Source organism: Chiloscyllium plagiosum, unplaced genomic scaffold (genome assembly GCF_037043375.1).
Source record: "Chiloscyllium plagiosum isolate Xiang-an unplaced genomic scaffold, Cpla_swu_hap1 HiC_scaffold_18, whole genome shotgun sequence".
In the NCBI taxonomy this organism is placed as follows: Eukaryota; Metazoa; Chordata; class Chondrichthyes; order Orectolobiformes; family Hemiscylliidae; genus Chiloscyllium; species Chiloscyllium plagiosum.
The window spans coordinates 43,807,973-43,922,980 of record NW_028270156.1 but is presented as its reverse complement, the minus strand read 5'-3'; the positions used below and the strand labels follow the sequence as shown (position 1 = coordinate 43,922,980).

Below are 115,008 nucleotides of genomic sequence, written 5' to 3'. Positions count from 1 at the left end.
ATTCATTACCAAGACACCCAGATCCCTTTGTACAACCAAAGTTTTGCAATCTCCCTTTATTTAAATAATATACTGCTTTTCTACTTTTCCTATCAAACTGAACATATTTACATATTCCCATATTATATTCCATTGATCAAATTTCTGCTCATTTCTCTATATCCCTTTGCAGACTCTATACCTCCTCTTGACAACTTACTTTCCTGATATCATCAGCAAATTTAGCTAGCATGCATTCAGTCCCTTCTTTCAAGTCAACAATATAGATTGTAAATAGTTGAGGAGAACAAACTACTGATCCCTGTGGCACTCTATTAATTATAGCTTGCCAACCAGTAATTATCCCATTTATCCATACTCACTGCTTCTGGTTAGTGAACCAATCCTTTATCCATGCCAATATGTTAACCATATACTCTGTGCCAATATGTTACCCATATACACTGTGCTCTTATTTTGTGTAGTAAACTTTGATGTGGCACCTTATAAAATGCCTTTGAAAATCAAAGTACACACCATCTACAGGCCTCCTTTTATCGACCCTGCTAACTACTTCCACACAGTAAATTAGTTAAAATAGTCATGCAGTAGTACAGAACTTGGAAAAAAAATGATTTTAACTTTTCATCTTGCACTCATTGGGACAATTCACAACAATACCAATTTAAGGGAAAAGCTTGCATTTACAAGAGTGATATAGATAGGATCTTGGACAGGTACATGGATGGGTATGTATGTTAGTTTGTGCTATACTGTTCTATATGCTATATAGAAACCTTATAACATTCCAAGAGGACTAAATAGAATACAGACGGAAAGGATGTTCCTGATGACGAGGGGGTCCAGAACCATGGTCACTGGTTAGGGATACAAGGTCAGCCAGTTTGTCCTGAGATGAGATGAAATTTCTTCACCCAGAGAGTGGTGAACCTTTAGAATTTTCTGCCACAGAAAGCAGTTGAGACCAAATTATTAACTGTTTTCAAGAAGAGTTTAATGATCAGCCACAATCTTACTGAATGGTAGAGCGGCTCAAAAGGCAAAATGGCCTACTCCTTCTCCTATTTTCTATATTTCTTTCCTGCCATAATCTGGTGATTATTACCTCATTGCTTCCCTTTGATTAATCTCACTTCCACTCACATGATCTCTTCCCCTCCACTGTTTAGTTCAAAGCCCTGTCTACCACCCAAGTTATACAAGCTGCCAGAAGCATATTTCTTTGTCTTCATCCTCGATTATTTATGTAATTTCCCATACCTCTCTCTTTAGATTCAATTTTACCATAGCATTTTATTTTACTATTATTTTACTTAAAGCCACTTTAATACACCTCCTCACACTCTGCTTCCATCATGAACCTCATTCTGGCCTCCCAGTTTCTCCCTCTTAATTTCTGATAATGTTACCTTCCAAAACAGCACTTTTGATAAAAGTTCTATTTTCATCAACCAAGGTCACACCCCACCCCCAAGAGAGACAGGACCCTCAACCATCTGACCCATTTCCCACATTTCTGCTCTCACCTATTTTCTCTTATCTAGAATCATGATACGGTTCCTCTTGTTCTCACATTTCATCCCATCAGCCTCCACAAAGGATAATTCCTTGATCTTTCTGTTACCTTCAGCATGACGTCACCACTGAACACATCCTTTCCTCCCTCTCCTGTCACTATTTTGAAGGGAACATTCCATCCATGATACTCTCGTCCCTTCCATGATCACTTCCATCATCTACAATGGGGAGACCAAACAGAGAATGGGTGACTACTTTGCAGCTCACCTATGCTGTGTCCACAGATGTGATCCTGACTTTCTGGTTGCTTGCTATTTCAATTCTTCTCCTTGTTCGCATGCTCACATTTCTCTTCTTGGAATAGTGCAACATTTCCAGCTGGACCAACAGTGCTTTATCTTCTGATTTGGCACTTGACAGTTTTCTGGTCTTAACACTGAATTCAATAACTTCAGACAATAAATTCTGTTCTCAGCTTTGCTTTTTGCTTTAAACCAATGGCCAGTTTAAACCTTGTTTTCATATTGTTTAAACATTGTTTTCATATTTTTGCTTTCAGACAGAGCTATTCATTGTTCTTCAATTAACATTTCTGCAGGACCAATACTTTATTGCTTTACTGCAACCCTTACCATTCCCCAAATACTTTGCTTTTTGTTCCATAACACTTGTTGTTTAATCTCGTCTTTAACATATTCTTGATGATTCCTTCGTTTCAACTCCTCTCTTAACAACATAAAAACAATGATTTCTACATTCCTTCTGTTGCAAAGAAGGTATATTTGTCTCATACTTTTTCTCTCTCCACAGATGCAGACAGACTTGTTGAGTATTGTTTTCAGATTTCCAGATTCCACATTATTTTGCCTTTATAATATTCTATTTTATTTTTGACTGGTTTTTGTTTTATTTGCTGGTAGAACATACTGCTCTTCAACTTTTCTCTGAAGAATTTACAATAATTAAAAAATGTTGAGTCAAAGATGCTCATGGTGGGCATCTTGTTGCCAAAGCTTTGACATTATCAAAAGAAAAACTATTCACCTTAATTTGGACTACTTACAGTAATCACAGTAGGTTTGCAATTACTTCGACAGTACAAGGAAGATGAACGGGTGTCCATTGCCTATGTCAGTCAATAGTTTTCTCCAGTTTACTTTTCTAATCTCATTCCCTCAGTAATTATTTTTGCCAAATCTATAATCCCAGTCTTTGTGCAATTATTGTAGTATTCAAAAAGACAACGTCTAGGGCACTCTACCTGAACACACACAGCATTCATAACAAGGTAGATGATCTAAAGGCACAAATAGAGATGCATTGTTATGACCCAAGTGTCAGTACAGAAACAGAGCTACATGGTGAACAGGTCTGGGAACTGAATATTCAAGGACATTTAACAAGAGGAGGAGGAAAAAAGAAGTGTTTCCGTGCTGTACACCTCTATGACTATGACTCTAAGTGAAGTTGAGCTGGTAACGAGGACTGGAATCAGTACACTAGTAAGGGAGGATTTCAGATTAGAAGAACAATGTAGGGAATCCAGGTGGAACTAAGAAACAGCAAAGGACAGCGAACATTGACTGGAGTGGTTTATAGGCCACTAAACAGTACTGGTAGTGTGAGGCATGCGATTAATCAAGAGATGAGAGAAGCATGTAACATTGGCAATGTAGTTATCATGGTGACTTCGATGTATATATAGACTGGGTAATTTAGCACTGGAGCTATGGAGGATGAATTTCTGGAGTATGTTAGGGATAATTTTCTAAAGCAGTATGTTGAGGAGCTGACAAGAGGACGTGCTTTTTTAGATCTAGTATCACGTAATGAAAAACGGACTAATTAAAAAATCTTGTAAACTACAATGAGTATCCACAATGTGATACAAATGTTATATTATTTTTGAAAGTGAGGTTGCTCATTCTGAAACAAGGGTGTTAGATTTAAAAAGGGGGAAATTATGAAGGCGAGGTACAAATTGGATGAGGTGGATTAGGAACGTACCTGAAAAAGCATAACTTAACGTCTTTCAAGAACTATTGTATGACTTACAGCAACTATAGTTTTTTTTCAAGGTACAAAAATTCCAATAAGGTCAATCGTCACCAATGAAGGAAGTTCAGGATTACACAAGATTAAAAATTGTTCATGAAGTTGCCAGAAATAACAGCAAAGATATAAAAGTAAGCTTGTAAAAACTTCTACGGGTACATAGACAGGAAACATTTTACTAAAACTAACTCGGGTCTAGTCAGGCAGAGTCTGGGGAATCCATAATGGGGAGAGAAGGTAAATGTTTACTTTGGGTCTATTTTCACTGAGGGAGATAGAAGAAATCTCTCTGAACTAAAGATCTAAGTGGTTAAGGAGAATAAGGAGCTGAAGGAAATTAATATTAGTGAAAAGATTGTAGTGGAGAAATTAATGGACTTTAGGTTGATAAAGGCGAAAGTGAGGACTGCAGATGCTAGAGATTAAAGTCGAATGTGTGGTGCTGGAAAAACACAGCAGCTCAGTCAACATCAGAGGAGCAGGAAAATCGATGTTTCGGGCAAAAGCCCTTTATCAGGACCTTAAAACGTTGATTTTCCTGCTCCTCGGATGCAGCCTGACGTGCTGCACTTTTCTAGCATCATACTCTCAACCTTAGGGTGATAAATTCCAGGAGTTGGTGGTCTTGTTGAAGAAAGTGCCTATAGATAGTCGATGTGTTGATGATTATCTTCCAAAATTCTAGTTTCTGGAATGACTCCTGTGGAGTGGAACGTAGCAAATGTCACCCCACTATTAAAGAGCAAGACTTCACTACTCCTGTATGCAAATCCTCTTACAATAACCTTCTCATTGGCCTCGCTAATTGTTTGCCGAACCTGTAACTTAGTCTTCAGAGATCAGAAACATGTCAAAATATTCAAAACTACTCAGCATTGTACTGACTGCTGCACAGGCAAAATCCATTAACTATTTGGAAGATGGCATATACAGAAAAATGAGACATTAATGCAATTTTGGTTCTGTTTGGTGAAACATTTTGACCAAGAAGAGCAAGACTTCTTCCTTCGTCTCTATAAATACAGCCATGAAATTCTTATCTTCCAACAGAACCAAACAATTTGGATGGACCCAATTTACAGCATTTAATTCTTCAAATGGCTCTTCAACAATGCAGAACTCCCTTAATATTGTGCTGGAGTACCCATATAAAATGTGTGTTCAGGTTCTGCTTCCTGAGTGCTACTAAGCAAGCCAAGCTTAGTTAGAATGAATAACTGATGTTTTTAAACATTAGAAACTCAAATAAAAAGCCTCACAAGAGAATTAATTTCAAAATATTTTCTTTTAATATACTTAAAAAAAATTCCCTGGCAAAACCTGCTGACAAGAAGTTACACTACTTCTAAATAAAAAAGTAAACATTTAAATTTTTTTCCTAATTTATTTTTTTAAAAATATAGTATAGTAGCAATAACTTGTATGAAGTCTCCTTAACAAAGTGGCTTTTATGCTTTAATAAATCAACCTTTCTACTGATAGATGTTATTGCCAAAATCTAAAGCATATCTGTTTAAAACCCTACCCACACGATGCACCTTTATTATCAATTCATCAAATCATTCATGCAACCAATTGTATTTTTTTCCCTTTGTTTTCATCATTTAAAATGCCTTCAGAATAATGCCTGACACAAAAAAAGTGTTTTTTGAATAAAGCAACATAAATTTGGATTGTATATGTTTAATATTGCACAACCAAAGCTCCTCCTTTTGTACTTTTACATGATCATACGTAAAAAGTAAAATGTAGGTTACATCTGTGGCATTAGTATGTATTTACAGGTAATTGGTCACAAGCAAAGATCAAACACCTTTTAGTAGTATGAAATTAGTTTCCATAAAAGTGTAAAACTGTAGTCCCAAATATGTTCATCTCTTTAATGTTTGCACTAGAATATAATATTCTATCACTTAGATTTCCCAGGTGTTAAAATACATGCAGAAATAACTTTTTAATGCATGCTCCACATTTTCGGGTCTACAGTTTAAAGTACCTTAATATCAAGAACCTGATTTGTTTAGTCCAAACTGTACACAATTAACAGACAGTGATAATTTACACTCTAAAGCTGCAATATATCATCAGACGTTTATGCAAACTTTAGCAAAACCATTTAACAGGAAATGTATGTGTCCAGTAAAGTTGATGAACTAATTAGGAATAAAGAATCCATATCTTTAAACTGGAAATCAGTAGTACAGTAATTATTATTCTGACTCATACCTCCAACTCGAATACAGTTTTGCAAAGATACTATTTTCTTTCAAATAAGTGCGCTGCATCTAATAGACCTGAGCAGTGACAAAATAAATTAGAACAGTATACAAGCAAAGATTGGAGATAAATTAATACTCAACTTCTTAGACTAGTTTGCAGTGCAAAAACTTTGCTTCATTAGCTTATTTTCAACTAGTACTCTGAATGTTTGAAAAATTCATGACGTTTACAACAATATATTGCAGCTTTAAAAATGTTTAAAAGCTACACAGGGCCTGTAAGTGATACAGTCTGTGTATTATATACAGTACAATTATTGTTAGAAATAGGCAGAACTGCAGCCCTTACATTATTTTCAATTATTTCTTTATTGATGTTCATCAAGCCCTGGTGATTCACCACGTTGTATTCTAGATGCTAATCTGATTGCTTCCTCCAATGATTGCTGCTCGCCAAGCTATAAGAAAACATAATTATAATAATTTTTATAATGTAATATTTCCTTTTTGATTAAACTCCATTTGTAAATTCAAAACAATGTGCCACTGATCATTAGACATTGTCAGTCAAAACACCGAGAAAAGCTCAAATTATATTGTGACAATGCTGCTCCTTCAGCAAGGTTATGTTGTCCTTGAGTTTTTTTTCAAGAGGGGATGTAAAAGGCAAAGGTTCCAATTTGTCTGGGAGTAGGGACTTTGCTCATGGCTAAGATATATTGACTAAGGCAACAATCAAGGAAAAGGCTTTTAGGTTTTTTTAAAAAAAACACTTATACAATGAAAGGGGAGTGGCCAGTTCAGGCTTGTTTCTGGCTTCATTTGGTTTTAGCAAACAGTCTGTTCAAAGATCCTGGTCAAAGAAAGCTGCTGGGAAAAAATGATTCCCTGATTCAACATATGTCCCAGGTTGATTCCCTCTGCCATCTCTCTAATATCTCTCCCGTAACCACCGGTGTTTGAATTTACCTTTTTGCCAAGGAGTATGTTTATGAGGATGTTGCAGGAAATTGGAACAGTACTTTGTTAAGTTGTGGGGGAATATCGTGTCAGTCGAGCTTTCAAATCATTGTTATTCTAAATTCTGTGTTCTTTTGTTTGTTTTTCATTTGGTGGTGGGTAAATGAATTCTGTTTTACTTGAAGCCAAGTGGTTTGACCAGCTGCATCACTCCTGCGATATCCACCTTACATCTGCCTAAAACAACTAGAAAAGTTAGGGTCTGGGCTACCATCTTCAAGTGTTTTGAGGGGGTCTGGACTGGTCCATAACAGTATGAATAGTCAAGTTAGCTACATGGAAACAGGAAATAGAGACAAGAGCAGGCCATTCGTCCCTATGAGCCTGCTCTGCCAATCAATATGATCATGGCTGATCATCCAATTCAGTGCCCTATTCCCACTTTCTCCCCATACCCTTTGGTCCTTTTTGTCTTAAGAAGTATATCGAACTCCTTCTTGAAAATATTCAATGTTTTGGCCTCAGCTGCTTTCTGTGGCAGAGAATTCCAAAAGCTCACCATTCTCTCGGTGAAAAAAGATTTCCTCAGCTCAGCCTTAAAATGTGACATTTGATTTTGGACTCCCTGGTCTTCAGGAGAATTTAACCTATATCGACCTGTTAGAATTTTATAGGATTTGATAAATTTCTCCTCATTCTTCTCAACTCTAGTGAATTTAGTCCTAACCGATCCAGTCTGCCTTCATATATCAGTCCCACCATCCTAGGAATCAACCTGGTAAATCTTTGTTGCACTTCCATAGTCAGAACCCTTCCTCGGGTAAGGAGACCAAAGCTGCACACAGTACTCCTGCTGTGGTCTCACCAAGGCTCTGTACAACTGCAGCAAGACATTACTGCTCCTGTACTCAAATCCTCTCACTATGAAGGCTAACGTATCATTTGTTTTCTTCACCCCCTGCTGCATGCTAACTTTCAGTGACTTCAGCAAAGGCACCCAAGTCTCATCGCACCTTCCACTTTATCAATCTATTGCCATTCAGATAATAATCTGCTTTCCTGATTTTGCTAATGAAGTGGATAATCCCACATTTATCCACATTAGACTTTGTCTGCCATGCATTTGTCCACTCACTCAACTTCTCCAGATCACCCTGTAGCAACTCTGTATCATCCTCTCAGTTGATCCTCCAGCCAGCTTTCTATCATCTGCAAACCTGGTGACATTATATTTAAATCCCTCATTTGAACCATTAATATATATATTGTGAATAGCTGGGGTTCAAGCACTGATCCATGTGGTACCACTCAGAAAAAGACAGAAAATTTGTTTTGTTTCCTATCTGTCAAACAACTCTCTACCCAGGTCAGTACACAAATCCAAATCCCATGCTTTAGTTTTACATGCTAATCTCTGACATAGGACCTTCTCGAAAGCCTTCTGCAAGTTCAGGCAGGAACAACAGCGTAGTGTTTTAAATATTAGAAAATGTCTATGTATTTTAGAAGCTTCATAAAAAGTCAAGTCAGGTGCAAAGGTACAGGTGTTGAATTTAAGGGTTGAAATAATCCATTGCAACTTCAAACATCTCCACAAATCCTGCACATCGTTTTACAAAGGGTTTTCCATGTAGAAGATCACGAGTTACTGTCTTTCTAATTTCAATAACTATTTAGCTAATTGGACATTTTACTCAGGAGATGTAATAGAGATTGTTGATCTAACGCATCCTACAACACGGTTGGATCATTACCTGCTTACAGTCATCTCTCTACAGACAGATCAGTTCAAGAAGATTCCAAATTAATTTTATGGTACGATCCATACCTGCAAAGTCTCTCACCTTTGCTCTTTTGTTACATACCTTCCTTCAGCCAGAACAAGTACAATGTAAACAAAAAGAAGCCAATACAGTAGCCGTCAAAGGAACCACCACAACTTCATACCTATATAAAGCACATATAACCCACTGCAAAATATAAAAGAAAGCTGGACCAACCACCATTCTCAGAGATAACAAACAATGTTATTTTATCACAGCAAACTGAAACACTTTAGAAAACAAAACCAGCTGATTTGATATTCTGTACTGTTTGGAGACAAAGCAATGAGATCTAAAGTTTTACACTGATGATCGAACAAATTGTCTGGTGGCAGAGCACAAATTTCAGCTTAAACTTGGCAGTTGCCTGTTGGTAATTGTGTAGTCTAAAGGACAGCTAATACACAGAAACTAATTATCTATTGTCACAAAAGCTGCTCCAAGGACCAAACAAAAGGTAGCTACCCAACTAAACAGAGTTTGAACATATCTCCTTTCTATTACTTAGCTGCAATCAGTTTTTACTGATTGTCCTTGTAAGAATACTGAAGGTGAATTCCAATTTTATCCTTATTCTGCATTTTTATTGCATCATCAGTGGTGAAAACAACAGCCACAAGTGCGAGTTTATTAATTTTTTACTCTAGAAACATACCTAAATTGACAGGTTTCCATCCCATTTTATGTTGATTGTTTGTAACAAAATATTTAAGTACAATTTTGAAAACATTTTGCTATGTTAATTTTTTAACAAACAATAGACAAAATGAAGATCAACAGTAATTTATCTTTGCAAGACCTTGCACAACTTATGACATTAATACCTCCTTAGGAGGAATTAGAGATCTGAATAAATGCTATCATGCCAGTCATATCCACATCCTCATTATGGATTATAAAAGTGTGCAGTGAGATTAAACCATAAAAGCAAAAATTTGAAAAATACAGATGAAATAAAAGTTCTGAATTTCAAGTATTTCATACTAAGCAGCCACTGATAATTTAGTATCTTGTTGATGATAAAGGAAGGGAACTCATGGGATTGAACGCAAGTTGAGTTGTACATGAATCACAACATGTGATTAATAGAATGAACGGTGTTGCTCTCTCTTTCTCCTTTGATGGGTCCAACACTGTGGAATAACATGTCAACATGATTCAAGCTTTTTAAAAAGATATGAGAAAAAAGTGAGAGAGGAAAATTTACTATTTTAAATAGGTGGAGCAATAACCAAGTTAGGGAATTTTGATGGAACCACTGCCACTCTGGCAGAAGAACTTTGGTGGAAACCCACTTTACTATATCAGTGAAGTTATTGCCAAACTAGCAGCTGAGAGTGGAGAAAGCACTTGGAAACTTCACTCTCTACTCTGATTTAGTTTGAACACTTCACTTCCCTAAATACATCTTGGGATTTCTATTATAATAAAGAACTGTACATCACTAAAGCAGATAGAATCATCGAGTCATAAAGATGTACAGCATGGAAACAAACCCTTCGGTCCAATTTATCCATGCCGACCAGATATCACAGCACTTGGCCCGTTATCCCTCTCAAACTTTCCTATTCATATACCCATCCAGATGCCTTTTAAATGTTGTAATTGTACTAGACTTCACCACTTCCTCTGGCAGCTCTTTCCATACGTGCACCACCCTTTGCTTGAAAAAGTTGCCCCTTAGGCCCCTTTTAAATCTTTCCCCTCTCATCCTAAATCTATGCCCTCTAATTCTGGACTCCCCCACCACAAGGAAAAGACCTAGTCTCTTTTCCCTATCCATACCCCTCATGATTTTCTAAACCTCTATAAGGTCACCCCTCAGCCTCTGATGTTCCAGGGAAAACAGCCCCAGCCTATTCAGCCCCTCCCTGTAGCTCAAACCCTCCAACCCCAGCAACATCTTTGTAAATCTTTTCTGAACCCTTTCAAGTCTCACAACATCCTTCCAATAGGAGGGACACCAGAACTGCACACAATATTCCAAAAGTGGCCTAATCAATGTCTTGTACAACCTCAACATGATTTGATTTGTGAATTTGCTGATTTTGTATGTAAAAGGTATCAAACTAATCATGAATAAATGATCACTAATTTCTTCAGAGAACTGAATTTTGATTTTTGTTTCTCAATTCCAGCACATAATTACATATCTTGAATCGCTGTAATGCTGTAGGAAAAAACCTCGGCAGCATTATCAGATTACAGTAGTTCTTTGATTTGAAAGGAACATAAACAATAAACGTAAAGCATATCAAACTTTATTAGTGCATAATATGCAATAAATGCAGTAATTTTACCCTTCCACCAGGGTCACAATGCTGGCAAGATTCCAATGTGAAAGAAGCAACAAGGTTTTAAAGATACAAGAACAAAGTTAAAGGTGGATGAGAAGAGACAAAATTATAAGAAACTCTGACAAACACTGGATTTTGAAATCAGTCATTAAGAATGCTTAGCACACAAAGATCTCTAGTATAATACAAAACTGTCAGGTCGTTTTGTTTTTTAGACAAGATTTTTCAATTTCATTCTGAAAAAAAAATCATCAAAGCATTTACTTTTTATATTAAGTTAGAATGATGAAAACCCACCTGCACTGCAATTTGAGTGCCATTTGCCGTAGCCAGTAATGTTACAGGTCGTGCTCCTCCAGTTACTAAATGATGCTCATGATTCTGTTGGGTAACAATTTTTTCCACTTCAACAGATGCAGCTTGTAATGCAGCTATAGTAGCCTCACCTCTCATCTCACAATCTGGTGTCACTATAGCCACCTTTAGAAAAACAAGTGTTTTTAATCTTTTTTTTAAATGCTTTCAATTCACAAAGCACATAATCTCTTCATTCCATTTCATAAATTTGGTTTAATTATTAATTTTAGAAGATTATTTTGAATAATGCCGTCAACTGGTCATGGTATTTCAACAGAAATTTAATTCATGTATAACTGGCCTGCCAAATACAGCTGTCAGTCATTGATGCCTTGTTATCCAGACATCTGATCTAGTGATTGGAAAACATTTTGCTTTTGTTAGCTATTATTGCTACAATGAAAAATAAACAGATGTTATTGACTTAAGTGTCGTTTATGTCAGTGACAGAGTTAATAAATCTGTTTCACAACAGCGAACAAGGACAGTCTGTGTTTAAAGTTTTTTTGAAAAAAAAACAAAAGTAGGTAAGCTCCTAGTATATGATTTTGAAATTCCAAAATTCCTCAGTTTTGCACTGCTTTCATTCACTCAAGTTTTCAATTAAGTCCTCATGACCACAAAACAAACAAAGGCTTAATAATTTGTAAAATGAAGAGGCCCTGTTACGGTTTCATAGTCTTGCTAGGGAACTAGTCTGACAGCCTTTTTAAACGTAAAGAATATGTGAAACAAGAACAACTTGGGAAGGCTTGAGAAAGAAAAGAAATGAAGAGTTCTTAGGTAAGCAGGAATGTGGAGTTAAGGACATGATCAGATCAATCATGATCTTTCTGAATATATAGCAGGTTCAAGGGGCCAAATATGTCTGCTTCTACTTTAGGAAAGTCTAATGGCAGAGCTAGGTTCGACTGAAAAGGAGGATTAAATTTGAGACTGGACCAAATTGGCAAGAGCAGTATAAAGTTCCGAAGTGGGAAATGCCAGCACACCTAAACCAAAGGCTGAACCAAGAATGACACTGGCATGCAACCTAAAGACTAAATAAGAATAAAGAACAAAACAAAAATTTTTGAATTTATATTGTACCTTTCACAATCTCAGAACATCTCAAAACATTTTAAAATCAATAAAAGAGATTCATCAGCATGAAATGAATGTAACCTGAAATTGTCAATTCAGAGAATGATGGGGTGTCATGATGCCACTGAACTTGCCACTGCTCAAGTCTATATTCCATATTTTTAAGTCTATTCAACATATAATCTCAAATAAATTTCTTTTTAACTTTATTTTGTTGACAATAAATAATGCAACAAGTAGATGGGGAAAATCGATTAAATATTTTGCATACTGCTCAAGCTGAATTGTGAGCACATTCAAAACATGCACATACTTGCTATATGCAATTATAGTAGGTTTATTTTGTTCTGAGAAAGTGAAAAATAATTCAGAAGTTTAGAAAAAAATAGAAATTCTGCATAAATGCATAGAATTAGAAAAGTCCAGCTAGTCTGAGCACAAGTCTGGCCCTTGACTGATCAACAGCTAGAAGAAAATATTATTCTAATCTCAAAATACAACAGAACTCCATTACCTGTTGACCATCTGAACCATCTGTTGTTACCATTGTAACCGAGTGCGTATCTTGTGTTGAAATAACTGCATCATGCGTTGGGACTGTGATGGTAGTCCCATCCTGTGTAACCATTGTTATAGTATTGCCAATTCCTTGCAGATCTGTCTGAGATATGTTGACCTGAAACAAACAAATAAAGCAGTTTTCAAATTTTAACATGCAGACCCAGATTTGTTTTTTTCCACTTGCTGATCTCTTGGATTACTGCAGACACAGAGTGAAGATTGTCTAATCTTCAGTGGGTAGAAGGCAAAGAATAATTTAACTGGGTGTGAACATGTAATTTAGTCAATTTCAATCTCATATTTTGTCCATACTTATATGTAATAGTAATTTTGTGGTTATTCTGTAATATTTGAATTGCACATCACTTACAGTTAAGTAATAATACAAAAATTTAGAGAACAAAGAAATAACATTGCAAACTGATAAAAGAACCTAACTTTTATTTCTCAAAGTGTATTTACTCCTTAAAATACCCTGGAAGGGCAAGGCATCTCAAAAATTAGAACAGATGAAGCTAGTTGTTTTACATTGCTACTATACAATAGCAACAAACATTGCTACTAACGAAATGCTGCTCTCAAGCCAAAAAGACATTCTGCCTATCACACAAATAAGTCATATGGCATATGAATTTCAGTGTTAGCATGATACCATATGCATAGGCCAAACATCCCAAATACTTTCAAATTGTATCAAACAGCAAACCCCTTTGACTGTTCACTGCAGGTATTGACTGTACCAGTCAGTCTCTGCTTGTAAAACTGAAGACACAGTATCCAACATTAGACATGTTTCTACACTTGGACAACATTTGTTAGACAGTCTTGACTGTGTAAAGAATTACAGTGACAAGTCAGGATTGTCAGTCTCACAGTGTGGTAGACTGTGCATACGATAAGCTACATATATAAATACACCGGGCCCTGTGCTTTACAGCAAGAACATGTACACAGACTGCAACATTGATGAGGGCCATTTCCAGACCAATGCTTCAACCAGTCACAATCCCTGCTGGTTTTTTATCAAAATTTGGCAGTTAACGATCAGTCAATAGCAACACCTTTGTCAATCAGAGTCCACTTGCTAAGTGATCAGTCTCTCCTTGTACAGTAAAAATATTATTTTCCATTTACATTGCTTTTTTGTGTGAATTGTACTAATGAATAAAAAATGAAAAGCTAGAGAAAATAACATCAGTTTGAAGATGTAGAGTCCAAAAACCGGGCTTACCAGTGTGGAATGAATCAGCTGAATCTGGTCATGAATGCTTTGCTAAATATAATAACTAAAGTGTGCAAATGTAGTAATCCACAACAAAACATAAACAAAAAAAATCAAACCAAATGAGCCTCAGCTAAGATGATGAATAGTAGAAAAAAAAATTAATGATGTTATTTCCTACAAGTCCAGGAATGATCAAATTTCCATTTCTAATGGCAACAAACACAGCAATTGGTGATAACAATGATGCTATAATTTGTGGCTATCTCTTAACTTCCAGGAATTTGTATATACCCAGTGATTTGTACACTGATTCAATCTTACTCCTTGCTGTGCAAAATTGAGTTATGATGCATTCTCTACTCTCTCAACCCCATAACACGTTTAGCAGGGGCAGGGCGGCAAGTGTGTGGAAGAGCGAGAGAGGGTAAAAAGCAGATGTTCCCAATTTGTTTTCTGAACATAATTTAAAATTGAGAGTAACATTCACATTATAGAAATATTTGAAATACATAAGTACGTGAAAATTATGGGTTACACACACCGTAGTTTCAAAATGAACCAGTGACTCAAATGTTAATCCCTTCTGCTCCCATGTTGACAAAAATAAACAAAATACAACGGTTAACATAATTTCTGGATAATGCATTTGGACCAACTACAAAGAACATGAGAAATAGGTCTTAATTAGTAGTAAATTAATACTGGTTTTTATGTGCTTCAGTTGCACCACAGTTTTGGAACCAAAAGGTCACCTTTTCAGACTGAGTGAAACTACAAACTAGCTTGGAAAACATTCTGCAGCAATTGACAGATTTGTCTAAAATTCTCAAATGTTTTTATCCAGACAGGGTAAACAGACTCTGGCATGAATTCTGCTCTGGCTAAAAGGAACAGAGCTAAAATGCTCAAAGTGTAAAGTGAAGTTGTAAAATGTTTCCAAATTTCAACCTTCCATGTGTAATGTTTGAATTTTGGAGTTTTTAAACTTTTTTAATGAAACAAACTCATTCCAAAAAAAATTATCCCATATATACTCAAGTAATAATTGAATCTTTTTAACTACTTTTTAAGGTTAAAATTTTGGGGTAGACTATTACATGGATACAACATTTGAGGGGCTGAAATTCATGCCGTATCATTAGCAGAAGCCCAAATGATCTCCAAACGAATAAAACAACACAAGTTGCAGTAGTTCTGAAAACCCGGAACGCAGCATGACGGCCAGCAGACTGGAAGACCTGGGGTGGAGTATAATGACCGGCACACCGATTCATAGATGTTTATCTGTTATCTGTGAAGAACGACGGTCGATTTTTATAGGTGGTATATGGAAATTTCCAGATATTTTGGCCAAACAGGAGATCAACTATTACTTGAGCATATATGGTATGTATGGTTATATTACATAGATGGTATTAATTCTAGATCTAGACAATGAATCAGCTCAGCTAGGAGGCTGATAGAGTGGAATCAAAGTGGAGTTGGCAAACACATTTGAAGATTCTTCAAGATGCTTGAGGTCAAGTAATCAGTTCATAGAAAAATGATGCAAAACAATTTAGGTAAGCACAAGTAACTGACAAAGAAGTGTCCCCTTCATTACCAGTATATTGATTTAAATGCTTATATAACAGCCTTGAAACATTTACAAGCAGGTACAGGAGTTGGATGCAAACATTTAATAATATAAATTATATGAATACCATTGTATTTAAATTGAGCAGTAACTATAAAATGTAGGGAACGAATTATCTCCTACAAATAGGTACTATGGAATAAAACTGAGGTTTAAGAAACAAAAGTGATAGAAATGACGACCAAAGATGGACCAAATAAAGACATAGAATAAAGAACAAAGTGAGGGGGAGATCAAACAATTCAGCATATTCATTTATAAATGATCCTGGGTTGTAGAAAAAGAAAATGCTGAAAAAGGAAAGGGAGCCACAGAAAATATATATTGGTGAACTTGTTCAAATCTTAAAAGTATTATTGAAAACTAAGTAGTAGTTATCATGACATAATGCAATGACACGTATAATGTTAAATCTTGCAGTTTTCAGTACAACAGCATCCACTACATAAAATCATAGAGTTATAGAGATGTACAGGACAGATACAGACCCTTCAGTCCAACTCGTTCATGCTGACCAGATATCTTAAATTAATCTAATCCCATTTGTCAGCATTTAGCCCATATCCCTCTAAACTCTTCCGATTGATATAGCCTTCCAGATGCCTTTTAAATGTTGTCATTGTACCAGCGTCCACCACTTCCTTTGGCAGCTCATTCCATACATACACCATCCTCTGTGTGAAAAAGTTGGCTCTTCGGTCCCTTTTAAAATTTTTCACCTCTCACCCTAAATCTATGCCCTCCAGTTCTGGACTCACCCATAGGGAAAAGACCTTGTCTATTTACCCTATCCATGACTCTCATGATTTTATTAACCTCCCAGCTTTCAACACTCCAGGAAAAACAGCCCCAGTGGATTCAGCCTCTCCCTATACCTCAAACCCTCCAACCCTCATCCTTGCAAATCTTCTCTGAACCCTTTCAAGTTTCACAAGTAGCTCCTGAACCTATGCAGATATAAACTAGAGGTTCCACATTCACTTTTTAATTTTAATATATTTTTATTGAAAAAACAGATTTCTAAAATAGTACAAATATCAGATACCCAACCTAGTAAGATATTCTTCCTTGCGCAGAAGGTGAGGATGTTGAAAAGTTTTTTCTTATGCGCATCTGCAGGGAACACACTGGACAGGCCGAGGAGAGAGATCGGGTCCTTCTCTACTCTTACACCTAAAATCCTCTCCAGTGCATCCACCACAGCGCTCCAGTGTACCACAATGTTTAAAGTGTACTACAAGTCCAGAGACAATGGGTAAGAACGCCTGTAACCAACCTTACGCTTGGGACATGCTGAAGATATTCCTGGCTTAAATTTTGACAAACGGTCCAGAGCCAAGTGGACCCTGTGGAGAATCTTCAACTGTAAAGCATGAATCCTATTGCAAATTGATATCTTTCTTGCGTTTTGCCAAGTATCTTCCCATGCCTCTGAAGAGACCTCAACGCCTAGCTCTCTCTCCCACATCCTGCAGAATTGATAGAACTCATCTGAGGGGGCATCCCCCAATTGATGATATAAAGTGCTGACAGAAAGTGTACTCTTAGCACTGAGCACTCCTTTCTGTGTCGGATTCGTAGGGATCAGACAAAAGTCTTTTTTTGAATAAAATCCCAAACTTGATAACAAAAACGAAAGAGGTCCCTGTTAGATAGCACATGTTTCCGTGCTAACTGATCAATGCACATCATTGTGTCTCCCTCAAAAAAAATCGCCATGCAAGACACACCCTGAGCTGCCCAATGCTTGAATCCTGCATCTATCACCCCCGGTTGAAAACCCGGCAAACCCACTATAGGTGTAAGAGAAGATGTTTTGCCAACATTGCCTTCTCTCTGCCGAATTGCCCTCCATGCTTCAACAGTATTGACAACCATTGGGTTATGGACTTTTGCCCGAAACGTCGATTTCGAAGCTCCTCAGATGCTGCCTGAATTGCTGTGCTCTTTCAGCACCACTGATCCAGAATCTGGTTTCCAGCATCTGCAGTCATTGTTTTTACCTCGTTGATTTTAACCCTACTGCGAATCCTCTTGCAAGGATGCCTGCCTTGAAGAAGTTTTCCTCCTCTCTCTACAAGAATCTCAGGGAGTCTCTCTCCCACTGCAACTCCCAGGTCATTTCCTCTGCCCTGAAGCTCTTATCCCTCCACGCTTCAGGCTCTCTGCCTTTATTCCTGATGAAGGGCTTTTGCCCAAAACGTCGATTTCGAAGCTCCTCGGATGCTGCCTGAATTGCTGTGCTCTTCCAGCACCACTGATCCAGAATCTGGTTTCCAGCATCTGCAGTCATTGTTTTTACCTTTTTAACCATTGGGTTATGGCAATATTCCCTAACTGTCCTCATTTTGTCCAAAAACAGCAAGGTAGTAAGGGGGCACCTTGCCTGGGAGGTTTCAATATCTAACCATATTGAAAAGGGTCCCCACAAGCCCAATCACTCATGTAGGATAAAAGCAAGCCTAGTTGGTAGCTTTTAATGTCCGGGAGATCCACTCCCCGCAATCTGTGAGACAACTGCAGTTTAGCTAATTTAATGATGGGCCCCTGACGATGCCAAATACCAGCTGTTCAGTCTCCTGAATGTTTGTTTATTGAAAATCAGGGAGAATTATCCATATAGGGTATAACAAAGTGGGGGGAGGAGGAATATTCATCTTAATAAGCGCTATCTGACCCAACCACGAGACCGGAAGTGCCTCCCATCTTTGAAGGTCTTGTCTGATTTTGTTAAATAATTGAACAACATTAGCTTTGAACAGTCAATCCAGAACTCAAGTAAGGAATATGCCCAAGTACACAAAACTCCTGTGACCACTTAAATGAGAATTGATATTCGCCCTCAAGACCTAGCACCTTCGTAAGACCACCCACAGGCACAGCCTCTGATTTTGCAAGATTAATCTTGTACCCCGAAAAGGCGCCAAACGCAGTGATGCATTGTATCAGGTAAGGGTTTGACAAAAAAAAAATGAGGACATCGTCCGCGTACAACAAAATCTTATGTAATTTTGACCCCACTTCTGGAGCCGATATATTAGGATCCCAACAAATGGCCTCCGCCAATGGTTCAATCACCAACGTAAAAAGCAGTGGCGAAAGGGGACAGTCCTGCTGGCTGCCCCTAACAATGTTAAAATTGCTGGATTGCACCCCATTGGTGATGACCAAAGTGAGAGGGTCACTGTAGAGAACCTTTACCCATCTTATAAAGACTTCACCAAAACCAAACCGCTCCAGAGTATAGAAAAGGTACGGCCACTCAACTCTGTCAAATGCCTTCTCTGCATTTAGAGAAATCATCAATCCCTGTATTGACTATTGTTGGCATGCTTGAATTACATTAAGCAGTCTGCTAACATTATTGGAGGATCTGCGGCCCTTTATGAAGCTCATCTGGTCTTCTTTAACAATAGAAGTTAACACAGTCTCCAGCCTTAATACAAGAGTCTGAGAGAGGATTTTGAAGTTCACATTGAAGAATGAAGTGGTCCTCCAGGACCTTCTCTTTTTTCAGAATAAGCGAAATATTGACGTCTCTCAGAGATGTCGGGAGACAATCATGGCTGTATGAGTCATTAAACATTTTGAACATTGGGCCTGACAATATGTTTATAAATTCCTTACAGAATTCACTGGGAAGTCCATCAGGACCGGGCACCTTTCCACTCTGAAGCTGCCTCAGAGCTTCCTGCATCTCTTGCTCTGATAAGAGGGCATTGAGAAAGGACTCCTATTAGGGGGTCACACCCGGGAGCCCCAGATCCTTTCAATTTGGCCCTCCCCTCCTCACAACACTCAGATTGGTATGACTTAGAGTAAAATCTCTGGAATGCCATATTAATATTTTTGGAGTCACATGTTAGGTTCCCAGACTGTTCCCTAATTGCCGTAATGGCTTGAGGGGCACTTCTTTTCCTGTCAAGATATGCTAGATACTTGCCTGGCCTGTCACCATGCTCATATGACCTTTGCTTTGTAAAAGTAAGCTCCTTCTTTGCTGAGCATGGAATTCAATAGAGACCACAGCGCCATAACCCTCTGTAGCTTGACCAATGAGGGCCTGTCAAAGTATGCCTTCTCGGCTGCCTTCAACGGTGCTTCGAGGAGACATTGCTGCTCACCCTTCTGCTGCTTCCTACTGGCAGAATACGAAATAACTAACCCCCGGCATAGGCTTTGGCAATTTCCCAAAGGGCAGATGGGCTACTAACCAAGCCTGAGTTGATGCCTAGGAACTTCCAGAGAGTAGTCCACAAACTTATTATCCTTGAGGATAATGGCATCCATTCGCCAGTGCCTTGAACCCATGTAACGTCCTTAATCTTAACCAACAGATTCACTGGAGCGTGATCGGAGATGGTAATATTACCAATCGTACCAGGTACCACCAAGTCCAGGGATGCCAAGGGGGTCAGGAAAAAAAAACAATCCTGGTGTGACATCTGTGTGGATTGAAAAAAAACATAAAATCCCTGCCTATAGGGTGCAGACACTTCCAAACGTCCACCAACCTAACTCCACATACAGACCCACTAATTGTTCAATTTGTACAGAGGGTATTGGAGGGCTTCTGGGATCCATCTGGGACTTGAGACTGATCAGTTTAGAGAACACATCTACCAGCCGGAGGGCAATAAACATTTAAAACACCATATTCTTCCCAGTTTATCAGGGCTTTGAGAATTAGAAATCACCCGTGTGTGTGTCTTTAACACACTCTTGTAACTAAAATGGGAGATTCCTCCTAACCAGTATAGCCACTCCCCTACTTTTGGTATTAAAAGATGAAAAGTAAATCCGATCAAAGCCATTCTGCTGTAGTTTCAAATGCTCCCTGTCGTCCAAGTGTGTCTCCTGTAACAAACCAATATCCACCTTCTCCTTTCTAAGACTCAAAAGTACCTCCTTCCTTTTAATTGGTGAGTGACTCCTCTTGACATTCCAGGTACACCATTTGATCAAGTTATAAGTCATAACCTTTTGCAGTAACATTTAGATTCCAGACAGGAGGAATTCGAACCACAAACTGCCGAGCCTTAATGTTGGAAGATCCATCGATCACATAAATTACATAAACCAAAACTATTATAGTTAACAAACCTACAAAGCTATCAAAGATTATATACAATGAAAACCAAAAAACAAACCGATATTTCAAGCGCCAACGGCCGAATAGGGGAACTCACCCCCTGCCCAAAGTAGCAACTACCCATCCCAAAAGCCAATTTCCCATCCCACTGCCAAGACTATAGCCCAGACATATATATATATATATACCTGAACCAGGCATAAACTGCCCATAAGTAGGCATCTAGCCATCCCAACCATTTTCCCTCCTCCTAGCTCGAGCCGCACCGCAAACACAAACAGCAAAGAAAGAAAGTACACCATGAAACAGCAATGTGAATAAAGACATTTTTTTAAAGAAAAAAGGGGTAAATACCCTACCCAGCCTTTCCTCTAACTTAACTTAGAAATTGAGAGTATATATCTCAACCACCACCAAACATAGCTTAAAACATATTTTTACCAATTAAAAAAAAGGAAAAGAAAGCCCCAACCGGACTTCCTCTCTTTTTTTAATAGAGACATACCCAACTAACACTATTTGTACATACTAAATTGTTCAGATTAGGTTAATTTGTCCACAAAGCCTCTTGCCTTCTTCGACACATCAAAGAGATGTACGGATCCAACTAAGGTGAACCGAAGCACTACCAGATACCTCAGAGAGTACAGGATCCCAAGCTCCCTCAGTTTTCTCTTAACACAGTCATAGGTTTTTTTTTCTGGATCACCACTGCTGAGAAGTCCTGGAAGAACATGATCTTAGAGCCCTCATACATTAGGGCCTTCGGACCCTGCCCCTAGAATCCAGAAGCTGCCACGATTCTTTCCTTATCTCTATAATGATGAAACTGCACCAGGAGAGGACAAGGATGTTGACCCAGACCGATCTCTGCACCGTGACCCGGTGAGCTCTCTCGACTTTTAAGCCTCTCTTTCCAGGCTCAAAAGTTAAGGAATTTCGGCAACCAGACCTCAATAAATTCCACTGGCCACTCACCTTCCTTACCTTCTGGCAGACCAATGATCAGAATATTTTTTCTCCTGCCCCTATTCTCAAGATCATCCATTTGGTCACGCAGATTATGGACCTGCGTCTCAAGGGCTTGGATCTTATCCCTGGAGGAACTGGTACCAGCTTCCACCACTGTGACTCTGTGTTCAACTTCATCTGTCCCTTTTCCCAGGTGTCCCAGCTGCTGTTCATGCTTCTCCAGCATGATAGAGATTGGGGGCCAGCTTTTCCTCTATCTGCTTTCCCAATATCTCACGAGATTTCACAAGCTCCTTCACCAGGACCTGGTAGGTAATTGAGTGTGAGGATCTTGCAGGCTGGGCCGTGGGCCCGGCCTCAGATTCTCCTCCTCCTCCTTCGGCATTTCTGGGCGGCGAAAACACAGGTAAGTTGATTTTTCGCAGTTTCCTGGGACTCCACGACCTTTCCAGAGTCCCAGGATATCGCAATGGTCCAGGTTGGGTGGGGTTAGAGGTCTGTCCCACTTGTGCTGCAGTGCAGAGCTCTGCAACACGATCCTCCTAGATCGCCGCCATCTTGGATCCCCCACATTCACTTTTAAAGAATTTATTATATCAGTGATTTCGAGTTTTCATGGCTTCCAATTACTTGGATGTTGCTTTCGAAAAGATTCAGAGAGCAGCCTCCATCTTCTCCTCCTTCTTACACAGTCTCCTTGCTCTTTTTCATTCCTTGCGGTCTCTTTCTCTTTGCCCCTCACATCTGCCTGCTTCATCCCCCCAGCTCGCAGCTGTTATAACCAGTCAACTGAAATCCGCATGGTGAAAGAAACATCATGCTTGACAAAAGTCTTTAAGGATGTAACATGCAGGGTGGATCATGGACTACCAATATATGTTGTGTTTTTAGATTTCCAAAAAAACATTGAGTATGGTGCCAAATTAAAGGATACTGCAGATAATAAGAGGCCATAGCGATGAGATGATAATATTATCATCATCATTAATGGATAAAAGTTCCGCTAACAAAAAATGGAGCTCTGAGATAAATGGGCAATTTTCAGGTTGGCAAACTCTCACAAATGCAATGATGCAGGACTGATTGCTGGACCTCAACTATTTACAATGTTAATAACATTTGTCAAAAAGGTTTGGCAACAATTCAAAGATAGGTAAGTTGTAAAGATGGTACAAAGAGACTGTAAAGAGACACAGATAGGGTTAAGTGACAGGGGAAGATCATTGCAGACGGAGTATAATATTGGAAATGTGTAGTTGGTACTTTGGCAGGAAGAGAAGACAAACTATCATTTAAATAAAAGGACAATGCAAGATGCTGCCATGAAGAGAAATCTGAGTATGCAGACATAGTAATTAAGGAGGCAAATGGAATGTTGGTCTTTATCGCAAAAGTAATGCAGTATAAAAGCACTGAAATGTTATTCCAAGTGTACAGGCATCGGTGAGACCAACAGTACTGTGTAGCTTTACCCTCTTCATTTAGAAGAGATGGGGAGAAGGTGGTTTAACGATAATGTCACTGCACTAGTAATCCAGAATTCCAAGGCTAATATTCTGGGAATGTAGTGTTCTGACTATGTGTTATCTAACTTATTAATTTATAAAATTATTAGCTGGATATATATATATATATATATATATATATATTACAGAACTTATTGAAAAGAAACTTTTCAAAGCAAAGAACACTTGTTATAGCAGCAAAGATTCTGGATTAGTGGGGCTGGAAAAGCACAGCAGTTCAGGCAGCATTCGAGGAGCAGTAAAATCAATGTTTCGGGCAAAAGCCCTTCATCAGGAATACAGGCAGAGTGCCTGAAGAGTGGAGAGATAAATGAGAGGAGGGTGGGGGTGGGAGAAAGTAGCATTGAGTACAATAGGTGAGTGGGGGAGGGGATGAAGGTGATAGGTCAGGGAGGAGGTTGGAGTGGATAGGTGGAAAAGAAGATAGGCAGGTAGGACAAGTCATGGGGACAGTGCTGAGCTGGAAGTTTGGAACTGGGGTGAGGTGGGGGAAGGGGAAATGAAGAAACTGGCGAAGTTCACATTGATGCCCTGGGGTTGAAGTGTTCCGAGGCGGAAGATGAGGCGTTCTTCCTCCAGGCGTCGGGTGGTGAGGGAGACCATAGCAGCAAAGATGCTGCATTTACAAAATACCTAAAATGCTTGGAGTCATGGGTCTGCAACACTTTCAGGAAAAGGTCACATGACTCATTTTGAGGTCGTAAAGCACCTTGTATCTGAGCACAGACAGTGAGAAATAATTTACCACAGAGGCAACAACCTCTGTCCGTGAAATTTCTCTCAAAGTTTGAGATTTGAAAATGCCCCAGAAGGCCTAATCACCACATGGGCATGGTTCTTAAAAGTCTCAATCTATACCACTATTACCAAAACAAAAAGAATCAAATAGTCATTAATAATCCAAAAATAAACCACAGTGCCAACTGCATTTGTGGAAAGTGACTTGGGTTGCAGAACAGTATTTTGTGTAATCTGCAAATGTTGCTTTTTTTTCTGAATATAACTATTACTTGGCCAAAGTACTTTAGGATAACATTCCACAGTTTAATACTTTCTCCAGGCTTGCAGATATGCGCCTGTGTGGAAACATACGTTTTTGCATGCATGGAGATGTGTGTAGAACTGTACAGATGTGTCTGTGCACAAGCTGTAAAACCTCAGCAGATCTGGCAGTATCTGAGGAAAGAGAGTTAACGTTCCAGGTCTAGTGACCCTTCTTCAGTATGCTCTTCTGTGGCTGGAGGAGTGCCAGTGTGTGCGTAGAGGTCTGTGTGGATGGATGTGTGTGCACACGCATGCTGAGGAGAGAAGCATGTGTCAGAGAGGGCTGTACGTGGGGGAAACAACATTTGCAGGGAGAGGTGCATTAGGGATGAGGTGTGTGTGGTGGGGGGTCAGCATGCAACAAGGCAGTTGTGTGTGGAGCAGAGGTGCATGTTGGGGGGGGGGGTTCGAATGTGGAGAGACACAGGTGTGGCAAGGGTTTTGTTACATTTAAAATGGAAGTTGGATGTATTTGCAAATTTAAATCCTTTTTTGTCAATAATCTGTCCTTGACCAAGTGTTTTAAGGAACCTGGCTAACTTGATATGGAGCTGCATGCAGTCTAATATAAATGATATAGGTATGAAATTGGCAATATCACCTTACTTTTCAAATTCAAGATTTCTTGTGTACAATGGAGGTGTGGGGCAAGGAAAGGGGTCCAGCAGCAGTTTATAGGAATGATCCCAGGAATGAAGGCTTTTGAGGATTCAGTCTAAACTCAATCGAGTTTAGGAGGTTGGGGATGGTATCTCATTAGAACTTACAGAATACTGAAAGGCCTGGACAGAGTAGACATAGAGAAGATCCTTCCTCTAGCAGGAGAGACTAGGACCCAAGGACATAGCCTAAGTGAAGGGGATCAAGGATTATGGGGAAAAAAGGAAGATGGGGTTAAAAAACCATCAGCCATGAGAATGGCAAAGCAGACTCAAAAGGGCAAATAGCCTAATTTTGCTCCTATATCGTATGATCTTTCAGCCTACACGTGACTCCAGACACACACATGATTTATGCTTAACTGCCCTCTGAAATAGCCGAGCAAGCGCTTCAGTTGTTCTAAACTGGAGCACCATGGATGCATCTGTACCACATGGAGTGCAACTGTAGTTTATTATCACAAGCTTGCCATGGGCAACTAGGATATGCAACAAATGCTAGCTTGCCAGCAATGCCCAAATGCCATGAAAAAAGTAAATGAACAAAATCACAACAACACAATTTTAAAATGAGGAATATCTCATTTAAAATGAAGAAATTTTTCTCTTAAAAGATCTCCATCTTTGGAATTCTCTTCCACTGACATCATGGAGGCTAAATCATTAAGTATGGTCTATATTGAGTTTGACAGACTTTTCATTGTCAAGGAAGTCAAAGGTTATAGGGAGCAGACATGAAAATGAAATTAAGGCTAAAATCCAGCAGCCATGATCTCATTGATTGCTAGAGTAAGCTGCAAGAGCCAATTGGTTTGCTCCAGCTCCTAGTTTTTAAACAATCTGCAAATAAAGTAGCAAAAGTTGTTTGTCAATCTAAAAATATATTTTCTCCATTCTTGCTGGTCCACTGAACTTGGGCCAAATGAAAAAAAACTGTTCAATTCTACATAATTATTTGCCAATGCTCTGTATGTAAACTTGACTGAAAGATACTGCTGACACTCAGGTATTCTTGTCATTCCGAGCAACTAATATTGATATTTGGCCTATTTTAATATAATTTTTTTTTAAATTTACTTTGTGATGAATAGCATATAATTTATACATTTTTTTGGAATCTGATTTCAAAATATATTCTGCTGCATTTTAGTTACTTCTGTGAGTTAAATCCAACATTTTGTCAGAGCGCAGTTGAGTCTGGATCCTGTGGCATTAATGGAAAGATATGAATATTAGTGAGTTTTGAGAAGAGTTGTAGCTCAGGTTAAGGTTCTCGATGGAAGTTTGCTCACTGATCTGGAAGACGTCATTTTCAGACGTTTCGTCACCATACTAGGTAACATCACCAGTGGGCTTCTGGTGAAGTACTGGTGTTATGACTTGCTTTCTATTTATGTTTTTAGGTTTCCTTGGGTTGGTGATGTCATTTCCTGTTCTTTTTCACATAGGTTGGTAAATAGGGTCCAAGTCAAAGTGTTTGTTGATACAGTTCTGGTCGGAATGCCACGTTTCTTGGAATTCTCATGTGTCTCTGTTTGGCTTGTCCTAAGATGGATATGTTGTCCCAGTCGAAGTGGTGTCCTTCCTCATCTGTATGTAAGGACATTAGTCAGAGTTGGTCATGTCTTTTTGTGGCTAGTTGATGTTCATGTATCCTCGTGACTAGTTTTCTGCCTGTTTGTCACAGTTCTTGCAAGGTATTTTGTAAATGAGATTTGTTTTGCTGGTGGGTTTGTGAGCTACCATGATGCCAAGAGATCTGAGTAGTCTGACAGTCATTTCTGAGATGTCTTTGACATAGGGGAGAGTAGCTAGGGTTTCTGGATGTGTTTAGTCTGCTTGTTTGGATTTGTTGCTGAGAAATCGGCAGACTGTGTCCATTGGGTAACACAGAGACTCGAACAAACAGCTCTGCCAGCCATCCAACCCAAACTTTGGATCCGCTACATGGATGACACCTTTGTCATCATTAACCAAAACAAATTAGAGGAAACCTTCAAGACCATCAGTAATATCCTTACTGGCATAGAATTCACAAAAGAGGAGGAAAGCAACAATAAACTGCAATTCCTAGATGTCACAGTAAAGCAAACAGTCAATGGGGAACTTCAAACCAACATCGAGGAAAACAACACATACGGACCAAACACTGAACCACAGAAGCAATCATTCCAACGCCCATAAACGAAGCTGCATTAAAACATTATTTCAATGAGCCACCACACATTGCAGCACAGAGGAGGTACGAAGGAGCAGAGGAAAATCACGTACACAGTGTATTCAAAAAGAACAGGTACCCAATAAACATAGTCTGCTGATTTCTCAGCAACAAACCCAAACAAGCAGACAAAGTGCATCCAGAAACCCTAGCCACTCTCCCCTATATCAAAGGCATCTCAGAAATGACTGCCAAACTACTCAGATCTCTATTATGCATCATAGTAGCCCACCAACCCACTAAAACAGCAACTAATGAACTTGAAAGATCCTATACAGACAACAAACAAAACTAATGTCATTTACAAAATACCACCAGGATACATGAACATCAAATAGCTACAAAAAGACCCACTCTGACTAGTATCCTTACATACAGATGAGGAAAGACACCACTTTGACTGGGACTACACATCCATCCTAGGACAAGCAAAACAGAGACACACACACACGAGAATTCCTTGAAGCATGACATTCTAACCGGAACTCTACCAACAAACACATTGACTTGGATCCCATTTACCACCCTCTGAGAAAAAGAACAGGAAATACATCACCAACCCAAGGAAACCTAAAAACATAAATAGAAAGAGGGTCATAATACCAGTACTTCACTGGAAGCTCACTTATGTTGTTACCTAGTATGGTGACATAACATTTGAAAACAAATCTTCCAGCTCAGCGAGCAAACATACATCTAGATATTCATATGGTTGGCTTATGGGCAAGCAGCATAAACACATAGGCTTTGTTTTCAGCTCAGACGTATCTAGGATGGCCGAGATTTTTCTAAATTCATTTCAGAAGACGTCAGTTTGAGTTTAGAAGCGAGTTTTGTTTTTCTCTTAGAAGAAGTTTGTTTAGAAATCTGCAGGTTATTAGAAGTGAGAAAGTTAAAGTTTTCAGATTTGTGAGAAAAAGATGTCAGCAAATTCATCAGACTGTCTCCTCAATCCAGATGAAAAAAATACTGAAAGGAATTAGTTACATAGAATTGTAAAGGGATGAATGGGGATGGCACCTCTCGAGACAGGCGTCTCCGTAGAGCTAATGTTGAGGAACAGATTGAATCTTTGCTTTGCTTAGTTTTAGATTCCACATATTTAGATAAACTTTTAAAATACCTTATTGTGTACCATAAATACCTGCTGTTGCAGAAAACTTCCATCCTCTTGTGAATTCATCTCAATGTTAATCATATTAATTAACTAAAGAAGAAATATATTGAGTCAGTCTTCATTCAGGGATCTGATTTGTTCAATAATGCCTAGCTGGACTTATAAAAAATTATTTGGTATCATGGCAAAAATACAGCAGCTGCAATAAACAAATTGGATAAAGAAACAGACAGAAAGGAGAAGAGTAAAGTCACCATAGTTCCAGAAGATGATGGCGCTGCTCCCTTATTAGACAGAAACAATTGGTGATATTTTAACCCGAGGGTCATCATGCTTCAGGTAAAGGGAAGGGTCGAAAAGGAACAGCCTTCATGATAACCTCAGCTAGTGTGGGAAATGAATCCATGCTGCTGGTGTCACTCTGCATCACAAACCAGCTGGCCAGCCAACTGAGCTGACTGACTCCCCAAGAGAAGAATAAGCAAACAAAAACAAATTAAAACTGGACTCTACAAGGCTAGCCAAGACAGGAATTTGAGTTTAGTTTTTTTTCTTACCTGTTGCTGTGTACCATCTTGGGCAATAAGGGCCATATGTTGACCTACGTCTGCTTGAGCAACTGTAGTAACTTGTCCAGATAATCCATTGTCTTCTTCAACTCCGGTTACATAGGTAATTGGTTGTCCTTTAAGGATTTCATCTCCAGAGGTAACTTATAAAGCAAAATAGGACACAGCAATACATTTCAAATTAGGGACTATCTCATTGAACATACAAAAAACATACAGTTAAGTCTAAAACTAGTAATTTCACATTTATGAGAAAGATTGCAGGGAAATAATGGGGCAAGTGGGAATGAAGGACTGCTGTTTCAAATAGCCGACATAAACTGAATAGACTGAATGGCCTTCTGTGCTACACCAAGCTGTTATTTTATCATGCCACAAAAATGCATAATATTGTTATTTCAGTCTCCAGTGCAATATCATTAAACAAGTTTGCATGTTATTTAATTGAGAGTTCACAAAATAATCTAACAAATCAATATGAAAGTCTTTTGTTTTAGAAAGAGCAAGTAGGCATTAACAATTGCAGCAGATTTATACAATTCCATATTTGTATTATCTTCAAAAATTTCTCATTCTCACTTTTTTGCCAACATAGAAGGTCAGCAAAATTTCTTGCCTTCTGCTGCAGCACTGACATTAGTGAGGTATTACCATATAAAACAAAGCTGTTGTTTGTGGCTGTTTGTTTGACCCTCATGTTCAAAGAGAAGAAAAAGGAAATGCAAATTCACATTTTCTCATACTGAGTGGATATGCTGAGCAGTCTAAACTCCAAGTGCCAAAACACAACAGAAACACATTTACTTTGGATGATTCATTAGTCTCAGACATAAATCATTCCTTGACTATATGCATGAGAATCGTTGTAAATCAGTATTAAATTTATTCAAGGTCAATATCAACATGTAGCTAAATAGTTTAAGTAGAAAGGAGATTTGGTCCAGGTTTACAAGGTGTATTTGCTAGTTGGAAATTTATGACCTCACCAACATCTGAGGTTTTTATATGGTGGGGTGGGTTGGATATGGGGGTGGTTGAAGAAAGAGGAGCAGAAATCACCTTCATGAGTAGGTGGAAATATTGAGAGAAGCGAAAATATTATCAGTCCATCACATTTGTACAGTACAATATATATTCGTAATTTCTCAGATCTACAAAATACAGCTACAGAATTGATTTTTATTAGATTAAAAAATCATTATGATCATAGACCAGAATGCCATATTGATATAGTGAACTGGCTTGGGACCAGTACCATTTTTTTTAAAAACAAATAAAGTGAAAGATCCAGGGGACTTAGTGAATAGAGGCACAGGTTTTCATGGTTTTGAATAAACAACAACAAACGCCACTGTATAACTTTAGAACAATAATACAATTTACATACAACTTAATCTTAATATTCAAGAATTAGCACTTGGTAAATATGCATAACAGACTGAATTAACACCCTACACACAGATTTAATCAACAAACACATCGACCTGGACCCAATATACCGACCACTGCAGCGGACAGCTGGAACTGACAACCGGAAGCGGCAGAGACAAACCACTATAAATGCCGGAGGAAACAATACAGAAGCGCTTCACAGGAGGTTCCCAAGCACTGAGGATGTCACCTAGACAGGGAACGAAACGTCTGCAACACAAATTCCCAGCTCGGCAAACAGAACCATAACAAGGGGTCATAAAGGCAGAGGTGCTGATATGTCTCAGAAAGAGCTTACTTTAACAATGGCAGGGGAGTGGCCAGTTCTCCCAGTTCAGGCTAAACAGGCAGACAAAAAACTGCTGGTAGCAGAGAAGCAGTTACAGTGAAAAAGAGATTACATGCTTTCACAGATACTTCTTGCCTGAACTTTCTAGCTGAAACCGATCTTGCCTGTAAGGACCTGTGTTTGAATTTACAATTTGCCAAGAGGTGTGTTAATGGGAAGTTGCGGGAATTGGAATAAGTTCATTAAGTTGAGATTTTGAGTTGGTTGGCTTTTCAAATAGTTGTTATTCTAAATTCTGTTTTTTTTCATGTTTGAAGGGCAGTGTTTAAATAAATTCTGTTTTGCTTGAAGCCGAGTGGTTTGACTACCTGCATCACCCCTGGAATATCCACATTAAATCTGCCTTTAAAAAAAATACAAGTTAGGATCTGGGCTACCTTCTTAAAATATTTTGAGAGAGTCTGGCCTGGTCCATAACATGATTTAAATACTTTTTAAATGTTGTGATAGTTTCTGTCCCAATCACCCTTGCAGGCATACCTATCACCCAAATGCTTATTTAAATCCCCTCTAAACCTCCTTCTCTGGGATATTCAGCAATGTCCTCCAAATGGTGATGACACAGTGAATCAGAAAATCCCATTAAACTTCTCAAGGATTTGCCTTGAAATTCTCTCTCAAGAGTTCTGTGCCGCTTTACTAACTGCTCCCATTCTGTATCTATCCCTGGACTCCAAAACTGCACTCATTCAGAAATATAACTCCACCAACAGCTAGCTCTACCAAATTAAAATTGTTCCCGGTTTTCCCCAAGTTCCAGTTTTTCTCAGCTACATCAAGCAAACATTGCTTCCGTGCTTTCAATCCCCACTACCTCAGTTGCACTGAAGTATCATTTCAGCTAATAAGAGAGACTAAGTAGGGTGAGGTTGCTTTCCTCACAGCAGAGAAAGCTGGGGGTGGGGGGGGGGAGATGGTGAGAAGACCTGACTGAGCTGTACAAAATTAAATAGGACACAGATTGGGTGGAGAGAAAGAAATGTTTCCCCTCAATAGAGGGATCAAATCTTAGGTTAATCAGATTTAAGGTAAGGGGCAGGACACTTCGAGGGAATTTAAGGAAACTTTTGGGTGATGGGTATGCCTGAAAGGGTGGTAGGGGCAGAAACCATCACAACATTTAAAAAGTATTTAAATGAACACTTAAGCACCATAACATACAAAGTTATGAGCTAAATGCTGTAAAATAGGATTAGAGTGCTTGATAGCTGGTATAGACACAATGGGCTGAATGGCCACTTTCCATAGTATAAAACTCTATAACTCTATTACGGCTTACAGGTCCCTTCCGATACAGAATCTACGATCTGTCTCAGCTCCCCAGGACCACTTGCGTCCTGACTGACTCCAGATGCCCACTAATTTTGAGAATTTCTTGTTTTCTGACATACCAAAAACATCCAATTGCTCTTGACTCCTTCCTGAGCTCTCTACATAGTGTGTAGTTTGACTATCTTCTTATCAGTACAGTAGCTTCAGTAATCCTACCACAGAGTCGACATTTCCCTCTTTCTCTTTCTCCTCTAACCTTTGAATTCCTCTTCAGTATTCCTGAAAAGTGACCTATTGAAAACCTTGCAGTAAGTCCCTCACCAATTGCTAGGCATTATGCAAAGTTGCCACACAACAACCTTCAGACCATCTGCTCCATTAATGCTAATCGGTCATAGATTGCTGGCTTGCTTGGTACAACAAGCAAATGCTATAGAGGATTTCATCATAATACTGACTTCATAATTACCTTTCATTTACATCTAACAGAGTCATAGAGACATGCAGCACCTAAACAGTCAGGCCCTTCGATCCAACTTGTCCATGCCGACCAGATATCCTAATCCAATCTAGTCCCACCTGCCAGCATCTGGCCCATATCCCTCCAAACCCTTCCTATTCATATACCCATCCAGATGCCTTTTAAATGTTGCAATTGCACTAGCCTCCACCACTTCCTCTGGCAGCTCATTCCATAAATGTACCACCCTCTGTGAGAAAAAGTTGCCCCTTCAGTCTCCTTTATATCTTTTCCCCTCTCACCCTAAACCTATGGCCTCTAGTTCTGGACTCCACCACCCCAGGGAAAAGACTTTGTCTATTTATCCTATCCATGCCCCTCATAATTTTGTAAACCTCTATAAGCTCACCCCTCAGCCTCTGACGCTCCAGGAAAAACAGCCGCAGCCTATCTAATCTCTCCCTATAGCTCAAATCCTCCAACCCTGGCAACATCATTGTAAATCTTTTCTGAACCTTTCAAGTGTCACAACATTTCCAATAGGGAGGAGACCGGAATTGCATGCAATATTCCAACAGTGGCCTAACCAATGTCCTGTGCATCCCAAAACTAAATATCCATTTGCTATCCAAAAACCTACAGTTGCATGTTTGAGATTCAAAAGCAGCCAAATACCCAGCTACATAAGTGGAAAGAAAAGAGGGTGTTGTACAGCTGAGTATGCTTAGTCTTACAATGGGAAAGATTAGATTTGCAGAAAAATCACTTGTGTTTCAATGGAGTTAGAAAATTACAAGAAGCTGATGAATAAACAATATGTTACAAATAACAACGTTTAAACAGACACATGAACAGGCAGGGAATAGAGAGATATGGATCATGTGTTGGCAGATGGGATTAGTTTAGAATGGCATCATGGTCAGCATATACATGGTGGGCATATTTCTGTGCTGGACTGTTCTATATTTATCAGATATTCAGACTGACTTTACAAATCCCATTTACATTGATTTTTTTTAAACCATGATGTTTATGAATTTCACAGCACACAAACATTTTCAGACTTTTGCCAAAAAATTTTTTTTATGATTCTTCAGGATTATTGAATATTACTAGCTAGTCTAAGACTCATGGACAAAAACATGAAAACAAATAAAGTTGTACTCACCATCTTGTGATTCAAAGAAAGTTTCTTCTTCTTCAGTTGGTTCACTGTCACCATGTGCAGTTCGTTTATGCATTGCCAGGGTAGAGGTCTGTTTATATGTTTTGCCACAGTGGTTACAGTTGTAAGGTTTAGAATGGGTATGAACTACATGGTGCTTATATAAACTGGAGTACTCAGTGAAACGCTTATCACAACCAGGTACAGTACATACATAAGGCTTTTCCCCTGAAAATTATAAATAACATCATAATTACATAACAAAGATAAATTCAACAATAAAAGTGCAAAATATTATAAAATGTTTCAGCAATGTGCAAAAAAGGTAATCTTTTAAAATTCTTTTGTCATTTAATAGTTTGAAAGAAGTTACAGCTCAAATTCAGCAGAATTAGCATTTCATGCTAAGTCCTCTTATGTTTCTTTGAAAAACAATTCACTGAAGCATTACACGAACTGTACAGAGTTGTTAATTTTTCTGCCCTAAATCCAACATGCAGTCTAGACATCAAATCCAGGCTATAAATTCCTTTTAGCCAACTGTGAATCTTTTGCTGAGTGTTTCAAAATTTTTGCTTAATTAAACAGGATTCTCTCACCCATTATAAACATGCAGGAACTGCACAGGGTAATTATTCACTTAAACAGAACACCTTTTCTGTGTCTGTTACAGTGATCATCACCTTTCCAGGATTTAGTCTTGTTACTCAACAATGAAAAATTCTGACCTTCAGGCTTTGAACAAGAAATTGAGACTCAGACCTTATTCTGAAGGATTTTAAACTCTGGCAAATTCTTGTATGCACACTGCATAATGTATATTATGACTACAAATTGAAAATATACCTGTGCATTGCACATTCCAATCAAAAAATCTCTTCTAAACATTATAAAGGTAAAGGATCTGAGTGGAAGTGAGGATTGAAACTTATCCCAGATTTTGCTCCTCATAGTAAATGACTGATTGACTTAAAATTGGCTGAAGCCTGAGAATGAGCCATTCCCCTTCTCACCTATAACGTGTCATTCAGGAACAACAAAAGTGAATCAAAAAGATGGCACAACACTCTTATACTTTTATTGCAAGAAAGCATTCATTACATTTTTTACCAAAATGGATAGTTAAATAGATATCTGCTCTGTTAGGTAACAAAACAATTGCAGGCTTTAGGAAATATTGAGTCGTATTTTATTCTGCTTGATACCTGTGTGTATCCTCATATGGTTCTTGTAATTGGTGGCACTAGCAAAGGCTCTTCCACAGCCAGCCTCTGGACAGAAATATGGCCTTTCACCTGTATGAGTCCGAATATGCACTTTACGAATATTTGATGTGGTGAACGATCTGCCACAGCCTTCAAATGGGCATTTAAATGGTCTTTCACCTGTTTATCAGATACAATGCAATTTGACTTTAACAAAAACAGGGCATAACACATGTAGTAAATCAGCTCCAATATTTAGTCAACATATTACTGTAATATCATATTTACATCTTTATCGTTATGCATATGCATGCTTGAAAATAACTATTGCACAATAGTTCTGCCAGAGATTTGATTCAAAATTTTTTGATTTACCTATATTTCCTTTAACCTCGAGTAGTAAAACAAGGATACAAACAATAACATTCATTTTATTTTGATTTTTTTTTGTCCAATAACTAAACATTTAATTGGTCCAAAACCTTGTATCCAGAACGCATTTGATAAGGTGTCAAGTAAAATGTTATTGCACAAGATTGGAGTTCACGGTAATGAGGGTAACATTACAACATGGATTTCGGATGAGTTAACACACACAAGCCAAAGTTTGAATAGAATCATCAAAAACAAGTCCATTTAATATGATCAAGGCTTATCATATAATTCAGTACACCATTGCCATTTTGCCCCCATACCTTTTGATAGCATTAGCCTTAAGAATTACATTCACCTCCTTCTTGAAAACATTCAATGCTGTGACATGAACCACTCTCTGAGGCAGGGAATCCCACAGGCTCTCCACTCTCTGGATGAAGAAATTTCTCCTCATTTCAGTCCAAAATGGCCTATCACATACAAGTACTTCTTCTGTAACGTAATGGTTGCATTCTTGTGCAACCCCACATTATAGAAAATGTTTCTCATGTTAGAAACAGTGCTTAAAATGTTGGCGATGTAATCGCGTTACAGCCAACACGTTTTAAAGTTTTGCACTTTAGAAGCACTGTCCCTAATTCTTCAATCGCATTATAATGAATTCGCCTTAATGAAACGCACATTACAGCAGAATGACCTGTATCCTTAAACTGTGACCACTGGTTCTGGGATTCCCTGGTCATGAGGAAGCTCCTTCTTGCCTTTACCCTTCTAGTCCAGTTAGAATTTTATAGTGCTTCCATGATATCGCTCCTCATTCTTTTAAACTACAGTGAACATAATCTTAAACAATCCAATCTCTCCTCATATTTCAGTCCTGCCATCCCAGAAAACAGTAAACATTTGTTGCATTCTCTCCAACACCAGAATTTCCTGCCCCAGATAAGGTGATTGAAACTGCATATAATAATACCACCTCATGAAGGAGCAGCACTCTGAACACTAGTGCCTCCAAATAAATGTGTTGGACTATAACCTGCTGTTGTATGATCTTTAACTTTATTCACCCCAGTTCAACATCGGCACCTCCACATCACGGCACATATTAACCCAGGTGTGGTCTAATTACAGCAAGACACCCCTGCTCCCACCAACATACCATTTGTCTTCATCACCTGCTGCACTTGCATGCTCATTTTCAAAAACTGGGTGCACAGGGATCTCCCCTTTTCCCAATCAATCGCCAAGAAAATAGCTGCCACTCAGAAAAATATTTTTCTTTTGCCAACGAATTCTTTATCCATGTCTGTACACTATATGCAATTCCATGCATTTTAACATGCTAATCTCTTATGTTGGACCTTATTAAAAGCCTTCTGAAAGTTGAAGTAAACTATATCAACAGGCTCTTCTTGATGAACTCTATTTAGCAACATCCTCAAAAAATTCCAGTAAATTTGTCAATCTTGATTTCTCTTTCATAAATCCATGTTGACTCTGTCTGATCATGTCACTGTTTTCCAAGTGTTCTGCTATTAAATTGTTTATAATGGGTATTTTCCCCATTACCAACATCAATGATCTGTACTAATTGATCTGTAATTCCCTGTTTTCTCTATATCTCCCTCTCTAAACAGTAAGATTAGATTAGAATCCATCCAATCCATAGGAACTGTTCCGCAGTCTACAGACTTTTAAAAAGATGTTCACCATCAATGCATCCACTATTTTCTAGGGTTACTTCCTTAAATACTCTGGGATGTAGATCATTATCCACTGGGGAATTTATTGGCCTTTAAACCCATCAGTTTCCCTACTAATACAGATTTCTTTCAGTTCCTACCTCTCACTGGGCTGTTCCCTCACACTTTTGGGACTTTTTTTGAGTACTTCTTTGTGAAGACTGAACTAAGATATGCATTTAATTAGTCTGCCATCTTTTTGTTTTCATTATGCCCTATTTCTGACTGTAAGGTACTTTTATTTGTCTTCATTAATCGCTTTCTGGAAAGTTGTAACGAATGGAGTGTTGCAAGGATTATTCACAGGACCTCAATAATTTACTCCAAATATTCATAACTTCAAGGAGGCAGCAGAGTGCAGTGTATCCAACTTTGCTGATGATACAACAGTAGGCCGGATGGCTTGTTATGATAGGATACAAGGAATTTACAAGGGGAAAGTCATGGGTTGAGAAGGCAAAAACCTAGCACATGGAGTTTATTATGGGGAAATGTGATGTCACCTGGGATGATGGGATTGACCAACAGCTAAACAGGTTAGGTCTTCATTTGTTGGAGTTTAGAAGAATGAGGTGGTGATCCAATTGAAACATACAAGATTCTGAAGGGGTTCAATCAGGTAAATGTGAGAAGATATTTACACAAGTGGATGTAGTTAAGAATAAGGGGACATGATTTAGAACAGATCTGAAAGAATTTCATTTCCCAGAAGGTTATCTATGTCTGGGATTCTTTACTACGGAGAGTTGTGGAGGCTCAATCGCAAAGTATTTAAACAGAAATTTTTGAAATGTTAGGGAGTTGCGGTTAGTGAGGAGCTGGCATTAAAAGAAGAATTGAGGCCTGAGGAAGATCAGGTACAATCTTATTGAATGCCAGAGCAGGTTTGACTGGCCAGATGGTATACTCCTTTTTTTTTTAGGTTTTTACATTAAGTACATATTAAATTGCAACATTTACTTTTTAATTTTGCAAACACAGTACTAATAAAATTAGATTTATTGATCATGCAGTAAAAATAGAAGACATTATTTGGAAAGTTAGATTTATTTTTAAAATAGAAGGGATTAAATGTATATGTTTTAGGGATACATCAAGTTATTAAGTGATGAGATGGGGTAAATGCCTAGTATAGAAGGAATATTGATAGATACAACATTAAATATAAAATTGTAAAACAGAGAGCCGAAGAAATATTTTACATAGTGGGTTGTGCGGCTGTAGAATGCAATACTTTTAAGTGAGCAGAGATCATGTCAATATTTAAGAACAGGTTATATAGTTAGCTGAAGAAAAATCAATGACCGCTCATTTGCAGGATATACATCAGCATGATTTCATTGACAGCCCTACCCAAACCCCTCGATTTTTACCATTGAGAAGAAAAAGGGCAGCACACATACAGGAACATCATCACCTTTGAGATTCCCTCATGACATCTAGACTTAGAAATGTATAATTGTTCCATCATTGGCGCTGGGTCAAAATCTTGGAATTCCACAGGTGAGCGCACTGTGGGACTTTCTTCAACACACTAAGCAACAGTTTAAGATAGTGGCTCATCATCATCTCTTGAAGGGAAATCATAGGTAAGCAACGAATGCTGGCCTTGCCAGTAACACTAGACTGGGTGGGCCAAATGGTCTGTATTCATGTGTAATTTCTGTGCAATTAAATGTTCATTTACCTTTGTGACGGTAACAATCCGTCAATACTGCTCTAAAACTCCGCTTCCTCCATTTCCTGATGTTGACTTAATCTCTGCTTGTACAGCACAGTGCAGTTCAGAAACTGTGCAAGGAACATGGGGAACATGTCATATGTTACTTTGTAGCCCACTAAGTAGAATGCCAATACCTTTAACACAATGCTATCCTCAAAGTTTATCGTATATATGTCATTCTTATTGTATTATTAAGCAACCACATATTAACAGGATTTTAGGTACTAGAATGGTTTACATTTCAAAGTGGATCACAAAAGTCATTGCAGTAAATGCCAAAATGCTGTTCCAATGTTGTTACTTATTCTAGCATTTAATTGATTCTTGAGAGCTAACTGACTCAGTAGCACTCACATCTTCGACAGAACATTATTGGTTCAAATACATTTCAGGACTGAATTACATTAAAAGTTTTTCAGAACTCACAAGTGATAATATTTTTCAAAGCACAACTTTCAGGTGGGACATCAAAAAGAGTGTGTGTTTTTGTGGTCCTAATATCAATGGTCAGATCTGCAAGAAAATACTTTCTATTGATCCAAATTGAGATTGATAAAGTAATGAATAAAAATAAAGTTCAGAGTTCCACTGAGCGCCATTCTTTCAGAATGAAATACCAACATTAAACAATCAGCTTTACTATTTTCACTTTTGTTTTATTCCCTTCTGAAAACTTTATTCTTTCATCATTCACTTTGATCTTAGCTCTACTGTGCACCCTTCATTTCTTCATTATATTTACTTATTTCACTTTTATTCCAACTTATTATCTCAATTTTCGTATTTGTCTCTATTTAGAAGTTGCTAATTTTCTCCCAGCTTTTTAGAATTTGGCTCAATTTCTAGTCTAATTTCTTCCTGACATATTTGATAAACTTGAAATTATACTACATTATTTTCTCTTTTAGGTTTGTCTCCTGTGTTCTTCATTTATGAGTTGCTTTATGAAGATGACAGCAGGTTTTTGTTAAAATGGTGTTCATTTCTGAATTCAACATACAAACTGTCCTCTGGAAAAGACAACCCACTCCAGAAATGGACAACAGCAATAGATTAATTCAAAAAGCTAACTTGCAGCTCAAACTAATCTAGCTAGTAACTGGGCTATTCACAGCAACAAATACAAGCTTCAATTCCAGAAAAGAACATGAAGATTCCAGGTTCAATAACTGGACAACAGTCTGAGAAGGGAAGGGGAAAAATGACCAGCTATTTAATGATAGCTGTTCAAAGTGCACAACTCCACAACACTGCATCCACCAAGCTTGTCCCACATACATTGAAATCGTCAGCCAGGCCTTAATTGATTCCAAAATTGTCTACTCCAATAGTCTACTTTCCAAGTTTCTATGTCCCATCCTATATAAACTCCACGTAGAGTTTCTCATCAAATTTCACTGGTTCGCTTTCCTTCAACACAACAAATTTTAAAATCTTGCATTGATTTTTTAAAAAGTTTTTCATGGGAGGAGAGTTTCATGCTGTTGATCCCTAACTGCTGTTGAAAAGGAGAAAGTGAGGACTGCACATGCTGGAGAATCAGAGTCTAAAAAAGATCATGCTGGAAAAGCACAGCAGATCAGGCAGCATCCAAGGAGCAGGAGAGTTGACGGGCACAAGCCCATGAAAAGATCCTGTAAGTACTTGAACTGCTATAGTCCATCTGGTGTAGTTACATTCACAGTACTGCTGAAAGGAGATTCCATGTAATAGACTCAGTACAAGTGAAGCATCGACAATATAGTCCAAGTCAGGATGGTGTATAGCAAAAAGTGAAACTTGCAGGTGTTTGTGCTTCCATGCATCTGTGGCCCTTGTTCTTCTTTGCGGCAGAGGTTTCAAGTTTGGATGGTCCTGTAGAAGGAGAAATGGTTTGCTGCCTTATCTTTGCACTCTTCCTCTCTCAAGTGCCAGTAAATGTTGACCCCGACTGTTAATTCTGGCACTGTTACCTATATCATTACTTCTTTTAATTTATGCTGTCAAGCTACAGTTTACATAAAACTGTAGAGTCACAAGGCAAAGACAACATGAAAAATGTTATACCGCAATAGTAGTTGCCCAGTTTCACACATGAAATGGCTACTTACATGCAACAATGGCGGGTTTCTAATGTCCCAGCAAAGAGTTAATGCCACAGGCAAAGAAAACTTGTTGAAAAAAATGAAGACGACAAAATAGACAATCCCATCTTAGAAAACCAGAAACTATACCTTTAAACTTCAAAAGTACTGAACTGTACTGGCAGTGTTTTTTTTTCAATTACATATCGGAAGATATATGCCAACTCAGTGAAATCCAAATCCTGCAGGTAATTCTGCTATTGCTGGTAAGTAGCCAGGTTACTCTGCGGCTCATGTTATCCAGATAGATTTGGTTGCTATGGTAATAAAGCTTTGTTGAAAGGCATGAAAGCAAATAGTCTGTGATAAACAAATAGTTAGGGTCTCTTAAATGATTAATATTTTTCAGCTAGTGATAATGTTATCACATTGAAATTACACTTAAAGAAAAAGTCATGTATATATTTGACATCTCAAAAAACTGAACCGAATACAAGGTGGAAACAGAGGAACAAATCTGCAGATGAGTTACAGAAAGATGCAAGAACTACAGGGTAGGAATAATGGGGTATTCAGTTATCCTAATGTGAACAGTAACAAATTTAAGAACAAAAAGTACAGAAGGGGGACAATTTCTAAAGTGTACACAAGAAAATTTTCATCTGTAGGCTTTCAACCCAATGAGGAAGCATTGGTGGATCAAGATCTGGGAACAAAGTGAGATAGGTAGAACATTTTAAGTGGGAGGTCACATGAGGAATAATGATCATAATATAATCAGATTTAGAATGGTTTTGAAAAATGGTAAGGAACAAGTAAGTATAAATTGCCTATCTGGAGAAGGCCTAATTCCAATGAATTAGAAAGGGATCTCGCTGCTTCCAATTATGTAGGGCTCATCACAAAATCACACTTCCATCTTTTCCCTTTTCCTTTGAACACCTCAATCTTTACCAAATACCACATCAGGTTTTTCAGAGATAGTTTGATTCCCAAATCATCTGAACAAATTAACAGCTCTCTCTCACCTGATACTATCTCTTATCCTTCAAGTTTGTCATCAGCAGTCCCTCTTCCAATAATCAACTCTTGAGTTCAGAGTCCTTGGAAACTAATGTCCCTTTTCCAAACTTCGTTTTTGGACCAAAGCCATGTAATAGGTTATCACCTACCAAATTCGTGCTCAAATTTCCCAGAATTCACGTTTGGATCTCTCCAAAGCGGTTTCCACTTCAATATAAAGTTGCAAATGGCATCCTGACAAATTACGTAGCTATGGCCATGATGAGCCATCCCACTTAACCTTCTAAACGGCTGACAGCCTTTGACATGGCTAACCACTTTATCCTCTTCAATCATCCAGTTGGATGGGACTTCATTCACCTGATTTTATCATCTATCCAGTTGCAACTAGAGGATCAGAGAATCTCTTCCCACAACTACACTGTTACCTCTGGAATCCACAAATATCTGTCCCTGGCTTTCTCTCACCTCTTGTCCACATATTGGCTTCTACCACAATATCTGAAAGCATGGCAAGTTCCACATGGATTCAGATGACATTCAGCTCTACCCCACCATCAACCTTTTCAACTTTTCCATAGTCTCTCAATTGTCAAGACAGTTTTTCAGACATCCCCAAGATTTTCCCCAAATAAGTACTGGGAAGACTCAAGTCATTGTTTTTTGTCCCCAATGTCCACTAAGTAGTCTCTGACTCCATTCCCTTCCATTTGCAGCCTGACTGTTCTCAATTTTGGTATCTTCTTTGACGGTGATACATTTTTTACCGCACATTAACATTATTTAAACATCATCTACATAGTAAAAACAAAATAAAAGCAAATTACTGCGGATGCTGGAATCTGAAACCAAAAGAGAAAATGCTGGAAAATCTCAGCAGGTCTGTTAGAGGGTCAGTTAGACTTGAAACGTCAGCTCTTTTCTCTCCTTACAGATGCTGCCAGACCTGCTGAGATTTTCCAGTATTTTCTCTTTTGGTATCATCTACATGTTCTACTGCAGCATGGCTCAACTCCGCACTGCCTCAACTCATCTCCTGCTGTCATACTCATCCATGACTTTCTGGGCGGCACGGTGGCATAGTGGTTAGCACTGCTGCCTCACAGCGCCTGAGACCCGGGTTCAATTCCCGCCTCAGGCGACTGACTGTGTGGAGTTTGCTGTGGGCGGCACGGTGGCATAGTGGTTAGCACTGCTGCCTCACAGCGCCTGAGACCCGGGTTCAATTCCCGCCTCAGGCGACTGACTGTGTGGAGTTTGCACGTTCTCCCCGTGTCTGCGTGGGTTTCCTCCGGGTGCTCCGGTTTCCTCCCACAGTCCAAAGATGTGCAGGGTCAGGTGAATTGGCCATACTAAATTGCCCGTAGTGTTAGGTAAGGGGTAAATGTAGGGGTATGGGTGGGTTTCGCTTCGGCGGGTCGGTGTGGACTTGTTGAGCCGAAGGGCCTGTTTCCACACTGTAATCTAATCTAATCTAATCTAAGTGACTTACGTACTCAAGACTTTGCCAGATCTCACAGCTCCCATCTCACACAAACTTTAGCTCATCTGAAATTCTGTGTCACATCCAAACTCACAACAAGTGAGTCACAACACAACAAGAAAGGGACGGTCTAATCCATCCCTATCTCTGCCACCTCCACCAGGTGTCAACCTGCCAGGATCTTTGTGCTCCTTCAATTTTGGTTTCTTATTCATTCCAATTGTAACCCATCCACCATTGACATCTTTTTGATTCCTCGGCTCCAAACTCAGAAATTCCCTGTTTAAACTCCTCCATCTATCTACCTCCTTCTTCAAGACACTTTCTAAAATCTCCCTCTTTAAGCAATCTTTCAGTCACTTTTGAGAAAAACTTTGGGACATTTTACTTCATTAAAGCTATCACATAAAGGCAAATTGTTGTTAAGTTACTATGGTATCATTTAGATGAAGTGATATGTGGAAACTGCATTGATATCATTCTGTTTTCTAGGAATCAAGTAACCCAAACAGGAAAGAAAAGTAGCGGTTAGAGTTAGTGGCATGTATTTATAACGCTATAAAATATAAAGAAGATAGTTATAAAAACACAATCTATTGTATTATAGAATTACAGCTTTCAATTTCATCACTCAAGTTGCCCTGACAGCAAACAAGTATCAGATTGCAAACATTAATGTTTTTACTGAAAACCCAAGTATTTCCATAAAGGTCCACTTGAAGAAAAAGCTGGTTACCAAACAGGTTACATCAAGTTGTATTTTTAATTGAGGATGTGAGAATGAAAAAAATGAAAAATGCATTTTCTTTTAACCAGATGTAATTTATATATTCTGTTTGACCTGTGTGAGTTCGGATGTGTTTCTGCAAATCCCCTGAGGTTTTAAACGCTTTGTCACAACTTTCTTCTGGGCATCTGTATGGCTTTTCTCCTGTATGGGTTCTTGTATGGCTTTTTAATCCATATCCTGAAACAGGAACAGAAGTATTCATAGAGGAAAATACAACATTGAACAATCATGGAACTAAGCAAACAGACTTTTAATCAGATTGTAGGCAAAAACCTCAGCAAACAGATTTTTCATGCTTACTGACATTGGATGCAGTGACAATGGAGCACCATCACAAAACAAGTGGAAAGGTATGAGATTGATAATTGTTGCATTTTAGTTTAAACATTTCAAATTATACTATTTTTGTAGCTTGTACACAGTGTACCTTTATTTTAAATGCAGTATAGACACTACAATTTGATTATTCCAATCATTAAACTAAATACCGGACATGTATGGTAAACCAAAGGAATGGATAACCAAGTACTAGAAGGGTGAAAACTAACTAATAATTTCTCAAAGGAGTTGTCAGGGTGTTATGGAGTCAGTGGAAGAGTGCAAATCTGATTCCAAAGTTCAGTATTATTGGGACTGAGACCTTGGCAGATTTCAGGTTCTCCCACATTTTGGACAAAAGACTTATAATCAGACCAGATTTTGCACTGGCAAACTGGAATTATGTTTAAAGGATTCCCAAGCAACTTTGCAAAGTTTTAGTTTCTGGCTACTGTGACTCTTGAGGAGGTATTGAAAGAGACAGAGTGGCCAGAGATCACTGACCAGGAATGAGAAATAAGTGAGCAGTGCTCAACAGCAACTTACGTTTTAATGCACTCCTTCATTTCCTGACTTTGTTTTCATGCAAGCATATTTATCTTTTCTGGGAGAGGACAGCAGTGCTCCCTTTAAAACTGTTACTTACACTGCGCATTGTCCTTGGCAGGTGCATTGGTAAACCAACTACATGATGAGGTGAGTGGTGCAAAAAGTAGGCATGAAGCCTCCTGTTGGAAGATTCAAGCATCAATCCTGGGGCCTATTTTGATGCTTATTCCAAGATTGCATCCAGTTGTCTGTCTCTTAAACTATGTATAATGCCTGTTATGTCAGACACCCGCAAAACAGGGAGTCACTAATAACTGAGTAACTGAATATTGGTACAGCTGTGAATATAGTGATATTCAAGCAGGCTGCTTTGTCCTGGATGGTGTCAAGCTTCTTGTGTTGTTGAGGCTGCACTCATCCAGGCAAGAGGGGAGTATTCCATCACACTCTTGACTTGTACCTTACAGATGGTGGACAAGCTGAGGGGAATCAGGTGGTGAGTTACTCACTGCAGTATTCCAAGCCTCTGACCAGCTCTCGTAGCCACTGTGTTTATGTGGTGAGTCCAGTTGTGCATCTGATCAATGGTAGCCTCCAGGATGGACTGGGTTAACAGTTGACAGTGGGAGAAATTCAGTGATGGTAACACCATTGAATGTCAAGGGACAGTGATTAGATTGTCTCTTGTTGGTGATGGTCAGAGCCTGGCATTTGTGTGGCATGAATGTTACTTGCCACTTGTCAGCCCAAGCCCGGATATTGCCCAAATGCAACAAGATCTGGACATGGACTGCTTCAGTACCTGAGGAGTTATGAATGGTGCTGAATACTGTGCAATCATCAGCGAACATTGCATTTCTGACCTTACGATGGAGGGAAGGTCATTGATAAGGTTGAAGATGGTTGGGCCTAGGACACTATCCTGAGGAACTCCTGCAGAGATGTCCTGGAGCTGAGATGGCTGATCTCCAACAAACACAACCATCTTCCTTTGTGAATGGTAAGACTCTAACCACCAGAGAGAATTTACCACCACATTTCAATTGATTCCAGTTTTGCCAGGACTCCTGATGCCACACTCGGTCGAATGCAACCTTGATGTCAAGGGCTGTCACTCTCACCTCACCTCTGGAATTCAGCTCTTTTGTCAACGCTTGAATCAAGGCTGTAATGAGGTAACTTTACTGGTGATTGAGGGTAGACCGATGGGGCAGTAATTGGCCAAGTTGGATGTGTCCTATCTTTTACGTACAGGACATACTTGGGCAATTTTCAATATTCTTGGATAGTTGCCAGTGTTATAACTGGAACAGCTTGGCTAGGGAACCTGCAAGTTCTGGTGCATAAGTCTTTAGTAATACTGCCAGAATGTTGTCAGGGCCCATAACCTTTGGAGTATCCAGTGTCTCCAATTGTTTCTTGATATCATATAGAGTGAATAGTATTGGCTGAAGTCTAGTACCTGTAATACTGGGGACCACTAAGGCTGAAGATGGATCATCCACTCAGCACTTCTGACTGAAGATTGCTTATCTTTTGCACTGACGTGCTGGGGATGTTGGTGGAGCCTCCTCCTCGAATCTGTTGTTCAATCATCCACCACCATTCATGACTGGGTGTGGCAAAACTGCAGAGCTTAGATCAAATCCATTGGTTGTAGGACCGCTTAGCTCTATCACTTGCTGCTTATGCAGTTTGGCATGTAAGTAGTCCCGTTTATTGGCTTCACCAGATTGACACCTCATCATCAGGTATACCTGGTGCTGCTCCTGGCATGCCTTCCTGCACTCTCCATTGAACCAGGTTTGATCCCCTGACTTGATGGTAATGGTTGAGTGGGGGATATTTCAGGCCATGAGGTTATAGATTGTGCTGGAGTACATGGATGCCCAGTCTTGAGTTGCTAGATCTATTTGAAGTCTGTCTCATTTACCACGGTGACAGTGCCAGACATCACAATGGAGGTTATTCTCAGTGTGAAGACAGGACTTCGTCTACACAAGGACTGTGCAGTGGTCGCTCTTATCAATACGGTCATGGACAGATGCACCTGCAGTGGCAGATTGGTAAGTATGAGGTTAAGTATTTTTTTCTCTCTTGTTGGTTCTCTCATCCCCTGCCGCAGACCCAGTCTAACAGGTATATTCTTTTGGATCCACCCAGCTTGATCAGCAGTGCTGCTGCTAAGCCACTTTTGGTAGCAGACATTGAAATCTCCCATCCAGAAAACATTTTGTGCCCTTGCCATGCTCAGTCCTTCCTTCAACATGGAGCAGTATTGATTCATCAGCTGAGGGAGGATGTACATGGTAATCAGCAGGAGGTTTCTTTGCCCATGTTTAACTTGAAGCCATGAGACTTCATGGGGCCCGGAGTCAATTTTGATGACTGCCAGGGCAACTCCCTCCCGACTGTATACCACTGTGCCACCACCTTGGCTGGATCTGTTCTGTCAATGGGACAGGACATGTCCAAAGATGGTTATGGTGGTGTCTGGAACGTTGTCTGTAAAGTATGGCATCAGCCTTGAGGAGATGAAGTCCTGCAATCACCTTGCAAATACCCTCCATCATGTTGTGCCATTGTACTAGAAAGGTAGACTTTAAACAGATCTGGAAACTCAAGATAGCCTCGAGCACCTCATGGATATCCATCACCAACAGTAAAACTTGTAGGCTAACATAAAATGCACTGTTATGGCTTGGCATATCTCCCCATTCTACAATTAACATCAAACCACTGAGTCATCCCTAGTTCAATGAAGACTGCAGAAGGACATTCTCGGAACAAAATCGGGCACACCTAAAAATAAGGTATTAATGTAGGGAAGCTGAAAAACAGGACTAACTGCTTGCCAAAAAGGATACACAACAAGTGATAGCCAGAGGAAAGTGATTCCACAACCAACAGGTCAGAGCTAAGCTCCGTAGCCCTTTCACATCCAGCAGTGAATGATGGTCAATGAAACAAGTCACTGGTGGAGAAGATTCCAAAAATATTCCCATCCTCAATAATGAGGGAGCCCAGTACATCAGTGCTAAGGATAAGGTTGAAGTAATTACAATGAACTTCAAGGAGAAGTGCTGAGACCAGAGGTCCCTAATATCAGGTGCAATTTCTCCAGCCAATTTGATTAATTTCTGGCGATATCAAGAAATAGATGGAAGAACTGGATATTGCAAAGGCTATGAGCCCGACAACATACTCGCAATAATACTGAAGACATGTACTCTAGAATTGCTGTGCCCTTAGCCAAGTGATAATCTAACATTGACATTTAATGGCATTACCATTGCTGAATCTTCCAATATTAGCATCTTTGGGTTTACAATTAACCAGAAACTGAACTGGACTAGCCAAAACAATACAGTGGCCACAAGAGCAGAACAAACACTAAGAATCCTGCAACAAACTCATCTCCCATCTCCCTATCCACCATCTATAAGATACAAGTCAGATAATGTGATGGAACACTCTCCACTGGACTAGATGAGTACAGCTACAACACTCAAGAAGCTTGACACCATTCTGGACAAAGTACTTGCTTAACTGGCATCATATCCACAAACATTCACTCCCTCCACCACTGCTGCTCATCTTCCTAATCCATTAGCGCTACCATATGGAAGGACATAGTAAGCAGATTCTAACACTAACTCTATTGTGACAGAACAATATCACTTGCAAGTTCCCCTCTCAGCCACTCACCATCCAGACATGAAAATATATCACCATTCCTTTAGTGTTGATGGGTCAAAATCCTGGATCTTCCTTCTTAACAGTATTGTGGGTTTACACACATCAGATGAACTGCAGTGGTTCAAGAAAGCAACTTACAACTACCTTCTCAAGGGCAATTGGAGTGGGCAATAAATGCTGCCCTGCCAACAACACCCACATCCCATGAATGATTTAAAATAAACCCCTGGATACTTGCTGATGTTTATTTCTTTTCAGCTTCCTTTTCTACTTTGTTCCAATTACATTTAAATGTTTGTACTTTTTAGTTCCAGTCATGGACTATTTGCTGCATGAATGGTGACCAAACTACTGCTGTGCTTCCACTACTTTCGGTTTTTGAGGCAGGGAGATTCTTCTCACCTCTGTCCAGAATGAGCAATGCATAAATTAAAACAGCCCATTGTTCTGAACTGACCCGCAAGAAAAAAAAATCTTTTTCACGTCCACATTGTCGTAACCATTCAGGATCTTACACACTTCAATCAAGTCACTCCTCACTCTTTTAGATTCTAATGGAACAAGCCTAGCCTGTTTAACCTATCCTTCTTTCTGCCCCTCCCTTCTTGAATTGAGAGGTTATATTTATTACTTTTCAAACTAATCGAGTCTTTTCTGAATCTAGGGAATTTTGAAAAATTAGCACCAATGTGTAACTAGAAACCTCATTTAAGACCTTGGGATAAAGTCTATGTGAACCCAGAAACTTGTCAGCCCACAGTTCCATCAGTTTGCTTGACATTGCTTCCTGATTTATAATTAATGCTAGAATTTTTTTTGTATCAATGAAGATAGAAGAAAAATAATTGTTCATTTCATACCCATTTCCTTATTACCAATTATCAATGCTTCATTCTCAGTCTCTATAGGGACAACACTTACTTGCTGTATTCCTATTGACATACTTGTAGAATCTCTTGCTGTCTCTTTGTACATTCCGATGCTATCATCCTCTTATATTCTAATTTCTTCCTTCTGATTAATCTTTTAGTCATTCTCTGCTGTTCATAATATTCTGATACATCATCTGACCGCCACTTCATCTCTGTACTGTTATATTATTTTCCCTTATGTTTTATGCTTACTGCTTGAGATAGGTGTTCATTGAACACATCCATGTCAAGGATCAGTAATCCAAATTGCATCTAAACAGCCTATTAAAATAATTAGGTGATCTTTGAAACTAAATTCATGAAGAACTATACTCAAATTCTGTGTGTGTGTGTGTATATATATATATATATATATATATATATGGGTCATGCTTGTTGGGCATATGATCTGAAGTTTTTATTGGCTTTTCTGGACTGTGCGACTCTAGGTTGGGTCTTGGGCCATTGAGAGCGGCTGGTTCTCTGGTGTCTACTCAAACATGGGGCTGTTAATCAGAAACTTTGCAGATCAGTTTCTTTAATTGGCTCAACTCATCCCCGTACAAGTCAACTGGTTACTGAAGAATTTTCCTGTATTACTGTGAATTGTACTTCTATAAATCTTGACTGATGAAACCAGAGCATTCAAATCTCCTGAAGCTCAGGCTTCCCACAGCTCAAAGGTCTTGTTCAGTCCATTATCTCCTTCATTCTCACCCATCTAAGCTTGGTTGCCCCCCATCGCATTTCATCTCATTGATCCTCCAAACACAACTACACATTTTCTTGATCTCTTTACAACCACATGTGCTTTGACAATTGAGTTTTGATGTATTGCATTATTTTTTTCCCCAAACCTCACCCGGACACAAACTCTCTGTTTGAGCTGCTTGTTTATTTCAATATGTGCTAATATTCCAAATTGTTATGCAGTTGCTTTTGTACACAGTTTAAAGGGCATCGTTAATGATCCATGAGCAAGAGACTACCTGTACATACTAAATCTCTCTATTGTTCTCTCAAGAAACTGAAATTTTTAGTTAAGTGGATGTCAGTGACATAAAAAACTTAAATCTCCAAGCCAAGTTCCTGGTAACTGCCTATAGGCTGTAGATTATCTCCTGAGGGAAACTCTCCACTTAACAACTGTTGTTTTTAGCGGTTGGAACTAGCTGTCATTTTCAGTAAATTTCAATAAATGTTTGGTTTGCAGCCAACTGTTTGAGACAGCACTTCTGGAACTAATGTGGGTTTTATGTAATGGCAAATTAACAACTGAGTGAGGCCCTCTTGCAGCAGGAGGCACAGTCATTGAAATTTTTTTTATACAACTTATCATTGTGTTGAGCACAAACAGTCAGCTAATCAGATTAAATAGTTTGTCTTAGAACCAAAGAAAAGTTACAGCTCTGATAGAGGCCATTCAACCCATCATTGTGCCAACTGTGCCAACCCCCTTTATCCTTCTAAATGCCATCAGAGTCTTTTACTGCACCTTCACTCTCAGGATCATTCTTATAAACCTCCTCTGAATCCGCTCCAACGCCAGCACATCCTTCCACACAGTCAGAGCCCAAAACTGCTCACAGTATTCCAAATGCACTCTGTCTAGAGCCTTACACAGTCTCAATGGTGCATTTCTACTCTTGTACTCTAGCCCTCTTAAAATGACTGCTAATATTGCACTTGTCTTCCTAAGTGCCAAATGAACTTCCATGTTACCCTTATAAGAATCCTGAACTGGAACTCTCTGCTTCATATTTCTGAACACTTACCCCATTTAGAGAATAGTCTATGCTTCTATTCTTCCTACCAAAGTCACACTTTCCTGTCATGTGTTTTATCTGGCACTTCTTTGTCCACTCTCCTAACCGGTCTAATTCTTTCTGCAGCCTCCCCACCTTGTCAACCCTATCTGTCCTCCACCTACCTTTGTGTCATCTACTAATTTAGCAACAATGCCCTCAGTTCCTTCATCCAAATCATAAACACTGACTCCTGTGGAACTCCACTTGTCATCAGATGCATCTGATAAAGGTCTCTTTATCTCCACTCTCTGCCTTCTGCCAGTCAGCCAATCCTCTATGTCAATCTTCTATCCTCAAAACTTGGCCCAGACATAATGGATTCCTATCTTATTTAGCAGCCTTCTGTGTGGTACCTTGTCAAAACGCCTTCTGGAAATCCAAACAGATTACAACCACTAGCTCTTTTTTGTCTAACTTGCTCATTATTTCTTCAAAGAATTCTAACAGGTTTGTCAGACATGACCTCCCATTGGTGAAATCATGCTAACTCAGCCCTATTTTACCATGCACTTCCAAGTACGCAGCAAACTCATTCTCAATAATGGATTCTAAAACCTTAGTAATTAACAAAGTCAGGCTAACCAGCCTATAGTTTCCCATCTTCTGCCTCCCTCCCTTCCTTGTACACAGGGTTGCTACATCAGCCATTTTCAAGTCCTCTGGGACCCTTCCTGATTCCACTAATTCTGAAAGATTACCACTAATGCCTCTACAATTGCCTCAGCTATCCCTGTCAGAACTCAGTAGTCCATCTGGTCTAGGGTGATTTATCCACGTTCAGACCTTTCAGATTCCCCAGCATCTTCTCCTTAGCGACGGTCACTACACTCACCTCTGCCGTCTGACTATCTTGAAGTTCTGGTATGCTGCTGGTGTCTTCCAGATTGAACAATGAATGAAAGTACCTAATCAGATCGTCTGTCATTTCTTTGTTCCCGATTACAAATTCTCCAACCTCATTTTCTAGCAGCCCAATGCCCGCTCTGACCTCCCTCTTAACTTTTATATCTAAAAAACACCTCTTACAATCTTATTTCATATTACTAGCTATTCTACCCCCTTATTGCTTTATTAGCTATCCTCTTTCGGTTTTTAATAAGACTTCACAATCCTCTTACTTCCCACTAATCTTCACAACATTGTGTGCTTTTACTTTTGCTTTATGCTGTCCCCGACTTCCTTTGTCAGCCATGGTTGCCTCATCCTGCCTTACTTCTTCTTCCTCGAGATGAATTTCTGCTATGCCTCCCAAATTATTCCCCGAAACTCCTGCATTACGCCTCCATCTTCCCTGCTCAGCTCCCCTTCCAATCAACTCCACCTTTGTATTTACCTCACTCAATTGCAACATCAGATTCCAGCTTCCCACTCACAAACTGCAGGGTGAACTCTATCATATTATGGTCACTGGGCCTAGGAACTCCTTCACCTTAAGCTCCTGAATTACATCTGCCTCATTACACATCACCAAATCCAGAATTGCCTATCCCCTTGTGGGCTCTACCACAAACTGCTTAAAAAAAAACCACTCTCGTTGACATTCCATGACTTCAGTTTCTTGTGATATGCTACCAACCTGATTTTCCCAATTCGTCTGCATATTGAACTCCCCCATGATTATTGTTATTGTGCCTTTTTATCTTCTAATTTATTTTCTTCCCACATCTTGACTACTGCTTATGTACGAAGCCTGTACATAATTCCCATTAAGATATTTTTTCCTTCACAGTTCCTCAACTCTACCCACACAGATTCTACATCTTCCAATTCTATGGCACTTCATTCTGTGAATTTAATTTCATTTCTTACTAATAAAACAACCCCACTCCCTCTGCCATCTGCCTGTCTTTTCGATCGAATGCATATCCTTGAATCTTTAGTTCGCAGCCCTGTTTCCCTTGCAGGTTTGTCTCTCTGATACCCATAACATTGCACTGGTTAAAATGGGCAGGTACAACAAGCTCATTTATTTTATTTTTTACTGCATGCATTTAAGTACAACACCCTCAGACCTGCACTGACTGCACCCTTCTCATACCTGTTCCCTTAGCTGATGTGCCTGAAGTTACATACCTGACCCTGTCCATACTGTCTGTCCTATTATTTGTTATGTACTTTATATTATGAGCTAGCTTAGTTATTTTGTAGGTCACCATTCTTCTTCCTTGAGATGAATTTCTGCTATACCTCCCAAATTATTCCCAGAAACTCCTGCATTACCCCTCCATCTTCCCTGCTCAGCTCCCTTTGCAATCCCCTATTAGGTCACCCTTCAGCCTCCTCTGTTGTAAGGAAAACAACCCTAGCATTTTTCCTCCTACTTGCAATTTTCAAGCCTGAGCAAAATTCTTGTAATGTCCTCTATACTCTCTCAACAACAACGATGTCCTCCTTGCAATGTAGCAACCAGTAAAGCGTATTCAAAATTTCAGCTATAGCCGAACTAGCGTCTTATATAGATGCAGTATTAGATCTCTACTTTGGTGCTCAATACCGTGCCCAATGAAGGAAGGCCTTCTTTATCTTCCTGTCTAGCTGCCTTCGAGAACTTGAAGGCACATATTCCAAGGTCTCTTACTTCCTCTAATCGTCTCAAAACTTTCCTGTTTATGGTGTATTTCCTTACTTTGTATGTTCTTCCCAAATGAAAATATTGCATTTCTCCAGAATTAATTCTGTTTGCCAATTTTCCACCTACTCAACCAAAACATTGATATTTTGTAAAGTAGTTTATTTACATAAAATGTACAGTTATGTTAAATATAAATCCGTATCTGTAAAATAATTGAAGAATATCCAATTTGACAACAGTATATGGACCAGGACAGATGTATTTGGATATGTAACATTGGAAATGAGATTGGTATACTTCAAGAAACAGTGAGAAATGTAAATACTTAAAAATAGAACTCATAGCAGTAGCAGGTACTGGGACCGCAGTTGTGAATCAGATGATAAAATTTTTAAAAATATTTATTCATTTGTGGAATGTGGGTGTCGCTGCTGGTCAGCATTTATTGCCTGTCCCTAGTTACCCTTGAGAAGGTGGTGGTGAACTTCTTTCTTGAACCGCTGCAGTCCACCTGTTGTGGAATGATCCACAATACCATGAGGGAGGGAATTCCAGGATTTTGACCCAGCGACAGTAAAGGAATGGTGATATATTTCCAAGGATGAGGAGTGGTTTGGAGGGGAAATTGAAGGTGGTGGTGTTCCCATATATCTGCTGTGCTTGTCCTTCTAGATGGAAGAGATCATGGGATTTGAAGCTGCTATCTGAGGATCTTTGGTATATTCCTGCAGTGTATCTTGTAGATAGTACTCACTGCTGCTGAGTGTCAGTGGTGGAGGGAGTGCATGCTTGTGAATGTAGTGCCACTCAAGCAAGCTGTTTTGGCCTGGATGGTGTCAAGCTTCTGGTGTGCAGTTGGGGTTGCACTCATCCAGGTAAGTGTGGGGTATTCCATCACACTCGTGCCTTGTAAATGGTGGACAGTCTTTGGGGAGTCAGAAGGTGTATTACTCAACACAATATTCCAAGCCTCTGACCTGGTGTTATGTGGTGAGGTCTAGTTGAGTTTTTGGTCAATTATAACTCCCAGAATGTTGACAGTAGGGGATTCAGTGATGGCAAAACCATTGAAAAATAAGGGGTGGTGCTAAGATTGCCTCTTACTGGTGACGTTCATAGCCTGGTATTTATGTGGCATGAATGTTACTTGCTACTAGTCAGCCTAAACCTCGATATTGTCCAGATCTTGTGCATTTTGGCATGGACTGCATCAGTATTTGAGCAGCTGGGGCTGAACACAGTTTAATCATCGGCGACCATCCCCACTTCTGACCTTATGATGGAGGGAAGGTCACTGATGAAGTAACTTAAGCTGGTTGGGCCGAGGACACTTCCCTGAGGAACTCCTGCAGAGATATCCTGGAGCTGAGATGACTGACCTCCAACAACCATAACCATCTTCCTGTGTGTAAGCTATGACTCTAACCATCAGAGTGTTTGACCCCTGATAACCATTAATTTCAGTTTTGCTAAGGCTCCTTGATGTTGATCGAATGTGACCTTGATGTCAAGGGCTGTCACTCTCCCCTCACCTCTGAAAATTAGCTCTTTTGTTGACGTTTGAATCAAGGCTGTAACGAGGTCAGGAGCTAAGTGATCCTGGCGGAACCAAAACTGAGGGACACAGAGCAAATTATTGCTGAGCAGTTGCTGCTTGATAGCACTGTTGATGTCACATTCCAACACTTTAATGATGATTGAGAGAAGACTGATGGAGCAGTAATTGGCCAGGTTGGATTTGTTCCTGCTTTTTAAGTCCAAGACGTTCTCGGACAATTTTCTATATTCTCGGGTAGATGCTGGTGTTGTAATCATATGGAATAGCTTGGCAAGGGGAGCGGGCAGGTTCTGGAGCACAGGTCTTCAGTACTATTGCCAGAATATTGTCAGGACCTGTATTGAGTGTGTCCAACTGCTTCTTGATATCACATTGAGTTGGTTGAAGACTAGTATCTATAATGCTGAGGACCAATGGAGGAGGCAGAGATGGATCATCCACTCAGCACTTCTGGCTGAAGATTGCTGCAAAGGCTTCAGCCTTAATTTTTGCACTGATGCACTGGGCTCTTCAATCATTAAGGATAAGGATATTAGTGGAGCTTCCTCCTCCAATGGGTTGTTTCATCATCCACCATTCACGGCTGGATGTGGCAAAACTGCAGTGCTTCGATCAGATCCATTGGTTGCGAGATTGCTTAGCTCTGTCTATCACTTGCTGCTTATGCTGTTTGACATGCAAGTAGTCCCATTTCGTTGGCTTCACCAGGTTGACACCTAATCATTAAGGATGCATGGTGCTTCTCCTGGCATGCCCTCCTGTACTCTCCATTGAAGCAGGGTTGATTCTCTGGCTTTTTGGCAATGGTTGAGTGAAGGATATGCTGGGCCATGAGGTTACTAATTGTGCTGGAGTACAATTCTGCTGTTGTTGATGGCCCACAGTGCCTCATGGATGCCCAGTCTTGAGTTACGAGATCCATTTGAAGTCTGTCCCATTTAGCACAGTGATACTGCCATACAACATGATGGAAGTTATTCTCATCTCCACAAGGACTGAGAGTTGGTCACTCTTACAAATTCGGTCATGGACACATGCACCTGCAACTGGCAGATTGGTAAGGAAGAGGTCAAGTATGTTTTCTCTCTTGTTGGTTCCCTCACCACCTGCCGCAGACCAAGTCTAGCAACTAAGCCCTTTAGGATCTGCTCAGTTTAAATCAGTAGTGCTGCTGCCAAACCACCCTTGGTTATGGAAATTGAAATCTCCCACCCAGAGTTACTTTGTGCCCTTTCCATGCTCAATGTGTTCTTCAACATGGAGAAGTACTGATTCATCAGCTGTGAGAGGACAGTACGTGGTAATCAGTAGGAAGTTTCCTTGCCCATGTTTAACTAGAAGCCAGGAGTCTTCATGGGCTGCGGAGTCAATGCTGAAGACTCCCACGGCAACTCCCTCCTGGCTGTATACCACTGTGTCACCACTTCAGCTGGGTCTGTCCTGCCAGTAGGATAGGACATATGCAGGGATGGTGACAGTAATGTCTGAGATATTGTATGATTCCATGAGTATAACAATGTCAAGCTGTTGTTGAACTGGTTTGTGAGACAGCTCTCCCAATTTTGGCACTAGCCCCAGATGTTAGTAAGGAGAGCTTTGCAGGGTCAACTGGGCTGTTTCTGCTGTTGTCTTTTCCAATGCCTAGGTCGATGCCAGGTGATTCGTCTAGTTTCATTTCTTTGAGACTTTGTAGAGATGGGTACAACTGAATGGTTTGCTGTGCCATTTCAGAGGGCAATTGAGAGTCAACTACATTACTGTGGGTCTGGAGTCACACATAGGCCAGACCAGGCGAGGATGGTAGATTTTGTTCCCTGAAGGACATTAATGAACAGATGGGTTTTTCTGACAATTGACAATGATTTCATGGTCATCAGTAGCTTCTTAAGTCCAAGCTTTTTTTAAACTCAATTCAAATTGCATTTCAGTCTGACGTGGCAGATCTTATTCCTACCTTTTAGCATGAAAATAATCTCAACACTAATATGACAACTTAACGCCCATTAAACTACATAGTAACCTTTGAGATTTTTAAAAGAACTTTGATAGTTATCATATAAAAGGGACAATATTCAAAATATGGCCTGATGCTGGTCTGACACAAAGTAACGACTCTTCTTATTTTTATACACTGCTCTATGCCAGTGAATCCCAACACATATTTTCTCTTTAAGTGGCATTTAAGCAATAGTCATAGACTTTTGATAACTTCTACATTACAACGTCCAAGTCCTTACCCTACTCACTACACAGGCATACATGTTGTACTCATTGGGTATACGGTGAGTGAACAGTGGTAATATTGTGATGGGCCAAATGTCCTCCCACTTTGCTAATATTTTCTAATATTAAATATTTTATATTCACATAATAAAGAATGAAGTTGCATCAAACAGTACCTGTAGCAAAAGCTTTTCCACAGCTTGGATATTCACACCTATACGGGCGATCCCCCGTATGTGCCCGCTCATGTACCTGTGACCAGACAATAAAATTGAAATGGGTTAAAAATGTCAAAATAAGTCAACATCAATCTGAATGGTACGCCAGCATGAGTTCTCATTTATACAGTTTTGGTTTTATTCATACAACTGAAAGATTTTGGGTCTGGTATGTTGTTAGAATGTTCCTTCTAAATTTCACACATATTGTATCACTCTTCAAAATGTACTGACTTCTAATATTCACAGAATGTTGACAACTTTTTGACATATCATGCAAGAAATCAGTCTTCTTTCCTATGGATATTTCACCGCAGTTTCCCATTTCTTTCTAATCTTATCCTCATCATCATCAGCCATAAAAAGGCATTTAGGTAGTCAGTGTGAGGGTGGGATGTCAAATTCAATTTACAATATCCAGTAAGAACCATGTCAGCTAATTTCAGTCAAGAGTCATGTGATTTTGGGTAACAGTGAGTTAAAATCTCACCCTATGACGACACTTCTGGCCTTTTTTATTGTCCAGTAACTCTTATGTATGCATACGCAGACACTATGAATATTGACTATTAAGATTCAAACAAATTCCAATTAATTGAGGTTCTCTAGGGGCAGCACGGTGGCTCAGTGGTTAGCACTGCTGCCTCACAGCGCCAGGGACCCGGGTTCGATTCCAACCTTGGACGACTGTCTGTGTGCAGTTTGCACATTCTACCTCTGTCTGCGTGGGTTTCCTCTGGGTGCTCCGGTTTCCTCCCACAGTCCAAAGATGTGCAGGTTAGGTGAATTGGTCATGCTAAATTGCCCATAGAGTTAGGTGCATTAGTTAGGGGGAAATGAGTCTGGGTGCGATACTGTTTGGACGGTCGGTGTGGACTAGTTGGGCCGAAGGGCCCATTTCCACACTGTAGGGAATCTAATCTAATCTAAAGTCAGTGTCATGGGACTGCACTGTTGTAAAGTACCAATTAAAACAACTGTGTGGTAAGAAAGCATTCTACACCATACTAAAGGAGCTGGGTGACATAACAGCACTCTTCCTAGCCTCACTCTTTATACACATCTGCTTCGAGTTTCCCTATTATACTACAGCTGAGTAGCTAATCACATAGGAAGCTGTGGGTGTGAAACTATTTCTAACTATCCCATGAGGCACACTTGAATGGTATTCCTGTGGTGCTCTGCACAGATGAAATAAGCATCCTGACACATTTAACAGGGGCATAAAATGACGACTGCAAACTATAGGAGTAAATCAATGTCCAAAACTAGCATAAAATTCTGCATGCAGTATAAATTTAATGTGATGTCTCATTGTACAAAGCTTGTTCTCTTTGGCATACAATAAAGTCAAATAATTCACCAAAGAAATATGTGACTGCTCTTCAGTACAAGGCGCTTATTTGTGTCACTTTACGATAATGTGATTGTTTATCTATGCAAATAGCACTCTGCACCAGAGTTCAAAGCGAAGCAGGGAATTCTTCTATTTTCTTGATACTGTTCCTTTTCTAACTGCCACATCAAAAAGCAGTTGACCAGTTAATCATTTAGTTTCTGTCTGTGGAACTTAATTGTGTGCAAATTACTTGATCATGAAGAGTGCAGATTGAAAGCAGAATGATCAGATTGACAAGTGGGAGGACTTGCTTTTCGTAAAGAAAGTTTTCACCTTCCAGTATTTGGCTCTTCCTTCAGTGCAGAGGGAACTGAATGATATTTAACAGGTAAGTTCTTCTACTTAAAATAAATAGTCTGTAACGTTAAGATTAGATTACATTAGAGTGTGGAAACAGGCCCTTCGGCCCAACAAGTCCACACCGACCCGCCGAAGCGAAACCCACCCCATGCCCCTACATTTACCCTTTACCTAACACTACGGGCAATTTAGCATGGCTAATTCACCTGACCTGCACATTTTTGGACTGTGGGAGGAAACCGGAGCACCCGGAGGAAACCCACGCAGACACGGGGAGAACGTGCAAACTCCACACAGTCAGTCGCCTGAGGCGGGAATTGAACCCGGGTCTCCGGCGCTGTGAGGCAGCAGTGCTAACCACTGTGCCACCGTGCCGCCCACTGATATGGCAGGGCAGATCGGCAGAGTGGAATGGACAGTCTGTGGCATGTATCTGACACAAACAAACCTGCAGGAATTGTCAGTAGCTGCATAAACCTAAATTCCACATTTCGTAACACAGGTGGCAGCTGGAATCATCATGGTGCATTTATGAGCTTCAGATCTGCTTGAATAGTAATCTTTGGGAGGTAATCATACCACAGGTTAGGAATATTGCAGACAGATGGGGAATGGATGACCGCAAGCCCTCTAAGCGAATCAGGAAGGAACTGCAGGGGTCACAAGAAAGAATCTTGCTTACTAATCAGTTTTCTGTTTTGGATACTTGTTAAGGTGTTGGCTCCTCTGAGGAGTTCAGTTACACCAAGTCAATGGCCCCACAGATGGTTTAGCTGCACAAATAGTGTGTTTTTTTAGCATCTTACCTCAGCCACTAGGTGCTGTGTTTTTTTTTGTTTTTAGCAACAATTCTGCATTTAACTTTTAATGATTTTTTGAAAGTTCATTCCAGTGGGTCATGGATGTCACAGACTAGGCAACATTTATTGATCGTTCTTGGTTACCCAAGTGAAGATGGTGATGAGCTGCCTTCTTGAACTGTTACAGTCCACATCAGTAGGTTAACCCATAATCCCCTTAAGAAGAGAATTCCAGGATTGTGGCCCCACAATAGTGAAGGAACATCAATATATTTCCAAGGCAGGATGATGAGTAGTTTGATGGGGAACTTGCAGATGGGTGGTATTCCCATGTATCTGCTGCCCTTGGCCTTCTAGGTGGAACTGGCCTTTGGTTTGGATGATGCTGTCTAAGGATCTCTGGTGAATATTTAGTCCACACTGCTGCTACTGGGCATTGGTGGTGGAGGGAGTGGATGCTTGTAGATGTGGTGTCAATCAAGCAGGCTGTTATGTCCCAGATAGTGTCAGGTTTCTTGAGTGTTTGGAGCTGTACGCATCTATGCCAGTGGACAGTATTCTGCCACATTCCTGACTTGTGCCTTGTGGATGTAGACAGGCTTTGGAGAGTCAAGTGGTGAGTTACTCACTGCAGTATTTCTAACCTCTCACTTGCTCTTGTAACCACTGTGTTGACATTGTACAATCATCAGCGAACATCCCCACTTTTGACCTTATGATGTAGGAAAGGTCACTAATGCAGCAACTCCACTAGCTCAGATGAGAGGGAAAGACAGAAAGAAAGGTGATAATTTGACGTCAGTCATAGGAAGATTACTCCACTAATGATAGACTCCATCATGAAAGACTAGGCAACTGGACATTTAGCAAATAATGGTGAAATTGGGTGGAGTAAACATGAATTCATGGAAGTGAAGTTATATTTGACAAACCTGTGGAATTTACGGTGGATGTCATTTGTAGCACAGATAAAGGAGAACCAACGGACTTTCAGAAGATTTTTGATAAGCTTCCACACAAGAGGCTAGTAAATAACATTAGAATGCATGGGATTGAAGCGATTATACCAGTACAGATTGAGAATTGGTTAATAGACAGAGAGTAGGAATGAACACATTATTTTCAAGTTAGTAGGCTGTGATCATTGGAATACCACAAGGGTCAGCGCTGTGAGCACAGGTGTTCACAAATCATTTGGATAACCTTAATGCAGAAACCAGTTCAGTATTTCCAGATTTACTGATGATGCAGAATTAGATTGGAATACAAGTTATGAGGAAGATGTCAAAGGCAAGAACGGCACTTGAGCAGGCTAAGTCAATGGACAAGCACATAGCTGACGAAAAATAAAGTAAGTGTAATGGCATTCATTTTGGTAGAAAACACAGAAAAACAGAATATTTCTTAAATGATGTGAGGTTGGCAAATGCTAGTGTACAAGGGACGTGGGTGTTCTTGCACATGAGTATGTGAAAGTGAGGATGCACTTGCAATCATCAAGAGGGAGGGTAAATGGTATGCTTGCCTTCATTGCAAACGTATTTGAGTGCAGAAATAAAGATGTCTTACTGTAGCTGTATAAACCCTTGATGAGGCAGCACCAGGAGTAATGGGTACAACTTTGGTTTCTTTATCGATATACTTCAGGATTGATATACTTCAGGTTTCATACAGGGAGTACAATGGAAACCCCTGAAATGTTGGGATCGTTTTAAAAGGAGAGATTAAGGAAATGGTACATGTGTTCATTCAAGTTTTTAAGAATGAGAAGTGATCTCATTGAAACTTACAAAATCTTTACAAGGCATGACAGATAGGACGTCTCTCCTGGCTAGTGAGTCGAGAAGCAGGGTACTTAATCTCAGAAGAAGGGGTAAGCCATTTAACATTGATATGAGAATAAATTTCTTCACTCAGAAAAATATGAATCTTTGGAATTATCGACCCGCAAGGCTTTCAAAGCTCAATCATTGATCATGAAATGATAAAAATTGATAGACCTCTGGAGACTAATGCTATTAAGCAATATGGTGATGGTGCAGGCAAGTGGCATTGCAGTATATGATCAGCCATGATCTAAGTGAATGGCACAGCAGGTTCAACAGGCTAACTTCCTACTGAACATTTGTTTGCATCTCAGCTATGCTTCAGAATCTCCCAAGAACATAAAACATCATTAGGCAATTGCCATTCTGATGGAAGTTCACCAACCTGAAATGTTTACTCTGTATCTCTTCACAGATGCTTCCAGATCTGCTAAGTATTTCTAGCATGTTTTATTTTTACTGTTTTTCAGGTTTCCAGAACCCCCAGAATTTTTTTTCAATTTAAGTAACCGACAAATCTTTTCAATTTTTTAAAGCAACGTTTGAAGTTAGTCAATGTACTTTTGAACTATACCTTGAGATGATGAGCAGTAGTGTACAGTCTTCCACAACCCTCATATTCACAACGAAAAGCCTTTTCTCCCAGCTGTTGAGCCTTGGCACTCACTCGTGCAGTTACATGGCCCTGAAGAACAATCTTGGGAAAAAGAACAAGTATGAATAAGTAACTAACTTTCTGCTGAATATTATACTAGTCTAATTTGTTCATTCCTTACATACAAAACATCCACAATTCATTGACTTGAACTCCACCATCCGAAATGAACTGATAATTCGTTAGGTTACATTTTGTAATGACGAGGCCAAGATTTCACCAAAGTGTGCCACAAAAATGGGTATTGGATCCACTGCTTTTTGTCATTTATATAAGTGACTTGGATGTGAACATAGGAGGTACGGTTAGTATGCTTGTAAAATTGGAGGTGTAGTGGACAGCAAAGAAGGTTACCTCATAACACAACGGGATCTTGATCAGATGGGCCAATGAGCTGAGGAATGGCAGATGGAATTTAGTTTAGATAAATGTGAGGTGCTGCATTTTGGAAAGGCAAATCAAGCAGGACTTATAAACTTAATAGCAATGTCCTGAGGAGTGTTGCTGAACAAAGAGACCTTGGAGTGCAGGTTCATAGTTCCTTGAAAGTAGACAGGATAGCGAAGGTGTTTGGCAAGCTTGCTTTTATTGGTCAGTGCATTGAGCGTAGGAGTTGGGAAGTCATGTTGCAGCTGTTCAGGACATTGGTTAGACAACGTTTGAAATATTGTGTGCAATTCTGGTCTCCCTGCTATAGGAAGAATGTTGTAAAACATTCTAAAACTAGAGGGCAAGAGGGAAAGATTTAAAAGGGACCGAAGGGGCAACGTTTTCACACAGAGGGTGGCATGTGTATGGAATGAGTTGCCAGAGGAAGTGGTGGAGGCTGGTACAATTACAACATTTAAAAAGCATCTGGATGGGTATATGAATAGGGAAGGTTTAGAGGGATATGGGCCAAATGCTGACAAATGGGATTAGATTTATCTAGGATATCTGCTCAGCATGGACAAGTTATAGCGAAGGGTCGGTTTTCATACTGTACATCTCTATGACTCTATCAATACTAAATACTGTAATGTGTGTCAAATCCTTCTAATCTTTACTTATTCCTCATAAATTTAGGCAAACCACTATTAATAAAATAAAAACACTGTGTTTTGCTTTTACATCACTATTAATGGACAAATTCGTACTTCAACATCTTTTCAAACAAGACTCGCCCCTTTTAACTTTTTCTAATATTGACAAAATTCAATGGAAGTTCATCCGATCCTGATGCTTCTCCCTGATGCACAATATCTGGTTTGCCCAAATCAGCTGTTAAAACTCTTCAATCCAAGTATCTATTATCATCTCAAATTGGAGTAAAAGAATTTTATTACATTCTCATAATCCCTCCTTCTTGCTTCAAACATATAAAAAAAATTAGAGGGGAAATAAAGCATTTGGTTTGTCAAGTTTGTCTCATCCAGACATGTTGCAATGAAGGCCATGACCATAACACACTGTATCCAACAGCAGCTCAGTAAGCTGAGAAAATCAAATACAAACTTTTGAAACACCATATCGATTCAGAGAGAAAAGAAATTCTGGGTAATTCTTCTCAGATTCCCATTCCTGAAAATTCCAGGAGGAACTCCAATACAGTAGTACCATGATTTTAAGGGGCTCCTTTTGCAGCGACACTTTCATTACACAATGCAATCACTTTGTATTATATTTGTGTAATGTGATATTTGTGGAATTTGGACTCACACAGAAACAAAATTAGAAGAATTCATCAACATTCTCAATAATTATCACTGTTCCATTAAACTTAAAGCCACACACACAAGGTGTACATTAACTTTCTTGACACGTCAGTATTTAACTAGGGACAATCCAACAAATGCTTTCTTTAAAATAAAAGAAATCTGACAGACACTTCTACATAGAAAAGCCATCACCTTAAATATGCTTGCCATAGACTGGTATGGCTGCAGCTAAACAGTTGTATTTTTTGTCTCTAACACAGTCACTGTGTCTCAACTAATTCATTGCTTAGACATATGGTAGCACAAACCTTTACAAAACTGTTCAATATTAATTGTACAATTTACACAGTGCTCATTGCAACAGCATTCACATCATTTTCAGCCGTGTAGTAGATCTTGAACTCCTGCAGTTTTAATTGAGAGACTCCACATGAAATTGCAAAGAATTCATTAACTCAGTTTGCCTTTTCCAAATTTACTGAGAATTCTTCTGATGAGTGGTATAAAACTCTATCCTTCCCATGAGAACCACTCTTTCCTTTTTCATACCCTTAACACCTTTGGTATCTTTCCATCCTATGTCGCCCCTTGCTCCTATACTGTGCAGCTCTTTTCTCATCACTTGGCAGCCTCACTTCCTCTCCAGCCTCAGGCATGGCTTCACTGACCTCACTTCCAGGACCCCAGCCCCTAGCTTTGCTCACTTCTTCCCACCCTCCCCTTGACTGGATGCTGCCATGCACCTTGCTGTTCCTCTCTAGACTTGCTGCTAATAGTGAGCTGCTAATCAGTAAACACAGGAGATAATCAGCCTATGATTGAAGGAGCAGCTCCTCATAATTTTCATCCATTTACTTGCAGGGGTCTTTACTCTGACACCTCCATGGGTGAGCTTTCACAGGCAAGTGTGCCTGCTGCCCTCTTGTGTATTGAGTTTTGACCAGAATTCTTCTCTTCTGCATTTCTACAGCTAAGAACTGTCAATTGGCCAACCACAGCAACTTCAGGAAAAAGGACAAAGGCAAGAAGCACTGTCAAAAGATTAGATACTCATGGCCACCAGGATACAGGACCATATGAACTTTAAAGGCTAATATGGAACCAGGATCCACACATGGAAACTTGCCGAGCATGCGTCAAGTGAAGCTGAGCAAATGACAGGGATAACTCGTGCTAACTCATTGGACAGCAACTTGCATGAGATTTGTTATGAGAGACTCAAATGAGAAGTTCAATATAGTGGCTTAGAGAAGAAAATTGATTAATATGCAAACTAACTTACTTCATGCATTGGGAGTTGTGTCATATAGTTTTCTTTCATCGTCAAATGTGCAGGAGTTTGATCCAATGTAACACAGAGCATCATGCAAGGCTGGAATCCAAGCCCTTTCACCACACAAATGGTGCTTAAATCCATAATAGCACTTTCAGACCTAGCTACAATACAATATGAGGTTTTAGCTTCCAATGCTGTACAGGCAGAAGTCGTTCACAGTGCTGCACTGGATATTCAAATAGAAGTCACACAATCGATAACTGGTGCCACACAGGATCGACTGCTGTCATCTTGGTCCTCAAAAAAGCATTCACAATCTTACAACAGTCCAGTAATTTGTTCTTCTATGGATCCTAACCACTTGCCACTTAAAAGAAAATTCCTCACAGCTTTGTTTCTTTTGCTATTCACCTCAAGTTGATGCCCTCATTCTCAATCATTCCACTAATAGGAACGGTTTCCACACGTTCCTCTGGTCTTACACCCATGTTAAAGTTGTACCCTTTGTTTTATTTTGCCCCTCCTTCATCTTCCTGCCAAATTATAATTTTACACTTCTCTGCATTTAGTTTCATTTGTCGCTTGTCTATTCAGTCCACCAACCTGTCTGTGTCCCTTTGAAATACAGGATTATTCTTCTCACAGTTCACAGTACAGCAAACATTTTATTAACCGGGACCTACCGGGACCAGGAGTATGTCAGTTGATCAAATATTATGGTTAATCAAGAAGTCCACATAATCAATGCAAACACAGTTATAGAAACATAATTCTGGAGGTATACATATCAATGTTATACTTTATTTACTTTATAAATCACTTAAATAATGCAACTTTGCCTTAAATAAAACATCAGCAGAGAGCCTTCTCACTTTCACCCTGAACTGACTACTCAGACATAATGAGATTGTGATAAAACTGTAAATTTCCAGTATTTCAGATATATATGAATTTTGCTGGTTAATCAAGAGTACTGGTTCATAAAGTGCCAGTTAAAACAAAGGTTGCTGTACTTCCAACTTTTGTGTAATCTATAAATTTTGAAATTGTGCCCTGTATATTCAAATTGGTATCAGTGTGTGGAGACTTTACCTGGGTCCAGACAAAGGCAGACTGAGTATAACTGGGAATTTGGTTCAAAGTGGAAATTCAGGACAGAGGGAGAAAGAAGTGCTTTAAGTAAGGCTTATCTAAAAAAAGTAATGTCTACAAAGGATGAACATAAAACGACAGAAGACACTGAAACAAAGGCCTACCTTATGGTGGAATGGGATCAGAATGAATTGATAGTCATTTTTGCTCTCATTTCTTTAAAATAGCTTAGGTAAAAGAAGGATATCGGTGTTTTAAAAGAAAAATTACAATAAAGTATAAAGAGCAACTATTCCAGAGAAATTAATTAATAAATTAAATAAAATACGATTTTTATAACAGGTCAGGTGATGTATTGCTGTCACACCATGTAGAAGTTGCTGGACACCAAAGTGATCAGAGTATTTGTATTAAATGTATGCAGCTCAAGGAACTTTGGATCAGAGTTGAGCTGGAGTCTAGGTGGGCAGACATTGCTTCACATCAAAGACAATGAAATTAACTGGACACTTTGCTCAAGGCGGCAACTTCAGTGCTCATTCAAATATGGTTGGTAACCAGGGACAGAAGGTGACTGCAGGTGAGACAGGTATGAGGACTTGGAAGCAGTGCTCAAGGAGTCTTGTTCCCTGAAACTGTTCAACAGTTATGTAGGCTCTTGCAAGCTATATGGAAGAATAAAGAAGCAAACTGATCAAGATATGGGAAGCCATCAAATAGGGGGGGGAAATAGGACTGAAGTAGTGATAGGGTAACAGATACTGTTCTCTGCAGCTGTGGGCAGAAGTCCCAAAGATTGTCAGGTGTCAGGGTTAAAGATGTCCCCTCATGGCTAGAAAAGAGCTTGGCTTGGGAAGGAAGGTATTCAGTTGCCATTATCCACTTTGGTACAATCGAAATTGACTTGACTAAGAAAGATGTTCTGCCGAAAGGATTTGAACAATTAGGAGCTAACTTCTACCTGAGCCAATAAAAAAATCTGGCATAGAGCAATTAAAAACAAGAAGTTAAATGTTTCAGTTCATAGGGCACTGACACCAATACTGGGATAGAAGAGAATTGTACTGGGATATTGATCCCAGCACAGTTCAAATGAAGCCAATGGGCAGCTATTCAGATAATGGCACCCAGAGTGGGAAAGGAGGGGGCAGAGTGTACAAATATAGAACTTAAAACCAAAGAGAAGCAATAACATTGTTGGGAGTGTACTACCATCTGAGGGAGACATAAGAGAAAATAGGCAAATTTCAGAGACATGTAGAAGTAATAGGTTAGTGATAGAGGATTTCAATTTCCACAACGTTAGCTGAGGTAATCGTACACTGAATGTTTAAAAGGAACAGAATTCTTAAAATGCACCCAAAAGCGCTTTTTAAGCCAGTATGTAGAAGGCCTTACAGGGGAGGAAGTGGTTTTAGGTAATGAAGCTGTGCAAGTATCAGCTGGAGAGCATTTTGCAGACAGCAATCATAACTCTGTTGGATCCATTATTGTTATGGAAAAAGAACAAGGATGGGCCTGAAATTAGACTTCTGAACAAGGGGAAAGCCATTTTAATACAATCAGGTATAATTTGGTCAGAGGTGATTGGGAGCAAATACTTTTAGGTAAATGTGTATCAGAGCAGTGGGGTGCATTCAATAAAAAAGAGAGAGAGTACAAGGCCAACATATTCTAATAAAGACTAACAGTGGATCCAACAAATTCAGCTCACCTTGGATATCAAGGGAAACACAGGATCAGATAAAGAGAAAAAGGGAAGCTTATGGCAGCAACCAAGGGCTCAAACCAGAGAAACCCTACACGAGTACCAAATGTTCAAGGGGAAATTTAAAAACAAAGACAAAAGAGCAAAAGAAAATGGACAGAAAGAATAATGACAGGTAACATAAAGGAAAATCCCAAGTTGCTTTACAAGTACATTAAGGAAAGAAGGGTAACTAGGGAAAAGAGTAATGATAATTTGTGCATGGAGCCAGAGGGCATAGGTAGGACTTTAATTGAATACTTTGGATTGGTGTTCATGAGTAAGACGTTCGTTGTGGTTATGGAAAGTAGCTATCTAGAGACAGTGAATGTAATTACTTGGTAGGAATGAAGATTTTGAATCAGTCTGGGTAGAAATACAAAAAGGGAAAAAAAAAATCCCTGGTGCACAGATTCCCCAAGCAGTGCTGTAGTTCTGCAATGGACGCTGTATAAAAGGTATGGCAATAATCACAGACGATTGTAATATATGTATAGACTGAATTAATCAAATTTGCAAGGGTAGCCTCAAGGAAGAGTTTATTATTGAATGTATTAGAGATTGTTTGTTTGCAGCAATATGTTAGGGAATCAACCAGGGAGCAGGCTATTCTGGATTTAGTAATGTGTAATTAGGTGAGATTAATTAATTCATTCATTGGAAAGCATCTTTTATGCAATAGTGATCATAGTCTGATCATTGCATAGAATTTCAAATTCCATTTAAACTGCTGAGCACTGGACTTAATTTCCAGACCCCTTTGCTGCCTGACATTGTAAATGCCTCTCTCCTCCCTTTCTCTTCAAAAACCCATCCTCAACCCTTATCTCTTGCCACCTGATCTCTAACTTCTTTTCACTTCCAACATTCCTACAGCACTTTTTCAACATAAATGGAATCCTATGTGACTGTGATTTGATTGCAATATATCTCCCTAATTTTATATTTTCACGTCATAATTGTATAACAAATATTTTTGAGAAGATTTGTAGCTCAGGTGGAGGTTAAGGTTGTAAGTTTGCTCACTGAGCTGGAAGGTTTGTTTTCAGACATTTCATCACCATACTAAGTAACACCATCAGTGAGCCTCCCTCCGGTGAAGTGTTGGTGGTATGGTTCATTTTCCATTTATGTATCTTGGTCTCTCAAGGTGATACCATTTCTGGTTCTTTTTCTCAGAGGTTGGTAAATCGGTACAAATCAATGTGTTTATTGATGGAGTTCCGGTTTGAATACCAGGCCTCTAGAATTCCCATGTGTGTCTCGGTTTAGCCTGTTTTGGAATGGATGTGTTGTCCCAGTCAAGGTGATGTCCTTCTTCGTCTGTATGTAAGGATACTAATGATAGTGGATCATGTCTTTTGGTGGCTAGTTGGTGTTCGTGTATCTTTATGGCTAGTTTTCTGCCTGTCTGTCCAATGCAGTGTTTGTTATAGTCCTTGCATGGTATTTTGTAAATGCCATTCGTTTTGATGGTTGTTGGTATAGGGTCCTATAGGTTCATCAGCCACTGTTTCACTGTGTTGGTAGGTTTGCGGGCTACCATGATGCCAAGGTGTCAGCGTAGTTTGATAGTTATTTCAGATACGTCTCTGATGTGTGATAATGTGACTAGAGTTTCTGGGCATGTTGTGTCTGTTTGTTTGGGTTTGTTGTTTAGGAATCGGCAGACTGTTTACTGGGTACCTGTTCTTCTTGAAAATAGTCTATAGGTATTTTTTTTCTGCTGCTCGTTATTCCATTTACAACCTCTGAGAAAAAGGCTCAGGAATGATATCACCCACTTTAAGAAACCAAGACACATAAATAGAAAGCAGGACATAACGCCAGCGCTTCACCGGAGGCTCACTGATTATGTTACCTAGCACGGCGACGAAACGTCTGAAAATAAACCTTCCAGCTCAGCGAGCAAACCTACAACCTGTATAACAAACATTTGCTGTAACCTTTATTATTATGATCCAGCTTCTAAGCAGAGCTCCTACACATGTAATTTTTCTTCACATAAAATCATTCCCAAAAGACTGGAAGCAAATGAGTGTATTTTTAAAACTTAATTCAAAGATGCGCTCATGCCTAAAAAGGTATACTTACATAATACATAAAATATAATATGTTACCAATTAGAACTCAAAATTCACAGGGGAGGCAGGTAAATTGCCCCTAAAAGTTTAACTTTCATTTATGACAGATCAGAGAAAAGGTATCCCTATAAACAGAATGGAAAGAAATGGCAAGGAGCAACTCTTCCAATCACAGGGTGGTTCTTTCTTGTGCTTTTACAAGTAACAAACGTGGGAGTGAAGCAACCTGTGATTGGAGGAGCAGCAAGCAACAAGCTAAGTACGCACTTGCAGGACAGGAGTTACTGGAAAAACCTTTGCTCATGGTTGAGCTCCAAGAGCTGGTGTTCTGGTAGGCGGGGTGCTGATGTCCAGGAATAGGGATGCAGGTTCAAGAGGTGCTGGGTCCAAAAACAGACTTTTCTGAGTGGGAATATACTAAACAGGTACCAGGAGAGTTATGAGAGGGACAGTATCAATGAAATCAGAGTGAAATAAATGGAATTTCACACAATTAATCAATGTTACTGCTCCATTTCTTTTATACATGAATGTTTACCTGCATTTTTTTCTCATGATCACTCTCATTCACTAATCCTGTACTACTGACATTCTCGCTTCCATCAGCAGTTACCTACACAAAAAAAATACAATTAGATAAAATGCTAAGAAATATTTTTAAACAGTAATATAAATTGATGCCTAATATTTTTACTTTTCACAACTACTGACATCTATTCAGTTTCCTGCCATGTACACCTTCAGCACCTAACAATAACAAACATTGCCCTTTTACTCAGGAGTTTCAGTAGTGCATCTCGAGGACAACACTGACAGATTATTTTAAGACTCTAAACGTATGTTAAACACTTATACAAAACATTAAAAGTTAAAAATTAAAATTGAAATAATTTGAATGAAAGATCGAAAGATCAAAGTGTCAAGTGTTATTACACTGCTGACATTTAAAAAACACTCACTTTTGTAGCATACTGTTCAAGTGCAGTGATGGTCTCAGGATCTACTGTGGTTTCTCCTGTATGTAATCCTGCTAGGGTGCTATCAGCTTGAACGGTAAGAATAGTGTCAGATTGTGGAACTTGTATTGTATGGTGGATATAGGCAGTAGTTCCATCTTCCAACTGGACTGCTTGCACTGCATTTGGATCATAGCCATCTTTATCATAAAAAAGGAAGAAAGGAAATTATGAATACTGTCCTTGTTCTTTGATGACAGTGTTACTGTAACATCTAATGAATTACCTTTTGGTGTATGATGGATAAACGCAGTTGATCCATCCTCTAGTTGGACTGCCTGTCCATCCTCAAAACGCAAACAATCTCCTGCAAGAGAACAGTCAGCACAAGGAGTTTTTGAATAAATTTTGAGCTATTGTAATAGGAAAGTAGTAGTACCACAATGGCTCAGCAGTCCTATGTATTGCTAACATAGTCATAAAAATAAAGTTACCATTATATGTTAATGCAGTTGAGCTATGGAGATTAAAAACATCAGTCTGCAATCCTGCTCCAGGTAGCTATCCAATGATACAAAAGCAAAATAATGTGAATGCTGGAAATTTGAAATTATAACTGAAAATGCTGAAAAAAGTGTTCAGGTAGTGAAGAGAAACAGATCTGTTGCGAAGGAGAGAGATTACACTTCATCAGAAATTCTGTTTGTCTCCACAGATACTACCTGACCTGCTCAGTTTTTCTAATTTTTTTTGTTATTGTAGCTATCCAATAATAGCAGGTATAAAGTTTCATTCTTTGTTTATCAGGCGAGTATAAGATCGGTATCCCACTGTGATGTCTTCATCACAACTGAAAATGTAAAGAATGGACACGAAAGGTTATCCAAGGCAGTGAAGACACTGAAAATATTTTTCTTTTTAACATGCATATTCCTGATGAAGGGCTGAAGCCCGAAACATCGATTCTACTGTTTCTCGGAGGCTGCCTGACCTGCTGTGTTTTTCCAGCACCACAACCTCAACTCTGGTGCATATAATGTCCCAAGTATTTGCTCCATTTCACACCAATAACAGGGTCGATGGTGGCACAGTGATAATGGCACTGGACTAGTAATCACAGTCCAGGCCAATGCTCAGGAGAACTTGTTCAATCATTACTAGAATAGCGGGTGGAATTTATATTTAATTCATAATATCTGGAATCAACAGCTTAACTTAGTAATAGTTTAATGGTCAATTAATTGATTATCTTAAAAATTCATCCAGCTGGTTTAAGTCCTAGAGGGAAGTTATTCTGCCATCCTTATCCAGTGTGACTTGAGAAACGCAGTAACTTGAGAAACGTAGTAATGAAGTTGGCTCTTGACTGTTCTCTGAAATTGGCTGGTGGCCCAGCCAAGTGTACCATTCCACGGTAGAGATGCTGCAGTTTTCAAGAAGATGGTTCACCACCAACTTATTTAGAGCAATTAAGGATGAGCAGCAAATGCTGGCCTGACCAGAGATGCTACATTCCAAGGAAGATTAATTTAAAAATATGGAAATTCTACATTTTGTTTCTCAGCAAGAATTTCATCTGCACCTTGGATTGCAACCATTTAAATTTAGTGCTTTATACGTTTAGATGGAATAAATCTTTGTTTTCTGAATGGGAGTATCTCCAGCAGAGAGGGAAGATGTCACTCTTTGCTTTACGACAAATATGAGTCATTTGAAATTATTTGTTTGCCGCGGAGAACCCACCAGTTGTGTACGAGAACAGTGTGCTGAAGTGAGTGGGGAAGCCTGTTGCAGAGGGAGGGAGTGCTCAAGATAATGCATGATAAACACGAATCATGGGCAAACATCTCAAATTTAAGAAAACAGAAGGCCTCATATTGTTTCAAACTACTTTACAGATATTTTTGTAACACGTTCCCTCCAAGTAACACATCATCATAGATTGAAATTATATTGCCATTCCTTCACTGTCACTGGATCAAAATCTTGAACACCCTTCCTCAGTGTGGACTGTGGGCAAACTTAAACCCTGGAACATCAGTCGTTCCAGAAGGCTTTCCCTTCTCAGGGAAATAAATTCTGGCCCAGCCAATAAAATCCACGTTCCAAGAAAGAACAATTTTTTAAAAATCACGGTTACAAAAAGGCAAATGGAGCAATCAGCTTGTAGACACCAAAGTTCACAAATAGAAAATGAATATTAGAGAATTGGCTTTGGTAGTGCAGATCAAAGAAGAAAAGTTGTCATGTTGGAAGGTGCAGTTCTATTACTAGCTGTACTTCTAAAGACTTTTACTGCTTCCTAAGGGAACAGGTAAGTTTAATGTCTCACCCAAAAGACAGTATCTCTGACCTTGCAACATTTTTTGATAGTATGGTCAAGTAATAAGATTGGAACCTACACACTTCTAATTTAGAACAGAACTACAAATTAAGTTGACACTGGCAACACTATTCCAGGTGCAAGCTATTTGGAAGCAGAATTTCAATTTTTGTTTCTTTCCTCACTTTAGGTCCCTTCTTGACTCCTGCACAATTTCCTGACACAAACAACAACAGCTGATAAGTGACAATCTCTAAAATTACTTATGTATACAAAGCCATCAGTATTGTTCTTTCTGACACTACATGAAATAAGTGCAACGTTTTATGTTATGTCATATTGAATTTAAAAAAAATTAAATCCATACAATTATATCTGAAATATTGAGACAGTTTCACTTTTAGTTTTATCTATTCAAATAAAAGTTCACAATTTGCATTCATACCGCAACTGCTGTCAACCTAAGTTGATACAAAACAAGATAAGGTTAACTTATGCAAGTTCCAGCAAAAAAACTTGCATCTAGCTTACATTCTTGGTCACCACTCACCTGATTTTGGTACTGAAACTTGTTGGACATATGCTGTAGAACCATCCTCTAGTTGAATTACTTGACCATCAATTAACTTCCCATCTGAAAAACATTAAGTATATCTTATAACATAGAAAATGAAGGTTCTTCCATGCACAACATGTAATAACTTGTGGTGTCACTGCTGCAAAATCCAGATCAGTAGTGTTCCAGGAACTAACCCTGTTCAGGTCAGAATCACCAGAGTTCAGTCAGAACAGCAACAGGGTATTAAAATTGCTTACAGTATCCCTAGGCTAAAATGACTAAAAGAAAATCTGTTGCATTTACTATTCATGATCAGTGATTCCTGCTGTTAAAGTGGTGAAGGGAGTTGTCGGTGTGTTTTAATGCCCATATTGCTTACATGCAATGTACAGGTTCATTCAATTTGGGGTATTAGAGGGTGGCTGTGCCTGAGGAATCATTCATATGTCAACAGAGGAAATCCAAGATGTGGATAAATGTTTACATTGTGGTGACTGGAACTAGTTAAGGTTTATAGGTATGGCACACATTTACTTCCTTATATATATTTTGTGTTTAACATCGAGCTGAAAGAAAGTTATAGCTGTAAACTAGATAATATCAGGAGACCAAATTATGGAAAACAAACAGATTAAATAGAAGAATTGTTGTATAATTAGAAATTCACCCAGAAAGTCTACACCTTTAGGATTGTGTTGAATGTATGCTGTAGTTCCATCTGCAAGAGTAACAGCTTGTAAACTCACACCGTCCATATTTTCCAGTCGATCACCATCTAAATAAAAAGACTCATTACTGTTCGAAATGGGCATATCATAAAATAATTTTGTACACAAGTTGAACAATTTTCTCCCTACATACATCCACACACACGCATACATTATTGGGTAGTTGATGAAAAGCAATTGGAGAAACTGAGCAATAGCTGCATTATCACAACATTTGTGATTCTGTATTTCCCAAATTCAATTTTTTTCCCATTACGTTGACCATTACAACAAATTCTGTCTAATTTTGCCCGTGCCATTCAACATGGATTTGAAGCATAATAGAATCAAGAGGACACTGTGCTTATCAATTATCATTCCACGCACATAAGGGAACTTAACATAGTCTCCAACTAAATTCAAGAAATTGCCACATGGCACTCTACAGACATTAATTTATGCACTGCAAAGTGCTTTGAACCACCAACTAATCCACTAAATTCCTTTAAATTTGAAAAATAAATATTTTAATTTGCTTTAGTAGGATGTTCATTTTAATTTTTTTTCTAATTAACCTGTTCAGAGATGTTTTTACACACCTCTAGAACAGATGAAATCTGAACCTGGGTCTCCCAGGTCAGAGGTAGGGACATTACCACTGCACAAGAGCTCCCCCCACCCATTCCTAAGTGGATGCTTGTTTGCTGTTCTATGACACCTGTATTAGTCATCCCTATGTTAACGCAATACTGTCATTGATAACCTTGTATCAGTTACAGAAACACTGACCAAAATACTTGCAGATTAGTACAGCTCGATCTCGCAATCATATATACTTTCTACAGGACATTGGGAAACATTGAAGATTTTAAACAGCAAAAAAAATTGATGTCCGAAATCTTTTTCTAATCAAGCTATGTGCTATAAATTAACCCCTTAATTTTCTTCCCTGCTCCTCAACAATTCAGTCAGAGTTGTGAACGAAGTATTTTCTCTTTCCTCCTTTCACCTGCTCTCAGACTGACACACCCAGCCCTGCAACTATCTTAGTAACATCTGGAACACTAATTCAAAACTCCTACTGACGAGTCAACCAGCAGTCTAACATAGTCATATTCACATAGCTATACCTTACAGATAATGTCCCAAACAACTATCATCATACCCTAAGCATGGCCAGACCCAGACACAGGGCAAGACAAAACTACCCAGAGTTGGAGATACAGTGATATACAGTCAGGAGAGAGCTGTCCTGAGACTCCAGATCCCATGGACAAGGAAATCTCATGATGATTATCACCTACTGTCTCCATGTTGAATACCTTTAGGAGGAGGCACTGAGGATGGCTAGGTCACAAGATGTACGGTGGGTGAGGGATTTCAATATCACTAATAGTAGTTTGAGAGTACCACTACTGAGCAAGGTGGACAAGTCTGAAAGGATATAGTCAATGAACTGGACATGTGGCAAGGGGTGGGAGGACTAACAAGAGGTTAAAACTTAGTCACCCTCATCCTCACCAATCAACCTGCAGCAGATGCTGGCTGCACAACAGTCCTCCTGTCAGTCATTGTGGAAACAAAATCCTGTATATATCTTGTTGCGTGGCACTGCCAGAATGAAATAAACTTCAAAAATGATCTAGCAAATCAATATTAGGCAATCAAGAGTTGCTGTAGACGGTCAACAGCAGAACAATTGTATTCAACTACAACCTGTAATCTAACGACTTGGATATTCTTCACTCTCCTGTCACCATCAAGCTGGGAGTGCATGAGGGAATGCCTCATGCAGTTCCAGTCATATCTAAAACTAAGATGGAAACTACAGCACAGGACTACTTGCATATCAAACAGCAGAATCAAAATTAAATAGACAGGACTGCACAATTCCTCACCAATGAATCAGATCGAAGCTCCGCAGCAATGCCACAACGATCTCGGAATGGTGGTAGACAATTAACAACTAACAGTTGAAAAAGGCTCCACAAAATATCACCTGGGGAGTGATTTTGTAAAAGAAAATGCTGAAGGCTGGATGAATTGCCTAATGGATGATTCATCACTGCATCCTCCAAAGGTCCCCAGCATCACAGATGCCAGTCTTCAGCCAATTCAATTCACCCCACATGATAGAGAAACTGCTGAAAGCAGTGGTAATACACAGGCTATGGACCCTGACAACATTCTGCCAATAGTATTATGTTTCCTGGAAACAATTGCACCCCCCCTGCCAACCCACTGTAATACAGCTGCAACACTAGCATCTATCTAACAATATGGAAACATGCCTAGGTACACCCTGCTCACAAAAAGCAGGAAAATTTCAACCAAGCCAATTACTGCCCTGTAAGTCTAATTTCAATTATGGGCAAAGTAATGGAAGAGGCAGTCAAGAGTGTTGTCAAGTGGCATTTGCAAAAGACAACCCTCTTACTGTACAAATTTTAGGTTCTACCAAGGCTATCTAGCTCTCATGACAGTGTGGCCCAAAATTGGACAAATGAGCAATGGTGAGGTGAGAGTGACTGGCCTTGACATCAAAGCAGCATTTGCTCAAGTATGGCATCAAGGATGGCATCAAGGAACCCTAGCAAAACTGATCAATGTGAATTAGGTGTAATCCACTGGTTGTAATCATAACTATCACAAGAAAATGGTTGTGCTTGTTACAGGTCAATCATCTCAGTCCAAGGCCATTTCTCAAGTTCCTCAGTCATGCCAAAGATCTTCATGTCTTCATCAATAATCTTCCTTATCATAAGGTCAGAAATGTGGATATTTTCTGACAATTGCACAATGTTCAGCGCTGTACACAATTAGATTAGATTATATATTACAGTGTGGAAACAGGCCCTTCGGCCCAACAAGTCCACACCGACCCGCCGAAGCGAAACCCACCCATACCCCTACATTTACCCCTTACCTAACACTACAGGCAATTTAGCATGGCCAATTCACCTGACCTGCACATCTTTGGACTGTGGGAGGAAACCGGAGCACCCGGAGGAAACCCACTCAGATACGGGGAGAACGTGCAAACTCCACACAGTCAGTCGCCTGAGGCGGGAATTGAACCCGGGTCTCCGGCACTGTGAGGCAGCAGTGCTAACCACTGTGCCACCGTGCCGCCCACACGGTGGCACATTCTTCACATACTGAAGCAGTCAATGCCCATGCAAAGGAAGACCTGTACAATATCAGAGTAGGATTAACAACTAGCAAGTAATATTCACATCACTGCCTGGCAACGACCATGTAAAACAAGAAAACCTAACCAGCTCCCCTTTACATTCAGTGGCAATACCCTTGCTAAATCACCCACATTATCAACATAATGGAGGTTACCAGTGACCAGAAACTGAACTGGACGAGACATGTATGCAAATACTATAGCTATAAAGACCAAATCAGAAGTTAGAAATTCTGCAGCTAATAACTCACCTCCTGTTTGCCCACTACCTGTCCACTATCTACAAGCCACAAGAGTGTCTGATAAGTACAGTTCCAATATCACCCAACCTTCCAAGACAAGGCAGCCTTTTTGTTTGGCATCCAAACCTTCAACATTCACTCCTTTCACCACTGACACACAGTAGCAGCAGTGTGTACCATCTATAAGGTGCACTACAGTAGCTCACCAAGGCTCCTTCAAAGTAACTGCCAAATCTGCAATCTCCATCAACCAGAACGACAAAGACAGCATACAGATGGGAACATAACCATGTGAAAGTTCTCCTCCAAGCCACATGCCATCTTCACTTCGAATTGTATCACTGACCCAGTGACAGCGAAGGAACAAAGTCCCAAAACTCCCTAACAGCCTCCAAGGACCTTGTACCCAAGGACTGCAGTAATTCAGGAACACAGCTCACTATCAATTTATCAAGCACCAATAGGGATGGCCAATAAAAACTGGTGTTAATCAGCAATGCAACATCCCATGAATGAATGAGAAAAAAATTGCCCAGGCAGCTGATTCAATATTACACTTGAAAAAAAAACTCTACAACCCACTGCAAATCATTAGATTGGTCCAAATATTGCGCTGGATTTTACGAAGCTATAGCTAAGAAACCATGGCAATTAATCCTCCCCTTAATCATGGCAAAAGTTTCACATCAGTCTTCTGGTAGCAGAAAAACCGCCCTTGATTAAATCAGAGGGTGAAGGGACTGACAGGTTTTTGGCCATCAGTGGCAGAATGCCAAATGATACCCATTATCTCTGAGTCAACCGCAATTTAGAGTTGGCTGTGGGATTAAGTAGAGGCTGTATAGGTCTCAGAATGCCTCCCAGTAAAACCTATTGGGCTTTGAAGGGAAGGGGCAGATGAAAAGAGGAAAGAGAGAGATCTCTCACGCCCAAGAATGCTATTTTGAATGATGGGAGCTAGCATCAGGTAGGGAAGAGAGCACGGATGGCCACACTTCTGCTTTTGCCTCCGATCCTACACTTCCATGAATTCTACTTCACCCTCATTCACCTGTGACCCGTGTTCCCTCTGTAATTCTGGATGTCAGGCAGGTACAGTGGTGCTAGCAGCCACCACTCCTGCTGGTGCAAGAGATAAGTGGAGTTGACTGGCCACAAGCTCTTGGCAGATGGAGATGTCAATCTCAAAAACAGGCCATTGTATGCTCGGGATTAAATATCTGAGTTACACTTGATTCCTTCAGACCTCACCATGGAACTAACAAGGAGTTCTCAACAGTTCTCAGACCAGTGGGCAAGACCTCCATTCGCCTGGCAAAATCCTAGCCACTGCTTTATAGACTGCACACAAAAATAGGGAAACTAAGTCAAATGTATTTAAACTGGTGGAAATCATCTACATCATTCAGTACTTTTTGGTTACACAGTAAGCCATTGTGTTGCTAGATTAATTACTTTAAAAAATGCCATATTGTCTTGTGCAATTTGCCTTCTGTTCTTCCACATCACTGGTGTTAACCTCAACCTGAAAATCTTCAAAAGAAAAAACAAATTACAATTCTAAAACTGTAATACAAAGATTAATACTTGTAGATATTTACCTGTTACTGCTACAGCTTCAGTTAGGCACAGTGTGACATGCTGACCGTTGCCCATTCCCTGGAATTCCGCCATACTTTGGGTTTCTCTGTTTATCTGTGCCAATAACATATCTGATAAAATGTCAAACAATCAGAATTAATGGGCATTACTTATTTCCAGCAGGAACACAATCTCATCACAAGTATTCAACTAAATTAAATCTGTTAAAACTATAGTGAAAGCATGCTAAATAATTGGTGGGAATAAAACTTCACAAAGTCACAATGATATGAGAGTTTGTGAAATCTGAAGTTTATTAGCTTTCGATTATAGTTTAAAAGCCTGAATAACAATTTTTCTTATCCAATAATTTTAACAAGATGTCTCATGCTAAGTATCGCCATGTTCAGCTTTCTCTCAGGAACATTTTGAAAGGGTAAAATTGAAGAAAAAGGTACAGAATATTGAAAGTAGTAACAAAATACAATAAAATTCACACTTCTGGCATGCACGGGGATCAGATGGTGTTCAGAACCCCAAAATGCCAGCTGACCTAAAAATTAATAATATAGCTATTTAGGGGGCTGATTGCAAAAGAACTGGCTGCAATCACTTGACACTGATAATGTAGGTACTTCATATATCATTTGATTCCAGTTAAAATAATTTTAAAACTGCCAATGTTCAAAACATGATTGTAGTCCTATGGTTGTAAATATTCTATAGTCAATCAGTCAATCATAAAGATAATCCAAAGCTCCACGAAGAACTTAATTTAGTTTTGACCCAAGCCGTGATTTTTATTGTTCAGGTGCCTATGAAAGCTTAATCACCACTTGCAAGCTGTAAAAGCTGCAAGTGCAGTTTCTAACTGCTTATTTTGATGCAATTGTAAATGACCCTACATGAGTTTTATAAAGAATAGTGTGTTTTGTAAATCTGGCACAAGATTAAAAAAAAACATTTCTGAGAATCTACATCCATCACATCTATATCTGGTGGAGTATTTATGTTTGAGAGAAATATACAAAATTTAGTACAATAGTTCAAAAATTAGTATCAATAATTCCCACATGGGTTGGTTCATTAAATTCAGCTTGGCCATCAGGAGATATGTTTACTAGATGGTAGGGACATGAGTAGGGAAAAAAAGAAATAGATGAACTAAAACTCATGCCAGGTACTCCTGCATATCACTTAGTGGTCAGTTCAACAGTAGTATTAACAAGATGATTGCTCACGGATTCAATCAACGAATGGCATATGCTGGATGGTTGTGGGTTAAAATATATAGGTAGGCAAGAAATTAACCAAGTACTGTCTGCAGAGCAACTTACAAAATGGTTAAGGATAGAACAATACAGTGACCTTCAAATCATCAGAACATAATTTGCCATCCTTGCAATAGCAAAAGGACTTTAGTATCATGTTGAAATAAACAATATTATATTCTTTCATTGAAATTCTTCTTTCAAATTTTATATTTCCATGGAGTTGCTTTCCACTTTGATAATATCTTTATTGATACCCTTACATAACGTCATGATTGTGTTTAAAGTAAATCATATTCTAATAACAGCAGTCAAACTTCAAACTCTTTGAGAAGCACAAACAACAGCAAAATGAACTAAACTGGCAACCAACTACAGTTTTACAAACTGTTTTTGTATCTTTTAAGTGCTTATTTCACAAGAAATGATTACTAAATCGCAGCTTTGGTAGACAGCAGCAAAGCAAGTGACATATTATTTTACACAGCTGTGAAAGTGAAAACTGCCCAAATATGTCTGGTCCATAATAAGCAAAACAAAAACAATGCAGCCAATTATCATTCCTTCAGTCTACCATCAATCCTTAGCAATGTGACAAGGTGTCATTTCAACAGGAGATATTTGCATATCCACATTCAGCTGGGGTTTTGCAAAGTCCGCTCCAGATGTCACCACCTTGATCCATACATGGAAAAGAAAGAGTGAACTCCTGCAGTGAGGATTATCCTCACCTGTCAGATTGTGGAGGTCATTTTAAAGATCAGCTTTTAGACAGGATCTCAAGATCAGGCATGGTCTACCTGCTTAGCTCAAATTTAAGATTACATAGTGCATTTATCAAAGACAACAACAGTTCTCCCCAGTGTCTGTGCTAATATTTACTACACATTAGACAATGCGTCAGAAGATGCGGCATAGATCTAGAACTCTTGTGGTGCAGTGGTAGTGTCCTAACTCTGGATCAGAAGGCCTGGGTTCAAGTCCCATCTAGTTCAGAGTTGTGTCATAATGGTTCAGAACAGGTTTAGTAAAAAAAAAACTGCATTTAAGGATCTTGTTTTTTGCACAATTTTTTTAAAGATATTTTTATTGAAAATTTAACATGTTTTTACAAGTTTACAAAAGAAAACTAAAAAAAAACCCAAATATAAATATTGATATACAGTTAAATCTTAAATAAATGATAACCAAAGTCTATTAAACAAGAAAAAAGAAATACCAAGAGAAAAAAAAAGACAAAACTCAACTAATTACTCATCTAACTTACAACTAACCAGAGTGTATGATTAAAATTCTTACATTATTCCAGACAAAAAAAAACCCAACGGATAACACATAAATTGAGCAGTGATATACATGCTTGGAATGTGTTAACATCAGATCACAACAAAACCCGTAATCATGCGGGATTCCTCTCCCGGGGGCCCCGGACCAGCCAGGTTCACCCTCTCAATTAAATAAAGGCCCTTGTAGGATGACCGAGATATCTGTATTTGTGTAATTCAAGAAAGGCTGCCATTTTTTTATGGAATAATTTGGTTTTTCTCCTGGTGCACTATATTTGTAAGGAAGTCGGGGGAGTATATTCCATAATTATTCTGTGCCAACTCGAAAGTCCATGAGGGCCCACAGCCACCCAGTTTACCAAAATATTTTTCCCTGCACAGAAAGAGAGAATGGAAAACAATCTCTTCCCTGTCGTAATTTCAGGTGTTCTTTATCCAATAAATGTGTCTCCTATAGGAGAGCTATATCAATCCTCTCTTTCTTGAGGTTTGATAATATTCTCCTCCTTTTGATTGGTGAATTACTCCCAGTGACATTCCAGGCGCACCATTTAATCGACCGATCATCCATAATCACCGGGCAAGTCCGAGACCCCCCGGGAGAAGGAACCCTATCCAAAACATCCCGAGCAGAGAGCATATAAAATTCACAAAAATAAAAGCTCTTTAATACATTTAGATCAATATAATAAAAAACTATTTCTAAATAATAAAAAAAGTATAAAACATATTTAAACAGAGATCTTCCCCCTTATTCCCAGGGGGCATCACTTCCTTTCCAAAAAACCCATCATAACCTCTCCCAACCAGTGCCCCACCCTTGACCCAGGCACCCCACGATAGGATAAAGAAAATTCAAGTATACTACTGAACTAGAACTAAGAGTGAGTACCCTATCCCCCACCCACCCCCCACCCACACCAATACCTGGATATATTTGGTAATGTTAATACCATATATGAACATAAATTCACTAAGTAAAGAATGAATAAATAAACCCTTCTTCCCACCCCCCCCGGAGATAATGTTAAACAGTAAGATAATGAAAGGAAATAAAAGGGGGGTAAACCGGGGTGGGGGTAGGGCAAGACAACATCAATTAACTCTTATAATTTATCTAAGAGAGTCCAAAAGTTCCTTGGCCTTCTCTGGTGATCCGAAGTTATACACGGACCTTTCATGGCTGAAGCGTAGTATAGCTGGGTAGCGCAAGGAGTATTGAATGTTTAAATCCCTTAAATGTTTCTTTGCTTCATCAAATGCCTTCCTCTTTCAGACCAGAGCTGGGGAAAAGTCCTGAAATAACATAATCTTGGATCCTTTATAAGTCATGGCTTGGGGATCTTTCCCAAGATTCCTGGAGACTTCCAAGAGCATCTCCCTCACCTTATAGCTCTGCAGCCGGAACAGGACAGGGCGGGGGCGCTGGTTCGATCCGGGCCCACGTATTGCAACCCAGTAAGCCCATTCCACCCTTACCTGGCCTGATCCAGCCTCCAGATCTAAAAGCTGTGGAAGCCACTGTTCAAGGAACCTTGTAAGCTGGCCTTCTTCTTCCCGTTCGGGAAGGCCCAGTAAACGAATATTTCTTCGACGACCTCGAGAATCGAGGTAGTCAATGTGATTCTCTAAGGTCCGGACTTTGCTCGAGAGTCCGGACCCAATCCACAGCCGATTCGGCAATGGCCTCGGAGGTTGCGGCCTTTAGCTCCGCCCCTCCGACTCAGTACTCAATTTCTTCGATGTCTCGGCCGTGCTTTTGTAGCGCGGCCGAGAATGAATTCCATCAACTTCGGGACTCTTCAATGAAAGCATCGATCTTCGCATCAAGTTTAGAGATTATTTCCGTGAGGCTCGCCACCGTAGGTAAGTCCCCCGGGACGGATGTGGATGCCTCTGCTGCAGCTGGGGAGGGTGGGGGAGGGGCTCCTGCCTGCTGAGAGCTACGGGCTCCTTTCCCCCTCGTCATTTTTACAGGAGACTGAACTGTTTAAATTTAGTACTGAACCACTAATTACATTAAGTAAAAACTTAATGAGTGTGGTGGAGGAGGGTGGGTGTGGTGGAGCAGGGTGGCCCACTTTGCCTAGGTCTTGGGAGGAGCACTATAGACTCAGACTTGCTGAGTCACCGCCATCTTGGATCTCTTTGCACAATTTATAGTAGTCTGTTCTGTTATAAAATGGTATTTCCATTCCTGTGTTATAGGAAAATCAAGTAATATCAGCACTATTTAAACTAGTGAGACCAGAATCACATTATAACCAATACAGGTAAGGAAAATTCACGTTCTACAAATAATAGTCTAAATGCTTCAAACATGTTGAAGAAACAGGCACAATGGCAGAACCAACCGTACAAATAAATAGCTTGTAGTGTAGAGGCCCTCTCTATTTTTTCTTTTATTTTATTCATTTTTGGAGGTTTGGAACTATGTGGAAGTTAGGATTTGAACTTTGAAGAGCAGCTTGCTTTAAAGAAGAGAACATATACAGATCTTTGAGTTGTTCAGAAGGGTCACTGGACCTGAAACATTAACTTTGATTTCTCTCCACCGATGCTGCCAGTCCTGCTGAGATTTTCCAGCAATTTCTGTTTTTGTTGTGAACAAAGCCAAATATTTGCTATTGGGAATTGGCCTTAATTATTATTATTCTAAAGACACTGTAGATGAATCAACACCAAACTGTTCCTATGCTCTGGGCTGGCAGCTGGTCAAGGGAGGAATGGTACTAATCAGCCAATCACAGAGTTAAAAATCAAACAACACCAGATTATACTCCAACGGTTTATTTGAAAGTACAAGCTTTCGGAGCATTGCTCCTTTGTCTGGTAAGTACGTAGACCTATGTCCCAACCGTAAAGATTGTTGACTTGAGAGAAGAAAACAACAGCTCTGATGGGGTTTTAACAGGAGGCAGTGTGATTTATTTTTGGAAGCTTCCAGAAACTGCCATGATTTACTCTCTAAATTTCTATCAAGTTATCAAATTGTTTCTCAGACATTAAACAGTCTGAAAGAAATAAGAAAACATTTCTAGGAGTCTGCTGAAACTGCTTGTATTAACTGGTGACTTCAGAATTCAAGCAAGATACACAGTTCTACAGACCTATGAACAAGCCATTGACCAAGCTTTTCATGAAGGCCTAGCATCCATTGATTGGTTTATTGAACTGACAAATTAGAGTTCTTTTATTTTCTCAGTTCTTTTATTTTCTTTGACTTATCCTTTAACTGTGTCTGTCTGTGAGAATGAAACTTCTGATCAAGAAAATTAAGTTCTAGATCATAAGTATTAATTACATATTGTTTATCCTGTCCTGCAAAAGTCACATTATTAGTAATAAGTTATTAATTTTTGTTTAAGTTTTAACACTGGAGAATTCATAATGTCTGGTTAGGTGCAATTGGGAAATTTTGAGGGTCAATGAGTAAATTAGTTTCACAGTATTGCAAACCTAATGATAATGAGGGTGATTTTGGTTTGGCTTGCTATCCCTGTATTGTGACAATAGGGACACAGGAGTTGTTCATTAAAGAAAACCTAAGTATAATGTTGTTCACCTTCTACCATTAAGGTAGTTGCATGTATGGTACAACAATAATTATGTTAACTAACCATAACAATCAATCCTTATTAATTAGTTGCCAATAAGCCCAGACATAAAGTGAGAAAATCCTTATTGGCAGAACACTTTGGGAATCATGGATCCAAAATCAACTTTTTCCTCTCAAGCATGTGAAACTTAAGGAATTTCATGTTGCCAATTATTCACTTAGAGTATCTCAAATGAATGTCACCTATTTCCACTGCCTTTCTAAAGTGCATATTCTATAGATTTACCATTAGTTCACTGAATCAATACTTCTGCAGATTAGCTCTACATTCATGCCCTTTCAAACTGAAGCCCCGTTCTCTCATTGTACTTGAAATAACTCCACAGAGGAGTAACTGGGTCACTCTTTATTTACGCATGGAGAGTCCCTGACACTGATGCAGCTCCCTCAGAACCAGCTCTCAGAGTGAACAGGATTTATGACACTCCTGAACTTATCTGTCAGCCAGGGCTTTCTGATTGGACCAGATAAACAGCCCCAATCAGGGAACTCTTATTCTATGAGGTTCACCTGGCTAACCTTGTTACAATCACAACAATACTCTTATTGGGCAAAGTGAAAATTTAATCAAAGTCCACCGATCTGATTTCTTTAGAATCCTAAAAGGACAATTATATCTCCTCGGAAAAAGTGAGGACTGCAGAGACTGGGGATCAAGTCGAAGAGTGTGGTGCTGGAAAAGCACAGACGGTCATGGCTCCAGCTATGCCTGCCTCTTTATCAGGAATGTGGAACAGTCCATCTTCCAAAGCTACACCAGCACCACTCCCCGCCTTTTCCTCTGCTACATCGATGACTGTATTGGCGCTACCTTGTGCTCCCACAGGGAGGTTGAACAGTTCATCAACTGCATGAACACCTGTCACCCCAACCTCAAGTTCACCTGGATCATCTTCCCTCCCCAACACCTCCCTCCCCTTCCTGGACCTCTCAATCTCCATTTTCGGCGACTGAATCAACACAGACATCTAGTTCAAACCCACAGACTCCCACAACTACCTGGATTACACCTCCTCCCACCCTGCCTCCTGTAAAACCGCTATCCTTTTTTCCCAATTCTTCCGCCCTGCACCGCAACTGCTCCCAGGAGGACCCATTCCACCGCAGAACATCCCAGAAGACCTTCTCCTCCTTCAAAGACTGCAATTTCCCCTCCCACGTGGTCGACAATGTCCTCCAGCATATCTCCTCCACTTCCTGCACCTCTGCCCTTAAACCCCACCCCTTCAATCACAACAAGGACAGAACGCCCCCCCCCCAACACTCAGTTCTCACCTTCCACCCCACCATCCTCTAGATATATCATATCATCCTCCATCATTGTTGCCTCACTGTTGCCTCACAGCACCAGAGACCCGGGTTCAATTCTCGACTCAGGCGACTGACTGTGTGGATTTTGCACATTCTCCCCGTGTCTGCGTGGGTTTCCTCCGGGTGCTCCGGTTTCCTCCCACAGTCCAAAAATGTGCAGGTCGGGTGAATTGGCCATGCTAAATTGCCCGTAGTGTTAGGTGCAGGGGCAAATGTAGGGGAATGGGTCTGGGTGGGTTGTGCTTCGGCGGGTCGGTGTGGACTTGTTGGGCCGATGGGCCTGTTTCCACACTGTAAGTAATCTAATCTAATCTAATCTAATTTCCGCCACCTACAAACAGACCACAGCAGGAGGGGTATATTTCTTTCCCCAACCCTATCTGTGTTCTGAAGAGCCCATTCCCACCACGCCACCCCTTCCTCCCAACCAACCCACCCTCCACTCCCGGCATCTTCCCCTGCCACAACAAGAAGTGCAAAGCCTGTGCCCATACCTCCCCCATCACCTCCATCCAATCAAAGGATCCTTCCACATTCGACAGAGATTTACCTGTACTTCCACACACATCATTTACTGTGTCCATTGCTCTCGATGTGGTCTCCTCTACATCGGGGAGACAGGACGCCAATTCATGGAACATTTCAGAGAACATCTCTGGGACACAGGCACTAAACAACCCCACTGCCATGTGGCCAAACACTTCAACACCCCCTCCCACTCTGCCAAGGACATAGTAGTCCTGGGCCTCCTCTACCGCCAAACTCTAGCCACCCAACACCTGGAGGAAGAATGCCTCATCTTCTGCTTTGGGACCCTGCAACCACATGGGATCAGTGTGGACTTCACCAGTTTCCCCATTTCCCTCCCCCCACCTTATCCCGGATCCAACCTTCCAACTCAGCACTGACCTCTTGTCTACCGGTCCATCTTCCTTCCCACCTATCCACTTCACCATCCTCGCCAACCTATCACCTTCACCCAAACCTTCATTTACCTATCGAATTTCCAGCTACCTTCCCTACCCTCCGCCCAACCTCCTTCCCATTTATCTCTCAGCCCCCTTGGGCCGCACCCCTATTCCTGATGAAGAGCTTATGCTCGAAACATCAAATCTCTTGCTCCTCAGATGCTGCCTCACCGACTGTGCTTTTCCAGCACCACACTCTTCGATAATTATATCTCCTGTGAGTCTTCTCTTTTCTTGTGATAAAATCATTTATTTACTTAATTGGTTTCCATAAACTAAGCCCTGCATCAGTTTGGCTGTGATTTATTGTAGCTGAAAATGTGTTGCTGGAAAAGCGCAGCAGGTCAGGCAGCATCCAGGGAACAGGAGAATCGACGTTTCGGGCATAAGCCCTTCTTCAGGAAGCTTGTGATTTATTGTACCCTTTTAACAGTTAAAAATCTCAGTTTTGTATATTGTGATGGCCAAAATTGCAGCCACACTAATTATTTACAAAGTGATAAGCTTGTCTTGTTATTTCACTTAAAATTGATATTTTAATACAAAATTATCACAAAGATAGCACTCAGCTTCTCAGAGTTATATTCATGCACCTGCAAAAGTGATGCAATTAGGTTTAATTTTGCAGTACTTTTTCTGAAAACATGAAAAATAGAGTAAGACAGTTCATTTTTTAGATCAAAATATACATACTCTGATACAATTTTTTTAGGGTTTCTTACACTTATACTTGGCATCAGCTAGAATCTATTCTTGCAATTCAGCAAAGCCTAACAAAAAGGGTTTCTTCAAACAAATTAAGCTGAAAATCTCCACCTTCGTGGTTAACTAATTGCTTTTCTAATTGTTGGTTTGTTCCTCTGCAAACAAGCTAGAAAAGGATCATAATTACCTGTCTTCATTATTCAATTTGACTCTTAAAAATTCACAGTCAAAAAGTACAACCAGTCAGGCAGCATCTAAGGAGAAGAGTTGACGTTTCAAACATAAGCTCTGCATCAGAAATGGGGCAGGGGGTTGCAAGGGGGCTGAGAGAGAAATGGGGGGGGGGGGGGGGGAAGTAGTTAGGAATGCGATAGGTAGATGAAGGTATGGGGTGATGGTGATCGGTCGAACTGGAGGTGATAGGTGGGAAGGAACATGAAGAAAGTGAGGACTGCAGATGCTGGAGATTAGAGTCGGGAGTGTGGTGCTGAAAAAGCACAGCAGGTCAGACAGCATCCGAGGAGCAGCAGAGTCGACGTTTCGGGCAAAAGCCGTTCATAAGGAATCACTTTTTATTTTTTCCATCAAGATTCCCACCCATCTTCCGAGGACCCCTTCGCCCACCTCCAACACACCCCATCCACCTGGACACTCCATGCCAGTCTGTTGCCCACCCTCAATCTCTATTTCTAACTGCCACTGTGACCATTGACCACCTCAACCGGTCCACCCCCCCCTCACCCATTCCAATTTCTCACCCTCAACACACAGCACTCCACTCCCTCTACTCCAACCCAAACCACCAAACCAACGGACAAGGGGGTGTGCAGTGCTAGTTTGGCACACTGACCTTCACACCGCTGAAGCGAGATGCCAACTTGACCGTACCTCTTCTTACAGCCCCCTCAACCATGACCGCACCTCTCATCACCAAATCACCACCTCCCAACCATACACAACCTCATTACCTCAGGGGATCTCCCAACCACAGCTTCCAACCTCATATTCGGGAATCCTGCACCGCCCGGTTCTACCTTCTACCCAAGATCCACAAGCCTAACTACCCCGGCTGACCCATCGTCTCGGCCTGTTCCTGCCCCACCGAAGGAACATGAACAGGTAGGACAGTTCAAGAGGGTGGTGCAGAGTTGGAGGGTTGGATCTGGGATAAGGTGGGCGGAGGGGATATGAGGATACTGGTGAGATTGACATTGATTCCGTGTGGTTGGAGGGTCCCAAGGCTGAAGATAAGGTGTTCAAACCTCGCCTCTCACCTCCATCCAAGGTCCCAAAGGATCCTTCCACACCTGGCAGAGATTTTCCTGAACCTCCAAATACCTCATCTACTGTATCCGTTGCTCTCGCTACGTCTCCACTACACCGGGGATACAGGACGCTAACTTGCAGAACATTTCAGAGAACATCTCCGGGTCACACACATCAAACAACCCCACTGCCCCGTGGTCGAACACTTCAACTCCCCCTCCCACTCTGCCAAGGACATGCAAGTCTACTGCCAAATCCTAGGCACCCAATGACTGGAGGAAGAGCACTTCATCTCCGCCTTGGTACCCTCCAACCACACGGAATCAATGTTGATTTCACCAGTTTCCTCATCTCCCGTTCCCCCCACATTATCCCACATGCAATCTTCCAATTCAGCACCGCCCTCTTGAACTGTCCTACCTGTCCTTCTTCTTTCTGACCTATCACCACCACCCCCACACCTTCATCTACCTTCCTAGCTACCTCCCCACCAGCCCCACCCATTCCCATTTATCTCTCAGCCCCCTTGGGCCCCCCCCACATTCCTGATGAAGAGCTTCTGCTCGAAACATTGCCTTTCCTCCTCCTCGGATCCTGCCTGACCAGCTGTGCTTTTCCAGAGCCACACTTTTTGACTCTGATCTTCAGCATCTGCAGTCTTCACTTTCTCCCTTCTTAAAAATTCATGACATGCTTTTTGGGAGACTAAGTTTTTATGTGCCTCCTCCTTCAGCAAGTCAAGTGTTAATTTTTCATCCTGAAGGACACTATCAAATCTACTATAGTTCAGACTGCTTGACTGAAACATGAGAAAATAATAATGCAGCTGGTCTTTTAAAGCTCTTCTGTTTATGTGTATGGATGCATCTGAGTCACAAATTATAATTGGTTCGTGTTTCAGGAACACCTGCTCTTTTTTTTAAGAGGCTTTTACTTATTAGGTTCCAGTATTTTTGATGAAACTACAATGAAAATGCAATTGTTGCATTTGTAACTCTAGAGATATTATTTTCAAACCTTAACTGATTCCAAAACCAAATCTTAAAACATACTTTAGTTTCTAAAAGGAACCACAAATTCATCCATCTAAACAACAGTCAGCAAATTATAGTTTCCTCAGATAAAATCCTGATTTCAGACATGATATAATGGTGAACAGTGAACTTTGTCGCAATAAGTGTCAAGGAACTCCTCAATCAAACAAGTCAAACCTGCTCATTGATCTTCAATGTCACACATCAAGACTTGAGGGTCAGCTTTGACCAGAAACCTTGAGCCATATCAATAATATAGCTAAATTTATGGCTGGCTGGGTTCCTTTATCTGGAATTATAGACAGCTCCTCATTAAGCTGAAGAAGCTACAGCTTCCACAGGCAAGGGGAGGAATGGATTTAACTGATATTTCCTAAAATCTGGGAAGTTCCCTATTAAGCTACATAGCCGATTGGGTCTTGTCTGACCCACAATCAATCTGGCTGGACATCGAGGCTTCGCACTTATTAACCTCTGGTTTTCAGACAAGAGGAAAATCATCACTGATCAATGTAAAAACCCTATAATACTAAATACAATTAAAGCTTGGAATATAATGCAGCAAAATGAGGGCAACTAACATAAAACATCCCCCTATGCTCTGATAGTGGGAGCGTGGGGGTTTCAAACGGGGCTTACAGATGCCACTTTCAAACTCTGGAGATCCAGGGGTATCTCCTGACCCCTTTTATGTTTAAAGAAGGGGTCGTGATGTCTTTTGAACAGCTGCGTCAGAAATTTGGATTACCTCATGGTAATCTCTTTCGATACTTCCAAATTCGAGGTTACATACAGAAGACGACTACGCTATTAGACAGTTTTTATAAATAAGATAGAGAACGTAGAGTGTTATGGCCAATGGGGATATCTTCGGTCAGCACTATTTATCATTTATTATATGATGAAGTATCGAGAGATATGAACAATCTGCTTAAAACATGGTATCAGGATTTGGGACTGGAAATCTCTACAGAAATGTGGAATGACATTTGGGAAAATGCCAGAAAAATCTCCATCTGCAACAGAACTCAGGCCATTCAGTTGAAGATACTTCATAGGGCCCATATAGCACCGGACCGATTGGTAAAATTTAAGGCAGGAGCATCTCCAATGTATCCCAAATGTAAAATAGAGGTGGGCACTCTTGTACATTGCTTATGGACCAGTTATAAGATCCGTAGATATTGGACTAAAGTAGCAAATACTCTGACAGAAATCTTAGGAACGGAAATTAAAGTGGATCCAGTATCTCTCCTTTTGGGCTTTTCGAACTTACCCTCCCTGGATTTGCACGGGAAGAGATTATTTTCTATTCTCTCTTTCTGTGCAAGGAAAAATATTTTGGTAAACTGGGTGGCTGAGGGTCCCCCTGGACTTATGAATTGGCACAGAATAATCATGGAATGTATTCCCCTTGACTTCCTTACAAATATGGTGCACCAAAAGACCGCATTATTCCATAAAATATGGCAGCCCTTCTTGAATTACATAAATACAGATATTTCGGCCATCCTAACAAGGGCTTTTATTTAATTGAGATGGCGAACCTGGCTGGTCCGGGGCACCTTGGGAGAGGACTCCCGCACGAATAGGGGTTTTGTTATGATTTGATGTTAACACATTCCGAGCATGTATCTCACTACTCAATTTCTGTGTTATCTGTCGTTTTTTTTCCCCTGAATAATGTAAGAGATTTAATCATACATTCTGGTTAATTCCAGGTTAGATTAGTAGTTAGTTGAGTTTTTTTTTTCTTGGTATCTCTTTTTTCTGTTGATAGATTTTGGTTATTATTTAAGATTTAATTGTATATCAATGTTTATACTTGGGTTTTTTTATTTGTAAACTTGTAAAAATGTTAAATTTTCAATAAAAATATTTATAAAAAATAATATAGCTAAAACATAGGGCAGGAGGTGGATAGTTTCTAAACATTGTTACCTTGTAACCTCACAGACAGTTAAGAGCTAGAGAGGTTACATTGTTACCTTGTAACCTCTCTAGCTCTTAACAAACTCAACCTTGATGGGTACATCTATAGCATCATTTAAGAAGCTCAATATCAACTAAGACAGAGTAGTTTGGATATTAGCATACTTGCTACAGAACCAATGTTCACTCTTGCACAAGGTTTGGACATACTGTAGCAAGTTATTATTAGTTTACAGAACTTTCCTCCATTACAATTGTTATCGCAAAAGAGATTGTATGAGAGATGACATAATAATCCTGTTTGCTAGTTTCATGCCATTCTGGCTAGATTCTAAATACCATTCCTTCCATATTTACAGGACTGTGAAAATTTCACTGTCACAAGGGCTACAGCAGTTCAAGAACAACATCTATCATCACCTTCACGGGAAAACTAAGAATAGGTAATAAGGAGTCTTGCCAATGTCACTCACATCCCAAGATCAAATTTTAAAAAGTAAACCACAGAAATCACATTTACAGCAACAAAGGAGTGTACAAACCTTTTATGTTCAACATTTGCTGAAGCAATGAATTAATTCCGCAGCCCTAATCTCTCCCATTCACCATAACACCTCAGTTTACATCACATGCCGATCAACTCAACATTAAAGAATATGATAATGTCGATTTCAAAGCATTTCATTCTTTGAACTGAGAATTCATTTTTAACTTCCTTCCTCATTCTTTCAATTACTTCTGGATTAATCATTCAAGTTGTTGGAGAGTCAATCAGTCTTTCCCCGCTCATCAGTAAATCTTTATCTATACATGTATTCATCAGTGAATAAAGTCCACGTTTAGAACAGTAGTAAGAAATGAAAATTAAAAGCTTTTTATTTGAATGCATGAAATGTCCACACAAGATAGATGAACTGTCTGTAGAAATAAACTATTTTGGCCCAATCATCAAACTTACCCAAATTCTAGAACTGTTCTGGTAGACTGGAGAGAGGGAGAGAAAAAACACAGGGAGAAGTTTGCCAGACATCATTTGTTGGCCGGGATGTGGAGGTGTTGGTGTCAGATTGGTCTCCCCAGCCCAAACCCACTTACTTTTTTTGTGATTAAAATCCCTCCAACTAAATCTGGCCTCTAGTTAAAAGCAAGTGGTGTTCATTGTCAAGAAGCCAGAATGTGCCCACTGATGTCCAGTGATGAGGTTAGGAATTTGTTTCGTTTTTCCAAATTGCCTCGGAGGCTTGTAAGGGCTGTTTTGTTGATATTCTGATGCATCCCAACAACAGGGCTAGCAAGGTTACAGTCTAACAGGTTATTTGAAATCACAAGCTCTCACAGGTCTGCCCCTTTGTCAGTGAAGTGAGAAGAGCATCCAGGCACAGACTTGAAAATCAGACAGTCCTCATGGTAGACTGGTTAGCAAAGTTAGATATAAGGAGAAGTAGCCATTTGGATACAGAACTGGCTCAAAGGTAGAAGACAGAGGGTGGTGAAGGAGGGTTGCTTTTCAGACTGGAGGCCTGTCACCAGAGGTGTGAACTGGTGCTCAGTTCACAGCTTTTCATCATTTATATAAATTATCTGGATGTGAACAAAGGAGGTATATTTAGTAAAATTGGAGGTGTGGTACAGTGGGATCTTGATCAGATGGGCCAAGGAGTGGTAGATGGAGTTTAATTTAGATAAATGAGTGGTGGTGCATGTTAGAAAAGCAAATCAGGGCAGGACTTATACACTTAATGGTAAGGTGGGGAGTGTTGCTGAACAAAAAGACCTTGGAGTGCAAGTTCATAGTCCCTTGAAAGTGAGTCGCAGGTAGATGGGATAGTGAAGAAGGCATTTGGTATGCTTTCCTTTATTGGTCAGAGCATTGCGTATAGGTTTTGGGAGATCATGGTGCAGCTGCACAGGACAGTGGTTAGGACACTTTTGGAAAATGTGTGCAATTCTGGTCTCCCTCCTATGTTGTGAAACTTGAAAGGACTCAGAAAAGATTTACAAGGATGTTGCCAGGGTTGGAGGGTTTGAGCTATAGGGAGAGGATGAATAGGCTGGGGCTGTTTTCCCTGGAGCTTCAGAGGCTGAGGGGATGACCTTATGGAGATTTATAAGACCATGAGGGCAATGGGTAGGGTAACTAAACAAGGTATTTTCCCTGGGTGGAGCAGTCCACAACTAGACGGCATAGATTTAGGGTAAGAGGGGAAAAATTAAAAGGGACCTAATGAAGCAACATTTTCGTGCTGAGGATTGTGCATGTACTGAGCTGCCAGAGGAAATGGAGGAGGCTGGTACAATTAAACATTTAAAAGGCATCTGGACAGGTAATTGAATAGGAAAGGTTTAGAATTATATTGGCCAAGTGCTAGCAAATGGGACAAGATTAGTTTAGGATAACTGGTCGGCATGGACGAGTTGGACTGAAGAGTCTGTTTCGATGCTGTACACCTCTATGTCTCTCAATCAAAAGACCATTAAAATGGTGTGAGTGGAGTGTTAACAGGCCGAATAATTGGTCTCTTACAGGGTGATCAAGTGTGTCAGACAGTGTGTGTCAAGTGTCAACAGCTAAATAACAAGTGAAGGGATGACTTATAATCCAGCTAATTGCAGAGAGATAATTGCAAAAAATTAATATCAATAAATAAGTTATTTTGGTTGGAGCATTGGCATGCATCTCTTATACCTAGCATGTTAGTCATTTGGTTTGTCTCCAGCACCACCTTATTTTTAATTTTTTTGTAATTATCAATGATAGCCAACAGTGGTACCATTAATGGCCAAGCCCTGAAGGACAAGCCTGGCAGACTAGACCTACAGCTAGTGGTGAGGGAAAAGTCCACTTGATAACTTTCTCGCCAATCTATTACTGTAGATACATTTGTTCAAGACAGCATTGATAGGAATCATCACAATCTTTGTGGACATGATGTCTATGGTGAGGATATTATCCCCTGTGCTATGTGGCACTAATAATATATTTAATGGGATAGATCCACAACAGATCTAGTAGGTCAAAACTGGTCACCCATGAGGTGTTGTGAACAATCGCCAGCAGCAGAATTGTACTTAATTACCATCAATAGCTTCATGGCCCAGCATATCCCCCACTTTACCAATACCATCAAGTTAGGTTATTAACTCAACTTCAATTAGAATTGCAGAAAAGCATATCAGGACTATTTCTGGGACTACCTAAAAATGAGAAATTGACTGGTAAAGCGACAACACAGTACCACATCAACGCTAAACAGCAGACAATAGACAGAAATAAGTAATTCCATGACCAAGAGGTCACATCAAAGCTCACATTGTGGACAATTAAACAACTGATCAGATCAAGTTCCTATTCCCAACAATATGGGTTCTCGGTACATTGGTACAAAAGACAAATCTGAAGAATTTGCAATAGTTTCAGCTAGAAGCCCCGATTGCATGGTCCATCTCAGCCTCATTTTGAGTTCCCCAGCATCACAAATGCCAAACTTGAACATAAAACCGACTTTCCACGATATCTAATTAGAGCTTTTAGCACAAAATACAACAAATGTTATGGGGCCTGAGAATAAACCAGCAATGATCCTGCAGATTTGTGCTCCAGAATTGAAAGTCCCCCTAGCCAAGATACTTCAACACAGCTCCAACTCTGCCCAGGTATGTCCTGTCCCTAAAACACAGGTCAAATCCAATTGGTATAATTAACAACCTATCAGTCTACTCTTGATAAACAGTGATGAAATGGAAAATGATGGAAAGTGTCATTGACAATACTATCAAGTGAAATTTACACTTCAATAACCTGCTCATTGATGCTCAAGGTCCTGAGCTCCAGAAGTGAGGTGAGACTGACTGACATAAAAATTGACTAGGAGAAAGTGAGGACTGCAGATGATGGAGATCAGAGCTGAAAATGTGTTGCTGGAAAAGCGCAGCAGGTCATCCTGTTCCTTGGATGCTGCCTGACCTGCTGCGCTTTTCCAGCAACACATTTTCAGCTCTGACATAAAAATTGAGGCAACATTTGACTAAATGTAACATCAAAACATTTTAGCAAAACTGGAGTCAATGGGAACCAGGATGGAAACTGGCTGGAACCATATCTACCAAGAAAGGAAGCTGGCTGTGGCTCGGGGGGGGGGGTCAAATGTCTCAGGTCCAGAACAGCACTGCAGAAGAACACAAGGAACACACAAATTTAAATTCTTCAAAATTTTGTCCTAGCTCTAACCTTCAGTTTCAACTTCAGTTGTTTCAATGACCTCCTATACATTATAAAGTACAAAGTGAGGATGTTTGCTGAAGACATTGTAGCCCATAGCAAGAACTGAATCGCACTCAGGTCTGGGCAGATAAGTGACATGTGTTAGACTTCATCTTGTGGAGATATCTGTGTTGTCATATTGTACTATTTGTAAGCTTAGAATTGGAATTTCTTAGTGTGTACATCTTTCTAAGTGTCAGATACTGGAATGCAGCTTTATAAAAACAACCCTGAAGTATTGGTTGGGAGGGGCCAAGTGTTCCTGTTTAGGTACAAGTTATGGTTAGCAGTAAGAATGGTGGCCAAGTTGATTCATCAAAGCAAGGTGGTCAGAGCACACAGAAGCGAAGAATATTTTTCCCATTGATCAAGAATTGGAAATAATTGTTTAGAAATTGTGGGTTTTGTTGACACTTGTACATAAATTTAGGTTAAAATATTACAAAATTATTTTCAACAAAAAGGTGTAAAATAGAATGCATTGCTAAGATTTTTGCATTTGCTGAGTGATAGAAGATACTTATATTTGTTAGAAGATACTTATATGGGGGAACTTTGAAATTAGGAGTAAAGCACATGCTTAGGAGTTTGCATTTGCTGGAGTAATTATCTCAGATTTTAGATTGCCGTAAAAATCTAGAAGTTGGGATCAGTAAAGTACATATTAATCATTTTGGGAATACTCATCTTGGTTAACTCTTATTCTGTCTCTCCAGATGCTACCAGACCTGTTGAGTTTCTCCAGCACGCTGTTTTTATTTCAGATTTCCAGCATCCCCAGGATTTTGTTTTTATGTGTTTGGAAGCTGTGTGTAGCTCCAGCAATTAAGGTGGATTAGAAGCTTTAGCAATTAAGGACCACGAAACTAAAGATGAAGTTTTAAAGCTGCAAAGTAATTTGTAGCTGTATTAAAGTTGGCTAAGTTAAAATGATAAACGATATTGTGATTGAAGAAACCAGGGTTCCGGAGGAAGGATAGGCTGACCATATTGTACTTGTGAATTATGCTGTCCCTCCACTAGTAGAATGCTAAGTATTAAGAACTGTCCAATAAACGTTGATAGTTTACCTTTCAAATTAATTATTTTTCTTCTTGTCAGCTATTGCCAAACAAGAATTTGGGGTTTAGTATAAAATGCCAATCGCACAAGTAAAACTAATGCCATGCAAGTGCTATGCAAAGATCACCTCCAATATTTAGCAACATTACCACTGCTGAACCCCCACTACAAGCGGGGGGTTGGAGGGTGGGGGGGGTGAGTTGTTACCATTGAAACTGAATTGGACCAACAACATAAATACTGTGATTACAGGTAAGAGACTAGGAGTCAGATTCTGGTGCACAAAAGCCTCTCTAACATCAAGGCACAAGTCAAGGGTGTGATGGAATATTCTGCACTTGACTGGATGACTTGAGCACCAACAGCACTCAATAAACTTGATAACATTCAGGACTGGGCAACCCACTTGACTGGAACTCCATCTACCACCTGAAATATTAACTCTATTCACCAACTGTATAATGGCAACAATGTACACCATCTGCAAGATGCACTGCAGCAACTCACCAACCTTCTTTCAACAGACCTTCCAAATCTTCAACCCTAACCAGAGATTGTCAAAGGCAACAGATGCACTGGAATATCATCATAGAATCATGGAACTCCTACAGCGCAGAGAGACCATTTGGCTCATCAAGTCTGCACAGACCCTCCAAAGAGCAACCCACCTTATCCCCATAACCTCACATTTACAATGGCTAATTCACCTAACCTACACATTCCTGGACACCATGGGCAATTTAGCATGGCCAAGTGATGAAGTCTTCAAATCTCTGGATCAAAGGAGGAAACTGGAGCAGCCAGCAGAAACCTATGCAGACGTGGGGAGAACATACAAACTCCACACAGTCACCCAAGACTAGAATTGAATCCGGGTCTCTGTGCAGTGGTGCTAACTTCTAGCTTAGAACTACATCACCATTCTTTCACTGAATACTCGTTGCCGGTATACCTGCACCAGATGAACTGCAGTAGTTCAAGGCAATGGCTCACCACCATCTTGTTAAGGGCAAATAAAAATAAACAATTACTGGCCTTGCTAGAACACCTTCATCCCATGAGAGACTAAAATCTCCCATGGCTGGTTATCAAAATACATATACATACTGACCACATCCTATGAACGATATCACCAAAAAGTTTAGATTAGATTACATTACATTACATTACATTACATTACATTACATTACAGTGTGGAAACAGGCCGTTCGGCCCAACATGTCCACACCGACCCACCGAAGCGCAACCCACCCATACCCCTACATTTACCCCTTACCTAACACTACGGGTAATTTAGCATGGCCAATTCACCTAACCTGCACATCTTTGGACTGTGGGAGGAAACCCACGCAGACACAGGAAGAACGTGCAAACTCCAGTCAGTCGCCTGAGGTGGGAATTGAACCCGGGTCTCTGGCGCTGTGAGGCAGCAGTGCTAACCACTGTGCCACCGTGCTGCCCACAAAAAGTTGGATTAGAAGAAAAAGACAATGGATCAAGAATGGATTCTTAAGTACTCCAAAGGGCATCATCATCACTGCTTGTTACTCCAAACCTTTTCATATGAAGATTATTTAATCTGACGACATCGATTTTTGAGTAAGTCTCACTGAGCTAAAAGGAATGCGAGAAAAACAGCTATCATAATGTAAACATTCCTCCAGAGTATTAGGAAGGATGAGTGAAACCAAGCAAAGACAGTCTTCCAGAAGACAGATAATATATATTAAGTGTAAAGCACATTTATACTCCATGTGAATCGCCTCCGATCCTACATTTTCTAACCCTGTCCAAATATTCTTTTCTGCTTTCTCCCTCATATGTAACTAGCTTCATCTTTAGTGTATTTATGCTTTTCATCTTCACTAATCCTTTTGGGAGCACATCTCACATTGCCAGTGTAAAGAAACTTCTCTTAAATTTCCTATTGGATTTATCTGAGCCCAACTATATTATTCAGCCTTTCCTCAAAAGTATATCCACTCAGTTCTTGTAGAATCCTTCTGGATCTTTTTGAACCTTCCCCAATTCCCCTATATATTTTCTGATTATGGAGATAAAGTTGTGCACAGTACTCCAAGTTAAGAAATAAAAGACTGATTCAAATTTAACATAACTTCACTGCTTTATAATTCCATCATTGCAGAAATAAGCCTCAATGTTTAGTTTGATTTAATTATGACCTTCTCAAAGGCTTTTTGAAAGTCCAAGTATCATGCATTTGTTGCATTGCTTTTATCTAACATTCCTTTGGTTGTTAACTTGATAAGATTGTTCAAGCATGATTTTCCCATTTGAAATCCATGCTAGTCTTTATATTTTTGGCTTCTATATGTTTTTCTGTAGTATCTTTATAAATAAATGTTCCACATATTACTGACAAAACTAATAACAGCTTGAAGTTTTTATCTCCTTGTAAGTGGAAACATCTTTGTATTTATTCCTTTATAATCTTTAGACATTTAGGTAAATTAGATGGTAGATTTTAACTGCAGACCCATTTCCAAAGCAAGTTCATCAAGGTTGATCAAATTTACTTTGCACAATTCCATTAATGTCAGCAGCGGCATGGTGGCTCAGTGGTTAGCACTGCTACCTCTCAGCACCAGGGTCCCAGGTTCGATTCCAGTCTTGGGCAACTGTCTGTGTGGAGATTGCACATTCTCCCCGTGTCTGCGTGGGTTTCCTCCAGGTGCTCCGATTTCCTCCCACCATCCAAAAATGTGCAGGTCAGGTGAATTGGTCATGCTAAATTGCTCCTAGTGTTAGGTGCATTAGTCAGAGGGAAGTGGGTCTGGTTGGGTTACTCTTCAGAAGATCAGTGTGGACTGATTGGGCCGAAGGGCCTGTTTCCACACTGTAGGGAATCTAGTCTAAAACCAACAAATTAAATTTACACTCTGTGGTACAGGAGTTTGGTGACAGCCTAAACAAACAGACTAGGCAATCCAATCAATTAGGTGTATTTTCAGACAGAAAGAAAATACACATGTATCAAAATATTAGACTGTACATAAATACTTTTTTTTATTCCAATGACTTTTTAAAACTAAATTTCCTATATTTTGGAATGTCTCTCTCTGTTCTCTACATTCGATTTTGTGATGGTTTGGGTCAGAGAAGGGGTTGATTTCCAGCACACTCATCCAGTGAGTTGCAATAGTATCAAGAGAAAGATTTTTAAATTACAAATACTCAATTTGGCATCTCTTATTAAAGTTAGTTTGTAACACAGAGGCGCTGGTAGACTTTGGTCTTTTTTTTCCTTATGGTGAGTGTTTAATGTATACTAACCCTTTGATTTATGCTTATTAGTAAGTTTTTTTATTTACTTGTGGGATGTGGACATTACTGGCTGGCCAGCATCTTTATTGCCCCCACCTAGTTGCCCTTGAAAAGGTGATGTTGAGCTGCTTTCTTGAACCACTGTAGTCCACATGTGTAAACTGCAACAGATATCCTACTCAAGAAAAAGGTGTAAACAGTTCTTTGCTATAAACAGTGATCTTGAAAGCCATTTAGTCATGCATAGAAATTGTTTACTGATGAACTAACCTATAAAACTATAGCTTCAGATGAAAATTAAACAAAAAATCAGTTATCAAGATATATGCAATTTACTGAAAGTAACATCGATATGTGGCCAATCGTGGTAAGGAAAGAACAATTGTAAAAGCTTTTAATACATTCCAGTGCAAAATTAGGATTTAATGTTCAACAACCTATTTTAATAAGCGTTTCAGTCACTTCCAATTGTTGTCATTATAAACGAAAAAGGGAGTTTACTTTGAACAATATAGATCTTGAAACTGCATGTACGAAAGCTGAAACTAATGGCAATCCAGATCAATATCTGGAACAAAAAGGGCTACTCTTTCGGCTTCAGAACCCTACACCCAAACAACTCTTTTCTCGTGTCGATAGAAAGTGTACATTAACCAACACCTCTTGCATGTATTTCTCTTCAACATCATTCGCAGCTCTCTCAAGAGAGAGCCCGGCCAATCATATGGGCACAATAGGTAACAACCCAAAACAATATGTCACGGTTAAACTGTTTTTTACTGTCAACTTGATAAAGGTCCCGTTAGAAAAGCCAGCCAGTCCTTGTGGTGAGGAAAACGTGGAAAAAAATGTGCAATAAATAAAAAGGGTCAGTGACGGTTCACAGCAACATCCGCTCAGTTCCTGCGGTTGGTAGTTACGTGCGATAAATTTGAAAATGTACCGAGCACCAAACAACAAGGAGAGGGAGGGGGGCGGGTGGAAAGAGAGAGGGAAGCGACTGTTAATTATCTATCAGAAGAAACTAACTTCCAAACGGTAACCGAACTACCCTCGAGTCCATGTTTTGCCTGACCGACACTTTTCCCCTCCACCCCACACAACTAAAACCTTGGCTGATCTGGGTAAAAGAAATAGGGCATACTGGGTAAAAAAAATTACTAACCTCTTTTTTTCCAACAATTCCTCCCTTCGCCCACCATGCACTAGGAACGGAAACAGAGAGACACAGATCAGGCGGGGAGGCGGAGGCTGGGAGGGAGTACAGCGGCCCCTCACTCTGAATCCCCGCAACACCCCGCCCCCAACACTGCCCATTGGTCTGCACCCTCTGATTGACAGCTCCAGTTTCCACCCACCCCGCATACCTATTGGACAAAGGCCAACGGCCCACCCGCCCGCTCCCGCTTGTCATTGCTCAGCTGCCACGTCAATCACAAGAGCGTCACTAGGATCTTCCGTTACCCGGGCCCTGCTGGAAACGGAGGGTTCACGATGGAGATGGTATTCATGTTCCCGGGTACCTGCCGACGCCATTTTCCTCTGTGTTGCATGACTAACAGTGACTGAATTGAGTTCGTTTTTAAAACCGCAAGGAACTTTTTTTTAATGGAGAATTTAATAGGAAGAAAGAGCAGTACGCCTCTAGTCAGGGGCCACTGACCGAATACCGCCTGTTTGTAACCGTCGTTGCTTGTTTGAGCGCGTGGGGATGGCGCCCCCTAGTGACTGCTGAGCCACTGCACCAGCTCTCAGTTCACTCTCTGTTCACAGACAGCTTGGGGAAACATATCACAGAATAAAATCAATTTCACCTCTTTCCCTCCACCCGGAGTGGCTGCTAGTCAGCACACTAAATTTCCCCGAAGAAAGGATACTTCGACGGATATTCATTTTAAAACAAAATATTGAGTTCCTGCTGTCTTGAACAATAATTTAAGGATTCTCGTATGATTATTTTCATCCCCAAAAAATCAACGATTTTATGTAAAATGAAAAGCTGCAATAAAGTCAGGTCGAAATTGCACCATAGTGGACACTCGGGGTGAAAACAGCAGGAAATACTCAACAGGTCAGTCAGCATCTATGGAGACGCAGAGCAGACCTCTGAATCAGAGGCAAGGCTGCTATTCACTGAGCCGTGACTGACAAGGCAATAATCTACAGAGTTGTTGATGAATGCAAAAAAGATTAAATTAAAAGCAGACACTTGTATATTGTATTTGCTGCTCACGATGCAGCTTCATTTTGTTTGGGGAGATCAAATTCCGATTAGCGATTGCTTACCAGACCATTTACGTTCAGTCTACAGTCTTCCAGTTTGTTTAGGTCCCTTGCCTAAAGTCACCTTTGGCCAACTTTCTATCAGACGGGTCACTACAATCAGTCTCCTACAGTGTTTCGATGGAATTGAACATTTTTTTTTGTAATGAGTGGCTTTTGCTTTCAGTGGTACATCTGTCATTGTAATGTAACATTTTTTCCAAAGGATAATACCACAGTATTTGTAAATACATAATCTATGGAGCGGTTGAGTAGGTTAGGCCTGTCTGTACTCGTTTAATTTAGATAAATGATACACAACCTTATTGAAACATAAAATTCTTATGGGACTTTACAGGGTTGATGCAGAAAGATTGCTTCCCTTTGTGGCGGATGAAAGGGGTCACATATTTAAGAGATGAGGAATTTCTCCTGTCAGAGAGTAGTGAATCTGTAGTACTCTACCGCAGAGTGCTGCTGGGTCTGGATCATTAAGTATATGGAAGGTTGAGATAGACAGATTTTAAAATCAGTAAGGGAATCAAGATTTATCTGAAAAAGGAGGGAAAGTGGAGTTGAGGATTATCTGATCTGTGATCTCATTGAATGACAGAGTTGACTCAATGGGCGAAAGTGAGGACTGCAGCTGCTGAAGATTAGAGTGTGGTGCTGGAAAAGCACTGCCAGTCAGGCAGCATCCGAGGAGGAGGAGAATTGACATTTCAGGCCTTCATTTTCAAGCACCACACTCTCGACTCAATGGGCTGAATGGCCTACTTCTGCACTTACATAGAGTCATCGTCATGAAGATGTACAGCACGGAAACAGACTCCTCAGTCCAACTGAATAAAGGGAATCAAGGGTTATGGAAATAAGGCAGGAATAGGATACTGATTGAGGATGATCAGCCATGATCATAATGAATGGTGGTGCAGGTTCGAAGGGCAGAATGGCCTACTCCTGCACCTATTGTCTATCTATTAACTCGTCCATGCTGACCAGATATCCCAACATAATCTAGTCCCATTTGCCAGCACTTGGTACATATCCCTGTAAACACTTCATTTTCATATACCTATCCAAATGCCTTTTCAATGTCATAATTGTACCAGCCTCCACCACTTCCTCTGGCATCTCATTGCATACATGCACCACCCTTTTTGTGTGAAAAAGTTGCCCCTTGGGGCCCTTTTAAAATTTTCACCTCTCACCCTAAACCTATGCCCTCTATGTCTGGACTCCCCCACCCCAGCATAGTCAACGTGTCTTCATAAAGGGTAAATCAAGCCTAACAAATTTATTAGAATTATTTGAGGAGGTAACAAGCAGCATAAATAAATGCATGCCAGTAGATGTATTTGAATTTCCACATAAGCTGCAGTTCTGGTCGGAAGGATGTTGTGAACCTTGAAAAGGTTCAGAAAAGATTTAAAAGGATGTTGCCAGGGTTGAAGGATTTGAGCTATAAGGAGAGGCTAAATAGGCTGGGGCTGTTTTCCCTGGAGCATCAGAGGCTGAGGAGTGACCTTATAGAGGTTTATAAAATCATGAGGGCCATGGATAGGGTAAATAGACAAAGTATTTTCCCTGGGGTGGGGGAGCCCAGAACTAGAGAGGGGAAACATATAAAAAGGACCTAAGGGGCAATGTTTTCATACAGAGGGTGGTATGTGTATGGAATGAGCTGCCAGAGGTGGAGGCTGGTACAATTACAACATTTAAGAGGCATCTGGATGGGTATATGAATGTACAAAAGTATCTTGACATGAGTTCCAGATAGAGAGAAGACTCGTAGCTGACCACTGTGCTGTTGGTGTCCTTCTCTCCTCGGAGCTCCGGTATTTAAATGTACAATAAACTCTGTCGTTGAAACCCGACTATGACTCCAAGGCTGGTGATTTTTCCCACAACAATTGGCTCTGCAAGCAGGGTTCTTATTACTGGTCCATTGGTCGAAGGCCACAATCAGGGAGCCGGGTAAGAACCAATATGTACCCGCAAACGGGAAGAGTCAGACCGGGCCAAAGACACAGTTTAAAGGGTATACCAATTGTAATGTCTAACTTGCTACAGTACTGAGTTAAAAAAAAAAATTAAGTGCATGTCTATGGAGAATAAGTGTTTAACTGTATTAACTGTTGTAAGGACCTGCTGCTTGTGCTGAATCAGCCAGAGAACAAGGTACTGCCTGTCTCAAAACCCCTGCCTTAAACCCGTTGTTAAGAGGGGTAGCCCGCCCAACACGAAGGTTAGGATTTGAAGTGGGAATTGAAGCCCAAGTGACAATGTCAGGTAACATTGGACTCTGTAGGGGCAAACAACACAGAGTCCAGTTAGAGTTTAAGTTAAAATTTGGGTGCTTTTAAGAGCCATACCTCAGTGGAGCGCACATTACCAAGGTGGGGAGCATGGACACTGTGAGTACCGTGATACCCTGTTAGTCCTTAGTAGAACTGCAGAGCTTGAATAGTGGTGCTGGCCGGGAGGGTAGAGAGTCCCACTGGTCGAGAGCACTCCGGGCTAGAGGGAGGTGTCTGGGTCTATTGGGACGTGTTGGAACAGTAGAGGTGGCTGGGAGAGGAGTCCTGGTAGAGAGCACACCCTCTTGAACCAGCATTCCCAACCAACTGGTAGGTACCGACTGGTCGTGGTGGCTGGGAGGGTAGAGAGGTCCCACTGGTAGAGAGCACACCTTGCTTGGAGGCTGCTACGGCCTTATGGACAGTGCTGGGACAGTATTATTTGTCAGGGGGTAGAGAAGTCGCCACTTCTCTGATGGTATTCGGGGGTACAATCTGCTAAATGGCAGATCAAAGTTTTAAGGGGGTATACTGCAGGTTCCCTTGTTGAGAAATACAAGGCAGACAGATAAGGGTTCAAATAAAGAGGAGGGGTTGAGATCCATCCCAGACATTAGCACAACAGAGAAAGAGGATAGATAAACAGAAACGGAATAAAACTAAAAAGATTGGGGTAATGTTAGTGGACCAATTAGCAGGCCTAATTAACAAGTGTGTGCATCCACGAGTAGTTGGAGAAAGAGCTGGAGGAACAAGTTAAAGAGCTGGAGGACAGAATACAAGAGTTAGAGCAGGGAACAATGTAAGATATTGCAGTTAGCGCAACAGAGTAGGACACATAGAAGCAGTGTGATGGGAAAAGCATGGGGCACCCCCAAACACCACACGGAACACTGCGGAATCGTGGAAGTCCTAAGGTCAGCAGAGCAGACAACCAGCTGCTCCCATTCTTGTCAATAAGGGAGAAGGGAGAATTTACGTGCCTGCAGAAATAGGAGGGAGGAAATGTGAAATGATTGTAGACACAGGATCGCCGTATCTATCACAAACTTAACCTTACCCCACACAAATAAAATGATTTACTTAACTGGGATAGGAGGGGACTAAAACACCAGCTTACCGAAGCAAAACTACCCTCATATCCCCATGAAATTCTACGTATGCCAAAATAATGAGGGCACCATAACGAGCAATGATCTCATGAGAGAATGTAATGTTCTAATTGATTATGCAAAAGGGAAATTGATTTGGCCCAGAAAGGATTGTCAAAAGACCGAGATTGGGAAACTTATAAGTCACCTTGAAACTATTAAAGTGGCTACAGTCACCAGTAGGGACGAGAACCTTGAAAAAGGGGGATGAGAAGCCACCTGTGCCTCCGTCCCCGGAGCCTGGGCAGAAACAAAGTTAGATACAGGTTTAGTTAACATATACCCGATAAGGGTTCCCGGACCAGAGCATAAGTCCCACCAGCAAAAGCCAATAAAACTCGAAGTAGAAAAAGCAGTTGTGGAGATAGCGAAAGGACTAGTGACACAGGGAAACCTGAAAGCAAACACGAGTACAACTAATCCCCCAACGTGGCCAGTAATAAAGCCCATCAAAAGCCCAACAAGACGAAGTTCAAGTTGGCTAAAACTCAAAGGAAACCAGGCAGCAGATCAAGCTGCTCAGAAAGCCCGAGAACAAGAAGCCATTGATTAGGCTGCAATAGCCTCCACCACCACCCTCTGTCTTCCACATTTGAGCCAGTTTTGTATCCAAATGGCTGGTTCTCCCTGTGTTCCGTGAGATCTAACCTTGCTAACCAGTCTCCCATGGGGAACCATGTCGAACGCCTTACTGAAGACCATATAGATCACGTCCACTGCTCTGAACTCATCAATCCTCTTTGTTACTACTTCAAAAAGACTCAATCAAATTTGTGAGACATGATATCCCACGCACAAAACCATGTTAACTATCCATAATCAGTCCTTGCCTTTCCAACTACATGTACATCCTGTCACTCAGGATTCCTTACTATAACTTGCCCACCACCGACATCAGGCTCACTGGTCTATAGTTCCCTGGCTTGTCCTTACCACCCTTCTTAAATAGTGGCACCACATTAGCCAACCTCCAGTCTTCTGGCACCTTACCTGTGACTATCGATGATACAAATATCTCAGCAAGGAGCCCAGCAATCACTTCACTAGCTTCCCTCAGAGTTCTAGGGTACACCAGATCAGATCCTGGGGATTTATCCACCTTTGTGTTTCAAGACATTCAGCACTTCCTCCTCTGTATTATGGACATTTTTCAAGATGTCACCATCTATTTCCCTACATTCTATATCTTCCATGTCTTTCTTCACAGTAAACACTGATGCAAAATATTCGTTTAGTATCTCCCGCATCTCCTGTGGCACCACATAAAGGCCGCCTTGCTGATCTTTGAGGGGCCCTATTCTCTACTTGGTTACCCTTTTGTCCTTAATGTATTTGTAAAAACCGTTTGGATTATCCTTAATTCTATTTGCCAAAGCTATCTCATGTCCCCTTTTTGCCCTCCTAATTTCACCCTTAAGTATATTCATACTGCCTTGATACTCTTCTGAGGAGTCACTTGATCTATCTTGTTGTACCTGACATATGCTTCCTTTTCTTCTTTAAGCAAACCCTAAATTTCTTTAGTCATCCCATATTTCCTAAACCTACCAGCCTTTCCTTTCACTTTAACAGGAATATACTTTCTCTGGACTCTTGTTATCTCATTTCTGAAGGCTTCCCATTTCCAGCCATCCCTTTACCTGTGAGCATCTATCCCCAATCAGCTTTTGAAAGTTCTTGCTTGATACAGTCAAAATTACTCTTCCTCCAATTTAGAACTTCAACTTTTAGATCTGGTCTATCCTTTTCCATCACTATTTTAAACCTGATAGAATTATGGTCACTGGCCCAAAGTGCTCCCCCACTGACACCTCAGTCATCTGCCCTGCCTTATTTCCCAAGAGTAGGTCAGGTTTTGCACCTTCTCTAATAGGTACATCCACATATTGAATCAGAAAATTCTCTTGTGCACACTTGACAAAGTTCTCTCCATCTAAACCCTTAACACTATGGCAGTCCCAGTCTACGTTTGGAAAGTTAAAATCCTCTGCCATAACCACCCTATTATTCTTACAGATAACTGAGATCTCCTTACAAATCTGTTTCTCAATTCCCCACTGACTATTAGGGGGTCTATAATACAATCCCAATAAGATTATCATCCCTTTCTTATTTCTCAGTTCCGCCCTGGATGTATTTCCAGGTATATCCTCCCTCGTTACTGCTGTAATGCTATCCCTCATCAAAAACACCACTCCCCCTTCTCTCTTGCCTCCCTTTCTATCCATCCTGTACCATTTGTATCCTGGAACATTAAGCTGCCAGTCCAGCCCATCCCTGAGCCACGTTTCTGTAATTGCTATGATATCCCAGTCTCATGTTCCTAACCATGCCTTGAGTTCATCTGCCTTCCTTGTTAGGCCCCTTGCATTGAAATAAATGCAGTTTAATTTATCAGTCCTACCTTGTTCTCTGCTTTGTCCCTGACTGTTTGACTCGCTTTTCTCAGATTGATATCTTTCCTCATTATCTCTCCCTAGTTTAAATCCTCCCTAGTTTAAATCCTCCAGAGCAGCTGTAGCAAATCTCCCTGTCAGTAAATTAGTCCCCTTCCAATTCAGGTCCAATCAGTCTTTCTTGTACAGGTCTCTTCTACCCCAGAAGAAATTCCAATGATCCAAAAACGTGAATCCTTCTCCCAGACACCAGATCCTCAACCATGCATTCATCTGCTCTATCCTCCTATTCCTACCCTCATTAGCTCATAGCACCTGGACTAATCCAGATATTACTACTCTCGAGGATCTCCTTTTTAAATTCCTGCCTAACTGTCTATATTCTCCCTTCAGAATCTCATCCTTTTCCCTTCCTATGTCCTTGGTTCGAATGTGCACAATGACCTCCTTCTGGTCCCTCTCCCCCTTGAGAACATTCTGCACCCTCTCTGTGATATCCTTGATCCTGGCACCAGGGAGGCAACACACCATTCTGATTTTTTGCTGCTGGCCACAGAAACGTCTGTCTGTGCCTTGGACTGGCACAGGTGGTAGGCACAGGAGACTACCACCTGATGAAGGAGCGACGCTCCGAAAGCTAGTGTGCTTCCAATTAAACCTGTTGGACTATAACCTGCTGTTGTGTGATTTTTAACTAAGTAGGTATAGACAGGATAGATCGAGTGAATCGTTAGAAGAGTATAAAGGCAGTAGGAATATACTTGAGAGAAATCAGGAGGGCAAAAGGGGGTCATGAGATAGCTTTGGCAAATAGAATTAAGGAGAATCCAAAGGGTTTTTACAAATAAATTAAGGATAAAAGGGTAACTAGGGAGAGAATAGGGTCCCTCAAAAATCACCAAGGCGACCTTTGCTTGGAGCCACAGGAGATGGGGCAGATACTAAACAAGTATTTTGCATCAGTATTTACAGGGGAAAAGCACATGGAAGATATAGAATGTAGGGAAATAAATGGTGACATCTTGAAAAATGTCCATATTACACAGGAGGAATTGCTGGATGTCTTGAAATGCATAAAGTGGATAAATCCCCAGGACATGATCAGGTGTACCCTAAAACTCTGTGGGAACCTAGGGAAGTGATTGCTGGGCCTTGTACTGAGATATTTATATCATCGATAGTCACAGGTGAGGTGCCAGAAGACTGGAGGTTGGCTAATGTGGTGCCACTGTTTAAGAAAGGTGGTAAGGACGAGCCAGGGAACTATAGACCAGTGAACCTGATGTCAGTCGTGGGCAAGTTGTTGGAGAGAATCCTGAGTGACAGATGTACATGTATTTGGAAAGGCGAGGATTGATTTGGGATAGTCAGCATGGCTTTATGCATGGGAAATCATGCCTCACAAACTGGATTGAGTTTTTTGAAGAAGTAACAAAAAGGATTGCTGAGGGCAGAGCAGTAAATATGATCTATATGGACTTCAGTAAGGTGTTCGACAAAGTCCTCCATGGGACACTGGTTAGCAAGGTTAGATCTCAGAATACAGGGAGAACTCGCCATCTGGATACAAAACTGGCTCAAAGGTAGAACACATAGAATGGTGGTAGAGAGTTGTTTTTTAGACTGGAGGCCTGTGACCAGTGGAGTGCCACAAGGATCGGTGCTACATCCACTCTTTTTCATCAATTATATATATGATTTGGATGTGAGCAGAAGAGGTACAGTTAGTAAGTTTGCAGATGACACCAAAATTGGAGGTGTAGTGGACAGCAAAGAAGGTTACCTCAGATTACAACAGGATCTTGATCAGGTGGGCCAATAGGCTGAGAAGTGGCAGATGGAGTTTAATTTAGATAAATGTGAGGTGCTGCATTTTGGGAAAGCAAATCTTAGCAGGACTTATACACTTAATGGTAGGGTCCTAGGGAGTACAGGTTCATAGGTCCTTGAAAGTGGAGTCGCAGGTAGGTAGGATAGTGAAGAAGGCGTTTGGTATGCTTTCCTTTGTCGGTCAGAGTATTGAGTACAGGAGTTGGGAGGTCATGTTGCAGTTGTACAGGACATTGGTTAGGCCACTGTTGGAATATTGCATGCAATTCTGGTCTCTTTCCTATCGGAAAGATGTTGTGAAACTTGAAAGGGCTCAGAAAAGATATACAAGGATATTGCAAGGGTTGGAGGATTTGAGCTATAGGGAAAGGCTGAATAGGCTGGGGCTGTATTCCCTTGAGCATCAGAGGCTGAGGGGTGACCTTATGGAGGTTTATAAAATCATGAGGTACATGGATAGGATAAATAGACAAAGTCTTTTCCCTGGGGTTGGGGAGTCCAGAACTAGAGGGCATAGGTTTAGGGTGAGAGGGGAAAGATATAAAAGAGACCTATGGGGCAACCTTTTCACACAGAGGGTGGCAAGTGTATGGAATGAGCTGCCAGAGGAAGTGGTGGAGGTTAGTACAATTGCAACATCTAAAAGGCATTTGGATGGATGTATGTACATGAAGGATTTGGAGGGATATTGGTTGGGAGCTGGCATGTGAGACTAGATTGGATTGGGATATCTGGTCGGTGTGGACGAATGTGACCAAAGGGTCTGTTTGCGTGCTGTACATCGCTATGACTCTATGAAATGAAAATGTTTCAAAGATCACTTTCATTTCTTTATTCCTGAACCCCTACACAAAATAATGTACTTTGTTTAATTTGTTTGGCTTTTGCATGTTAAGGGGGAGACATGATTATAATTTCATTTTTAGTATTGTTTTTGTAAGCTTGGTGTGTAGAGAATCTGGAAGCCTTTTTATATGGAAGGTTTGAAATAAGTGAAGAGATGTGGGTTAGTAGTCTAGTGCAGTTTTAAAAAAAAGTGTGTAATTGATTAGTGACAGAAGTTTAGGGATACACAGAGAAAAATGTAGAAATCAGTCAACGTGTGTGTGTACCAAAAGTTACAGCAGGATGTTAAACTGAATAAGAAACACTTCAAGATTCTGAAAAACCAATTCAGAGAACTCACGTTTGCTCTTAAGTTTAAGTGATAGCAGAGTTTAGTTTAGGTCTTCAGTTCATTAGTTAAGTTTAGTTCGCAAGTTGTTCCAGGTATCTCACCAAAGCAGAAATTCACCAGGAGGAACTTGATTACAGTTGTGCCAATAAACCTCTGTGTTGAGATAATGGTAAATCCTTGCCAGGGTTTTTGTGTTTTTCATGATATTGATGGTGAACTGGGGAGAGGCATTGGTTCAACCTGCAAAGCCCACATCCCATACGTGATTTTTTAAAATATGGAACAGTGTGAATGTTATTTCCTTTCTGGTATTTGCAATCAAGATTTTCCAACTATATTTTTGACCAGTGTAATGTAGTTCATGTTTTTTCTTGTTTAGTTAATATTTTCTTCTTTCTTTGATTTAAGTGCATTGGCAGATTCTTGTGAATGTGCAGAATAACTGATGGTTAAAAAAGAAAAACAGAAATCAGGGTGAATTAAGCCAGGTTTTACTTTGGATGTAACTTCTCTAGTAAAATGATCAGCTGGCATCATAGCAATATACAGAACACGTCTTGACAAGCTTTGATAAGCTTTGATAAGCACAAAGCAATTTAGCATATAAAAATAAAAACAAATACAGAGACAGACCAGCAGACCCCTGGTCAAGTTAATTTAGTGTGAATAAGAGAATGGAAATGAACGTTTGGAGAAGAAATGGTAAGGAATGCAGTGCAAATCTAATGAAAAGACACTGAAGGCTTTTAACTTAGAATTGTTAGAACATAGGAGGTATACAGCATGGGAACAGACCTTTCAGTTCAAATCAGTCTATGCTGAACATAAACGAAATTAGTCCCACCTGCCCACTCCCAGCCCATATCACTCCAAACCTTTCCCATTCATGTATTCATCCAAATGTCTTTTAATGTTGTAATTGTACCCACATCCACCACTTTCTCAGGAAGCTTGTTCCACACATGAATCACCCTCTGTGTTCAAGCTTTGCCTTGTATGCCTTTTTAAGTCTCTCTCCTCTTACCTTAAAGATGCACCCCCCCAGTCTTGTATTTTCCATAAAATGGGGAATTTCAACTACTATCAACTATCTGTACCTCTCATTATTTTATAAACTTTTATCAGGCCACCTCTCAACCTTCTACACTCCAATGAATAAAAGTCCCAGCTTATCCAGCCTTTCTTTATAACTCAAAACTTCCATGCCCGGCGACATCTGGTAAATCTCTTCTGAATCCTCTCCAGCTTGATCACATCCTTCCTATAACTGGTTGACCAGGACTGGACACAGTATTCCAAAAGAGGTCTCATCAATGTCCTGTACAACCTCAACATAACATCCCAACTCCTGTACTCAAAGGACTGAGCTATGAAGGCAAACATGCCAAACACCTTTTAACCATCCTAACGGTGTGACACAAACTTTAAATAAATAATTATGTACCTGCACCTACAAGTTCCTCTGTTCTACAACACTACCCAAAGCCCAGCCATTAACTACATGAGCCCTATCCTTGCTGTTGTACCAAAATGCAATACCTTACACTTATCCAGATTGAACTCCATCTGCCATTTTACAGCCCATTG

The 115,008-nt window shown here is 40.1% G+C and overlaps 1 protein-coding gene and 1 long non-coding RNA gene across 7 annotated transcripts; one reads left to right on the top strand and one right to left on the bottom strand.

The window, feature by feature from the left end:
• Positions 1-4,845: 4,845 nt before the first annotated feature.
• Positions 4,846-103,552, bottom strand: LOC122557816 (zinc finger protein 143-like). 6 transcript variants are annotated; one of them, XM_043705895.2, is made up of 16 exons: positions 103,471-103,552; positions 80,326-80,436; positions 75,250-75,357; positions 74,574-74,657; positions 71,987-72,067; positions 71,704-71,900; positions 71,283-71,357; positions 62,768-62,890; positions 57,827-57,902; positions 44,064-44,189; positions 34,814-34,993; positions 33,612-33,836; positions 28,920-29,074; positions 12,827-12,988; positions 11,170-11,352; positions 4,846-6,250 (listed from the first exon to the last, which is right to left on the bottom strand). In XM_043705895.2, the coding sequence occupies exons 1-16, from the start codon at positions 103,505-103,507 to the stop codon at positions 6,161-6,163; spliced, it is 2,013 nt and encodes a 670-aa protein (XP_043561830.1). In that variant the 5' UTR covers positions 103,508-103,552; the 3' UTR covers positions 4,846-6,160. The 6 variants fall into 6 exon arrangements, with proteins under 6 accessions (XP_043561830.1, XP_043561832.1, XP_043561826.1 ...); XM_043705897.2 differs by having other exon boundaries at positions 75,265-75,357; XM_043705891.2 differs by having other exon boundaries at positions 80,326-80,419; positions 103,471-103,486.
• Positions 103,553-103,768: 216 nt separating this feature from the next.
• On the top strand, positions 103,769-106,444 carry LOC148146968 (uncharacterized). The gene is made up of 2 exons (XR_015760025.1): positions 103,769-104,376; positions 105,181-106,444. It is a non-coding gene; the product is annotated as an uncharacterized LOC148146968 (long non-coding RNA).
• Positions 106,445-115,008: the final 8,564 nt, after the last annotated feature.

Coding starts and splice junctions, on each gene's coding strand:
- LOC122557816 (XM_043705895.2), bottom strand. CDS start 103,507: ATGGTGGGCGAAGGGAGGAATTGTTGGAAAAAAAGAG. Junction 75,358..80,325: donor TGAAGCTGTAGCAGTAACAG/GTAAATATCTAC, acceptor CTTTTTATTTAG/ATGGTGATCGACTGGAAAAT. Junction 44,190..57,826: donor TGGAAAAGCTTTTGCTACAG/GTACTGTTTGAT, acceptor TTCCTGTTTCAG/GATATGGATTAAAAAGCCAT.